Source organism: the organism of the source record quoted next, unplaced genomic scaffold, assembly GCF_019419815.1.
Source record: "Pyrus x bretschneideri cultivar Hongxiangsu unplaced genomic scaffold, Pyrus_bretschneideri_v1 Contig67, whole genome shotgun sequence".
Lineage (NCBI taxonomy): Eukaryota > Viridiplantae > Streptophyta > Magnoliopsida > Rosales > Rosaceae > Pyrus > Pyrus x bretschneideri.
In genome coordinates, this window is record NW_025999806.1 from 1529133 (window position 1) to 1673311 (window position 144179).

Below are 144179 nucleotides of genomic sequence, written 5' to 3' on the forward strand. Positions count from 1 at the left end.
TGACTCGTAGCTCTCGACCTATTATAGAGAACATCTCCGACTTTGACGGTGATTTTGAACGCACTTTGAGGAGAACGAGGAGTCAACAAGAGCCACCACAACCTCCACCACAACCTGGGCTTGAAGAGGACGAAGTAGGTGTAGAAGAAAAGCCCACTGATCAAATTTTTGAAGAAGAACAAGCCATGGCAGCAGATAATAGAACCATCAAGGAGCTTTCGGCCTCGGGTTTGGATAATGCATTGCCTCTTTGTATCCAATACCCCACGGCTGCAGAGGGGACGACTGAGGTGTTTGAACTCAAATCCAGTTTGTTACACCATATTCCGAAGTTCCATGGCTTGTCTATGGAAGACCCCAACAAACACTTGAAGGAGTTCGAGGTGGTTTGTTCGAGCATGACCCCCGTCACTGTGGATGGGAGTATATTGAAGATGAAGGCCTTTCCATTTTCACTTATGGACAAGGCCAAAGATTGGCTCTACGAACTAGCCCCAGGAACTGTGACTTCGTGGGAGAGTATGAAGCGTGCTTTCTTGGAGAAATTCTTCCCTACTTCAAGAGTGATTCTCCTACGGAAGAAAATTAGTGGTATTCTACAGAATCATGGTGAGACATTCCCGGCTTATTATGAGCGCTTCAAGGGCCTTGTAGCTTCATGTCCTCAACATCAAATGAAGGAGGAACTTCTCCTTCAATATTTCTATGAGGGCCTCCTTCCTATCGAACGTCAAATGCTTGATGCATCAGCGGGAGGAGCATTGGTGGACAAAACACCAAGGGATGCCAAGATGCTCATAGCCAACCGAGCGCTCAACGCTCAACAATATGAAGGAGTGGGCCAAAGGGAAGCCCCACGGCAACAAAGTGTAAATGAGGTGAGTGCTATTTCTGAAATTCAATCACAACTTGCTAATCTTACTTCTCTTGTTTCTCAGGTTGTGATTGGTCCAAAAGCACAAGAACACCAAGTTTGTGGCGTGTGCTCAATTCAAGGGCATCCATCCGACAAATGCCCTCAACTAATCGAGAATGGTGGGTGGGAATCTGCCAATGCAATTGGTTTCCAAGGACAAAATCACAACAACCCATACTCGAACACTTACAATGCCGGATGGAGGGACCATCCAAACTTCAAATGGAGGGAGCCACAACAAGCTGCCCAACAAGGAGGATTTAGGCCAAACCCCCCTGGTTTTTATTCCAAGCCGTATGCACCCCAACAATCCCAACAACCTTCGACATCATCTCATTCAGGTACGTCCTTGGAAAGTAATCAAGCTATGCAATTACTAACCTCTATTTCGCAGGGGTTGCAAAATCAAAACAACCGGATAGAAAATAACGAGAAGGAGATGATGGATATGAAGAAACAAATGGGGCAGATTTCTGAGTTCCTTGGACGGATTAGAGATAAAGGAAAGCTCCCTAGCTCAACCACAGTCAATCCAAAGGGAGGATTCGAATCCGCCAAGGCCATCACCCTAAGGAGTGGAAAAGAAGTTGGGACCGAGCCAAACAATTCCAAATCTGCCCAGGAAGTAGATGAAGAGACGACACAACCTAAGGAAGTGTCTAGCTCAACCACGGAAAGAGTGAAAAACCCAATGCCGCAGGCCTCCAATCACCCTAACTCGGCCAAATCAGGTAATTTAAGTTCAAATTCATGTACTTCACGTCCTAATCTGCCCAATGTACCTTTTCCTCGCAGGTTCATGCAAGAAAAAAAAGGAAGAAAGCGAGAAGGACATTCTTGAAACGTTCCGGAAGGTGCAAGTGAACATACCGCTTCTCGATGCAATCAAACAGGTTCCAAAGTATGCTAAATTCCTCAAGGACCTATGCAATACAAAGAGAAGAAGGGCAAACAAAGAGGTAGTTAAGGTAAGCGAGAATGTGTCCGCTGTTTTGCAACGTAAACTACCTACCAAGTGCAAAGACCCCGGTAGTTTCACGATTCCTTGTTTGATTGGACATAATCGTTTTGAACATGCCATGCTTGATTTAGGTGCATCCATAAATGTCATGCCTTATTCCATTTATGCATCAATGAACCTTGGCGAGTTAAAACAAGATGGCGTTATAATTCAATTGGCCGATCGTTCTAACGCTTATCCCAAGGGAGTCCTTGAGGATGTTTTAGTGCAGGTCAATCACCTTATTTTCCCCGCAGATTTCTATGTTTTAGACATGGAGGATTCAAGCCATGCTCCATCATTACCAATCTTGCTAGGCCGTCCCTTCATGAAAACAGCAAGAACAAAGATTGATGTGTATACGGGAACATTGACCATGGAGTTTGATGGGGACATTATTCATTTTAATCTTTCTGAAACCATTAAACATCCAATTGAGGACCATTCTTGTTTTGCTATTGATATTGTTGATTCTTTGGCACAGGTGCATTTGGATCAAATGAACGAAGATGCACTTGAAGTAGCCTTAACCCACGGCATGCAATCTGACCATATTGCCGTAACCCCTTGTGATGAAGTACTTGAAATGGTCGCTGCCCTCGAGTCATCGCCCTTCCACTCTGGTAAGTCTCCAATCTCACTTTTAGATTCAGTTTTGACTAACAAGTTACTTCCATCAACTGAGCAGCCACCTACACTTGAGTTAAAGCCATTACCTAGTCACTTGAAGTATGTGTTCTTAGGCCAAGATCAAACGCTACCCGTCATCATTTCAAACTTAATCACGGCTCAAGAAGAAGACAAGTTGATAAGGGTGTTAAAAGAGCACAAATCTGCCATTGGATGGACTTTGGCGGATATCAAAGGCATTAGTCCCACCACGTGCATGCATCGCATCCTTTTGGAGGAGGAAGCCAAGCCATCTCGTGAAGCTCAACGTCGCCTTAATCCACCTATGATGGAAGTAGTGAAAAAGGAGGTTATAAAATTACTTGATTGTGGTGTTATATATCCTATTTCTGATAGTCGTTGGGTGTCACCTGTGCAGGTTGTTCCAAAGAAGTCTGGCGTCACAGTGGTGAAGAATGAAGAACAAGAGCTTGTCCCCACTCGTGTTGTGACTGGTTGGCGTGTTTGCATTGATTACAGGAAGTTAAATGCCATGACAAGGAAGGATCACTTTCCATTACCATTCCTCGACCAAATGTTGGAAAGGTTAGCCGGTTATGAATTTTATTGCTTTCTTGATGGATATTCCGGATATAACCAGATTGTGATCGCTCCGGAGGACCAAGAGAAGACAACATTTACGTGCCCCTTTGGCACTTTTGCATATAGACGCATGCCATTTGGCTTGTGTAATGCTCCGGCGACGTTTCAACGATGCATGGTGAGTATATTCTCTGATTATGTGGAGAAGATTATTGAGATATTCATGGATGATTTTAGCGTGTTTGGCAATTCATTTGATCATTGCTTGAATAATCTGACTTTAATCTTGAAACGTTGTGTTGAAACGAATCTTGTACTTAATTGGGAAAAATGCCACTTCATGGTTAAGCAAGGTATTGTTCTAGGCCATATCATTTCTGAAAAAGGCATTGAAGTAGATAAATCTAAGGTAGACCTTGTTCGCCACTTACCCTCTCCAACTTCGGTTAGAGAGGTTCGTTCGTTTCTTGGCCACGCAGGTTTTTATAGGCGTTTCATTAAGGATTTCTCCAAGATTGCACAGCCACTATGCCGGTTACTTCAAAAAGAGGTGGTTTTCGAGTTTGATGAAGCATGCTCCACGGCATTCAAGCACCTGAAGGAAGCTCTCACTTCGGCTCCTATTATCACACCTCCAGATTGGAGCCTTCCATTCGAGTTAATGTGTGATGCGTCGGATTATGCCATTGGTGCTGTTTTGGGACAGCGAAAGAACAAGCAACCCCACGTTATCTATTATGCTTCTAGGACACTAAATGATGCTCAATTAAATTATTCAACCACTGAGAAAGAATTACTTGCTGTGGTTTTTGCATTAGATAAGTTCCGACCTTACTTACTAGGTACTAAAGTTGTTATTTTCACTGATCATGCAGCTCTCAAATATTTGCTCACGAAAAAGGAGGCCAAGCCTAGATTGATTCGATGGATGTTGCTTCTACAAGAGTTTGACATTGAGATTCGGGATAAGAAGGGCGTGGAGAATGTGGTGGCTGACCACCTAAGTCGAATGGTACATGAGGAAGTAGCGCCAATTTCTGAAACCTTTCCCGATGAGCAATTAATGTCTATCCAGGTAAGTGAGCCTTGGTATGCTGATTTGGTTAATTTTCTGGTGTCTAAACAAGTTCCTAACACATTAAGCAAGGCTCAACGTGATAAATTAAAAAAAGATGCACGTTTTTATGTTTGGGACGACCCTTATTTGTGGAAAATATGCCCTGATCAGATTGTGCGTCGTTGTGTTCATGAATCTGAATTTAATTCCATTTTGAGTTTTTGCCATACATATGCATGTGGTGGACACTTTGGCACACAACGCACAGCGTTTAAGGTTCTTGAGAGTGGTTTTTATTGGCCTACATTGTTTAGAGATGCTAGGTTATTTTGCTTAACATGTGATAGATGTCAAAAGACCGGAAGTATAGGCCAAAGAGACCAAATGCCGCAAACCCCAATCCTTGTTGTTGAAATCTTTGATGTTTGGGGTATTGATTTTATGGGTCCATTCCCTATGTCTTTTGGTTTTACGTACATTTTACTTGCCGTTGATTATGTGTCAAAGTGGGTGGAAGCTAAAGCCACCCGAACTAACGATTCTAGAGTTGTTGCAGACTTTGTAAAATCTAACATTTTCTCTAGATTTGGGATGCCTCGAGTGCTCATAAGCGATGGTGGGACTCATTTTTGCAACCGCACCATTATAGCATTGCTCAAGAAGTACAACGTGATGCATAAGGTTTCCACACCTTATCACCCCCAAACCAGTGGCCAAGCCGAAGTTTCAAATCGAGAAATCAAGCAAATCCTGGAAAAGACCGTTGGGCCGAATAGAAAAGATTGGAGCTTGCGCTTGGAGGATGCACTATGGGCCTATCGAACGGCGTACAAAACGCCCATTGGTATGTCCCCATTTCGGCTAGTCTATGGCAAGCCGTGCCATCTACCCGTAGAGCTTGAGCACAAGGCACATTGGGCGGTCAAGACCTTCAATATGGATGTGGACGCGGCTGGAAACCATAGGAAGCTACAATTGAGCGAGCTTGAAGAGATTAGGCATGAAGCGTATGAGAATGCCCGGATTTACAAGGAGAAGACCAAGGCCGTCCATGACAAGATGATTAGAGGCAAAACCTTCTCAATTGGGCAGAAAGTGTTGTTATTCAATTCTCGTCTTCGATTATTCCCCGGTAAGTTACGTTCAAAGTGGGTTGGCCCTTTTATTGTCACTAATGTTTTCTCTCATGGTGCAGTGCAAATCAAAAGTTCAAGGACGCAGCAAGAATTCAAAGTGAATGGGCATCGATTGAAGCCCTATTACGAGACGTTTGAGGAGCATGTCGTGGAGGAGGTACCCCTCCATGCCGTGGAACCTAGTCAAGCTTAAACGGAGGTACCGTCCGGCTGCAAGACGTAAAAGAAAGCGCTACTGGGGAGGCAACCCAATACAGTGAATAAACCTTGTTCATTGATTTCCGAGTGATTGTAATTCAAAAAAAAAAAAAAAAAAAAAAAAAAAAAAAAAAAAAAAAGAGCTTGTTCATTAATTTTTGAGAAATTACAAATGTATCTAACAAATGGAGCTTCACAAAGGTTGTTTTTGTTTTTGTTTGCGTGAAGACCCACCACGAGGCAAAACTCTAGAAGCAGAAGGCATCGAAGCAGGAGGCATCGGAGCAAGAGGCATAGGAGCAGGAGGCATCGGAGCAAGAGGCATAGAAGCGGGAGGCATAGGATATTGAGCATTCCAGGCCCCAATACTTGGCGGAACGCTGGATGACCCAGGAAAGAGGTGCCCCTGGAAGAAAGACGCAAGCCGTTGACGGTCACTTTGCATCCGACCTTGAGATTCTTGCATCTCATCAAGCTTCCTCTTCATGCCCGACGAATAGTTATTGGCAAGCACATGCAAAGTTCTATTCTCGTACTTAAGTTGTTTGATCTCTTGTTTCAGGTTCTCCACCTCCGCCATCAAAGATTCAACCTGACGGGAGCGAGCAAGGAGGCGTTGGCCCATGTTGGACACAGAGCCAGTGCACTGAACACTCAGAGCCAGGGATTCTTGAACGGCCAACTCATCGGACCGTCCTGAAAGCAGCTGACTGTCTTTGGGAGTGAGGAGGTTCCGAGCCACTATCGTAGCTGTTGTGGGATCCGTCATCACAGAGTCCTCATCTGTAAGAGGGCCATGGGAAGATAAGAAAGACGGGCACCATACCTTACCCTGATGAGACGCGACCGGATCACTGCTTAGACTCAAATCTAAGCAAAGGTTTGATGGGTTGGATGAGCTAGCCATTGTTCACGAAGCTAAAAGAGAAGAGGTGGACGGAGTAGATTTTCAAAGGGCCGGAGACGAGTTTCAAGAATGGAAAATCTTCAGAGTGTGTGAGTTGGCGGTGATCGATAGCTCTATAAAAAGCCAAGGCAACGCGTCCACAAATTCAAAAAAAGCCTCGGCTTTTCAGAAATCGCGTTCAACACGTGGAGGCCATCATCGCAACTACACGTCTTTAGCCGACAAGCGCAAAGTTCGGCGACACTTTATCTGCTTTTCAGAAAACGCGTGCAGCTTTATCGAAGAGGCGTCTTCAAAGATCGAAGAGTCGTCACTATTCCAAAAAGCCGGATTTGCGGGATTAAAATGTTTGTCGACAACGGTAAAAGCACAGTATCACCACTTGCTATTGAATTCCCTATATATGTCGACCTTCATTTTTTTTTGGCAAAGCAGAACTGAAGAAAATGCCCAACTCTTTCTCACCTCCGAGGGCGCACTCCCAGCAAAGCTTTTCAAAATACTCCATTCTTTTTTTTCTTCCCCAAAGATGATACCAGATGCCTGGAGTACAGATGACCCAGGAGGAAACAGCACCACAAATACATGTGCTGATTCATTCACCGCTTCTGCAAAAGCAAAGGTATCTCATATCATCAAGGGCAAAAGCAAAGGTATCTCATATCATGCTCTTTCCCTGTCTTTTCCTTTGTCCTTGATATTATTTGCATGGCAAAGTGAAAGAAGCAATCAGCCGGCACTTGGAGTCTATATGGACTCTATTCCCTGGTTGCTTACCTAGCTTTGCCGAGCTATCCTCTAACCCTCTTCAATACAAATTGGAGAGATTGAACAAAGAAACAGATAAGAGGAGGAAGCTCAGACCTTCGGGGGAAACCAAAGGAAGCCTGCTGCCCAGTTCAAGAGTAGCACAAAGGAAAATCAACGGTGGGAGCAGCGCAGTTCAAGAGTAAGCCTGTGGAATCACAAAGATCCAAGCCTCACTGCAATGATCAAGGAGAAGATGGAACGAACACTCCACAACCAGATTTGCATTTCTAAACTCTTCTCTTTGTTAGATACATTCTGCCATGTTTAGTATGTTTAATTGCTGTTTATATGTTTGTTTGTGTTTAGTGTGGTTTTTAACATTGAGGACAATGTTTGATTTAAGTGTGGGGGAGTTATTAAAGTGTTTTGATGCAAATTCGTAAGGGTTTTATCCACCATAAACTTCAAATGTTGTTTCTTGCTGTTTTTAAGTGTGTTTAGTGTGTTTTGACTTAAAAATTCGAAAATCACATAAAAATTTGAAAAACATGTTTTGAAAAGCCTAAAAAGAGTGTTTTGAGTCGTTTTTGTGTCGTAGGTCACCTTCCAACACAATGATAAGGATTTGGTTTCTAATTGCATGACTGTTGAAAAGAGTTATAAACATGGAGAAAAGTTTGATTTACTCTTGGTATATGCTTGGTTATGGTTATAATGTATGACTTCACATGTAATCATAAAAAAAAAAAAAAAAAAAAAAAAAAAAAAAAAAAAATTTTAGTTATGTAACATGCTTGAAGGAAGGAACTCAAACAAACGCTACAACCCTGAGAAACTTGAGCCTATAACGTTCTTTGGAGAGTATAATCTGTGATTTCTTGTTTTCCAAAGTTGTTGCATGATCTCATTATTCTTTGCTTGGTTACTACTTAGAAGGCGTTTCATCATATAGTTCCAAATGCTAGAACTCATGCCCATTTCATTCAAAGCATGTTATTGATTTACATAACATATTCAAGATGAAGTTGTGTAATTGCCACCATAGCCAAATAACCTCACTTCCCATATTTCGTATATGTTGTAACTTTTACCCCCGTTGAGCTTTGTTTAGCCTTTATTCTTTGTCAACCCACATTATCCTCACCTAGCCTAGTTTAGGACAATCCACACCCTTGTTCTTAAAAGATAGTGAGCATAACTTAAATGAATTCCTTTTGAGTTACATTATGCAAGAAAATTAGTGTGAGGGAAGGAATGCTTGTTCTTAAGTATGTTTTGAGTTTCAAACAGAAAAGAAAGAAAGAAAAAAAAAAAAAAAAAAAAAAAGAGCTTAAAAAAATGAAAGAATGAGTGATTGAAGAAAGGGCTCAAAACATCAATTCTGGCCCTAAATTGTCTCCCTTTTTGTTCCAAAGTTGAGTTTTCATTCAAAAGTGAATTCTAAGTTGATTCAATTGCCTTGCTCACTATTTCTTTAAGAACCTTTGTTTTCCATATCCCTTCTTTGTTATCCACACACCCCAAGCCCCATTACAACCCGTGACTTCAATCTTGAGTGTTATGTGTTTCAATTTGTGGAGTTTGAACTTGGTATGAGCATATGGTGTCACTGGTTCTCGCGTCTAAGTAGTAGCATTCCATTCATGAGATCATATCTAAACTTGATTATTAACTCCAGAAATTGCGTTCTTTGTGATACATATATGTGAGTGTCATTTTCATGTTTACATCAATCTTCTCACATATGACTAGATTAGGGTGTGTAGTTAGAAATTCTGAGTGAAAATCGAGTGCATATCTTGTAAGGAATTGAGCAAATTCTCTAAGGCATGTTACTACATTCAAAACATGGTTTTAAATGCTTAATTGTGAACTAGTATATGGTGACTATGATTAAGAATGTACTTAAGTGTGAAGATGACTAAAATCTGTGGGAATGATGATTTTTAACTTGTCATGTGCATTGGAAATCCCTAAGACGGTTGTTGGAAGGTTTAGGTGTGTTTTACTTGTTTTGTTTCGTTTCGTTTTGTTTTGTTTTTCTTTCTGTTTTGCTCGAGGACTAGCAAAAGATAAGTGTGGGGGAGTTTGATAGGAGCATATTCATGCGACTTAAAAGGCTTGTTCTCGTGCATTTACGTTATGTTTCTCTAGTTATTTTAGTCCTTTATGCTTCTTTTGTGTGTTTTCAGGTTCTAATGGCTTAAGGAAGAAAAAAGATGCATTTTGGAGCAAAATTGGGCTTGGAATGGATGGCATATGTTTGGAGCCAAAATGTTGGACGAATTTGAAGGCCTTGTATTCACTTTGGACATAAAACAAAGGGCCTAGCCCATTCTCTCTTAAACCAAGCCCTTTGCCATGCATTTCCTTCCAATTCCAAAGCCCACAATCAATTCAAATGCCATGCAAATCCATATTCAACACCCTAAACTACAAGCATGCATCATCTCACCAAGCAATCAAACAAGCCACATGCATGTCCCTTTAATCATTCAACCACATTCCCACTTTCCTAGCTAACCCTACATGCATTCTTTATTCACTCTTCATCATTGCACCACAAATCATTCACCCACATGCATTCATAAATCATCCACATCTTTGTGCCATGCACATTCATAGCTTTCCCAACATAATTCACATACATTCCATTCCATCTCCCACATGCACATTCACCCCTTTCTCCATACCAAAACCGTGCATACACATTTCATTCCATTCATCCATCATTCATCCATCTTCCACCCCCTTTAATCATTTAACCCACATACATTCACAACACACTTCACATGCAAAACAATAACCATTCACACACCAAAACATCCATGCCGTGCATCCCCTCCACATTTCAGCTTTCCAAATGTAATTTCATCAACACATGCATTCATTATTCATTCACCTTGCATTTCAACCCACATGCACATTTATTCATTCAACCTTGCAGCCACCTTTACACCCCATTCATCCACAAACATGCAACCAACACATTTTCACCAACAAACAAGCATCATTGCCGTGCACTTCACCTTGTGAAAATTCCAGCTTTCCACCCACTTTCCTAGTCTTTTATCACATGCATTGCAGCCATATGTTCCCTCCACTACTCCTATAAATACCTTGCATTCTCATCATTCAAGGCATTCTTCATCTCATTCACAACACAACACTCTTCAAAATCATCCATTCTTCCCCCTTTGGCCGTGAGTTTCCCTTCCATTTCTCCTCCATTTCTTCCATTTCCATAAATTCCCCAATCCATTCAACACACCAACAACATCCCTTAAACCTTGTGCTACAACAACGAGGAAGAGAAGAGTGCCTAAACGTTCATACAATTCAAGTTTTGAGTTGTTGGAATGTTTAGGTGTTTCTTTGATTTCAAAGTTTCATTTTAATTCTCTTTGTTTTGTATGTATGGAAGAGAAGAGTGCTTAAACGTTCATACAATTCAAGCTTTGAGTTGTTGGAATGTTTAGGTGTTTCTTTGATTTCAAGGTTATGAGGAACTAAACCCCCTTTAGGTAGGGGGTGATTCGAAACTATGTTTATATTTGCAATATGAATTGATTAACTTTCGTTGGAATTTCATAAGTTGTGGATTCAATTTGTTTAACCGTTTGATTGATAGCTTATTTATGAATGTTTATTAAGAATGCGCGCTTAATTTTCATGCATAAATATGACGCTAGAATATAAGTGAATTTCACCTAATCGTTATGAACTTATATTCACAAGTAGTGGAGGTTGCTTATAAACAATCGTGTTAAACATATTCTTGGCACGAGTTTCATGCTCATCATAGTAACGAATGCCTCGTCAACACTTATAGTTTTCATAATGCTTAATGATCTTTGATTGTATCTTTATTGTGCTGTTCACGTAAAGGACTTTTGGAGAATGTTGTGAATTGCGTTGCGCAAACCCATCCAATTCATTAACTTAAGGAAAACTTGACGGTTAATTTAAGCGGACCTAATTAATCCGGAGTGTTGAGTATCATGATTTATCGAAAGACCAACTGAGAATCAATCTTGTACGCAAGTATAACATGTGTGGAGAAGAACCCCTTAGCTAGCCTTCATTCCATTCATTCCATCACAATTTCATATTTACATTCCGCTTAGTTTGTTAACTTGCTTTGTTATTTCAATTTCCGTCAAATCCATATTTACAATTTGTTTTATTTTCAAGTTTCCATTTTTAGTTTAAAATCGTCCAAATCCAATCCCCCTTTACTTTATTGTTCAATTTAGTTAGAAATCAATTTAGTTCGTGTTTTTAATGCATTTTGAGTCTTTTGGTTTGTCTTAGTGTTTTAACGTTTAGTTTCACATTCTTTGAATCTAGTTTAGTGTTTTATCTTGTTTTTACATTTTTGAGTCAGTTTCCAAGGTTTTAGCAATCCCTCCTAATCCCCGGTCCAGAACGATCCCTACTTACATCCATACTACAATTGTCAAAAAGAGGGTTTAATTTGTGTGTGTATAAATCTCGCATCACCCACAAACGTCCAAATCAAGCCAAAAAGAGGACGAAAAGCTGCTGCACGAAGAGGAGGAAAAAGGCAAGGCCACGGCAAGGGTAGAACAACCCTTGCCGCAACTTTCTAGGGATTCTAAACCATCCAATTCATGTAAGTTAGCTCCAAATTTGGTTCATTCGAACCCTATTCCACCAAATGTGCCTTTCCCTCCCAGAGTTATGCAATCTAAGAAAGAAAAGAATGTCAAGGACATTCTTGAGATGTTTAGAAAGGTGCAAGTCAATATCCCGCTCCTTGATGTAATTAAGCAAGTTCTAAGTATGCCAAATTCTTGAAAGAGCTTTGCATAGCAAGGAAGAGGATTTCGAACAAGGAAGTGGTAAGGGTAAGTAAGAATGTTTCAGCGGTTCTACAAAGGAAATTGTCTCCTAAATGCAAAGATCCAGATAGTTTCACAGTCCCTTGTGTTATTGGCAATACTAAGTTTGAACATGCCATGTTAGACTTAGGTGCATCCATTAATGTCACGCCTTATTCTATTTATGCATCTATGAACTTAGGAGAGCTGAAAAATGATAGAGTTATTATTCAATTAGCCGATTGTTCTAATGCATATCTGAAAGGAGTTTTGGAAGATGTTTTGGTGCAGGTTAATCATTTAATCTCTTCGGCTGATTTCTATGTGCTTGACATGGAAGATTCGGCCCATTCTCCTCCTTTGCCAATCCTACTTGGAAGACCATTCATGAAAACAGCTCGTACCAAGATAGATGTGTTCAAGGGGACGTTAACAATCAAATTTGATGGCGAGATTATTGATTTTAACATTTCTGAAGCTATGAAATATCCTAAAGATGATCATTCTTGTTTTTCTATTGATGTATTTGATTCATTGGCGCAGGAATATCTTGACGACCTAAATGAGGATGCCCTTGAAACAACCATTACAAGAGGAATGAGACTCAAAGAACAAGGGACATCATATATGCACATTCACGGCATGCATAAGACTTCCCTTGCTGTGCCCAATTGTGAAGAAGTGGAGATGGTGGCTGCCCTTGAATCATTGCCACAACATGTTGGTGAGTCTCCAATCCCAATTCCAATTCTCGTTTCTACTAATAAGTTGTTACCTTCAGTGATTCAGGCACTTTCCTTTGAGCTTAAACCATTACCAAATCACTTGAAGTATGTTTTCTTGGGAGACCAAGAGACTTTGCCCGTCATAATCTCTTCATCACTCACGGCATTAGAGGAGGAAAAACTAATTCGAGTGTTGAAGGAGTACAAAACAACCATTGGATGGACCTTGGCTAACATTAAGGGGATAAGTCCTACAACATGCATGCATCGCATGCTTCTAGAGGAGGGGGCTAAACCAACTAAAGAGGCTCAACGTCGACTCAACCCTCCAATGATGGAAGTTGTGAAGAAGGAGATTATCAAGCTTCTTGATTGTGGAGTGATTTATCCAATTTTGCATAGTTGTTGGGTTTCACCTGTTCAAGTTGTTCCAAAGAAATTCGGAGTCACTATCGTGAAAAATGAAGAGAACGAGCTTGTGCCCATCCGTATCCAAACAGGTTGGAGAGTTTGCATCGATTATAGGAAGCTAAACGCCATCACAAGGAAAGATCACTTCCCTTTGCCATTCATTGATCAAATGCTTGAAAAGTTAGCGGGTCATTCTTTTTATTATTTTCTTGATGGTTATTCGGGATATAATCAGATTGTTATAACTCTAGATGATCAAGAAAATACCACTTTTACTTGTTCATTTGGTACTTTTGCTTATTGTCGAATGCCATTTGGTTTATGTAATGCACCAGCCATTTTTCAAAGATGCATGGTAAGTATCTTTTCAGATTTTGTTGAAAAGATTATTGAAGTCTTCATGGATGATTTTAGTGTTTTTGGTGATTCATATGACGATTGTTTAGCTAATCTTACTTTAATCTTGAAACGTTGTGATAGGAGCATATTTGGGCGACTTACTTAGCTTGTTTTCGTGCATCTATGTTGTTAATTCATAGTTGTTTTAGTAGTTTAAGCTATTTTCGTTTGTTTTTAGGTCCTCATGACAAAGGGAGCAAGAAAGTGCATTTTGAGGCTATTTGGAGCATTTTTGGGCATGGATTGGATAGCTTAATCATGGAGCAAAGAGGATGGACGAAATTGAAGCCTTGTATGCTCTTTAGGACATAAAACAAAGGGCCTAGCCCAATCAAACAATCCTTTGAGCCATGCAAAACCTCTAGCCCAATCAAACAATCCATCAAAGCCATGCAAAACCACCATTCACACCATCTTCCACACAACACATCCTGAAACAAGCTTGGCCGTGCCTTCCCTATCAATTCCAACATCTTCTCCTTCATTTCCACCACTCCCCATCCCTCCAAAACACTACACAACCATTCCCCAATCCATTCCACATACAAAACACATCCCAAACCCGTGCTTAGACCTTATGCCGCAACAAAGAGGAGGAGAAGAGGGCTTAAACGTTCATACAATTCAAGTTTGAGTTGTTGGAATTTTTAGGTGCTTCCTCCCCTTGATTTCAATGGTTAAATTTAATTCTCTTTGTCTTGTACGTATGAGGAACTAAAACCCCCTTTGGCTAGGGGGGGATTCGAAATACATGTTTATGCTTGCAATATGATTTGATTACTTCTAATTACGTTTCATAAGTTGTGAATTCAATTTACTTATCTATGTGAATTACATTGATTTGTGTGTGTTGGTTGAGAGTGCACGCTTAATTATCATGCATAAATTGGATGCTAGGATATAAGGAAATTTCACCTAATCGTTATGGAATTATATTCACAAGTAGTAAAGGTTGATGATCTCAATCGCGTTAAGTAAATTCTTGGCATAAGTTTCATGCAATCATAGTAACAAGTGCTTCGTCAATGCTTATGGTTTTCATAGAACGTAATGATTCTTGCTTGTATCTCTATTATGCAATCATGTAGGGGACTTGTGGGGAATGTTTTGGGTTGTCGTATGCAATCATCCAATTCAATAACGTTAGGAAAATCTGAGGGTTAATTAGTGCAATTCACGGTTAATCTGGGGCGTTGAGAATTCATGGTTTATTGAAAAGCAATTAGAAATCATTTTGTATGAAAGTATAACATGTGTGGAGATGAACCCCTTAGCTAGCTTCCCATCCATTCAATTCCATCAAATTCGTATTTACAATTTGTTTTCTTTACAATTTGTGCATTTTAGTCTAATTTCGTCAAAACCTCAATCCCCCCCCCATACTTTGTTTAGTCTTAGTCTTAATCTATCTTATTTTGAGTTTTGCATTCTTTGAGTCTAGTATAGTGTTTTAAACTTGTTTTTACGTTTTTGAAGTCAAATCCAAGTGATTAACAATCCCTCCTAATCCCCGGTCCAGAATGATCCCTACTTACATACTTACTACAATTGACAAAAAGAGGGTTTAATTTGTGTGTGTATAATGTTCGCATCAAATTTTGGCGCCGTTGCCGGGGATTAGCAACTTTGCTAATCTCTTGGATTGTTTTATTTTCTTTTGTTTTTATTTTATTCCAGATTCTTAATCTTGTTTTGTTTCTTGTTTTAGGTACTAGTTTATGACTCGGAGTTCTCATCCGATTCGTGAACATATCTCGGACTTTGACGCCGATTTCGAGCGAGAATTGAGACGAAAGAGAAAGAACCCAGAACCTAGCGAATCAAGTGAAAGCTCCGAGTCCGTTTCTGAATCTGAAGAAGAGAAACCCAAGACAACAGTGGGTGAAGTAGACATGGCAGCGGACAACCGAACAATCAAGGAGCTTTCCGCTTTGGGATTGGACAATGCCGCACCCCTATGTATTCAATATCCTAGGGTGGCTCTAGGCAAGACCGATGAATTCGAATTGAAGTCAAGCTTGCTGCATCATATTCCTAAGTACCATGGGCTGTCCATGGAAGATCCAAACAAGCATTTGAAGGAGTTTGAAGTTGTATGCTCAAGCATGACACCCATTAATGTTGATGGGAATATTTTGAAGATGAAAGCTTTTCCATTCTCTCTTGTGGAAAAGGCTAAGGATTGGCTTTATGAATTGGCACCCGGGACAGTGACTTCTTGGGAAAGCATGAAGAGAGCGTTCTTGGAGAAGTTTTTCCCTACTTCAAGAGTCATTCTCTTGAGGAAGAAAATTAGCGGAATCCAAGAAAGTCAAGGAGAATCTTTTTCGGCATACTATGAGCGTTTTAAAGCCCTTGTTGCATCATGTCCTCAACATCAAATGAAGGAAGAGCTTCTCCTTCAATACTTCTATGAGGGCCTTCTTCCCATTGAAAGGCAAATGCTCGATGCTTCAGCGGGAGGTGCATTGGTGGACAAAACTCCTATGGCAGCCAAGACCCTAATTGCAAATCGTGCTCTAAATGCACAACAATATGAAGGACTTGGGCAAAGGGACCCCCCACGGCAACAATTGAATGAGGTAAGTTCTCAATCCGATATTCAATCTCAATTAGCTAATCTTACTTCTATTATGTCTCAGATGGCCGAAGGAATGAAGATACAAGGACCAATTGTATGTGGTGTATGTTCTATCCAAGGCACCCTTCGGAAAGGTGCCCTCAATTGATTGAGAATGGGGGATGGGAGAGTGCAAATGCCATTGGATTTCCAAGCCACAATCAACCAAGGAATGATCCATATTCCAACACATACAATCCGGGTTGGAGAGACCATCCAAACTTCAAGTGGAGGGAGCCCCAACAACATCAACAACAAGGAGGCTTTAGACAACAACCCCCGAGGTTTTACACCAAAACCCACAGCCAAGACCAAAACCAACATCAATCCGGCCAAAACCATCAAGGTACGTCTTTAGATAATGCTACAATTCTTAAGTTACTTACTAGTTTGTCTCAGGGACAAGAAAATCAAAACAAGGCGATGCAAAACCAAGACAAAAGGGTGGACCAATTAGAGAAGCAAATAGGGCAGATTGCGGAGTTTGTGGGACAATTCCGAGACCAAGGTAAGCTTCCAAGCTCAACCATTGTCAATCCAAAGGGAGGGTTCGAATCTGCCAAAGCAATCACTTTGAGGAGTGGAAAAGAGGTTGGCACCACATCTACACCACCCACAACAAGTCTTAACGAAGAAGAAACGTTGCAACATGAAGAGGAGGCTGAAGGGAAGCCCACGGGAAGGACACAACCTCCTTTGCCGCAAGCACACAAGGACCCAAATTCATCCAATGCATCCCATTCGGCCACCAAAGGTAAGTTGGGTTCAAATTTGATTAATTCTAACCCCGTTCCACCCAATGTTCCTTTTCCTCACAGATTTTTGCAAACAAAGAAGGAGGAGCATGAGAAGGACATTCTTGAAACGTTTAGGAAAGTTCAAGTCAATATTCCGCTCCAAGATGCCATAAAGCAAGTGCCCAAATACGCTAAGTTCTTGAAGGAATTGTGTACTACGAGGAAGAGGGCGTCACACAAAGAGGTAGTAAGGGTAAGTGAGAATGTTTCCGCTGTTTTACAAAGAAAGTTACCACCAAAGTGCAAAGATCCAAGTAGCTTTACAATCCCTTGTATTATTGGTCAAACTAAGTTCAAACATGCTATGTTAGATTTAGGAGCTTCAATTAACGTCATGCCATACTCTATTTATGCTTCAATGAACCTTGGTGAATTGAAAAATGATGGTGTGATTATTCAGTTGGCCGATAGATCTAATGCCTATCCCAAGGGCGTATTGGAAGATGTCTTAGTGCAGGTGAATAATTTGATCTTCCCGGCGGATTTCTATGTCCTTGAAATGGAGGAAACCACCCATGCTCCATCCTTGCCGATTCTTCTTGGGAGGCCATTCATGAAGACGGCCCGAACGAAGATAGACGTGTTTAAAGGCACTTTAACAATGGAATTCGATGGGGAAGTGATTGATTTTAATATTTCTGAAACTATGAAATTTCCTAATGATGATCACTCATGTTTCTCTATTGATATTCTTGATTCTTTGGCGTAGGCACACCTTGATCAATTACATGGCGATGCACTTGAAACGGTCATTACAAATGGCATCGAAATGAAGGACCACATAACACCCCACGGCACACAATTGAACACCCATGCCGTGGCCTTTGATGAAGATGTGATTGAGACCGTGGCAGCCCTGGAGTCATTGCCACGGCTCCAAGGTAAGTCCCCTAGTCCAAATTCAATTCCAATTTCGACTAATAAGTTGCTTCCTTCTATAGAACAACCACCTACACTTGAGCTCAAACCATTGCCAAATCACTTGAAGTATGTGTTTTTGGGCGAGCAAGACACATTGCCCGTCATTATAGCTTCATCACTCACGGCACAAGAGGAGGAGAAATTGGTGAGGGTTCTCAAAGAGCACAAAGCAGCCATTGGGTGGACTTTGGCCGATATCAAGGGTATAAGCCCTACCACGTGCATGCATCGAATTCTCATGGAAGAAGGTGCCAAACCATCAAGGGAAGCCCAACGTTGACTCAACCCACCAATGATGGAAGTAGTGAAGAAGGAAATCATCAAGATGCTAGATTGTGGCGTCATCTATCCCATCTCGGATAGTTGTTGGGTTTCACCGGTCCAAGTGGTTCCCAAGAAGTCCGGAGTCACGGTGGTGAAGAATGAAGAAGATGAACTTGTGCCTACACGCATTCAAACCAGTTGGAGGGTGTGCATTGACTATAGGAAGCTCAATGCCACAACAAGGAAAGATCAATTCCCTTTGCCATTCATTGATCAAATGCTTGAAAGGTTAGCCGGTCATTCTTTTTATTGCTTTCTTGATGGTTATTCGGGTTATAATCAAATTGTCATAGCGCCGGATGATCAAGAAAAGACCACCTTTACTTGTCCATTTGGTACTTTTGCATATCGTCGTATGCCATTTGGTTTATGCAGTGCACCGGCCACTTTCCAACGGTGCATGGTAAGTATCTTCTCTGATTATGTTGAAAAGATAATTGAAGTATTTATGGACGATTTTAGTGTGTTTGGAGACTCATTTGATGCTTGTTTGCATAATCTCACTTTAATCTTGAAAAGATGCATGGAAACTAACCTTGTTTTGAATTGGGAAAAATGTCATTTTATGGTTAAACAAGGTATAGTTTTGGGTCATATCATCTCTGAAAAAGGGATTGAAGTTGATAAGTCTAAAATAGATCTTGTACGTCACTTACCCTCTCCTACTTCGGTTAGAGAGGTCCGTTCTTTTCTTGGCCATGCAGGATTCTATAGGCGATTTATCAAAGATTTCTCAAAAGTTGCACAACCTCTTTGCCGCCTCCTACAAAAAGACGTGGCGTTTGAATTCACTAAGGAGTGCACCGCATCATTCAACCAACTCAAGGAGTTGTTGACCACGGCACCCATTATTGTTCCCCCGGATTGGAGCCTCCCGTTCGAGCTTATGTGTGATGCGTCCGATTATGCTTTAGGGGCTGTTTTGGGACAAAGGAAGGATAAGAGGCCGCATGTCATCTACTATGCCTCACGAACGTTGAACGATGCCCAGTTGAACTACTCCACTACGGAAAAAGAACTTCTTGCCGTTGTCTTTGCTTTAGATAAATTTCGATCATATCTAATTGGTACTAAAGTAATTGTTTTCACTGATCATGCAGCTCTAAAGTACTTGCTCACCAAAAAGGAGGCCAAGCCCCGGCTAATTCGGTGGATGTTGTTACTTCAAGAGTTCGACATCGAGATTCGTGACAAGAAGGGAAGTGAAAACGTGGTGGCTGACCACCTAAGCCAAATGGTGCATAATGAGGAGTCCCTACCCATTGCAGAGACATTCCCCGATGAACAATTGCTGTCCATAAAGGTTAGTACACCTTGGTATGCCGATATAGTCAATTTTTTAGTGTCAAAATGTATTCCAAGTGAGTTCAATAGGCACCAACGTGACAAACTTAGGCATGATGCACGGTTTTATGTATGGGATGATCCGTACTTATGGAAATTTTGCCCCGATCAGATTACACGTCGTTGTGTGCACGATTCTGAATGTCATTCAATTTTGAGTTTTTGTCACACATATGCATGTGGAGGGCACTTTGGCACACAACGCACAACCCTCAAGGTGTTACAAAGTGGATTCTATTGGCCTAGTATTTTTAAAGATGCTAAAACTTTTTGCTTAACATGTGATAAATGCCAACGAATGGGTGGAATTAGTGCAAGGGACCAAATGCCGCAGGTTTCTATCCTAAATGTTGAAATTTTTGATGTTTGGGGTATTGATTTTATGGGTCCCTTCCCTTCATCGTATGGTTTCATGTATATTTTGCTTGCCGTTGATTATGTGTCAAAATGGGTGGAAGCCAAGGCCACCCGGACTAATGATTCTAAAGTGGTTACAGATTTTATTAGAACTAACATTTTTGCAAGATTTGGAATGCCACGAGTGATCATTAGTGATGGAGGGTCACACTTTTGCAATTGGACCATTGAAGCGTTATTGAGGAAATACCATGTCACCCATAAGGTTTCTACACCTTACCATCCTCAAACGAATGGCCAAGCCGAGGTTTCCAACCGAGATATCAAGCAAATACTTGACAAGACCGTTGGGCCAACAAGGAAGGATTGGAGCTTACGGTTAGATGATGCACTTTGGGCGTATCGTACGGCATACAAAACCCCCATTGGGATGTCCCCTTTTCGACTTGTCTATGGCAAGGCGTGCCATCTTCCCGTGGAGTTGGAGCATAAAGCTCTTTGGGCCGTCAAGAAGTTCAACATGCACTTAGATGAAGCGGGAAGCCATAGGAAATTCCAATTGAATGAGCTTGATGAAATACGTCACTAGGCGTACGAGAATGCAAGCATTTACAAGCAAAAAACCAAAGCTTTCCATGACAACATGATCCGTGGGAAATCCTTCTCCATTGGGCAGAAAGTGCTATTGTTCAATTCCCGTTTACGTTTGTTTCCCGGAAAGTTACGTTCCAAGTGGATTGGACCGTTTGTTGTTACTAATGTTTTTGTTCATGGTGCAGTCTAAATCCAAAGCTTGAAAACGGGACATGAATTTAAGGTGAACGGGCATCGTTTGAAGGCCTATTATGAAAACTTTGTGGAGCACACAGTGGATGACACCCCCTTGGGTGCCGTGGGCTCCAATCTGGAGTGATTGGGTTCTTCGTCCGGCTGTACGACGTTAAAGCAAGCGCTACTTGGGAGGCAACCCATGCATTCAACAAAGGAAGACCTAGAAAGCACTCCAATTCCAGATTTGCGTTCCTAAACTCTTCTCTTTGTTGCTATTTCGTTTCTGCCATGTTAGGTTGTTTAGTTGTTGTTTTGTTTGTTTGTTTGTTAATTGTGTGAGTCTATGCTTGAAAAATTGAGGACAATGTTTGATTTGAGTGTGGGGGGGGGGGGGTAACTAAAGTGTTTTGATGCAAATTCGTAGGGTTTTATCCACCATAACTTCTAATGTTGTTTCTTGCTGTTTTTAAGTGTTTTTAAACTGTTTTAGTGAAATTCGAAAATCCCATAAAAATTTGAAAAATTGTTTCAAAAAACCCAAAAAGAGTTGTTTTAAAGTTGTTTTTGTGTGTGTGTTTGTGTCTTAGGGTACCTTCCAAGACAATGATGAGGATTTGGCTTTTAATTGCATGACTATTAAAGAATGTTGTAAACATGGCTGGAAGTTGATTTGTGCTTTGGTTTATGCTTGGTTATGGTTATAGCTTATGAATTCACATGTAATCACAAAGGAAAAAAAATTCAGTTTTTGTAACATGCTTGAAGGAAGAAACTCAAACTAACGCTACAACCTTGAGAGACTTGAGCCTATAACGTTTTTTGGAGAGTATAATCCGCTACAACCTTGAGAGACTTGAGCCTATAACGTTCTTTGGAGAGTATAATCTGTGATTTCTTGTTTTCTAAAGTCGTTGCATGATCTCATCATTCTTTGCTTGGTTACTACTTGGAATGCATCTCATTATAGTTCCAAATACTAGAACTCATGTCCATTTCATTCAAAGCATGGTATTGATTGCATAACATACAATAAGATGAAGTTGTTAGTCAAGCCAGAGCCAAAAAGCCTATCCCTTTTCATATGTATTGTAGGATTAACCCTCTTGAGCCTTATCAAAGACTATTTTCTTTGTTAGCCACATTATCCTCACCTAGCCTAGATTAGGACTTTCCATACCTTTGTTCTTAAAGGATAGTGAAGCACGACCTAGAGTGAACTCCTTTGGTCAATATTTGGCAGAAAATGAGTGTGGGGAAAGATGATAGGGCACGACAAATTTAAAAAAAAAACAAAAAAAAAAAATTCGTGGAAAAATCAAAAGAAAATAGAAAAGTGTTCAAAAGAAAGAAAAGGAGTTGAAAAATAAGTGGGAATGAACTCACAAGTGTTGGTTGTTGAAGGAAGGGTCCTAAAGAGTGAATTTGACCCTAAATGTTGCATGAATCTTTCCTTGTGTGTACTAATTGATTTCGGCCATTTGAAGAGAGTTTAAGTGTCAAATTCATTACTTTGCTTACTATTGCATTAAGAACTTTTGTTTATCCTTACCTTTCTTTGTTAGCCAATACCTAAGCCTCCTTACAACCCTCAACTTCTATCTTGATGTTATGTGTTCAATATGTGGAGTTTGAAGTTGGTATGAGCATATGGAATCACTGGTTCTCGTTCTAAGTAGTAGCATTCCATTCATGAGATCATATTCATGTCATTGTCGTAAATCCAGAAAATGCTTTCTTTGATATAACATATGTGAGTGTTAGTCTTCATATTTACATCAATCTTCTCACATATACCTAGTGTAAGGTGTGAAGTTAGAAAATCTGTGTGAAAATAGAGTGCATTCTAGTGAGGAATTGAGGGAATTCTCTAAGGCATGTTACTACATTCAAAACGTTGTTTTAATTGATTAAATGTGAACTAATAAGTAGTAACTAAGATTAAGTGTTTGTGGAAGTATAAAGAAAGCTAAAAACCGTGGGAATGATGTTCTTTAATGTGTCATGTTTGTTGGAAATCCCTGAGGTACATGTTGGAAGGTCTAGAATGTGTTTTGTTTGTTTTGGTTATTTTGTTTTGCTCGAGGACTAGCAAAAGCTAAGTGTGGGGGAATTTGATAGGAGCATATTTAGGTGACTTACTTAGCTTGTTTTCGTGCATCTATGTTGTTAATTCATAGTTGTTTTAGTAGTTTAAGCTATTTTCGTTTGTTTTTAGGTCCTCATGGCAAAGGGAGCAAGAAAGTGCATTTTGAGGCTATTTGGAGCATTTTTGGGCATGGATTGGATAGCTTAATCATGGAGCAAAGAGGATGGACGAAATTGAAGCCTTGTATGCTCTTTAGGACATAAAACAAAGGGCCTAGCCCAATCAAACAATCCTTTGAGCCATGCAAAACCTCTAGCCCAATCAAACAATCCATCAAAGCCATGCAAAACCACCATTCACACCATCTTCCACACAACACATCCTGAAACAAGCTTGGCCGTGCCTTCCCTATCAATTCCAACATCTTCTCCTTCATTTCCACCACTCCCCATCCCTCCAAAACACTACACAACCATTCCCCAATCCATTCCACATACAAAACACATCCCAAACCCGTGCTTAGACCTTATGCCGCAACAAAGAGGAGGAGAAGAGGGCTTAAACGTTCATACAATTCAAGTTTGAGTTGTTGGAATTTTTAGGTGCTTCCTCCCCTTGATTTCAATGGTTAAATTTAATTCTCTTTGTCTTGTACGTATGAGGAACTAAAACCCCCTTTGGCTAGGGGGGGATTCGAAATACATGTTTATGCTTGCAATATGATTTGATTACTTCTAATTACGTTTCATAAGTTGTGAATTCAATTTACTTATCTATGTGAATTACATTGATTTGTGTGTGTTGGTTGAGAGTGCACGCTTAATTATCATGCATAAATTGGATGCTAGGATATAAGGAAATTTCACCTAATCGTTATGGAATTATATTCACAAGTAGTAAAGGTTGATGATCTCAATCGCGTTAAGTAAATTCTTGGCATAAGTTTCATGCAATCATAGTAACAAGTGCTTCGTCAATGCTTATGGTTTTCATAGAACGTAATGATTCTTGCTTGTATCTCTATTATGCAATCATGTAGGGGACTTGTGGGGAATGTTTTGGGTTGTCGTATGCAATCATCCAATTCAATAACGTTAGGAAAATCTGAGGGTTAATTAGTGCAATTCACGGTTAATCTGGGGCGTTGAGAATTCATGGTTTATTGAAAAGCAATTAGAAATCATTTTGTATGAAAGTATAACATGTGTGGAGATGAACCCCTTAGCTAGCTTCCCATCCATTCAATTCCATCAAATTCGTATTTACAATTTGTTTTCTTTACAATTTGTGCATTTTAGTCTAATTTCGTCAAAACCTCAATCCCCCCCCCATACTTTGTTTAGTCTTAGTCTTAATCTATCTTATTTTGAGTTTTGCATTCTTTGAGTCTAGTATAGTGTTTTAAACTTGTTTTTACGTTTTTGAAGTCAAATCCAAGTGATTAACAATCCCTCCTAATCCCCGGTCCAGAACGATCCCTACTTACATACTTACTACAATTGACAAAAAGAAGGTTTAATTTGTGTGCGTATAATGTTCGCATCACGTTGCATTGAAACTAACCTTGTTTTAAATTGGGAAAAATGTCACTTCATGGTAAAACAAGGCATAGTCTTGGGTCACATAATTTCAGAAAAGGGAATTGAGGTTGATAAGTCGAAAATAGATCTTGTATGCTACTTACCCTCTACCATTTCGATGAGAGAGGTTTGTTCTTTTCTTGGACATGCAGGATTCTATAGACGGTTTATCAAAGATTTCTCGAAGATCGCCACACTCCTATGCCGACTTCTCCAAAAGGATGTACCATTTGTGTTCGATGAAGCATGTGAGAAAGCCTTCAATCACCTCAAGGAGATGCTAACTTCGACCCCCATCATAGTTCCACCAGATTAGAGTCTTCCTTTTGAGCTCATGTGCGATGCCTTTGATTATGCAATGGGAGTTGTTTTAGGCCAAAGGGATGTTGGAAATGTGCCCTAAAACCAATCATATGATGATACTTTACGGACATTTCAAACTAATGTAGTTTAAATGTAAAGGGCAAAGATTATTGTTTGAGCCGTCTCATATAAATGTTATATGCTTAAACGATAAGTCCAAGGAATATGTGATTGGAAGAATGCGATCTAAAGAAGTTAGATTCATGAGACCATTCTTTCGTTGATACATCCTAAACGTTCCTGATCATAGGATTGTCAATTGGGCATTGACAGTCCGTTAAGATCAGTACGTGCTATGTCTTCTCTCAGGGAGAGTGACTAGTCTCGAGTCATTGGTGTGTGTGACATCAAGACAAGTACGTAGGTGCTCAATAGAGAATGAGTTCACTGAACACGATCAACGAAGAGTTCTCATATTCATGTCACATGAGAACTCATGGTTGGGATAATGCAAATTAGTCTTTTGACCTGAGGCATCACAGTTGTCTTGTGGTTAGGTCCTTAATCTTTGATTATGTCAAAGTCACTCCATCAGGAGGGTGTCCATGGCATCGTTGGGGTTAAGCCACTTAGCCATGGAGGCAAGTGAATGCGCAACAAGGGATCTCTAACCTTCAAACTGTTTGAGGGAGAATACTCTATGATATGATTAAGAATCTTTGGCCAAAGTATGAATGAGATTTAGGAATGTGTTCCAAATCACATTCAAGGTAATCATATAAGCACAAGACTCACATTGGATAGTAGCCATGAATAAACTATCAAACCAAACAATGTGGTCAAGAGTATTGTATTAGAGAAAGACCGTATCGCATTTGTAATCCTAAAACTGAATAGGTTCTCCACCTCTTCTGATTAGCTTGGGTAACCATGACATGCTGCTAGGCGTCAACCATGGTTTGTGGAAGCCCTAAAAGTGTATTATCACTAACGGGAGAATTGAAAGTAAGTTTCAATTCACAATCGATTTGAAAGAGTTTGAATCGCCCACTGCCTCGCTAAAAGGAACCTAATGGATCGTACACCGTGTAAGGTAGAGATTGAAGATTCAACGGAGATGAGTAAGAATAATTAAATGGTTTAATTATTTATGGCAAGGATTAATTAATATGATTATTAATCAAACGAATAAGTTCGTTAAAAGACCTCGGGATAGTTTTGGACCTTAAGGCCCAATGGCCTTCGAACGTCAAGTCCATTGACTTAAGTTGTGTGACAACTTAATGAATAATGATTCACAAAGGCCCAAATAGCCCAATGAATACCCTAAGGCCGGCCATTTAGAGAAAGAGTGGGTTTTGGACTTATTTACAAGTTTGCCACTCAAATGAATTAAGGTATAAGTGTGACTTAATAGCCAAAATTCATTAAGGGTTATTTTTGGGGGAAAGGATGAGAACACAAGCTCTCTTTTCTCTCTAAAATTTTGGCCATCCTTGAGGAAAACATCTAGCAATCTTACTTCCTCAAGGTCACTCATTTCTTCTTCAATCTTACCTTGGTGTGGACACTTAGAGGTTCTCAATTTTGGGAACTTGGAGAAACCTTTTCATCCATCCAAATCCATGGATCTAAGATGCAAGGAATGAAGGCCCTCTCTTTGGGTGATTAGCCTTTGCTTATGCAAAGAGGAATCTACAAAGGTATTGATTTCTCAACTCACTTTGTTTTGAGTTGAGTCTTGGTTCACCTATCTACTAGGCTTTGAAGTTCATGGGTTAAGTTTTGTTTTTGAGTGCATATAAACATGATTCCGCCTTTTAATTGTTAATTGCATGTTGTTGATGTTGCTCAAATGAACTTGTTTTTCACAAATCATCCTTCAAGGGAGAACAATTAGCCACATGTCATCTATTATGCATCTCGGACCTTAAATGATGCTCAATTAAACTACTCCACCACTAAAAAAGAACTCCTTGTTGTTGTGTTTGCTTTAGATAAGTTTCATTCTTATTTACTTGGCACTAAAGTTATTGTTTATTCTGACCATGTAGCGTTGAAGCACTTACTCACCAAGAAAGAGGCCAAGCCAAGGCTAATTCGCTGGATGCTTCTCCTCTAAGAGTTCGATATCAAAATTTGAGACAAGAAAGGAAGTGAAAACGTGATGGCTGACCACTTGAGTCGTTTAGTGCACAATGAGGAGTTTTTACCCATTCTAGAAGCATTCCCAAATGAGCAGCTACTATACATTGAGGTAAATGAACCTTGGTATGCCAATTTGGTGAATTATTTAGTGACTCACCCTAAATAAGCACCAACGTGATAAACTCAAAAAGGATGCACGGTTTTATGTGTGGGATGACCATACTTGTGGAAATATTGCTCTGATCAGATTCTTCGTAGATGTGTGCATGATTCTGAGTTTAATTCAAGTTTAACTTTCTGTCACACTTATGCATGTGGGGGTCATTTTGGCACACAACGCACAGCCCTTAAAGTGTTAGAATGTGGATTTTATTGGCCTACTATCTTTAAGGATGCTAGAACTTTTTGTATGACTTGTGATCGTTGTCAAAGAACGGGCAATATAGGTGCAAAAGATCAAATGGTTCAGAACCCTATCTTTTCTGTTGAGATTTTTGATGTTTAGGGCATTGATTTCATGGGTCCTTTTCCTTCCTCTCATGGTTTCAATTATATTTACTTGCAATTGATTATGTATCGAAATGGGTGGAAGCAAAAGTCACCCGTACTAGTGAGTCCAAAGTGGTTGTAGATTTTGTCAAAACTAACATATTTGCCAGATTTGGAATGCCAAGAGTTCTTATAAGTGATGGGGGGGTTCCCATTTTTGTAATCGAACCATTGAGGCGCTGCTCAAGAAGTATAATGTCACGTATTAGGTTTCAACACGTTATCATCCTCAAACAAATGGGCAAGCCGAGGTTTCTAATCGAGAAATGAAGCAGATTTTGGAGAGGACAGTTGGGCCAACTCGCAAAGAATGGAGCTTGCGTTTGGATGATGCATTGTGGGCGTATCGTACAATCTACAAAACACCAATTAGGATGTCTCCCTTTCGGCTCATCTATGGGAAACCACGCTATCTTCCTGTGGAATTGGAACACAAAGCACATTGGGCAGTCAAAACATTAAATATGGACATAGATGCGGCTGGAATTCACAGAAAGCTTCAATTGAATGAGCTTGAGGAAATTAGGAACGAGTCTTATGAGAACGCTTGTATTTACAAGGAGAAAACAAAGGCATTCCATGACAAGATGATTCGTAGCAAGACATTCTCCAAAGGGCAGAAAGTGTTACTTTTCAACTCCCGCCTTCAATTATTTCCAAGTAAGCTACGTTCTAAATGGATTGGTCCTTTTGTGGTTACTAATGTTTTTCCTTATGGTGCAGTCCAAATTCAAAGTTTAAAGACCGGACAAGAATTCAAAGTGAATGGACACCGTTTGAAGCCTTATTATGAGTATTTTGAGGAGCATGTCGTTTAAGAAATACCCCTCCATGCTGTGGGCACTAATGGAGATTAAAAGGAGGTATCGTCCAGCGGGAAGACGTTAAAGCAAGCATATCTTAGGAGGCAACCCATGCATTCAAATAAAGAAGACCTAGGAATCTCCAACAATCCACAACCAGATTTGCATTCCTTAACCCTACTCTTTATTGCTTTTACTTTGCCATACATGTCATATTTGTTAGTTGTGTTGCTTGATTGTTTTTGTGAGAGTCTATGTTTGAATCATTGAGGACAATGTTTGGTTTAAGTGTTGGGGGGGGGGTGAACAAATGTGTTTTTCATGAATTTCGTCAGATTTTATCACCTATCACTTCTAAAGTTGTTACTCACTGTTTTTATGTGTTTTTATTGTGTTTTGAAGTGTTTTAATGTGTTTCAAAAAGAAAATCTGAAAATTTGAAGAAAAAATCGAAAAAGTTTTGAAAAAACCAAAAAGAGTCGTTTTTAGAGTCGTTTTTTTATGTGTGTTTGTGTCTTAGGGTACCTTCCGACACAATGATGAGGATTTGGTTTTTAATTGCATGACTATTAAAGAAAGTTACAAACATGGATGGACATTTTGATTTGCTCTTTGGTTTATGCTTTGTAGTTGTCATTTACAAATTCACATATAATCACAAAAAGAAAAAAAATCAATTTTTGTAACATGCTTGAAGGAAGAAACTCAAACTAACGTTACAACTCTGAGAAACTTGAGCCTAAACTTTGTTTGGAGAGTTGTTAATCTATGATTTCTTGTTTTCTAAAGTCGTCGCATGATCTCATTATTTCTTTACTTGGTTGCTACTTAGAATGCGTTGTCATCATTATAGTTCCAAATACTAGAACTCATGCCCGTTTCATTCCAAGCATGTGATTGAGTGCATAACATACAATAAGATGAAGTTGTTTAGTTAAACCAGAGCCAAAAAGCCTTTACCTTTGCATATGTATTGTAGGTTTAACCCCTTTGAGCCTTATTTAGCCTATTTTCTTTGTTAGCCACATTATCCTTACCTAGCCTAAAATAGGACCATCCACACCCTTGTTCTTAAAGGATAGTGAAGCATGACTTAAAAGGAATTCCTTTTGATCAACATTATGCAGAAAAACAAGTGTGGGGGAAGGTTTTTGTTGGAAATATGAAACTTACAAAAAAAAAAAAAAAAAAAAAAAGAGAGAAAGAAAAGAGTTGAGAAATAAGTGAGAAAGAACTCACAAGTAGTGGTTGTTGAGGAAAGGGTCCAAAAGTTTGAATCTGGCCCTAAGTGTTGTGTGAATCTCCCATGGGTGTTTAAAGTTGATTTCTGCAATCAAAAGTGAATTCTAATTGTTTATTTCATTACTTTGCTTACTTTGCTTTAAGAACCTTTGTTTATCCTTACCTTTCTTTGTTAGCCAATACCTTAGCCCCGTTACAATCCTTAGACTTCTATCTTGATTGTTATGTGTTTCAATATGTGGAGTTTGAAATGGGTGTGAGCATATGGAATCCTTGGTTCTCGCTTCTAAGTAGTGGCATTCCATTCATGAGATCATATACATATTTATATTAATAATTCTAAAAGGTGCTTTCTTTGTTATGACATACATGTTTACATCAATCTTCTCGCATATACTTAGTATAGGGAGTGTAGTTAGAAATTCTATGTGAAAATAGAGAGTATATCTGGTAAGGAATTGAGGGAATTCTCTAAGGCATGTTACTACATTCGAAATGTAGTTTTTAATTGATTAAATGTGAGCTAGTGAGTGGTGACTGTGGTTGAGTGTTTACTCAAGAGTAGGGATGGCTAAAATCTATATGAGTAGTGATTTTTAACATGTGTCATGTTGCATTGAAAATCCCTAAGGCAAATGTTGGAAGGTCTAGATTGTGTTTTGTTTGTTTTGTTTTGCTCGAGGACTAGCAAAAGCTAAGTGTGGGGGAATTTGATAGGAGCATATTTATGCTACTTTGATAGCTTATTTGCTTGTATTTAGTGAGTTAGTTTCTGTTTATTATAGCGATTTAACCTATTTTCATATGTTTGTAGGTTCAATTGGCTATTTAGAGCAGTTTTGGGCTTGGAATGGTTAGCACATGCTTGGAGCAAGGTGGATGGACAAATTTGAAGTTTTACAAGGGCTAAGAATATGCTAAAGAGTTGGAAGAATTAATTCAAGAAAAAGAAGATATGAAGTTCAACAAAGAAAGAAGGAAACAAGAGCCAAACTACCTTATTTTGACTTATTCAATCCTAATCCTTCACTACTTTTGTTCCAGCTGCCACGGGGATCCCTAATTATATTGGGGAAACTTAAATATATGTTTCTAGAAGCCTTAATCTTATTCAATAAGGGACGCCGCACCTATCCTTCTAGAAATACCTTTCCTTGCCGTGCAAAGCATGCCCTTTCCCTCTAAACCTTTGCCGCAAGACCCTTTCCCTTTTTCTCTAGGATCTGCCACACCTCTCTTTCCCTTTTCCTCTTGGATTCTGACATATTTATCGTTTTTCCTTGAGGACTTGGAGAGCAAATCTTTCCCAAAATTAATTAAATAATGCCTCGCCTTTTCTCCCTTTAAATATATGTTTCTGCTGCAAAAAACCGAACCATTCATTCATCCATTTAGCCATCCCTCACACACAATTCCACACCAACCATCCATCATACACAAACACCTTATGCTGCAGCCTTGCAAGGAGAAAGGAGAGAAGACCCTTGGAGCCGTGCCTGCCATTCAAGTTTTGGATTGTTGGAACATTCTTAGGTGTATTCTATCTTTTTTTTTCAATGTTTAATTTAAGTTATCTTTGTTTGATTGCGAACATGAGGAACTAAACTCGTTTTGGCTAGAGGAGAATTCAAAGCCATGAACATATATGTGATATGAATTGATTTAATCCAATTATTGTTTCGTAAAACATGAATGCAATTTGCTTAACTGCTTGATTGATAACTTATTCTTGTATGTTGATTAAGGATGCATACTTAGTTTGCATGCATGAATTTGATGCTAAAATATAAGGGATTTTCACCTAATCGTTATGAACTTATATTTGCAAGTAGTGGAGGTCGCTAGTAACGATCGTGTTAAGTAAAATTCCTGGCAAGAGTATCATGCTTTTCATAGTTACGAATGCCTTGTCAATGCTTATGATTTCCATAGAACTTAATGATCTTTGATTTGTATCTCTATCATGTTGTTCATATTGGGAACTTGATAAGAATAATTTGATTGTGTCGCTGAGTCTAATTCAATGAAATTAGGGAAATCTGATGGTTAATTTGTGTTGTTCACGGTTAACTTGGGGCATTGTCATTCATGATTTATTGGAATAATAATTGGAAATCGATTTGTATACATGTGTGTCATGTGTGGAAAATGACCCTTTAGCTAGCTTGTCACCCATCAATTCACCCAAATTCGTGTCAATTTACTTTGTTTCTGCAATCTGTTTGCTTTTACTTTAAATTTATCAAAACCAATCCCCCCCTTTAATATTTCATGTTAGTTGGAACCTGTTTAGATTTGTTTCCTTTAGTGTTTTGGGTCAAAGTTAAGTTAGAATTTGTCCAATCAACCTTAGTTTTTATTTTGAGTCAATTTGCTTGTTTTGTGCTATTTTGAGTCATTCTAGTTTGTTTTGAGTCTTTAGAGTCTAGTTTTCTGTTTTATAGTCTAGCTTAGTGTAATTGAGTCTAATTTGAGTAGATTAGAAATCCCTCCTAATCCCCAGCCTAGAACGATCCTTACTTATCCATACTACAATTGTCTACAAGAGGGTTTAATTTGTGTGCTATTTTATATCACATCATGGTCTGTACGATAGGACTGTGCACCTAACTTGGATCTAAGGTGAGCATATGGTGCAGGAGGTGAATATCACGTGAAAGATTGTGCCCTAACCACGGATGGGAGCACCAAAACCGGGGTGCAAGTTTATAAGCTATAATACATCTCAACATAATCTTGCAACTCACATCCACAATCTATAAACTCACCTGGTACTTACCTGAGCGTCCACAGCGTCAAACATAAATATGTGCAAGTTCTAAATGCATATTCTAAGTATAAAATATTTGGCATGGCATTTCAAAACATAAGTCCATTTAAATGAGTTTCTAGGAAAAATACCAAGCATAGATATACTAAAAACCAAAAGCCCACTCACTGATATGTGGAAGGGTTGTAGCCCCCGAGTCTCGCTTGACTGCGCTCATCCTCTGCAAACGTCTCACTTGACACAGTTAGCATATTCCGTCAATTTTGATAGAATATTCTCCTCCTTCTTCCTTGGTTCACCGGAGGCCGACGCCGGCCACCGCTGCTATCACCGAATTCATTTTTAAGACCTAAAACCAAAGGAATCTTGTCGGAAAAATTCGTGAAAACCGGCTAAACCCTGAAACCTTCGCTATCACGTCAGATAAGTTTTCACCCTTCACCGGAGATCAGATAACTCGAGTTCTACAAGTCTTCACATCCAATCAAAACTATAGCTCGATTCCTGAGCTTGTAAGGAGCATGAAAAAGACTTCCACAACTTCGATCTGTGAGTGATGAAGTTGGTTGAGAGGTTGTTCGTACAATTGTATGGAAATGGAAGAAAAATCCAAGAGGGAGAGAGAGAAAAAGGGTCAATGGGTGTGTGTGTGTGTGTGTGTGTGGTCTAGGTTGGCAACCAAACAAAACAAACAAAAATCATAACTTCCAATTGGGTCCAAATATTTTGGAAGGAAAAGAATTGGTCCCAACCCTAAGCTCATTCACACAACACACTCAATGTTCAAGGGCATAAAAGTCATTTCCACACTACCGAAGACAAAATATATTATAATTCGGGACGGGTTGTCACATCCAACCCATATTCTCTCCACACATGTTATCTAATCCAAGTCTAAAACTGGTCCAAATTGCTCCATTTTGCCATTTATTGTCATCTTTACCAATTGGACCTACAATAATTCGAAAATAACATAAATTACCAAAATAAATAGAAATTAACGAAATGCAACAAAATAAGATAACAAAGTCGCATAAATATGCTGTTATCATGCTTATGTGGAATCAGGGTTATGGAAGACTTTGGCCTGCTTGGGGCTTAAGGATCAAGCCCATACCTTTTGCATTTCACGCAAGCAAGCATTGATAGAGAACTAGCCTAGTTTATCCCTTTCCCTACCCTCTTAGTTAGGACTAAACTAGATTTCAACATTAAACGCACTCTAAGCCTAGCAAGTCAGGCATTTAATGTTGACTTTCCCTTCTTAGCTTGCACAGACAACCAAAGTGCGAAAGCTATGAGGCTTGCTACCTGAAGTAGCGCCTGTAGAAGGTTGGCTAGGAAAAGCCGCCCCTCAGGAAGAAGCATAATGCAGGTTTAAATAGTGCAGCTACCTTACACCAAAAAGGAAATAGTAGAAGAGCTAGGGAGAAAGAAAGGGAAATACCAATCCACAAAATGAGATCCCTTTTAAGCCTAGCGAAGAAACCAAGCTGGAGCCTAGAAAGATCCATGCTTCTTTAAATACAACATATGTTTGTTGTAAAGGGGAGAGATAACCACGCAGGGAAGTAGAACGACAAGGCCAAGAATGCACCACGCAGAGCAAGCTTTCTCTAAGTGCAGGAAACCCTAGTTCTTTAGGAATATGAAGGAAAATTTTTGTCCTAACTAAGAACATGTGAGAATATTTGAACACATAAGCAAACTAATAACACTTTAAAGTAGGTATGTATTAAAAAATAATTCTAAAACCCATGACTTTCAAAGCCTAGTAAATGGTAAACCACAAGACTCTTTAACAACATTAAAGAGAAGGAAGACTTTTCAGATTCATTACCCTTGAAGCTCATCTTTGTTTACACAAGGGATTCACCCAAGCGGAGGACCTTTAAGTCATCTCCTATCTCCTTAGATCTTCCTTGTGATTTTCTTCCTTTTGACACTCCTTTGTGTTGGAAATGTGCCCTAAAACTAATCATATGATGATACTTTACGGACATTTCACAAGATAAACTAATCTAGTTTAATATAAAGGGCAAAGATTATTGTTTAAAATCGTCTAATATAAATATTATATGCTTAAACGATAAGTCTAATGAATATGTAATTGGGAGAATGTGATCTAAAGAAGTTAGATTCATGAGACCATTCTCTTCCGAATATATATCCTAAACATTCCTGATCATAGGATTGCCAATTGGGCATTGACAGTCCGTCAAGATCAGTACGTGCTATGTCTTGAATGTTTGATTATGTATTAGTAACTATGTTTTGCAATCATTGTAAAAAAGTGACTAATAAAGAAGTAGAAGATTGATGAGAGAAGAGAAAGTACTTCACATTTGGAATGTGGATAAAGATATAGATCTCTGCGAAAGCAGATAGCACTTACTTCCTCATATGAACTACCAAAGAAATTGGAAAACCAAAGATTGTCTTTACATTCCAATTTGAATAAAGAACTTAATTCCATCACTATAGTTTTAAGAGATGGATAAATGTTTTGTTTGACAAAACATTGTTCTTTATTAATGAATGATTGGATCATAGTAATTTGATTAATTGTCTCCATATTGTAGAGATGATGTGGTAGTATTAACTGTTTAGAATATAACAATGCTTAAAACCCAAAAGGTTACAAGGTAATGACTAACCCTACTGAGTTGTGACACCTCTAAAACACAAATTACGAGTTGGTCATAGATGGATGCTTTGGATCGTTAGATCCGTATACAATGCCTTCTTGTTAAAATTGTATAGAGGCGAAATGTTTGAATCTTTATTCTTTTGAAAAGAAGAAAGAATCACAAAGTTGTTGAGGTTAATTCACTTAGATATTAGTGGCACTTGTCCACAACATAATACTACTCATGTTGTATGACATTCACTGAAGATCGCCCTCGGTTGGACTATCGTTTATTTTGATTAAACATAAGTCTGAATACTTTGCAAAGGGTTTCAAAGAATTAAAGAATGTAAGTTGATGAGTAAGACGTCTAAAGTATTTACCTCCTTAGATTTGATCCAAAGAAAAATAACACTTTAGAAGAGTTTCCTTGAAAGATATCAAGGAAAGTAGCATCAAATATCCATATATAGGATATATACTTATAAGACAATATGATTGTCAATTAGAAGATCTTCCAAAATTTTCATGACTCCATAGGATGTGGTTGGAAAGAAAGACAAGTCTTAAGCGTGTTAAGATTTGGGGTTGTGTGGTAATAAGTGATGCGAAATATATAAGCACACAAATTAAAACCCTCTTTTGACAATTGTAGTATATGTATAAGTAGGGATCGTTCTAAGCCGGGGATTAGGAGGGATTGCTCAATCACTTGAAAACTGACTCAAAAACGTAAAACAAAGGTTAAAACACTAAACTAGACTCAAAGAATGCAAAACTAAACACTAAAACACTAAAACAAACCAAAAGACTCAGAACAGCAACAAAACACTCAAAACTGCCTTAAAAACACAATCTGGGCAGTTTTGAACACCTAACACTAATATGGACGAATTTGGGTTATAACTTGAATCAAAACACTTAGAAACACAAACTAAGACACTTTCTAACTAAATTGAAACACTAAAGTAAAGGGGGATTTAGTTTTGACGAAATTAAAACAAAGAAAACAGATTGTAAAAACAAATATGGATGGAATGCTACCTAGAAGGTTCTTCTCCACACATGTCACACTTGCATACAAGATGATTTTCAGTTGGTCTTTCGATGAATCATGAAACTCAACACCCCGGGTTAATTAGGTTCGCTTAAATTAACCTTCAAGTTCTCCTTAAGTTAATGAATTGGATGGGAAAGCGCATACAACAATTCAAAACATTCTCCAAAAGTCCTTTATGTGAAAAGCACAATAAAGCTACAATCAAAGATCATTAAGCAACATGAAAACTATAAGTGTTGACAAGGCATTCATTACTATGATGAGCATGAAACTAGTGCCAAGAATTCATTTAACGCGATCGTTTATAAGCGACCTCCACTACTTATGAATATAAGTTTGTAACTATTAGATGAAACTCCCTTATATTCTAGCATCATATTCATGCATGAAAACTAAGCGTGCACTCTCAATAAACATACACGAATAAGTTATCAATCAAGCAGTTAAACAAATTGAATCCACAACTCATGAAATTCCAACTGAAGGTAATCAATTTATATTGCAAGCATATACATGGTTTTGAATCACCCCCTAGCTAACTAGGGGTTTAGCCTCTTATGTTCACAGAAAGAGAAACAAAATTGAAATTAAACATAGAGAACAAAAGATTGATTACACCTAGAACGCCCAACGATTCCACTTTGAATTTCTGCAAGTTCAAGCTCATTTTTCTTCTTCTGCTTGCTGCGGCACAGAGATATTAGGGTGATTTTGGATGTTATTTTGGTTTAGGAAGGGATTTAGGATGGTGAAGGGTTGCGGCAGAGAGGTGGAAGGTGATGATGGCTGCGGCAATGTATATGGATGTGTAGGGAGGTGTATGGAGGTCAAGAATGGAGAGTGGAGGTTGCGGCACAAGGGTTTTCTGTATAACATAGAGGGTCTACGAATTTTTGGCTGAATTTAAGTTTATATAGTCCTAGGGTTAAGTAGATTAGGGTTAGACTTAACAGATTTAGTGGACTAGGGCCCTAGGGTTCGGCTATGGTTAATCAAATCCACCTAGGAGGAGGTTTTGGCCCACTTAGTTTCATAATAGGCTTGTGTAACCCAAATCCAAAAGGGATTAGGCCTTGGAAATCAGAATCCAAAGGGAATTGGGCCTAGGAAGGTGCGGCACATGTGAGGAAGAAGGTGGCTTGGCTTGCAAGGCAAGGCAAGGCCTTCTAGAAAGGTTTGGGGCGCCACTTTTCTAGGGTTTCTAGAAAGAATGGGTTTTGTGGCTGATTTGGGCCTTCTAGACTAGGATTCTTCTAGAAATAGGTTCTAGAATTACCTATTTAGGTCCCCTTGCAATTTTATTAAGACATGATAAGGTTTGGATAATGTTGGATAAGGTTAGATAAGGTTTTGGATAGGGTTTCCTCTTTTGCGCTCCTTCCTTATCCACTTTGTCCCTAGCTTAGTTCCTTCCTCTTCTTATCACATTTCTAGCCTCTTGAAGTCCAAATTCATCCATCCATGTTGGCCCATATTTAAGCTACTCACATAGTGTCCTCTTTTGCTCCAAAAGACTCCAATTTGCATCTTCTTGCACACTTTGGCTTTATAATCTGAAAACACACAAAAGTGACTTTAAACACTAAAATAACTAAGGAAACACAACATAAATGCATGAGAACAAGCCAATTAAGTCGCATAAATATGCTCCTATCAATAAGCAATATTTGTTTGAGAACAATCTTGTGGGATATCCTTAAATTAACCTTTGGATATCACTTCTATAAACCATCTAACAAATGTTATTTGTTGGGTAGTTCATTGTAATCCTACAATAGGATTTGCCCAAGATAGAGTAAATGAACGAGAGATAGAACTCAAAGAATGGGTTCTTTGAGAGACATGATGATAATCAACAAATATAACAACCTAGTTCCAACACCACAAGCTCCAAGGTAGTCCATCTCAGTTGAATGGTTTGAACTTTATGACTATGTCATAGAGTTACACCTCTTAATTCAAAAGAGATAAGAATGAAAATCCGTATGACTACATTGAGTGTATATACGACATATACTAAAGGAAAGGGTATAGTACCATTTCACATGAAATAATGAAACCGTCATAGCTAATTGGTAGCTTAAGGTGACTACAATCAATGAGATTGGTTGACTTGGAAGAAACCATCTTTGACATAGTCTTGGTTTCTATTAATTCGAAGATTGCTAGATACAACTAAACGGTGATTCAATGTTTGGACATAATATGGGTTTCCAAAACCATTATCAAGATAGTCTTGATAATATATGTCTAAAACTAGGAATCACAAGACATGTAAGTTGTAGAGATCCATCCATCATGAATCTTAGCAAGCTAGTGGGAACTATAAGTATCTTATGAGACAAAGATCAAAATAGTTTGATTTCTCATTAAGATGTAAACGAATCTTTTGTTTACTAGGTTTACAAAAGATTAGTGGGAGTTAATCATATTCCTAAATTTGAATATATATATATATATATATTAATTTTGGAAATGAAAGGAATTCTTCTTCGTTAAAGTTATGACTTTAAACATTCTATAACGATAAAATGTATATGGGAGACATAGTCTATACGCATTGAATGGAAATCTATAATGATAGATTTCAGGATATAATTGAATTATATATATCCCTAATGATAGACAAATGATGCTAGGAAGTGATGTGAAATATTCTAACACTCAAATTAAAACCCTATGATTGTAGTATATGAAAGTAGGGATCGTTTTAGGCTGGGAATTAGAAGGGATGCTAATCAACACAATTAAGACTCAAAAACACTAAACTAGACTCTATAGACTCTAAACTAACTTAAAACACTCAAAACAGCAACAAATACTCAAAAAGACTCAATTTTAGACCTAACAAGTGTTTTGGACGAAAATAAACCTTAACTTGACTCAAAAGACTCAAAGAAAACAGATTTTGACTCAAATAACAAGACTAAATGAAAGGGGGATTGTTTTTGACGAATTTAAAACTTAAAACAAATACTTTGTAGAAAATACTTTGGAAAAACGAATTTAAGTGAAATAAATGGGTGAAAGGCTAGTTAGAGGGTCCTTCTCCACACATGATATATGCATATGAACCAATTTCCAATTATTATTCCTTTAGACTATAAATGACAACGCCCCAAGTTAATTGCATCGCACAACAACTAACCATCAGATTTTCCTTATTTCATTGAATTAGATGGAATACGCATCTAAACCAAATTATCTTTCTCAAGTTCCCTATATGAAACACATGATAAAGATACATATCAAAAGTCATTAAGTTTTGTGAAAATCATAAGCATTGACAAGGCATTCATCACCATGAAACGCATGAGACTCATACCAAGGATTTACTTAACACGATTGTGACTAGCAACCTCCACTACTTGTGAATATAAGTGAATAACTCTTACGTGAAACCCCCTTATAGTCTAGCATCAAATTCATGCATGCAAATTAAGTGTCGACCCCTAACCCACATACATAAACAAGTTTTAATAACTTAGATAAGCAAATCACATTCATGCCTTAAGAAACAATAACTGGACGTAATCAATTCATATAAACCATATAATCATGGCTTCGAATTCACCTCTAACTAAAAAGAAGTTATTTCCACATGTTCGCAAAATAAAGATAATTAAACTTAAACATTAAAAACAAAGATAGAATACACTTAGAAACACTCCAGGTGGCTCCTCCTTCCTTCCTTGCTGCCAACAATGGGGATTTGTGTGAATTTAGGCTCTTGAGGTGTGGTGGATGGTGTGGTGTGAATTTGTGGTAGAGGGTGGTGGTTTTTTAGTGTTGTGGCATCAAGTATTTATAGGGTGAAGGGAAGGCACGAATTTGGGCTGCAAAGGAGAGGAATTAGGACTCCAAATCACCAAAAAACAAGGATACTTTCAATCAGATTCCAAAGAGGACAAGGAATGGTCTTTGTGGCAGATTATAGAACTTCTAGAAGGGTTACATGTGGCATAAACTTAATGCACGAAAATAGGGCTTCTAGAACTTGATATTTAGGTGATTTAATGTGAAAATAAGTCCTCTTTGAAGTTGGAATTAAGGTAGGAAAAGATTAGGATAGGATAAGATAAGATAAGGTTGGATAAGGTTTGGATAAGATAAGGAAATTTGGATAAGGTTCCTTATTTCTTGCTCTTTCCTTATCTGCTTTGCATTCGGACTTCTTTTTCTAGATTTTTAGCCTTTCCTAGCATCTCTTGACTTCAATTTCGTCCATCCACATTGCTCCATAGTTAAGCTATTCAATCCATGCCCAAAACTGCTTCAAATAGCCTCAAAATGCCCTTTCTTGCTCCTTTTGCCATTAGGACCTAAAAACATACGAAAATAGCTTAAAAGACTAAAATAGATAGTGATTAACTAACTAAATGCAAGGAAACAACATAACTAAATAGCATAAATATACTCCTATCAGGACGTTTCTCATATGATGATAAACTTCAATCAGAAGGACAATTCTAGTGAGACTAGGAAGTTTCTCTTCTCAAAGGGAACGTACCCTTTGACTCCCAAAGAAATAATGTGTAAATAGAATCCTTTATGCATACGCAGAAAGGTGATTTATGTATTTCATATAGTATGAAAAACATTGATATGAGTTGTACCAAGATCGGTACAAGACGACATCAATGCAAGCCCAGGATCAGAACCATGGCAACTATCAAGTGAGTCCTTAGGTATTTAAGAAATACCAAAGGATAGATTCCTCAAGAATGAGGAAGAATTAAAGTAACGTAGTGGAAGTGTAAATGTATTAGATTATGAATCTAATATTGTATCCATCATTGGATGTCTCTTTATTATGAATGAAGAGATAATTGGATATCTCTTTATTTTGACTAAAGAGATATTTGGGTGGAAACGTTAACAGTAATGACTTTAATGTGTTTCATTGTGCATGCAAAATATATTGCCATATAGAAGCTTACAACATTGTTGCTTGGATGGGAAAGTTCATTTATGAACTCTCTATTCAATTCCAACCAGAAAGTGTCTCTAGTGTGCCAACACTACGACACTAATGGGGCGATAGTTCAAGCCAGGGAATCAAGGTCTCACCAAGATTCGAACTCAAATGAGAGACTGAACCACATGATTGAGAATCATGTATAATGGTGATGTCGTTATGCTCAAGGTTGCTTTTATGGATAACATATAGATATCCATTGTATAGGCCTACTACTCAACCATTTTTTAAATGAATTCAGAAGAGGTATCATCACTGATGACCAAGTTGATTGGCTCCAGTGCAAGTGGGAGATTGTTGGAAATGTGCCCTATAATCAATCATACAATGATACTTTACGGACATTTCACATGACAAACTAATCTAGTTTAATATAAAGGGCAAAGATTATTGTTTCAAGCTGTCTCATATAAATGTTATATGCTTAAATGATAAGTCTAAGGAATATGTAATTGGGAGAATTTGATCTAAAGAAGTTAGATTCATGAGACCATTCTCTTTCAAATACATATCCTAAACGTTCCTGATCATAGGATTGCTAATTGGGCATTGACAGTCCGTCAAGATCAATACATGCTATGTCTTCTCTTCTGAAGAGTGACTGGTCTTGAGTCATTGGTGTGACTGACACCAAGACAAGCATGTAGGTGCTCAATAGAGAATGAATCCACTGAACGCGATCAACAAGGAGTTCTCATACTCATGTCACATGAGAACTCATGGTTGGGATAATGCAAAGTAGTCATTTGACCTAAGGCATCATAGTTCCTTGATCTTTGACTATGTCAAAGTCACTCCGTAAGAGGGTGTCCATGGCATAGTTAGGGTTAAGCCACTTAGTCATGGAGGCAGGTGAATGCACAACAAGGGATCTCTAACCTTCAAACCGTTGGAGGGAGAATATTCTATGATATGATTAAGAATCTCTGGCCAAAGTATGAATGAGATTTAGGAAGTCATTCCAAATCACATTCAAGGTAATCATATAAGTAAGAGAATCACATTGGATAGTAGACATGAATAAACTATCAAACCAAATAATGTGGTCAAGAGGATTGTATTAGAGAAAGATCGTATTGCATTGTAATCCTAAATTGAATAGGTTCTCTAACCTCTTCTAATTAGCTTGGATAGCCATGACATATGGGCGAGGTGTCACTCATGGTTTGTGGAAGCCCTAAAGGTGTATAATCACTAAAGGGAGAATTGAAAGGAAGTTTCAATTCACAATCGATTTGAAGAGTTCTAATCGCCCACTGCCTCATTAAAAGGAACCTAATGGATCGCACACCGTGTACGGTAATGTTTGAAGGATTTGACAAAGATGAATAAGGACAATTAAATGGTTTAATTGTTTATGGCAAGGATTAATTAATTTGTTAATTCATCAAACAAATAAGTTCGTTTTAAACCTTGAGTTAATGTTAGGCCTTCAAGCCTAATGGGCTTCGAATCGTTAAGCCCATTAGCTTAAGTTGTATGACAACTTAACAACCAAAATTCAAGAAACCCAAAACAGCCCAAAGGCTTTGGAAAACTGGCCATAGAGAGAGGAAGGGCCTTTTGGTCCAAGACGCACACAAAAGTTGAAAGCATAGAAGGGGTATCTTTGCTTCATCCTCATAAGGGTTTTCTAAGGATGAAAAGTGAGAATAAATCTCTCTCGTTTTCTCTCTAGAATAGTCGGCCACTATGGGAGAGTTTACTAGCATCTAACTCTTTTATGGCCACTCATCTTCTTCCTCAACCATTCTTGGTGTCAGAACTTAGAGGTCTCCAACTTTAGGGACTTTTGGAGAACCTGATTCTTCCATCTATATCCAAGAAGACATGGAGCCAAGAAGCCAAGTTCCTCCATCCACATCTATGGAGCCAAGGAGCAAGGTGACAAAGGAAAGAAGGCCCTCACATGGGTGATTAACCTTTGCTAAGCAAAGAGATGCTTCAAAGGTATAAAGAAATCTCAACTCTTTCTCTTAGATCTTGAGTTGAGTATTGGTTCATCATAACTACTAGGCTTTGAATTTAATGGGTCAAGTTTTGTTTTGAGTGCATACAAGCATGATTCCACCTTTAATTATTAATTGCATGTTGTAGATATTGCTCAAATGAACTTGTTCTTCACAATTTTTCCTTCACTTGAGGATGTGAAGAAAATATCTCCAAGAACACCAAAGGTTTGGTATCTCTAAGTCTCTACACTAAGGATGAGGTGTGAAGATGAAATGGATGACTTAGAGGAAGAAAGATCGCTAGCTATCCTTCCCTTAAGTGGCCGGCCTCTATAGATAAAAAGAGAGAAAAGGTTTCTCTTCTTTGCCTCAAGAAAACCCTCATGAGCGAATGGCTATAAAGTTGCATGTATATGATGCGAACTAAGTAAGCACACAAATTAAAACCCTCTTGTGACAATTGTAGTATATAAATAAGTAGGGATCGTTCTTAACCGGGGATTAGGAGGGATTGCAAAATCACTTGGAAACTGACTCAAAAACGTAAAATAAAGTTTGAAACACTAAACTAGACTCAAAGAATGCAAAACTAACAATAAAAACACTCAAATAAATCAAAAGACTCAAAGAATACAAAACACTTATAAACACAAATTAAGACACTTTCTAACTAAATTAGACACTAAGATAAAGGGGGATTGAGGTTTTGACGAAAATAAATTAAATGCACAGATTGTAAATTTAATGCAGAATGTAAATATGAATGTGATGAAAATATGGATGAATGCTAGCTAGAAGGTTCTTCTCCACACATGTCACACTTGCATACACTTTGATTTTCAGTTGGTCTTTCGATAAATTATGAAACTCAACACTCCAAATTAACCGTGAATTGCACTAATTAATCCTCAGTTTTTCCACAAGTTATTAAGTTGGATGATTGCATACGACAACCCAAAACATTCCCTACAAGTTCCCTACATGAATTGCATAATAGAGATACAAGCAAGAATCATTAAGTTTTATGAAAAACATAAGCATTGACGAAGCATTTGTTACTATGAATTGCATGAAACTTATGCTAAGAATTCATTCAACGCGATCGTTTTCAAGCGACCTTCACTACTTGTGATTATAAGATTGTAACTATTAGGTGAAACTCCCTCATAATCTAGCATCATATTCATGCAGGAAAACTAAGCGTGCACTCTCAATCAACATACACAAATAAGTTATCAATCAAATAGATGAACGAATTGAATCCACAACTTATGAAATTCCAACCAAAAGTAATCAATTCATATTGCAAGCATAAACATGGTTTCGAATCACCCCCTAGCTAACTAGGGGGATTTAGCCTCTCATGTCCACAAAAAGAGAATTACAAATGAATTTAACATAAAGCACAAAGGATTGATTACACCTAGAACGCCCAACGAATCCACGTGAATTGGTGCGCGTCGAAGCTAATCTTTCCTCTTCTCCTTGCTGCGGCAGAGATGGTGTAGGAAGGTGTGGAATGGTGGCTGCACGGTTTTGGGAGGAAAAATGGGAAGAATCTGTGATGGTGGCTGCACTGTTTTGGGGTGAAAGTGGCGGCTGTTAAGGGAAAAATAGGGTGGATGTGTGTGACGGCTTGGGGAGTGGCAGGGAGAACAAAGTGCGGCTGAGAAGGTGATGCTGGAATGGATGGTGATTGGCGGCAGAGAAGAAAAATGGGTGCAGGTGGCTGAATGTGTTAGGGTGAAAGTGTGTTAGGGTTTGTAGAATGGGAGAATTAGGGACTGCGGGTTGTAAATCAATGGGAGCACGGCTTAGAATCAATGAATATGTGTGAGAATGGCTGAATTAAAAAATATGGAATGAATGGGATATGCGGCTGGATGTTTTTTTGGGTGATCAAATGCACGGCAAAGGTGGGAATTTTTATATGGTTTATTAGGGTTTTTGATAAATGGGGGGGGCCACGGCTGAAATGGAATGGTGGGATTAATGAGAATTAGGATGCATGATTATGGAATGCACGGCTTGGGAATTATAGTCAATGAATGGGGGTCTTGCGGCTGTTTTATGGGATTTTAAGTTTATGGTGGCTGAATGTGTATGCACGGTTTTTGGGGAGTAATAGGAGAGAATGGTGGCTGATTATGGTGTATGAATGAATTAGGGTGAGAGGTGCGGCTAGGGTTATAAAATATGTAGGGTTTCAGAAAATAAAACCTAATTTATGTTGGTTAATTAAAATTAAGTTAAAAGCTTCTAGAACTAGGAAATAAAATCAGAAAATAAAAGGGATGGCTGCAAGGTAATTAGGGTGATTAGGGTTTAGGGTTTAATGCATGGATTTGGGCCTAAAATGCCCCCCCTTGCACGGCAAGGGAAAGGACTTGGGCTAAAGCCCACGGCATTGGGTGTTAAGGGCCCTAGGGCCTTCGTTTTGTGTCCTAAAGCGCCTACAAGGACATCAAAGTGGCTAGAAAATGCGAACGTTTAAGATTAGGAAAGGTTACCAAAACGGGAAACTTAGGGTCAACTTTCCTAAAATAGGAAGCCTTGTTTGAGTAGGATTCTTCGTTTTGGTAAGAATTCATCGTTGGCGTAGGAATTCGTCGTTTCTTCAAGTCTTCAACTCATTCATTCCTCTTTCGCTCCAAAAGACTCCAATTTGCATCTTCTTGCACACTTTGGCCTTATAATCTGAAAATACACAAAAGTGGCCTTAAACACTGAAATAGATAAGTAAACACAACATAAATGCACGAGAACAAGCTAATTAAGTCGCATGAATATGCTCCTATCAAATTCCCCCACACTTAACTTTTGCTAGTCCTCGAGCAAAACAAAACAACTAAAGTAAACAATACGAAACAAAACAAACAAAACATAACCTAAACCTTCCAACGTTTGCCTCAGGGATTTCCAATGAAACATGACATGCCAAAAATCATTACGCACATAACTTTTAGTCTTACTTCCCCTTAAGCACATACTTAATCATAGTCACCATTCACTAGTTCGCATTTAATCAATTAAAACATATTTGGAATGTAGTAACATGCCTTAGAGAATTCCCTCAATTCCTCATTAGTTATGCATTCAATTTTCACTCAGATTTTCTGACTACACACCCTACACTAGTTATATGTGAGCAGATTGATGTAACATGAAAGACTAGTACTCACATATGTTATAACAAAGAAAGCAATTTCTAGAGTAATTAAACGTGTTTGGATATGATCTCATGAATGGAATGCTACTACTTAGATGCGAGAACCAGTGACACCATATGCTCATACCAAATTCAAACTCCACAATTGAAATGCACAACACTCAAGATAGAAGTCAAGGGTTGTAACGGGGCTTGGGGTTTTGGCTAACAAGGGAAGGTAAGGATAAACAAACGTTCTTTAAGCAATAATAAGTAAAGTAATGAAATTAAGACAATGGTCGATTGTTACTTTCATCCTTACTCGGTGTATGATCCATTAGGTTCCAATTAGCAAGGCAATGGTCGATTGTTACTTTTAACGATTGATTGTGAATTGAAACTACATTTCAAGTCTCCCTTTGATGAAGATTTGTGTTTGCTAATCTTTCAGGCTTCCACAAACCATGAGTGACACCTAGCAGTATGTCATGGCTACGCAAGCTAAGTAGAAGTGGTTGGAGAACCTATCTAGTTACAATTACAATGCAATACGTTCCTTCTCTAATACAATACTCTTAATCACATTATTTGAGTGATAGTTTGTTTCATGTCTACTATCTAATGTGATACTTCTTTAAATGATTCAATTGAATATGATTTGGAACAAACTTCCTAAGTCATATTCATATGCTTTGGCCAAAGACTCCCGAATCATATCTCATAGTATTCTCCTTCCACCATGGAAGGTTAGAGATCCCTTGTTGTGCATTCATATGCCTACATGACTAGATAGCATAACCCCAACAATGTCGTGGAAACTCTCGATGGAATGCCTTTGACATGAAAAAAAGATCAAGGACATAACCATTAGACATTTATGATGCTTCAGGTCAAAGGACTACTTTGCATATTGCAACTTAGGAGTTCTTACATCACATGTATGTTCAAACTCTCTTTTGATTGTAGTTCAGTGTACCCGATTGCCTTTTGAGCACCTATGTGTTTGTCTCAATGTCGAACACTAAATGCTTGACACTAGTCATACTCACGTTTGAGTTAACATAACACATACTAATATTAGCGGATTGTCAATGCCCAATTGGCAATCCTATGGCTAGGAACGTTTTAGGAATGAACATAAGAGAAAGGTCTCGTTAATCTAACTTACTTAGATCAGTTATCTCTTAGATTAAATATATTCCTTGGATTCCCTTATTGCTTAAACACCTAATACAACAAATAGTGATTAATAATAAGATTTGCCCTTCATTAAACATATAATAGTTTAACACAATAAGTATTCCAAAAGCTATTACATCAAATGAGTGGCTTTCTTGGCATACTTCCAATAGGAAAAGCCTTAGTTTCATCATAAGCCTTCCAATAATCTTCCTTAACTCCTGCAAAGCCACCAAAATCATTAGAAACCCTAGATTAGCTATTTCGTTACCATACAGCCAGGATCAACCTCTTTCTGATGCCAAACTAGTGGTATTTTAGCTTCCACACCATGCATCATTCGTGCAAGTCATAATTTATTGTGATTACTTAGTCATTCTTAAGGAAACACTCGGTCAGCGCCTAAAGAAACACTTCGTAAGTGCTCAGGGAAGCACTTCGTCAGTGCCTATGGAAGCACGTTGTCAGCGCCCAGGGAAGCACTTCGTCAACACCCAAGAAAGCACTTCGTCAACGCCCAGGGAAGCATTCCATCAGCGCCTAGGGAAACACCTCATCAGTGCCTAAAGAAACACTTCATCAGCGCAGAGGGAAACACTCTATCAGTACCAAAGGAAACATCTCATGAACACTGGAAGCACTTCAACGCTGGAAACACTCAACATAATGCCAGACCAAGCATCCATGAGCTGTTGGAAGAAGAACAAAGCATTCCCTAGCACTTTATTGTCCTTTGGAATGCTTCAGGCCTTGTTCTCGATAACTTAGAAACAGGGGACATGAATGTTTTGACTTGTTACTTTACAACACAAGCTCATCAAAGCTTTTCAATACTAAACAGACCCCCCCCCCAACATAAATCGTTTACTTCATTGGGGACTAGGCCATTACTCTTGTAGTGGCTCTCTGCCTTCACAAACTTGTGATGCACAAGCTACTAAGGGAACTAGAGATAAGAAATTTCTCTTCTCAGTTTCATTTGGTTATTTCTTCATCAAAATAACAATACACAAGGATTGCTTATTATTCTTCTTTTTTGTGTCTTGTAGAAGCTCATTATCAAGCAAACAAAGTTTTACATGAGAGCCTACATGGATTTAGGAAAGACAAATATAAATTATTGTAGTAGTGGAAAGCACCTTGCCAATGACAAACTGCGAGATCCAACAACTTAGGGGCTCCATGGCTTCACAGACTTTTTATATAGAAGCTGCAAAAGAGAATTGAAAACCTTAAGCTAAATGAATTTCATGACAAATCCTTTTAGTGGCTTTAGAACTCATGGTACCTAGGTGCCAGAAAACTCTAAAGCAAGTTCCTAGATTCAGTTGCATATCTATCAACTCAGGGACTCCACGCCATAAGGAAAAACAAAAGGATTCGTCATGCTCAGTTCACTTTCCCACAACAAGATTCGAAGACACCATCATCCTCGTTTCCTCTGTCATTTTGGTTCACATGCTTCAAGTTTTCTTTCGAGACATCGACACCACCATGCCACTGCCCATGCTTGACGTTTCGCATGCCATCGCTAAAGTCAAGTCTAGCGCTGTTAGAGTCTGCCTAATACTTTCCACTATCCAAGTTAGATGAGCAAGATAAGATTTTCTCTCATCACATCTAAGATTAATTAAGACTACCTTGCCATGCTATCTTAAACTATTATGTTTATGTTTGCCTATATTTTGTTAACTTGTTATGGAACACTGCATAAGCATATTGGTTATCTTCTCGGAAAACACTAGTTACTTCAATTGACTCTACATACTACTCAATGCATATCTTAGGAAATTATCCCATTATCCTAATTCAAGAAATCAATGATAACATGCATAAACAAAATTGTACTAGGTGAAGCTAATATTTTGTTCGATATGCTCATGCGTACTCCATTAATTTGTCATATATATGCTTGCACATATTTATGTTTGACAAGGAAAGCCTAATGTGCACAGTAGCATGATTTCCTTAAACTCACAAAGTTTTATTAAAATGTGATTCTAGGTACATTACTCAGTGCCTAAAGTTTGTAATGCTCATTTTAGCATAACAACTCTTTATTAGCAAGCCCTACTAAATCGCCGAACCAAACCGAGTACGTGGATAGATGAAACATCACTGTTAGTCATTAATGCATATTTCATGCTAAAAGGAATTTTGAAACAATTAATAATTGTGGAATGCAAGGGACATAGGGGTAAAGGGGCAAATTTTTCTATGCCCTCATGTACTAGCCTACAAGAAAAATGCCATGCTCACCTACGACCGATCAATCATCAAAGCCAAGCAATTTGTTCTAATTTAGCACAACTAAGCACACAATAGTCGAAAAGAGAAGGAAGAACAACCACAATGATGGCAACCTCGAACTCAAGCCACCATGCCATTGCCAAAGTTGTCATGTAGACCGCCTCTTGTGTAACCACACCATCCATATCACTGCTACTAACTTGAGCTCCTTACAGAAGTTCTTATTAAGCTTGTGGCACCATCAATAAAACCTTGGGACTTTGATGCTTAGATTAATGATGCCAGAAATTGGATGATTACTAATTTTGCCAGCGCAAAAAACCAGATTCAAACCAGGCCATTGCCAGAAGTAAAGGAAAAATGATGTGCTGAAAGCTGCTTAGGCAAACTTTTCAATATGAAATGCCAAAGACAAGAAGAAAATGGACAAACTCATGCTTTAGGGATTAATCGAACTCATGGAAAGCAATGCAAAGAAAATGAAGATAACAACCCTAGCTAAATTCCAATAACGTAGGAACCCATCTCATAATCCTTCACTCGTCTATGATCCATCACTATGCTCTTAAGTTACACCAAGTTTGGGTGGTTTAGTGAGCTCTTTCCATGAAACACACGAAGCACAACAATGAATTCACACTCAATCAAGCAAGCATGCTACAATATAACCGCATGAAGATCTGTACCAAGTTAAAATATGCCAGCGCCAAAAAATGAGAATTTGAGAATCTATCTCTAGCTGCTGAAAAAGCTCTGGAAGCTTCCTCTAGGAACTAAAACTGCATTCGGTAGTCAGGAAGTTTCCCCAGGAAACTAAACTTCGTTCAACACTACAAGAAGCGTCCCCCTGCAAGTTAAATTTCATTCACGAATGAAAGCTTCCTTAGGTTACTTAAGCTTCATTCACTAGTGTCGGAGGCTTCCTTTAGCAACTATAAGTCTCTTCTATCAAAGCCAAATTCAATTCCATTCACATGCTTAAGAATTCAATGTTATAAAAGGCAAAGGAATTTCAAGTGAAAACATACAATAAGCAAATTGTCATGCAAAATCAAGCTTGGAAGCTAGCAATGACTTGAGCCATTCCTGATAACATGCACTTGGGGGCTGGATATCTAATGCCTTGCATCATTGCAATTTTAAAATTCACATCAATAGCCTATGACTTGTTTGAACTCGAAAGAACATTTAACACTCGAGATGTCGACAACCACCTGCAACGAAAAATCGTTAATCATGTAAATATTGAAAGAAGGTAGAGAAGAAGAAAATCACAATGGAAGACAATTACCTCTATAAGACTGCTGCTTAAATTTTCAAGGCCAACTTCCAGCATACCAAAGGAAATACTAGCACCTTTATTTCCTACTGCAACTAAGGAGTGTATAAAACTTACCAAGGAACGCAACATGCATACCCACATCATCGACAAACATGTCCTCTACATCGCCATTGTTTTTCTTACCAGCAGCCTCGAAAAAGGTCCAGATCGCCTTTTCCACCTACAATCTCAGCCCTGGAAAATGGTATGAATCACCTTTTCCAACCAGAACCCTCAACCTTGGAAATGATCTGGATTGCCTTTTCCACTAGCAACCTTAGCCTTGACAAGGATCTGGATCGCCTTTTCCACTAGAAGCCTCAACCTCAGAAATGGCCTAGATTGCCTTTTCCACTAGCAACCTTCGCCCGGGAAATGGTTTATGTCGCATTTCCCACTAGCAACCTCACCTTCGGAAAGTGCCTAGGAAATGCCATTATCCCTTGCATTATAATTAGTGCTCACATTGTTACTTTCCACAGACCACCAAGCCTACCATCCAACACTCTACTCCAGAACCATACTTACCTTATTGCTATGTAACATATCCCTGAGCCATCATGCTAACCTCTATTGCCTTGGTGATTTCATATAACACTATCTTCTAACCGAAGCTCCTCATACTTTGCCCTTCCAACCACTGCATAGTCATTCGAATTGCTTGCCATCACCATCTATCCAATTCTCATGAAGGAAATTTCATTGCACATCCTGAAGTTTCCAAGCAAAACAACTCTTTTTTCTAGCCGCCGAAATATTAGTTTCTAGCCAGTGTAAGCCCTAGTATAATTCCTTGCATGGAACTAATATTCATCAAGCATCCAAAAGAAGCCATAACCCCATGCATCAAGCTAATACAAAAATTACAACATGCCAAGCCTAACAATCCAAATTCAATGCCAAACCTAACGAAGCAAAATCGATGCCAAGCCCAGTAAGGCAAAATCAAAACAAGCAAGGAAAGCTTTTAAAACAAAATCAATGCCAAACAAGTCAAACCTTCCTAGCACACTCTGTTTCCTTAAGGAAATTGGCATAAGCATTCCCATCTTCCCCAAGGAATCTCACTGGCAGAATGCATTGTGCCAAAATCGGCCATCCTTGCTTAGGAAAACGAGCAAAGGGTCAAACTCGCATTTCAAAGCCTGAAGAGAATCAAATAGAAACATGCCTCAGCATAAAAATCCACACATGCAAAATAAATCATCGCATTATGGCCACCATCCCAGGAACACAAGCCAATTGTCCATAAGGCAATCTTGATGCGAAGTCATTCCTACTAGCCACTATCACTACTAAACCTCAACAGTGTAACCTATATCTACCCCAAAAGATAAGAAAATCTTTAAACCTTATCTTCCATTGATTTCATTTCATTACCATATGTTTACGAAGTCAATCACATGCCCTTCTGTAATGCATAAATTGCTCATTATACACATAAAGCATGCTTATAATGCAAAGTACTATCAAGTTTATATATGTCATCAATTCACATAAGTTCTAATTTGGAGTGTATTAATTTGTTTTGTCAAGAAAGTGCATAAGTCTGCATACATTTGTGTCTAAGTATCATTGAATAATTAAGACTTGCATTGTTCGCTCAATAGATGAACTCGCATGCTTTTATTTCATGGTTTCACTCAATGCTTAACATGCCCACTTGGTACTTGATGTAGCGCACTCGTATGAATCGCTCACTACTTGAGTTAACTTACAGCTAGAAGTTTCCTCATGTGACCAATATATTCGTCAATGCTTAAATGTATATTTTACATCATGTTTGGAGCTAAACCTCTCGTTAACAACTCGAGCGCTAAGCCCACGCTTTATATATATTATCCACTACAAACATACACATTTACTGCCGAAAAGAAGAAAGCAAGCAAGCTTCTCAATGCAATATGCATAGAAACTCACACTCAACAAGGCTTTATTACGGAAATTTTTTTTGCTACATGCTACCATGCAAACACATGCACCTTTCCTTAGTCATGCCGTGCCAACAAGTTGTGAATAAAGAGTAAAATTCTAACTCCGGGAAAACACGCTATCAAACATCTATAAAAAAAACAAGCTATATACAACCAAGCAATCACACCAAGCTAAACAATGCACTTAAACTAAGCCTACTTGAGAAAGCTTCAACAAGCAATCAAGCTAGGCTTCAAAACAATCGCGCGACACGCATGAAAAGCAAGAAAAAAAAATCACAAAAGGCAAGCACAAGGTTCTCAAGCCAAAAACTACCGAGGAATGCAAGTTTAGTTTCCCGAAGGAATGATCATGCCATGCAAGCATGCTGATTCAAGAATTCCTCGCACGTTAGTATTTCAAATTATCCACCAAGTCTTAAGCATTATTAGCACCATGCAATTCAAGAAATTCATGCATTGCTTAGCTTTGAGTTGGCTGGCAAACACCATGTTGATTATTTACTATAACCATCTTTTCCCTGCCTAGATTTAGTTGTTTTCCAATGCAACTGACTTCACTACATTTTACATGCTAAGTAACCTCATGCCTTCATATCCATATAAATACCCTTTCCACCAGCAAACAACTTTATGTGAATACCCTTTCCACCAACAACTTTATACGACTATCTTTTCCACTAACAACTTTATGCGAATACTCTTTCCACCAGCAATCACATTCTACATTATGCTTTCTTAAGACAGCTCAAGCAAATATTTACAATATCAATGCAAGCTTCTTTCATGAGCATGCTTCAATTGTTGTGACCCAAATTTCCTAAAGCCCAAGCTCGACATGCCAAGGATTTTACGACGACCAAGCACATAAGGAATGAAACTGTTGTAGAATGAAAATCCAACTAGCTTATGCTAGAGTGTCATGCCTACAAAAAGGATACCGAGGGAACTTCCTTGCATCCATGCACTTATTCCATGCTTATTATTCTCTTTTCCTACCATGCCATAACCACTTGAATGACCATTGAAGGAAACATGAAGCATGCCTTACAAATGCCCATGTCAAAGCAAACTAACAAGCACATGAAGAACTAATCATGCCAAGCAAACTACAATTGAGCAGCCATGCTGAGCTAGTCATTATACCTAGACAAACCTACTGTAGGAAACACAAGCCTAATTTCCCTGAGGAAATATGTGCCTATACTTTAAGCTTAAGTACTCACCTAAACTTCAAGCATCAAACCCAAAAAATCTCGGGAAGGCATGCGATCAGAGGAAAAATCAAAGAAAATTCCTTCTTCCATAAAGCACTAGGAGCAAAATTCCAAATCCTTCAGGGAAATCAACAAGGAAAGGTGGGGAATAATGAAACTTTGTGTTAGGAAAAGAAGAGCATTAAACTGCTACCATTAACCAACAGGAATACCCAAAGTTTCACTAGGAGAATAAGCTGAGCACGGGAAACTATGAAAGAGATCACCATGCTATCGTCAGTTTGCACGCAGGGAAAGAGTCCCGTCGAGCAGAGCATGCTTTTAAGTTTTAGGCCAAGATTTGATTCTTCGGCTTAATTCAATTCTTTCATAGCCCAAATAATCAAGGGGGCTAATGTTGAGGCCCAAAAATGTCACCTACAACCCAATCATGTCTCAGAGCCCAAGTTGTTGTGGAAGCATCACAAGCCAAGCTTAAACCTATGCATAAAATTCGAAATGAAGAGCATGCAAATTTACGATCATGCCATGCTAATAACACAATAGTTTATTGGATGCCAAGCTCATGCAAATCATGCATGTTTTTCATGTCAAGCCATATTATAATATTAATACATTAATATTATGATATAAGTCACATCATGCTTAAATGAGCCCAAGCCACTTAACGAGGCTTACTGAGTGGTTTGTGGTATGGATGGTTACAAAAGTTCTCTGGGCCTAAGTGGAATCAAGTTTACACAAGACTTGGGCTGCTTAGGGGCCCAAGGATCCAAGCCCATTTGCATTTCATGCAAGCAAACATTGAGAGAGAACTAGCCTAGTTTGCCTCTTTCCCTAGCAAGCCAACTCTTTAAGTTAGGACTAAACTAGATTTCAGCATTAATGCACTCTAAGGCCAATAGGTCAGGCATTTAATGCTGACTTTCCCTTCGTAGCTTGCATATACAACAAACACGCGAAAGCCATGAGACACGCTACTTGAAGTAGCGTTTGCGGAAGGTTGGCTAGGGAAAGCCGTGCCTCGGGAAAAAACAAAATGCAGGTTTCAACAGTGTATCTACCTTGCACCAAAAGGGAAATAAGTAGGCGAAGTAGGGAAAAAGGAAGGGAAATACCAAGCCACAAAAGGAGCTTTGAAGCCTAGAGAAGAAACCAAGAGATTTTCTAGCTAGAGCCTAGAAGGATCCTTACTTCTATAAATACATCATCAGTACACTGTAAGGGGAGAGAGAACCATGCGGGGGAAGTAGAACGACAAGAGCAAGATTGCACCATGTAGAGCAAGCTTTCTCTAAGTGCAAGAAACCCTAGTTCTTTAAGGATAAACCTTTCTTTCATCTAGAGCCTTCCAATAATCTTCCTTAACTCTTGCAAAACCATCAAAATCATCAGAAACCCTAGATTAGCTATTTCGATACCACACAGCCAAGAACAACCTATTTCTCATGCCAAACTAGTGGGCTTTTAGCTTCTACCCCATGCATCATTCGTGCAAGTCATGATTTATTGTGAGTACTTAGTCATTCTTTGGGAAACACTCCGTCAGTGCCTAGGGAAACACTTCGTCAACGCCCAGGGAAGCACTCTGTCAGCACCCAGGGAAACACCTCATCAGCGTCTAAGGAAACACTCCATGAACGCCCAGGGAAACACTCCGTCGACACCGAGGGAAGCATCTCATCAACGCTGGAAGCACTTCAGCGCTAGAAACATTCAACACCAAACCAAGCATCCAGGAGCTGCTGGAAGAAGAACAAAGCATTCCATAGGACTTGGTTGTCCTTCGGGATGCTTTGGGCCTAGTCCTTGCTAACTCAAAAATGGGGGACATGAAGGTTTTGACTTGTCCCTTTACAACACAAGCTCATCAAAGCCCTTCAACACGAAAACCCACCAACAGTATTCAACCTTGATTCTTCCTTCATACCTTGTGCATATATTGTCCGAACTCAGCATCTATGGAAAAAATTGCAAACAGTTTTGAAATTCCAAACTTTCCTAAAAATTTCAATAATTCGTACAATTTAAATATACCAAAATTTTATTATATTTCCAAAAAATTTCTAATACTTCACACTAACTTATAATAAATCTAAAAATTGTGATTAATATTTTCTAAAAGTTTCTAATAGTCCCTCTCATCCTCCCCCACACCCATCCATTCCCCACCCTACTCGTCGTCCCCGTACCCCTTCCCAACCGGTGCACCCTTAACCCGTCCCCCCACCATCTCAAAGCTATTTCCCTCCTCTCCCTCTCCCCCCCTACCTCACAAACTTGTTCCCCCGCCCTCCCAACCCGTCCTTCACATACCCCCAATCCGTCAACCTTTCAACTTGTCCCTTCACCTCTTAAAATTGTTCCCCCCCCACCTGACAAACCCGTTCCTCTGCCTCTTAAGCTTGTTCCCCCACCCTCCCATGCACGTCCCTGCCCAATCTCCCAAATTTTCAACCCAAATTCTCATGAAAGCTCACACGTATAAATAAAAAATTTACAATGTCAAATTCACACGTATAAATCACAAATTCAAAATAATTGGGGATAAATATCATACCTTTATGAGAGTTTGAGAATTGGAGAGAGGTCGAAAGAGATGGCAAGTGTGAAAGCCAACAGGAAGGTGAGTTTATATTGGGAGATTTTGGAGATAGAGAGAGAGATGGAGGGGGAGAGAGAAAGAGAGGGAGAGAGAGGGAAAGGGGGAGAGAGAGAGAGAGAGAGAGAGAGAGAGAGAGAGAGAGAAAGAAAGAGTGTGAGTGAGTGAGAGTTGTTGCACGGAAGAAGATGGTCTCAACCTATTTTAAACAAAAGGCCTTTGCCCAACAAACAATTTCATCAGGCAAGGGGTTGAATTTTTTACATGTGTATTAGTAAAGGTGTGGCCGATGATTTTGTCGAGCAACACCTTCATAAAAAAATCTGTCAAATGAAACTTTTGGCTAAAAATGGAGGGAAATAATTTTTGCCCCATGAAATACATAGGATTTCATTGGGAAAATTTTTAAAATGGAGAGAAATTTGAGTTTTGGGACAAAAATCCGGTAAAAAATATTTGGACGTGCCCAATGAAAATGGTACATAACCCAACGGATTGGGGTACCTTTGCCCAACGAAATGTACTATATTTGTCGACCAATCTCTAAAATTCAATTATTCCCTAATTTTTATATTTATTTTCAAACGATTAAACGATCATCGACCAATCTCGTAGCATATACCAACTATATTGATGGTTGGATTGTTCGAATTAATTTCGTCGGCCGTGAAAATCCTCGAAGAAATTGGACATGTAAAAATGTCCTAAATACTTGCCCGACGAATTTATACCCTAAACCCTAAACTCTAAGCCCTAAAACCTAAACCCTAAACAATATATTAAAAGTTTGCCCGACGAATTTCTAATACCTTTGTAGGGCAATTTTATTTAACCCGAGGAAATTGTTGAAATTCCGTCAGGCAAAATATTAATTATTTCTTTTCACAAGAAGATAAATAGGCCATTGTGAACTTAAATAAAATTAATAGAATACTTTATTTAGTACACAATAATATTATAATAGTGAACCTTCAATCAATGTCGATACACTCTTCTGCTTTCTTATCCTTTGCAATATCACTTTCCTTGCTTAAGTCATCAGTGCTATCATCAAGTAAGGAATTCCATTGAAATGGTGGTAAGGCCCAATGTCAATAGATAATGCATCTATTTCAATTTTGGGGAGAGAGCACTTGACATCTCTAATGGTTGTATGATGTGGTTGCTTCGTACTCAAGGAAGGTTGACACACCCCGACCGGAATGTCTACTAGGACTCCAAATCAAGCTATGCTGGCCGACACTTGGAAGGTGACGAAGTCATAAAGTATAGTGATGTGGAAAATGTGAATAAATTTAAACCTAAAAGTACTTAAAGACAAGAGTGCATTGTGAGTAGGGATGAACCCATTTCACACGCGACGTCAGAGCATAAGTAAAGTATAGTAGTGTGGGTAAGGATCTTACCCTCGGAGGTAGACACCTATACTAGGATTTGCCAAGAATCCTAGTCAATATGGACTTTTAGCAGCTAAAACCTTGAGGGGCGCAAAATAAGGGTGAGTGGGCCTGAAAATAAAGTTTTTAATAAAAACCTCTTGAAAACGTTATAAACCCCCACCATAAAACCTATATAATTTTCCAGAAAATAATAATACATACGTATATAGAAATTATGCTCGAGAGTAGTGAAAACCGAGTATATGCCATGTCAAGTATCTCAGCAATGAAATAAGCAAGCCAGCTGAAATAAATCAATGCAAAATGATATGCCAGCCGGAGTCATCTAACATGACTTGTACGGCTGAACCTATAGCTCGTTAACCAATTCCTGTACACGAGTCAAAACCACCTAATGTGGTCTGTATGATAGGCTGGGTGTAAATAAGTACGCTCAAGTGCTACGATTATGTGAAGGCAGTGCGAAATATCACAAGTCACCTACGAATCGGAACCACCTAATGTGGTCTATACGACAGGCTGGCACCTGCCTTGGATTAAAGGTCAGCATACAGTGCGGGAGGTGAACGATCACGTGAAGGTTGGCCCTGGCCTCAGGCAGAGCACTAACACCGAGGTGCAGGATAATGAGCACTAAATGCATTTAAACATAACCACACACTCTGCAATCACTATCATCAATATGTACTCACCTAAAGCTTACCTGGGTGTCTGCAGCATCATGCAATAATATGCATATCTATACTAATGCAGATCCTATAATGTAATGCAATTGACATGGCATTTAAAAACGTAAATCCATTTAAAACAATTTTTGGAAAAATGGAAAACATATATGTGTGTGTGTGTGTGTGTGTGTGTGTGTGTGTGTGTATATAGAAAACCAAAAGCCCACTCACCTGGAGTTTGCGCTACAACTCCCTAGCACAAACATCAAGGCATCACGAAAGATCGGGGCCTAGAACAATTATCAAATCATGTCTCAGAATTCTTATCAATAGAACTTATAACTTACATATCCTATTCGGGAAGATCCGTACGTCGGATTCCTGATCCGTAAGTTTCTAATATCCTTAAATATTACGTATTATAACGTATCAAAGTTTGTTGATGATCCAACAGTCGAATCATAGATTGCTATAATAATCAAGCCGTGGGCCTTAATGGAACTACGTTCAAATGACGGAAATTCATCAATCGGACTTCACCAATGGACTCATGGTACTCAAATTTAGCCTAGGAAAGTCAGGGGACGTCTTGGCCCATGAGCCGCCACCCCGACTAGCCGAAAAATTCAACTATTTCTAAAAATTCTCAAACTACTCAAAAATGAAGATCTCAAATAGTAGAGTAACATTCATACCTACGGCCGAGGCCAATTTGGCAAAGAAACGCCCCAATTTCACTAAAACCTGTCAAAAACCCTATAAAAGGTGATTTTTTATTCGTCCTCCTATCGACGCCGACACTCCAACCAATGATTGGGCGTTATCCCTGAGCTCAAGGGAAGGCTAATGGTGGTAGTGATCGAAGGTTTTGCCTTCAGAAAAGGTGGAATTTCGCCGATCTCCCCTATAGTCCCTACGAAATCAATACCAAAAACCATTGGATTTGGGGTTTAAATGGAAGAAGAAGGGTCGTGGAGTCGTGTGCAAGTGATATCGACTGTCAATTTACTGGAAAAACGCCTGAATTGGCGTTGAGGTATGTAAGAATTGGGTCGGGACGACGGGGAGAAATCGGGTCAAGGGTGATCCAGGTGCTCTTCCACTCTCTCCTTTCCCTTCCTTTCTTCTTTCCCCCATTGGTCACTCTCTCTTTCTCTTCTTTTTGATTGGGGGTCCCGCCCCTCCTTTCTCTCCTTTATACTTCATCTCCACTACCCATCTTTTTTGTTTTTAAATCTGGGCCACACACGTGGCTTTCCAGAATTTGCTCCAAAAATCTGGAGCTTTCTAAAAAATAACCAATTTACTAAAAAGCCCCCGACTTTAAACATTAATATCTCCTTCGTTATAACTCCAAATCACGATCCGTTTGTGCGCAAGCGTTCGTAGTGATGAGTACTACGAGGATATGCAAAGAAAATGAATTTACGTGACATGACACAACAGTAAAAAAAATTCAACAATTTTCCTCGAAGGGCATTTTTGTAAATTCACTTTTTAAAATTATAAAAATCATAATAATTGGGGACAGGTTGTTACAATCTACCCCCCTTAAAAAAAAATTCGCCCCCGAAATTTAAAATAACTTGTCATAAATAAGATACTCGAAAATAAGGAGAAACATATTTGTATAAATATAAGAAAGAAATCAAGTTAGAGTGGCTGCATAAAAGAGAATGCCATTCCGTCGCGATCAGATTGCACTTATTCCTCTTTCATGCCTCCAATCTCATACCTTCTTCCTTCCTCAATAACATAGTAGTATAATACTCGTATAACCCGTAAGGTTGAAAACACCAATTATTATAATGTAATAACATAAGGCAATACTTGTATTGAGTTTAAAACCAAGAGTGCAAATAACTCACCAAAAATTTGTAATGGCAAAAATAAAGTAATTTAAAAATATTTGCATGAAAAATCAAAACCCAAAATGAGAATGGACATAGCCAAGCATTCATCGTGTCACAAATGTCGAGGATGAGTCCGAACCATAGCTAACTAATAAGTGTTGCCATAGATGAGCTGTCTTGCCCACTTGCTTAGTGAACCCAACAATTAAGCCATCGATATTACAGTCTGTAGCTTGTAATGCTGATCACCCATTGTTGTCTTAATAAGCTAGTGAGAAGTTCTGAGGACGCCAAAATATCGTTTTGCTCCTCATGCACAAATATGCCTAGATCGTCCAATTCCTGCCTTGATCGCGATACAATACTATCCTAGAGCGCACCAAACCAGCTGCTTGAAGTGTTTCAACGTTCATATTCCCACAACAATAAGACCCTGTAGTGAAGCAGGAGAAATATACGTAGAAACAAACACATATTGCGAAAGCTTCATTCATGACTAATCACTAGAGTTGCTTTCCAAATCGAAAGGTATAAGATCTGAAAGCTTAAATTTGAGAAACCATATCTCTGACGACATTCTTTGAATGACAGTTGCAGTCTTGAGCCACTTGAAAATTAACAGCACCATCACCAAGTTCATAACCTATATTCACACCATTGCCAATATCATGCTGAATTACTACTCAATCCTCAAAGCCACTTGGAATTCTTTTTGGTAAATCTAGTAAAATCGTAAGAAGATTATACTTCAATGGTTCCTGCTAGCATCGATATGAAACTAGCGCACACATTTGCCGAGTCGACCTGTCGTGAATTCCTCATTGATTGAGTGAGAACCCATGTCAAGGAGGCTAAAAGAATACTCAAGAATTTAAGGGTCAAAACAAGTCCATGAAATCTAAAGTACAAGATATCTGGATTGAATATACAGTTTCGATGTCTCAACACGTGTAAATATTTAACTTAATCATGCGCTTGCAACGAAAGGGTTAGAAGATAACTCAACTTGAATAATAGTTTAAGGAAGGTTGACGGAAGGAAACTTAGATTTTTTCCTTTACTCAAAATTCACAATAGTTTGTTACACCAATAGCTCCAGGAATAATAAATCACTGATGGTGATGATTTGCTCGATAGAATGCTGATTGGGTGATTTAAGTGCTGATGGTCTAAACTAAAAGTTTCGACGTCTAAGTGGTCCTTCTGGACAGTCTATCAACATTAGAAATGATATGGGGAACAGATGAATGACTCAAAATCAACTAAATACCTTTAATACCAAGAGGTGAAACTAAGGGTATGAACAGAGCTGATGCGGGCTAAAATATCAAAGAGTCAGACAATTTCAAAAATGATGAATTTTACCTAAAGACTAAACAATTTTGTGGCTGTCTCAGGCCAAAAGTAGAAAGGTCGAATTTAAGAATGAGCTAACAAGGTTTCTTGATGATCGAAAAGTAACATCACAAAAGTATTAGAGCTATTAGGGACCAAAAGTGATTTTCCCAAGATGTTCTTTCGTTGAGCGCTACCACTTTAGCACCATCGTCACATGAGACATTTCTAGAGTCTTGACAAAAGTAGACTTCACAGGAATTCTAATAGATGGTATTTTAACGAATACTGCCAATAAATCAATAATCAAAACTATTTCGGATTTCCAATCTCGAAAGGTTTAATACTGATGGCTAAAGGATAAGGATAGAATTAGTTGGTAAAGTCTCCAATGATACACAATTACATTAGCCCTACTTTAGGCCATCAACTTGCCTCAAATCTACATCTTCCCTTGGCAGGGAATTTCTTCACTTTAAGTCTAAGGGCATTCGCCAAAGTGTTCTTTTAAGACGTCGACAAGTCGACAAAACTATTCAAAACTTAAGAAAAGCTAACACATTTTTCGTATTTGATGAGGTGGAAAGATCCGAACATTAGGCTAAAAAACCAAGAATGCTTTCATCACGCATGTGATGAACGCAATACTGCCCAACTTATGCTCTGATACCAATCTGACACACCCGACCCGGAATGTCCACTAGGACTCCGAATTAAGTTGTGTTGGCCGACACATGGAAGGTGACGAAGTCATAAAGTATAGTGATGTGGAAAATGTGAATAAATTTAAACCTAAAAGTACTTAAAGAAAATTGTGCGCTGTGAGCGAGGATGAACCCATTTGACATCAGAGCATAAGCAAAGTACAATAGTGTGGGTAAGGATCATACCCTTGGAGGTAGCCACCTATACTAGGATTTGCCAAGAATCCCCGTCGATACAGACTTTTAGTAGCTAAAACCTGGAGGGGCGCAAAACAAGGGTAAGTTGGCCTGAAAATAAAGTTTTTAATAAAAACCTTTTAAAAACGTTATAACCCCTCGCCGTAAAACCTGTATAATTTTCCAGAAAATAATAATACATACGTATATAGAAATCATTCTCAAGAGTGGTGAAAACCGAGTATATGCCATGTCAAGTATCTCAGTAATGAAATAAGTAAGCCAGGTGAAATAAATCAATGTAAAATGATATACTAGCCGAAGTCACCTAACATGACCTATACGGCTGAACCTATAGCTCATTAACCAATTCCTGCACACGAGTCGGAACCACTTAATATGGACTGTACAATAGGCTGGGTGTAAATAAGTACGCTCAAGTGCTACAATCATGTGAAGGCTATGCAAAATATCGCAAGTCACCTACGAGTCGGAATCACCTAATGTGGTATATACGACAGGCTGGCACTTACCTTGGATCGAAGGTGAGCGTGTGATGTGGGAGGTGAACGATCACGTGAAGGATGGCCTTGGCCTTGGGCAAAGCATTAACACTAGGTGCAGGATAATGTGCACTAAATGCATTTAAACATAACCATATACTTTGCAATCACTTTGCAATCACTATCATGAATATGTACTCACCTGAAGCTTACCTGGGCATCTACAACGTCATGCAATAATATGCATATCTATACGAATGCAGATCCTAAAATGTAATGCAATTGACATGGCATTTAAAAACATAAATCCATTTAAAACAATTTCTGGAAAAATGGAAAACATATATACGTGTGTGTGTGCGTATGTGTGTGTGTATATATATATATATTAAAGCAAAAGCCCACTCACCTGGAGTCTGCGCTACAACACCCTAGCACAAACATCAAGGCGTCACGAACGATCGGTGCCTAGAACAATTATCAAATCAAGTCTTAGAATTCTTATCAATAGAACTTATAACTTACATATCCTATTCGGGAAGATCCGTACGTCAGATTCCCAATCCGTAAGTTTCTAATATCATCAAATATTACGTATTATAACATATCAAAATTTGGTGATGATCCAACTGTTGGATCGTCGATTGCTATAATAATCAAGCAGCGGACCTTAATGGAACTACGTTCAAATGATGGAAATTCATTAATCAGACTTCACAAATGGAATTGGGCACTCAAATTTAGCCTAGGAAGGTCAGGGGACGCCTTGGCCCATGCGCCGCCAAATGCGCCTTCGTAGGTGGCGGTCGGCCGTCCGAACTCGCCGGAAAATTCAACTATTTCTAAAAATTCTCAAACTTCCCAAAAATGAAGATCTCAATGAGTAGAGTAACTTTCGTGCCTGTGGCCAAGACCAATTTGGCCGAGAAAAGCCCCAAGTTCACTAAAACCCGTCGGAAACCCTATAAAGGGTGATTTTTTATTCGTCCTCCTATCGACTCCGATGCTCCAACAAATGATTGGGCGTTATTCCTGAGCTCAAGGGAAGGCTAATGGTGGCAGTGATCGAAGGTTTTGCCTTCAGAAATGGTGGAATTCCTCTGATCTCCCCTATAGTGTCGCCGACCCTATCCCTACGAAATCAAGACCAAAAACCATCTGATTTGGGGTGGAAATAGAAGAAGAAAGGTTGTGGAGTCATGTGCAGGTGATATCGACGATCAATTTGCCGAAAAAACACTTGAATTGGCATTGGGGTGTGTAGGAATTGGGTCAGGTCAATGGGGAGAAACCAAGTCAAGGGTGATCTGATGCTCCTCCACTCTCTCATTTCCCCTCCTTTCTTCTCTCCCCCATTGGTTACTCTCTCTTTCTCTTCTTTCTAATTGGGCGTCCTGCCCCTCCTTGCTCTCCTTTATACTTCATCTCCACCGCCCATCTTTTCTATCTTTAAATCTGGGCCACACACGTGGCTTTCTAGAGTTTGCTCCAAAAATCTTGAGCTTTCTAGAAAATAACTAATTTACTAAAATGCCCCTCGACTTTAAACGTTAATATCTCCTTCGTTATAACTCTAAATCACGGTTCGTTTATGACCACATGTTCGTAGCGACGAGTACTATGAGGATACGCCAGGAAAATGAACCTTACGTGACACAACACGGTAGTCAACAAAAGTCAATAGCTGCCTCGAAGGGCATTTTCGTAAATTCATATTTTAAAATTATAAAAATCATAATAATTGGGGATGGGTTGTTACAAAGGTTTTGGGTGGTTGCGAATGAATCCTCTTGGTGAACATTTTGGTTTTGTCATTCTGCTATGGTTTTGACAAGTCCCAAATATTTTCATGTTATATGAATTCTGCTACTTTCCAACCACCCAGTGCCTTTATTGGCAAGGATGTTTGTGTTGACAGATAACAAGTACATATCTTGAGTGAGACTGCCTGCTTTGTTTGGGTTCATATCATACCAATGACACTTGGGCATCATAACTTCCTTATGGTTTATGTGTAACAATTGAACCTTACTTAAAAGTTTGGCAAAGAAAAAACTATTTTCATTTACCCCCAGGACAAAAACTCCACTGTTTTGAGTGCACAATTTATTGTCCCATTTAGTTGTCAAGAATTTAACTCCTTTCACATGACAATCAAAGTACGTTTTGGCTCGAAAGGGACCAAATGCTAGTTGGAGTAATTCTTCGTCCAACAAGGGCGATTTGCCCTCTATTAGCTGTCACATATAGTAAACTCCAAAAACCACTATATGTGTAAGTTTTTGCAATGGAGAAAATCAGTTTCATCTAAAAATAAAAACACTTACATGTTGGGGAAATCAAATGTGAAAATAATTGTCTATGCATTTCAACTCAATTTGAAGGATATGGGGCCTTTATCAATGCCTCATGATGTTTGTGGAATGCCGAGACTTCATCGCAGTTGTTTTATACAAACCAATGAGCAACCTCCAAGTTGCCTTTTTTGAACGGTTCAAACAAAGGTCTTTTGCTGAATGGGCATGTAGGTTGAGGAAAGACAAAGAGTTTTTAAACTTGCTTACCCCTATCAAATTGGAATCTAGTTATGAATCATTCTCCAATTGATAAACCAACTCCAATTAGGAAAATATTTTAAATTGGGTAAAAAAACTTCAATTGGATAAACTTCAATCGAGGAAACAACTCCAATTCAGAAAACAACTCCAATTGAGAAAACCACTCCAATTAGGAAAACAATTAAATCTTTTAAGTCTCTAATTCCTAATAGACTTAGGACAACTCATCATGGGCGGGAAAAACCTAACAATCTCCCCCTCCAGACCATGAGGAAGGTGTACCACAGTAGGATTGCTCCTCTTGATCAAACTTCCATTTATCGAACTTCTCATAATCAGGCTCCCTTTGATTGAACTACTCATGACTAGACTCCCCCTGATTGAACATCTCTTGACCATGTTCCTCTTGATCAGACTTCTCTTGACTAGACTTCTCCTGATCGAAATACCCATGACCAGACTCCCCTAATCAAACATCTCTTGACCAAGCTCATTTTGATCAGACTTCTCTTGATCAGACTCCCCTGATCATAACTGCCATTCTCATTGGCAAAGGCAATTATAGACTTATTTGCCAGAAAACATCACTCATCTTCATCTTTGTCCAATCAGCATCAGACATACTTGTTTGGGTACTCTTAACACCTTTATTAAAGCATGTATACCATTCTTGATTTCCACGTTACCCAGTTAAAACAAGTCGCATAGATATCAGACAAACTTGGCTCTGATGCCACTTGTTGTGAATATTGCATCTAAGAATGGAAAAAATGAACGAACTTGGAAATCAAAAACTGAATAACCAAGGTAAATAACACCAATAATTAACGTAGTTTAGCTATATGTGCCTACGTCCATAGGACAGCAACAACAATCTTTCACTATATCAATAATGAGTACAACCAATAATCTTGCCAAATCTCTAGAATTAAGAACTTGACTATAAACTTGAAAGAACAAGAACAAGAAATACACTCTTTATATCTTCTATTTTCACTCACACACACTTTGCCTTTATAATATTCTCTCACTCTAATCCCTTGAGTGGTATACAAAATATTGTTTTGTCCAAATTCAAAACTAGTGCATTGGCCCCATAACATAGACATAATAAGGGTCTTCTTCAATAAGGATTACTAATCCTAATTAAAATATAGTTATGAATCCTTCTCCAATTGATAAACTAACTCCAATTAGGAAAATAATTTAAATTGGGTAAGCAATTTAAATTAGGTAAACAATTTAAATTGGGTAAACAACTTCAATTGGAGAAACAACTCCAATTGGAAAACCATTCTGATTGGGAAAACCACTAAATCTTCTTAGTCCATAATTCCTAATAGACTTGGGAGGGCTGAAAAAACCCAACACATGCCTATCACAAGTTGCATCCCAGGTTTTATGGTCCCTATGAGATCACTAAAATGGTTGTCCAGTTGCATATAGGTTGAAGCTCTGAACCTACCTTTTGGTTCCAAGAAACATCTTGTGTTTCATGTCAGTTGTCTCAAGAAGCAACTTGGGAGTTAGGTTCAACCTACTACTGCATTGTCAGACGTTACTGATAATAGAAAAATGCAGGATTCTCCTTTGGCAATCCTAGCTAGGAGGATGCACAAGAAGGGTGCTGCGGCTGGAGTACAATTGTTGATCCACTGGGTAGGACAAGAACAAAGTGATGCTACATAGGAAGACTATGCAGAATTCCATTCCAGGTTACAGAATTTCCGCATTAATAACCTTGAGAGCCAGGTTGTTCTTCAAGGGGGGAACGATGAAAGGATTAGTGATTTTCTTAGTCATTAATATTAATAGTTTAAAATTCTGTTAAGTTAATTTATTCTTCTGTGAAGTTAGTTTGTTTGAGTAATGTCTAGCTGGCACCTTTGGTGGGCTGAGACATTAAATGGAGCAATAGCTCATTCCGTTTTGTAACAGTTAGGAACTTTTATCAATAAAAAAATATATCTCTGGAGCTCAGCTCCTTCTTCTTCCATATGCCATTCCCTCCATTGCTGCACTGTTAAGGTTGAAGCACTTATTGGAGGTGGTTCTTATCACATTCTGGTATCCACTTCCAGGGAAACTTGTCTAATATTACCTATAGGTGATAGAGGTCGAGCACGTGTGAGTCTTCACTTGTACAAGGGCACTCAATGACACAGTCAGCGTCTCTAATTCTTTCAAGTAGAGTTTTGTACTCTTGCCAGCCTACTGTAAATTTTGTATCACCTATTCTTCTTATCTCTAAGCTTCCCGTTTGTACAATAATTTGTCTAAGACTTGAGAGATTCTTATTTTTAATTTAATATGACCGAGTTCGAGTGTCATTTGTGCAATTACGTGTAAAGACTTTAGAGGGATTCTTGTGTTCGAATTAAATTTTATTTTTCTATCAAGGGTGATGTAATGGAGTTCAGGTTTTGTGAACCATTTCTAAACCATCTCCTTAATGGAAGTAGAGTCCACAATATAAGTATGTCCCATGTCTAATAGGGAGATGCATGGTTTAGATGTGAGTCTACAAAATGTCATCTCTCTAACATTTTTCTTTTTTAATTGTGGTTTTGTTTATCTTAAGAGTCCAAAAAAAAAAAAATATATATATATATATATGTACAAATGACACCTAATAAGTTTTGATCTTTCCAATACTCATTTTTTGGGGCCTACTAACATATTGAATGTGTTTATTTGCTTAAATTTCAAAGTGTCCAAAATGCACGCTCCTTTGACCTTATAAGTGCATAAAACAGTCTAAAAGCACTCTAAATATATTAAAAAAAAAGGGTAAATATCAATTTACTACCCTCAAATTTTGTGGTTTTCAACATTTGGTACATGAAGTTTTTTTCGTCTTAGAGTCATACCTAAAATGTTAATTTTGGGATAGTTTCATACATTCGTTAGTTTGACTGTTAAATCGGCCGTTAACTGGTGACGTGGCGCTCACGTGGATAGTGACAAAGCGCCACGTGTCATAGGGGCCACACAAATATTAAAAAAATTAAAAATAAATAAATAAATTTTATCAGCTCAACCCGGACCCCCTCCCTCCCTTTTCTCCACACACCCACCCTCAAGCCCCGATTCCCTCCCTCCCTTCTCTCCTCTGTGACAAATCACGACCCTAAAGAAATCTCTTCCCTCCTTTGTACCAAATTCAAACAATGGCGGAAGGTTGCAGATGGAATGGAAGATTTCAGATCCAGATTGTGCGATCACTAAAGGTCGTAGATGAAGAGCTACAATGGCGGACCTAGGTGGGAAACAGGTGCTACAGTGCCTCCTATGCGACCTCTATGCACCAACAACAAACCAAGGCGGGAAACAACAGCGAGAAGATCAAGAAAGGGAAGTCGGTGAACGGGTCGGCGACAAAGAGCTGGAGCCTGAGAGATCTGGAGATGCAGAGGAAGAACCCAAAATTAACACTTTAGGTATGACTCTGGGACGAAAAAAACTTCATCTACCAAATGTTGAAAACCACGAAATTTAAGGGTAGTAAACTGATATTTACCCTAAAAAAAAAGTCTACAAATGAGACCCAATAATCTTTTGATCTTTTGAACACTCTCTCATTCTTAGGGGTCTAGTAACATATTGATTGTGTTTATTTGCTTAAATTCCAGAGGAATGCTAAGGAGATTCAAAGTGGAACTCTCCATGAATTTTCTATCACCTCACACTTTAACGTCAATTCCGTGTCAATATTATAAAATATTGTGCAAAACATAAGGTGATAGAGAATCCATGGATGGTCCCACTTTTAAGAGTCTTCTTAGGCCACCTCCAACCGAAAGGGCTATGTTTAGCCCCCATCCAGATTATAGGTCTGCAAGAAATTATTTTTTTAATGAAACAATACCATGCTATATTTGTATATCATCTCCAACCGAGAAAGCTATTTTGTAGCCTTCTCAATAATTTATTATTTTTAAATTTGTTCTTTAACTTTATTGGTTAATTGAATTAAATTACCATAGTTATAAATGAGTAACTCTCCTTATTTCTTATCTTTATGTAATCTTAAAAATTTTTCAAAATGCTATGTTAATTTGGCTTAAAAAAAATAATTAATTAATTTTTCAGATAGGAGTTTAAAGAATGTGAAGAATTGAAATAAAATGATGTAAGATAATATGAAAGGGTGAAAAAGATGTAAGAATTGGTTTAGAAATGGCTTTTATATACGTTTCAAATAAATAAAATAAACTAGAGAAAGACGCGTTCTAACTTGAAATTTAACATCAGTCTTGTACATATATCATATATAGGGGTGAGAATTCAGAAACCTTACATGTATATATGTCTTTATCATTAAAAATCTGCGACTTCAGTTTGATCGAAATAGCAGCCGGAAGGGCCTCCACGGGGTAGAAGAGCCAACTTGACCAGACCGGCAGCCCCTTCTTCGACAGTCATGGTCCCTGTATGCCAATTGAGGTCTGTATTAACAAAGCCTGGATGCACACAGTTGACGCACATGTTTGGGTACTTGTTGGCAAGGATTCTAGTGTAGGCATTGAGGGTGGCTTTGGAAATGCTATATGCAGGTAACATCATTGTCCATCCATTCACTTCGAGTTCATTTCGTTTAAAATCATGCAGAAATCTTGTCAAAACTGCATCCACTTTCTCCTCTGTCAATGCTTCTACATCCCCGAGCTCATTTCGGATCTCTTCACTTGGTATTCTCTGCATGGAATTTAATAACTTTGATTAGGAAATATAAAATTTTGCTTCATCTTGTGTTGTTAGCTAGGACTTGGAAGGAGATTATATCGATTGAGGGTTATTTTCCAGCAGCAAGTTAAGGAGAGAAGAAAGACTATTTGTCGATGGATGAAATATATGATATCAAGGAAATTATCTCTTGCCAGACTCGTCTAGCTAATGAACATGAACCTTTGTTAGTTAATTTTTGCTTCATTGTGTATTTTTACCTTGAGTTCACTCCTCAGGGAGGAGACATTGACAATTCTTGCTCCTAGTGTGGAGAGTTGCAAGAGTGGGAGAAGTGCCTCGGTTAGTCTTTTAACCCCGTAGTAATTTGTATTTAAGCATTCCTCAGCCTTCTCATAAGTGTATTTAATTACACCTTGGATTTGGTTCACCGCTTTCCCTGAAAGCTGAACAAACACAACTCCTTGTTAAAAAGATGCTGTGAATCTTGGTTCTGGTGTGGCTAGGCATAATTGTAAGAAGGCCTACACCTTAAGACGTCACTGTGATATCTCAAACTAATAACAGAACTTCATGTATTTTAAGTATCCCATATGGTGTCGTGTAATTGGTTTGAGACTCCGCGTTCGCGTCCTTATTTTACGTAAGTGCTTCTCGTGAGAAAGGAGAAATCCATAACTTACCCAAGTTTTGGGGTCAATGTTTAGGGATTTTATAACTTTCTCATCCAACAGTGCTCCACTAGCTCCAGCATTATTAACCTGCAGAAATCAAGTGGTCAATTTTTCACACAACATTTTGGAGTCTAACAAATATTATCACTGTGTTTGTACATAGGAAATGTACCGATTTGCCTAATATGACCGTCGCAGTTCAATTTAACCTTTGTTTTTTCAATAATTTTCAAGGGGTAAAATGAATTTGTCATTAGATATAACAAAATCCCGAATAGGAGAGAGAAAAATTTGGCCATACCAAGATATCAAGCCTGCCAAATCTGGCGTGTATGAACTTGGCCAGGGAGTGGATGCTAACTGGATTCAAGACATCAAGTTGATGGAAGACAACATTTGACAGACCCAACTTGTGGAGCTTTAATGTTGCTTCTCCTCCCCTCTTCTCATCCCTGGCCGTCAACACCACCACCACCCCTTGAGATGCAAGCTGCCTCACCACCTCCAAGCCAATACCCTTGTTTGCACCACTAACCACTGCACACCTGCTGTAACGCAACCACCATCAAAATTTAAACACTTTTCGCTTATTTTGGGCTGTTTAATAACCATTTCGTTTTTAGGTTTTAGTTTAAGAAAATAGTTATTAAACTAGTTTTCAGTTTTCATTTTTCAATAAAAAGTGAAAACAAAGATTATAAATGTACCTCTCTGTCTCTGCTCCATCTCCTTGATTGCTTCCCATTCTTGTATAATCCTTGGATTTGCGTTGTGATCTTATTTTCTTCCTGAAACTGTGGAGCACAACAGGTTGAATGTTCTCTGCAGCTCCACTCGAATCAAGTTCTAATTCTTTCTCAGCCAAAAACCAAAATCCAAAATCCAAAAGCAATTTCCTTTTTCTTTCATATTTGTACATATAGTGGTTGAGGTTTTTTATTTTGACTAGTTCTAGCTGTTGGAGTCACATACATTGAAAGTGAGTGGTGTATACTAACAATATCACCTCATTTTATACTCCAATAGTTGATGAGTTGATTAATGTTTGATATAATATTATATTCTATAAAACCAACCCTACAGTAAGGGGAATTTTTCTATAGTGGGTAGCATTGTGGTCCGAAAAATGAATGACTGAGACTGAAATAAAAAAAACTTAATATTTGTGGAAATCAAATCTAACAACTAAACACCCGTAAAACTGAAGGCAACTGATTTCCGTAGGTTTATATTCCCGAGTGGAAAGTGGAAGAACAAAAACACTGCCAAACATGCACATCAGATAAGAACAAAGCACAGCAACCAAACACAGACATAAGAATAAAAGACTGCCAAGTTTCAACTTAATCATTGAAATGAAAGGGACCTCGCCGCTTTTACACGCTTTCTACTCTTTGGAATCGAAACAAAATAGTAAATGCAAAATTACCCACCCAATAATCTGGTTTTATTTTCACGCATATCAGAAAATATCAGCAAAAAAACTATCTGAAAGCACTCCACCAACCCTACCAACCCTTTCTCCGCCTTCCAGTGCACTCCCACCCCACCAACCATTTCTCCGCCCTCCAGTGCGCTACATCAATAACACAAATTCCTGGAACCAAGACATAAATAGACAAGATGCAAAAATATAGAGAGAGAGAGAGAGTACGTTATTGATTCGAGTTCTGGATGCGCAACGGCCAAGAGAAGTCGGCGAGGTGTGAGAGTGAGACGGCTAGTGGCAGCGACAGCGAGTTCCTCCTCGGTTAACTTTGGATCTTTCGATTCTTCGAAGAAGATAAGAGAGAGAGAGAGAGAGAGAGAGGGGGGGGAGTGGACTTGGTGAAGGAGTCAATTAATGTAAACCGCAAACCAACGTCGTTTTCCAATACTTCAATTCGATTTGGTTTCTAACCACTGAAACAGAATCCGAACCGACAAATGTCAGCTCTGTTTTGGCTTTTCAAATTCGGCTCGAATTTTTTTTTTCTTTTTTCGGGTTTAGGTTTTTTCGGTTTCGGCTCAGTTTTCGATTCTATTTTTCTGAACCCACCATTAGAATTGAACGTGAAATATCTTATTTACAAATAAAAGGAATGCTACTAAACTGTAGTACTAATTAATGGTACATTAAGACCTTCAATTGAAATTATATTTGGTGTATGTTCAAGTATTATTTATGATAAGAAGCTTTTGTCAATCTTTGTTTAACATTGTCCATGCTCACCATTTTTATCCCTAATATAAGAATAAATGAAGATGTCGTCATTTAGTACTACAATCTAGTAGTATTTCTCTTCACTTATAAGTGATATGTTTTAGGTTCGATTCTCTCTAAAGGAAAATTTGAACCACATTATTACTAGTCTATTTTGAGGCTTAGCTCACTTCCCCACCTCCTTAGACTCTCCAACCTTTAGGTTAAAACCTAAAATTTTTAACCTAAAAAAGGTTTTAACCTAGAAACAATTTTTCTCTTCCAACTCTTATGGGTTAAATTTTTAGCTGAGATTATTAAAGAATGAATTTAGGATAATTTTTTTTTCTTAAAATAACTATTTAAAAAAAAATATGTAGACTATCCTAATTTAATTTTATGAACATTTTAATCTAAAAATATTTTGACACACCCCGACTCGGAATGTCCACTAGAACTCTGAATCGAGTTGTTCTGGCCCACACCTGGAAGGTGACGAAGCCATAAAGTGTAGTGATGTGGAAAATGTGAATAAATTTAAACCTAAAAGTGCCTAAATACAAGAGTGCACTATGAGCGGGAATGAACCCGTTTCACACGTAATGTTAGAGCATAAGTAAAGTATAGTAAGATAGAATAAGGATTATACCCTCAAAGGTAGCCACCTATACTGAGATCGATAAGTACTGTGAACATATATTCGAATAATCGAGATTACAATTTAGGAAATTGTGTGCTATTTGCATTGTTGCTTGAGAGGGTAGTACGTGAGTGCGGTTAAGGCGTTAATCAGACAATGTATGTGTATTTTCCAATGGGGGGCATGATGGTAATATTGCACCCTCAGAATTAGTTGCGTACTTATCGAGAAAACAGTGAGCTGTTGATATTGTGGGCTGCAGACCGTAATATCAATAACTTATTCGTTGAGATCGTTAAGTAAGTGAACAAGTAGGTCCATTTACATTAGCATTTTTAGTTATATATCTATATATTTATTATTTGGCTTGACCCAAAGATGCTACACTTATTCTCGGAGTACATGACGCTACAAGTGCGTAGGCAAAATTTGTCTATTTGGCTTGACCCAAAGATGCTACACTTATTCTAGGAGTACATGACGCTACAAGTGCGTAGGCAAAATTTGTCTATGTTCAGCTTTAATTTCAGTACAACTATTTCTACGTTATTCCATATACGTATTTGGACATTATGCTTTTATACATCTATTTTTTACCCTATGTTTTTATAAAAGTATTATATTTTGGCATTATATTGAAGGAGAAGGAAAGTTCGAGTTTGGAGGCATGAAAGAGGAATCACTGCACTTCAATCGTGACGGAATGGCATTCTCTTTGCCCTAACTTGATATCTTCTTACATATTTATTTTCTACTGCCTTTTCACTATATTTGAATAACAAATGATGTCAAATTTTGGGGACGAATTTTTTTTTAAGGTGGGTAGATTGTGACAACCCGTCCCTAATTTTACGTTTTTATTTATTTTTAAAATATGAATTTACGAAAATGCCCTAGAGGCGAGGGTATTGACTTTCGTTGGCCAACATATAGTGAGATGTACAAAATATTCTTTTAGCGTATTCTTGAAGTACTCAACGATACGAACGCATACGCCTAAGCGGAATCAAAATCAGATCTATGGTTAAAGTTTTACAGAGCTACGAATCCGAAAGTATTTTGAAGGAATCACTATTTTAATTATATTATACTATTTTATACTACTAAATTGTTATGCCACATGTGTGTGGTGAGAGGGGAAACAAAATGAATCGGGGATGAGGAGAAATAGAGGAGAAGGGATTGGGCAGAGTTACCCAATCGGAGGAGAAAAGAGGGAGATGAGGAACAAATCAGGAGATGAAGTAGAAAAGTCTAACCAATTAGGTGAAGGGTCAGGAGGGAAAGGAGAGAGTGGGAGATGTAGCCAACCCAGATCCACCTTGAGCCATTTCCCGTGCGCGACTCGGCTGACTTCCACCATGTTTTTCGACACCCTTTTGGGCAGTTTTTCCGATGATTCGTAGCCACCCACCACCTGGAAGTCACTCAACATCAACACCTCTTCCATTTCCAACCAAAACCCAGTTCCTTTAACCCCCGATTTGAGGAGAAAGAAACCATCGAACCCGTGGGGGTTCCGAAGGATTCACGACGAGAACCACCATTTTTGAAACAGTTCCCTCCAATTACCACCACCATCAAACTTCCCTTGAGGCCTAGAACAAAGCCCAAACAACTTTAGAGGTAGCAGAGCACCGGAGAAGTTTAATCGAAAGCCACCCATTTCTAGGGTTCCGACAGGTTTGTGGCGATTTGAAGCTTTTTCTGGCCAAATTGGACTTGGCCACAAGTATAAAACTTGCTCTACTTGTTGAGATCTTCATTCCTGTAAAATTTGAAAATTTTTAGAAATAGTTGATTTTTCCAGTGAGTTGGGGTGGTCGACCGCTGTGTGCAGTGACGTGTGGGCCAAGGCACCCCCTGACCTTCCTAGGCTAAATTTGATACCCCAATTCTATATATGACGTCTGATTGATGAAATCTCATCGTTTGAACATAGTTTTGATAGTGACCGCCACTTGATACTTATATGAATTGACGATCCAACCGTTGGATCATCACCAAACTATAGTACATTATAGTACGTAATATTTGAGGATATTAGAAACTTACAGATCGGGAATTCGACATATGGATCTTTTCGAATTGGGTTTGTAAGTTCGAAAAATAAAACGTTGACTACCACTTGAATTTGCAATTAGCGAACATCCAATCGTTGGGTCATAATGAAACTTTGGTAATGATGTTTTAGAAGCATAATGTGGATCTTTGGAAGTTATAGATCGGAAATCCAAGGTGCAGATCTTTTGGATTGAGTTACATAGGGTTATGGACCCTACAACCGACCTTTAATCGACGGTTGACTTTTGGTCAATGGGTTTCAAACCATTCTAGAACGTCCTTGGGAATGTGTTTATGTAAGTTATGTGTTCTATCGATAAGAATTCTGATACTTGATTTGATAATTGTTCTAAGCGCTGATCGTTCGTGATGCCTCGATATTCGTGCTAGGAAGTTGTACCGCAGACCTCAGGTGAGTGAGTCTTTTCCTTGTTATAGTGTATATATATATGGTTGATAGTTTCCACAAATGCTTTTGAATCGATTTATGCACTTCATGCCATGATTAAATTATGTTATGAGAAACGTTGCACAGTTATGAAATACCAAGATGATTCTACAAGATGCGCAAGTAAGTTCAGGTAAGTTTATTATGTTGATTGGAGTTATTGCATCATTATGGCATTCTTATGCTCATATAGTTCGCTCATCATTGCTACACCCCGGTGTTAGTGCTCCCACCCCGGACCAGGGTTACCCATCACGTGATTGTTCACCTCTTACACCCTACGCTCGCCTTGGATCCAAGTTAGATGCTAGCCAGTCGTACAGGTCGCATTAGGCGACTTTGACTCGTAGGTGACCCTCGTATAGCGCTAGCCTTCACGTGATCGTGGTACTAGAGTGCATATTATTACACTTAGCCTATCGTACAAGTCACATTAAGTGACTCGACTCTTGCGTTAGCGTAGATTGATGAGCAATATGTGTCATCGTATATGTAACATTAGGTGACTCCAACTTGCGTGCTATTATAGATTATTGAGCACATAATTATATTCATATTGATGTTGAGATATTCTGCTGTGGCATATTTCTAGATTTATTGTTGGCGTGCATTTGATTTCATATTTATACGTAGTATGATTTTCGGGAACCTATACTTGTTTTACGGCGAGCGGTTACAATGTTTTCAGAAAGGTTTTTATAAAACTTTATTTTCAGGCCCACTCACCCTTATTTTTTGCCCCTCCAGGTTTTAGTAGCTGAGCTTTCTTATTGACAAGGATTCTTGGCAAATCTCAGTATAGCTAGCTACCTTTGAGGTTATAATCCTTATTCTATCTTACTGTACTTTACTTATGCTCTGAAATCACGTGTGAAGTGGGTTCATCCCCGCTCACGTCACACTCTTGTATTTAGGCACTTTTAAGTTTAAATTTATTCACATTTTCCACATCACTACACTTTATGGCTTCATCACCTTCCAGGTGTTGGCTAACACAACTTGATTTGAAGTCCTAGTGGACATTCCGGGTTGGGGTGGGCCATATTCAGATTTCGATAAATATTGAAAATCCACTAAATAGACACCATGAAACTTGTGGAACACTATGAAAGAATATGGAAGACATAAAAGAATTTTTTTTAATTAATTTGGTTATTGGATTTATATTTGGACCGTTAACATGACACGTAAACAACAGGAAATAACTGATTTTGGGTAAACTATAACTAATCAAGTCGTTATCAGGTCACACGATGAAAACCCATTAATGACGAGTCCGTAATCGGTTTACACGAGGTTGACACATGGGTAACTCATTTCGACACATTAAGAAAAAGTTATTTTGATTATTTTAATTTTTTAAACTACTAAAAAACTTACAATAAAACACAATAGTCATAGTGTATGTATATATTGTATATTAAATATGTATTATTGTATTATTATTCTATATAAATTTTAAAAAATTAAGTTTTATTTATTTATTTACTGTTATAGTATACTATAGGCAAGGAGTGAGGTTAAAAAATTATAAAACACATTAAAAATAAAAATATCAAGTAATTTAAAAATACCACACACATTAAATGTGTCAACCCATCCTTATTTTTCACTGTGATTTCTTTTTCGTTGGTGTGAGTTGACGATTTTACCCTTTTTGGACAAAAGTAGAATCTGATGTGGACGTGATTTTCGGTTTTCAGTTTCATTTTCTTGGTTTCGTACTAAATTAGTACTCATCGCTACGAGCGTGTGTTAGACTGGAATCAGATCTATAATGAAAAAGTTACGCTCTGTTAAAGTACGTTAATCACGGGTAATTTTGTACACACATGTACAAATTGACAATGTCAAAAAAAAAAAAAAAAAAAAAAAAAACACCATCAAAGAAGCTGATTTTGTACATTTAAAATTGTACAAAATCTAAAATTCCAAATCCATCCTATCCCTAAAAGTGGATCCGGTCCCTTCACACTCAACCAATCAAATCATTCAATTTGATTTTTCCACCAATCCCTCACCACCATTCCTTTTTCCCTACTTTTCTCCTTCACCAATCAATTGCTTTCCCTCCTTTGAAAGCAACCAATCAGATCATCACCATCAAACCCATCACCCAATTAGAGAGCATTATTTCTGTCTTTATTCTCTCTCTCCCCGAAAGTCTCTCTCTCACCTTCTCTCTGCAACTCTCTCTAATGGCGTCCAAACCCTATAAACGTGACTTGTAACCTACACCTTTGAACTCTCCTCAACCCTATGATCACAACCGTGTAACCAGATATCGATTTGGTTGAGGTTTGACTCACCAACTCGGAAGCTCCAACTCGGTAAGTTCTAGGTCATGTGATCGTAGCACTAGAGCGTATATTATTATTACACAAGCCTGTCATACAGGTCACATTATGTGACTTTGTATTGTGTGCTAGTATAGATTAATGAGCCATAGGTGGCTCCATGTTGCGTGCTAGTATATTTGTCAAGCACATGCCTATATTTCTATTGTTGTGAATTATTCCTATTGTGGCATATTTTTGATATTTATTGTTGGCATACATTAAATCTTCATACTTATACATAGTATGATTTTAAGGAAACTATACTTGTTTTACGATGAGGGGTTAGTATGTTCAAAAATAAAGGTTTTCGTACAAAACGTTGTTTTGTTGACCCACTCAACTTTTTTTTTCTCCTCTCTAGGTTTAGTAGTTGTGCTTACGTGTAAACGAGGATTCTGGTAAATCTCAGGAGATGGTTATCTTTAGTGGTATAACCCTCATCCTATTTACTATACAGTCTTATGCTGAGACATCATGTGTGAAATGGATTCAATCCCACTCACCCGCGCACTCTTTTGATTAGGCACTTTTAGGTTTAAATTTATTCACATCATTTTTCCACTACACTTCACTTTATGGCTTTGTCACCTTTCAGGTGTCGGGCAGCATAACTCGATTTCAGAGTCCAAGTGGACATCCTAGGTCGGGGTGTGTCAGTTTGGTATCAGAGCATAAGTTTAGGTAGTATTGCGTTCATCACACGCGTGATGTAAGTATTCTTGGTTCTTGAACCTAATTCTCGAAACTTTCCCTAAGTTTTGGGTACTTAAGGTGACTTATAAACATTTTAGAAAATCGTTTTGGCAATCGTCCCTAAACTTAAAACGATGAACCTCCTTACCAAGGAATTTTCGTTTTGGGAAACAAGTTGCTAGTCCCACAGCCAGGCAAATGTAGCAAGAGTTGAGTTTCACCAAGGATTTACCGATCAATCCTATTGCTTTTCTTTCACCGTTTTTACCAACCTTCGAGTTAGGAAACTAGAAACGGTTTTGTTTCTTTGGTAGCACCTATTAGTTTACCCTCTCTTAGAATCCCTACGAAGGTTACTTCATCAAGATTCTAGAAATGTCTAAAGAAACAACCTGGTGCTAAAGTGGTAGCATTTGACAGAAGATTTTTTGAAGGGCAATCACTTTTGGTCCCTTTAAATGTATTGGTGTTCATGTTGGATCTTCAGGAGCAAGATCGACTCTCGATAAAGTACTTTTCAAAGTAGATCTTTAGCAAGGTTTTTTTCAACCCTGGAACTTTCTAACCAAACGCCAATTCCCAGACTTTCCTTTTAATGTTGTACTCGTCAATTGGGTGAGTATAAGTTTGCGAGTATAAGTTGTCATATCCTGGGAGTAACAAAACTCCCAAAAGCAGTAACCAAATCCTCCTTAAATTAATGAACTACTTCACTTGACCAGTACCTTCCCAATCACCCGAAGCTTACTAAACGAACGGGCTCTAACCCATAATTAGCCTACGGTGATGCTACTAATTGACGATACTGTCCGATATCCAAAGATCGTTGACTAGCATTTGGTGGTATGATTTCTGATACCGGACATAGGTGTTAGTATCTGGGAGTGATACTTTTATGCCAGAATGCCGGTTAACAGTTTCAGGGTAACGAACAATATTAAAATATCTCAAGCGCATTAATTAGCGGTGCTACTGATGGACTGATTTACAGTGGCTACTTAAGCCAAATAAACTAGGATCGTGGAAGCTTAGGAACAAGCTTTGTATTAGGATAGTAAACTCATGGTTGTTTTTTACCTTATCACCTACCTAGGTAAACAAAACCTCTTCGACTAGCTACTTCTTGTTCACTTCCACAGGTAGATAGTAGAATCAAGGTACGAGATAATATCTCGCTATTAGTTTGAGTCGTAGAGTTGGTTAGTAGTGTAGTACATTTCAAGGACGTATACATTTGGCGTCATATTCCAAAATTTTACCTGGGATATCACCAAATTATGAAGTGAAGTACATCATCGACCCATTTCCTAGTATTACACCAATTTTCCTTGCTTCTTATTGAACGTTTCTGATGTCATTGAGAAACTCGGGTACAAAGTTTACCAATTAGGAATTTACCCAACCAAGGACTAAACACTTTATCTTGGGAAACTTGAACCTATTCGCGAAAGTGAAAAGCTGAACCTTAGAGTCGTACCTAGACTTCAACAACTCACTCGGTTGATGACTAAAACCGTTAGTCCTACTTCGAGTTGTTGTTCTCTCCGACTAACTTTCGGGAGCCGAGAGTTCTTTCATAGCCTAACAAAATTCAGAGTAGTCTTACCAACGACTCTCTCCCCAATTTTAGCATAAAAAATTGAGTGTTTGGGAACACCGACACTCAGCCTTATACCATTTCCTCGAGTAATCATTGTTAAGTTGGTACTTTTTTAGGATACGTGATCTCGGTAAACAACATTCTTTCCTTTTTCCAAAAAGGGTTTAGCGAAAGAAGGTTGAAATTCTTGCAAAGTGTTGCGAAACTGAGATATCTTTGATCTTATCGATTTATCGACAAATTGTTGGCGAACCTTTCTGCTACAGTGTTTTCCTCACAATCGAAGTGTTGTCTCACCTTATCTTTGCTTTACACATTTTGATGACCCTGATCCTTTTGAAATCCAATAGGACGTATTCTTCAGATGTTTTGGCTATGCAGAGACAGCATGACGGAGTATCATTTTTATTTTTCAATTGTCAAAACCATTTAAAGCGAACTATCTCATTCATGATCTAAAGTTAACAGTCATTATCTTTATTTCAAAAGCTAGATAACACTTCTCAGTAAAGACACGTGTTGAAAATCTTCACCAACCTCACAATTTCTCGAGTACACTTGCACTGGGAACGAGCTAAATTTCTGATAGCGATGAATGGAATAACTAAACCAACGTCTACGATTGCACTATCGTGTATTATCCCAGTTATGCAAACGTATTTACTGCTACAGCAACAAAAGAAATATCTACCCTTGAATGTCTTTAGCTTATCTCATCCTATTCTAATCAGGATTTTTGAGTATCGATTTGGCGATACTTACAAATGATCCAGAATTGTTCAAGTCGTTATAATCACTTCCTATGTCTGAATAGAGATAGGAAAATATCGCCATATGCTTCTAGTACGAGTTTCTTGTACATATGGAGATTTTGGTGATGTACGGTGATTATCGATTGACTTGACGAGTCAATTCGCGTTTCGTTGGTCCAAATGGACAACATTTTACACCTCTTGGTAAAATTGCCCATCTTAAAACCTATTGGGTCTTCTGATGTTTCGATCAATAGCTACTCTGACAATAATTCCATTTTTACCCCTCTGTACTAAAAGGCATTCCAATCAACCTTGGTTACGTGTCTACCCTACTGCACTTTGCAATACCTTGAAAATGATGCACTATCTAAGATAACTGTTGACATTGGCAGTGCAGTCGTGACCATTAATTTCTCAATCACCCAGGAAATACTCAGTTGAACGAATCTTACCATGGTGATTGAATATCTCGAAAACTACTGTTGTAGTTGATGTTATGCTTTCTAATCAAGTTCTTTCGTACTCTAGATTTGAAGGACTTGATTTGATCCTCAAATTCTCGAGTATTCTTTTAGCCTTCTCAGCGTAGTCATTTTCTCACTAAGTTTGAGAGAACTTCACTATGAATTTGCTTGCTAAGGCGTTGTGGACTACGTTAGCTTGACTACATGGCAGGTGTGCCACTATTGTATCATATTGTGATGCAAGTTTTAATACCAAGTATTAAGGAAGTCTTCTTGAAGGCTACGTGTAGTAAATTTTATCGTCGACTACATTTCTCCTGCAGACTAACGGCTAGTCTAAACGATTTACCTAGATCTTCATGGTGTGTTACATTTATCTACTCTATAGTTGTAGCATGATTGTATTAGACACTTATTTCTATTAGAACTTCTTGTAACTATGGTTACAATTTTTGGTCTTGGTGGTGGCACGTTTGAGACGTAGTTTGGAGATTATTTGCTTAGCACTTGTTTGACATAGGAGTTTTCGAACAAGTGTTCAATTGTGAGAGTTCACATTATAGAAATCTTATCTTATTGTTACTGCTGTTACCCAAAGGGGGTAGTGCATGAACACGGTAGAGGCTTGACTAGACATTGTTTGTGTATTTCCCAATGGGGGGACATGATGGTAATATTACACCTTCAGGAATTTGTTACTTGCTTGTCATGACAACAGTGAGTTGTCGATATTGCGGGCTGCAGACCGTAATATCAATAACTTATTCGTTGGATTCATTAAGCAAGTAAATAGGTAGGTATTTTTACGTTAGTACTTACTTATGTGTTTGTTGTATTTTACCTATTTATTACTTGGGCTCGTGTTGGAAGTATGCCCACAAAGCCACTCATTTGATGTAATAGCTTTTGGAATACTTATTGTATTAAACTATTATATGTTTGATGAAGGGAAAATCTTATTGTTAATCACTATTTATTGTATTATGTGTTTAAGTAATAAAGGAATCCAAATAATGTATTTAATCTAAGAGAGAAGTGATCTAAGTTAGATTAATGAGACCTTTCTCTTATGTTGATTCCTAAAACGTTCCTAGCCATAGGATTGCCAATTGGGCATTGACAATCCGCTAAGGTTAGCATGTGTTATGTTAACTGAAGCGTGAGTATGACTAGTCTCAAGTCATTAAGTGTTGGACACTGAGACAAACACATAGGTGCTCAAAAGGTAATCGAGTACACTGAACCACGATCAATGTGTTAATAGTTTCAAGTCATTTTGAATGCATGCCTACTTTAATGTGTTAATAGTTTGCCTATGTGTTCAAATGTTCTCACATGTTCTTAGCTAGGACAAAATTTTTCCTTCAAGTGGTATTAGAGCCTAGGTCTAGTGTATGGTGAATCCTTTTGGGTTTTGTGTTTTTCATGGTTTGTGATTTAAATGTTGTAAATGTTACAAGCTTTGTTCTTGCTTTTGGATTATAAATTGTACTTGAAAATTTAGCAACTCAAATGTTGTAGATGTAGTTCATTTAAGCATGAATATTGGTACCAAAATTTGGTGAATATAAATTGTACTTGAAAATTTAGCATCTCAAATGTTGTAGATGTAGTTCATTTAAGCATGAATATTGGTACCAAAATTTGGTGAATATAAATTTTACTTGAAAATTTAGCATCTCAAAGATGTAGTTCATTTAAGCATGAATATTGGAACTAAAATTTGGGGCCATGTATGTGGGGAAATTTGGCCAAATCCAACGGGTTGATTTTTGGGTTCATGTTTGTCTTGTTAAAAGTGTTTTAAAGTGACTTTTGGAACCACTAAGTACCCTAGGATATTAACTCCCTTTTAAGTAGTTAAAATTTGAGTTTTATTGAGTGAAAACATTCATGGAGCTCTTATGAGTTTTCATGGATGTTCTTCAATGTTCTTGGTTTGTTCTTGTTTTTCATACCAAGAACAAAAGGGTTTGGAGTTACGATTCAAAGTTTTTGGATGTTTACATAAAGTCTTGTTTTGTGATGATAGGTATGACTTTTTCAATCATGACTAGGTGTGAACACCCATACCTATTTTTTCAACAAAAAAACCAACCCATCACCTTTTCAACAAACTTTAGGACTTTGTTGTTTTTTCAACAAAACCAACCCATCGCTCAACTACCATGACCGGCCGCCCCATAAAGTAGGGTACTTTTGGGGATTTTATGCAATTACATAAAGTTTTGATACTTTTGTGTATTTGCACTTTGACCCAAAAGTTTACGTTTTTACGTAAAGGCCCAAAAATCACTGAAGGACAAATTGTTTTGCTCCTTTAATGCAGTTTTTGTAATTGTTGAAATTTTTGGGTTCTAGTTGTAATAACATGAAGTTGTGGACTCTTGTGTTTTAACAAAGTGACCCCAAAAGTTAATGTTTTTACATTGTGGCCTAATAGTTGTGGTCATTGCATTTTCGGCCCAAATTATGATGAGAACAAAATGGTTTTGTTTCTTTAATGAGAATTGGATTTTCATTTCATTTAGTTCCGTTTAAATCAATTCTATGAATCCGAAAACCAATTGTTTAAGTTGCTTTCTTAGTTAACGTGATTGATTAAGAAAAAGGTGATTATGAACCAAAGGCCTCGATAATTGAGCTATGTAATTGGCCGTTTTACACTATGAATGTTTGGGTTAAGTAGTTTAGATTTGAATGCAATTTGATTAGTTCAAATGTATTGTAAAAGGGCATAAGTCCATCAAATGTGTTGTAAAAGGGCATAAGCCCTTCTCTTCATTTCAAGTATTCCTCTTTGTTTAATTGTATGCAAATTGGAATAGTTGGGTCCAACGCCCAATAGGAAATAATGGTTTAATTAGATTAAACGTGTAACTAAAATCAACAACTACCTACCTTAGACCCAAGGTCCAACATAAGGCTCGTGTTGGATCAAATCAAATGGTTCATAATCATCCTAATACCTAACATGAAATTGATGTAGCCCAACACTACTTCCTCAACAAAATGAATATTAAGTTGATAAGCGAGAGATGCTTTGAACATCTCTTCGTAGGCCTTCCACCGTGGTGAGCTCCAATCGTTTGTGACTCATACACCATATTCGTCCAGTTCTAGGGTATACAAAGTATGTGCTTACATTTAGGAGAAGCCTATAAACATGTGATGAAGTGAAGGTAGGCAACGAGTATGGTCAATATGATATTCTTTTGAGGCCATTCTTGAACCCTTACTTGAACTAGCATGGTGGGAATGACTTAACTAAGTGCAATGGTGCCAATATGATATTCTTTTGAGGCATCATTCTCTAGAGGCCAAACCAGATAGGTAATTACAAAAGTTGTAAATGGCTAAAGTGTTATCCTCTCATCATTATTGTTGCTAGCCAATATGATATTCTTCTGAGGTGGGCTTGGTAATGGTGAGTCTCCCATACCCTGCTAAGAGTTTAACATAACTCTCAAATTTCATTTAGAGGGATGTGGAATTTGCCAAAAATAGTGGGTGGTATTATTTGATTTAAGACCCAATCAAGTAGTTATAAAATCAACAATCTAATATGATTTCTATTATGTTATGTAGTTAACAACATGCCTAAAATTACACCTACCATTATACTTGACAAAAGTTGCCTTAGGGGCCAACATTTCCTTGCTTGGTATCATCACATTGAGAATATCTCAAAGATGAATGACATATCGTATGTGCTCAAGGAATCCCCTCCTCATGTACCTCCTACAAAACTAGCTTCAAAGGAGGAGTGTCAAAATTATACTAGACAATTTGAGGATGACTTAAAAGCCAAATGCTTAATCCTCACTTCACTTAGTGAGGAGCTTAAGAGGCTACATGAGCACATGGACACTTCTTGTGCCATGGTTGATAGTTTGCATAAGATGCATGACATTGAGACAAGTAACTACGATTCTCAAATGTTTATAGCCTATTAAATGCCAAAATGGCAAAGGGGACATCGGTCCAAAAACATGGACAAAAGATGGAAAGGATCTTTTAAGATCTTGAGAGTTTAGGAACTTCCATCGATGGGAAAATGGCCTAAGACTTTTTCCTTGCATCTCTCTCAGATGATTTCACTAAGTTTATAGTAAACTATAAAGTGAATAGATTCGATCATACTTTTACCGAGATGATTAACATGTGCTGTGAGTTTGAACAAAGTTTCAAAATGAATAGTGGGAGTGAGAATGCAATCACAAGGAAAAGGTTGCATAAGAAGAAGGCAAGAAAATCCAAAGGACCATGCTTTCATTGTGGAAAGGATGAACATTGGAAGAAGAAATACAAGGTGTGCATTGCGAGCTTTATGAAATGAACTTTTGAAGGGACTATTTATGTCATAGAAAGTGCTTTTACAAGAAGCTCCAATTCCTAGATATTTGATTCAGGTGCTAGTCAACATATCTGCAATTCGTTGCAAGGACTAACTAGGAGCAGGACACTGCGCAATGGGGAGATGATTATGCGAGTTAGGAACGGCACTAAAATCTTTACAAAAGCAGTAGGCACCAATATGCTAAAACTGCCCTCTAGGGAAGTCTTGGAACCTAAAAATTGTTTATATTTTCCTTCGTGTATTAAGAATTTGATTTCCATCTGTATGCCTTTACAAGATGGGCACTTAGTACTGTTTGACAAAATGAGTTGCTCTTTATACTTAAACGGTCGTATTATCTCTCATGGTAATATGATCGTGGGATTTTTTCACCTAGAGACTAATAGTAGTTTACACTGTATTGACAGCGGGAATACCTCAAAACCCAAAAGGGCTAGAGAAGAAGTCAACCGAGTTAAACTTTGGCATCTTAAACTTGGACATGTAAAACAAGATAAGATTTGCAAGATGTCAAAAGACAGATATTTCAGCTCATTAGGTAATGACCAAATGGGCGCTTGTGAATCTTGTTTACTAGGAAAGATGTCTAAATCTCCCTTCACTGGGAAAGGAGAGCGAGCCAAAGAACTACTAGGGTTAATCCACACAGATGTTAAAATTCGTACCAGGTGGCATACACTACGGATAAAAAAAAAAAAAAAAAAAAAAAAAAAAAAAAAAAAAAAACCCTTAAAACCAACTGTACTTATTAGTCAACCATACTAGTTAACTAAGTATAGATTGTTAGAAGCCTACAAGCATATAACCAACCAAACTTAAAAAGTTAAAATTTAACAATGTGAACTTCAGTTAGGTTTTAGTCTTAGTACTTAAGTTAAGTTCACTTAGTTAATAAAGTGTCAATACTAGCAAACCCTACAATGTTTAACTCGAACAAAGGTCATAAATGAAGCTTTGTAAAGTATTGAACACAAGGAAGATTTTGGCTGGAAAAACCCACCTCTGGGTTAAAAAATGGGGGAATCTTCATTGAGTCCAATCCACAAGTGTAAACAAAGGTTCACAAGCTTAGTTCCTAGATCTCTATCTATGGAGTAGCTTTACCTTTGTGTAACCATGCCTTACAAGAGACAAACTCATTTGGTCTTCACGAAATTGTAGCTTTTCCTGAGCTCATCACCTTGTGGCACTAAGATCAACACGATCAATGATATGATGTTATGATATGCTTATAAGATTTAGATTCTGATGACTAGTCAGGTTCTCTAGTCAAACAGTAAAAGAAGAACCTAACGCGAATCCAAGAGATTGGTCTATGAAGGATATGAAACTTAGGTTTAGACCAAAAGCTTAATGCAAAACCATTAAAACAATGCAACCCTAATATGCAGTGATTGGGTGTTTGTGCATGAGATGGTTTTGTGGCTGGAGTTTCATTTTGGAAGCTTAAAAGGTAGCTCTAGGCTTCTTCTTGAAATGTAAATAATCTAGCCAAATAACAAATGAATCCTTGAGAACCTTTTTAATGGGAGAGATGAATGTTTTAGAAAAGGGAACAATGAGACATGTGTCACAAGCCAAAGAGACCTTTCCAAATTAAGGGTGAGAGATCCATGCTCAGGAAAAAGTCTCAGATGGCACATGTGGGCTTTCTTAATTTGCGTGCCTAGACAACTGGACAATAAAAGAAATTTCTAACCAGACAACTGCACTAAACAAAAGAAATCTAGAAAAATAAGCTTGATATGAATATGCAAATGTATGATTCAAACCTTTTGTAGGGTAGAAGGCTACAAGTTCAATCCCAGTAGAAATCCCAAATCAGCATTGTATCATAACTCTAAATTATGAGCATGTGTGGTAACATTTAGAATTTTTTGACAAGGGAAGCCAACACATTAAACCTAGTGCTTAACAATCTCCCCCTTTGGCTTTCCTTTTCAAAATAACCCCAAACCTATAACTAGATTCACACTTCACCAACACTCACGAAACCATGCAGTGACAAGAGAAGAGCAAGTAACAACTCTTGTAGCAACACACATTTCTCAGCAAGAGACAAGTGAGATTCATGATGGGTTATAAGGTTAATACAACATAGTACGCTCAAGTGATACCATCAATGCTTATTCGAAGAATTTAAATAAGAACACAACACATTGGTTTGTTAAAATTTAAAATTAAATTTTTCTCCCCTAATTTGTCATGGTAAGACAAAGGAAGAAAGTGATGAACAAGTAAGCACACAAACTGGCAAGAAATATACAATGAAGGAACAATGCAATTAGGAACACCTAAGTAACCCAACCAGGTACAATTCTCAGTACCAAATGGATCAGCCATTTAACATTTTAAGCACAGAAGTTCTAGGTAGGCAAGAAATAACAATGACAAAACAAATGTAGCAAGGTTAATTAAATCAAGAGCCCAAAAAAATAATGAAGTTTCAACTTCAACAACATTGCACAACACTTGCACATCAAAAAAATAAAATAAAAAATAAAACCCCTACAGATGCTCCCCTATAAATCTAGAACTCCTCCGATTTTGATGAGTCATCTAAGCAACATCTTTAGGGCATGGACCATGACCAAGACCTTCTGCATCTTCATCTTCATCAGAGGAATATGTGAACTTGATGTGCTTGCCCTTCGAGGTAGGAGGAAGAAAAATGCTGATGGACATTGATAGGCACTCATTTTCCTTTAGCAGCATAGATTGCAGCCATTGTTGTGTTCCTTTCAAGTGCAAATATAAGGATAGTATAATGGCACAAGTAAAGGTGTCGAACCATAGGAATTGATTACACCTTTACAAATTACTAGCTTTATGTGAACCCTAACTAAACAATGAAACTAACAAATTGAGTTTGGATTTTGATTTGAAAAGTAAACTAACTTAAAATGCAAGAGAATGTAAATATGAATAATAGAATGATTCAGAAACAATGGGAATGGAACTAGGGATACCGATTTCACCATTATAAGCCAAGTCCATGAAAATTAAGTCAAAATGCATTCAACTCTCCAATCTACAACTAGGGCTTGTTTTACTCATTTATGATCATCTATTTGATGTGTGGTTGTGATCAAGTACTCCTATTTGCAACCTAGTTGTGATGTTCAACTTAGATTACCAAATAAGAATCCATTAAGACCTAGAAAACTTTCAAGAACCAAAGAAATCACATGGCAAGATGTATGCTTAGTAGTTTCTTCATTCATTCACATGTCCACCAAGATTAAGCATGATGTGTACTATAACCATGATCAAATAATCTATAAGAAACTTTAATGGCGATCAAACATTAAGATTAACAAACAAATTAAACTATAAAATCTGTGAATGAAACAAGAACAGAGATTAGTGAATCGAATACTTTAACTTAATAACATAGAATAGTTTTGCAAAGCTACACCGAAATCTCCAAGCTATGAACTTAATTACACAACATGATTATAGAATAGATAAATATCAAGAACAACATAAGTGAAATTAAAGTTCATAGAAGAAACCTTTTTGAAGCAATTCTGATGTTGAACTTCTCCAAGAATAGCGTGGCTGTGGATGCAAATGTCTGCCTTCTTCTTCTTGGACAAAATTGCACCTACAAAACAATTAACACCTTAGGTCAAGCAAAGAGCCTCACACACCCACGATGAATAGGGGGCTTTGGCCGAATAACCTCCGATGCCAAAGTTAAAATTTAGAGAGAAAAGTGTTTGGAAAGTTTTTGGGAATTTTGCGAAAGTGTGGAACTAGCTTTTAACGAAAAATGGGGTTCAATATATAGAGCATGGCCAGTCCCCATTGGATAAAAGGTGGCCGGCCTTTTGGGGTATTTTTGGTGTGTAATGGGTGATGAATTGGTATAATGGGTGATTTAATTGGTGATTAATGGATTAATTAGGAAATAAATCCATTAATTAACCATTAACCTATTTTTTATGAAATGTTTTGAAGGTTGTGGAATGATTGCTTTGTAGAGAATATGGAATGAGAAAGAATGAAATAATTTTGAATTTGTTACCTTCTTTGGGCACTTTTGACTTGGTTGAGGGATGATTGCCCGCTTCTCGCGCGTAGGAATTCCACTATGCCTCAAGGGTATTTTTGTCCTCCATTATCCAAAAATCCATGTGTCACCTTGTGATTATTTTTGGCTCCACAAATGCCCCCACACCTGTTGGCTGCTCGCAGGAAAGAGCAACAGGTGTAGAGATCTTCTTGCTTTAGGAAACTTAAGATTGCTTCTTATTTTGATGTAGATTCCCTCTTAATAGGAAATTAGATCCTTCTAGGAAAGGTAAATAAATTTCTCTTACTATTTAAGTCCACCTTAAGTGGGTTATTAAATCAACTTTGAAGAGCAATTTATTCTACCTTACTAAAGAGAGAGCTTACAGGATATTTGTTCCCCCTCCTCTAGCAATCTTCTACATCTTGCCCATGCAAATGACTGTTTTTTGTTGCTTTCTTCGTCTTCTCCGTGCCGCACCAATGTAAGAAAAATTTAATTTTTCTTGTCTTCTTCTTGGATAGTGCTGTTGTGGGGCAGTCGTCGGGGTGGTGCGGCATATCGGCTGGCAGGGACCAAGAGTCGGCTGGGCATGGGCCAAGGAAGTGGTGTGACAGGGGCCATTGCTTGTGCTGCTCGGCTTGATTGAAGTCAAGGATTAGCTCGGCATGGGCTGAGGAGATGGTGTGGCATGGGTTACGGTTTGGGCTACTTTGCCAAAAATGAGGAAACTGCTTGAGATTGATTTCTCAGTTGCCGTAGATAGAGCAATCAAGGATAAAGCTGCCAAGATTGGAGCTGCTAAAGATGAAGTGTCGGATGAGTGAACTGTTAATTGCAAAAATGGTTGCTGCCCCCTGACCATTTGCTGCTTAGTTGATCGTCAAGCATTCGATATTTTAAATATGTGGCCTTCTCGCACTGGAGAGCTTACCTAGATGGGTGTTGGGGAATTAGTTTACCTTCTCGTACTGTAAAGTAATTAGTTTATCCTCTCGCATTGGAGAGTAGACCTATATGGGTGTTGGGGAATTGGTTTACCCTCTCGCACTGAAGAGCAATTAGTTTATCCTCTCGTACTGGAGAGCAGACCTATATGGGTGTCGGGGAATTGGTTTACCCTCTCACACTGGATAGCAATTAGTTTATCCTCTTACACTGGAGAACAGACCCTTTTGGGTATCGGGGAATTGGTTTACCCTCTCACACTGTAGAGCAATTAGTTTATCCTCTCACACTGGAAAGTATACCTCTTTGGGTGTCGGGGAATTGGTTTACCCTCTTGCACTAGAGAGCAATTAGTTTATCTTCTCACACTGGAGGGCACACCCTTTTGGGTATCGGGGAATTGGTTTACCCTCTCGCACTGGAGAGCAATTAGTTTATCTTCTCATACTGGAGAGCATACCCTTTTGGGTGTCGAGGAATTGGTTTACCATCTCGCACTTGAGAGCATGGAAATCATTGTCGTGAGTGCAGCTAAGGAAAGCTAGACTACTGGGACAACCGAAATGATCCTTAGTATGCTCTCGATTCTTGGTAGTTGGGCTTGGTGTGTCCTTTTGGTACTCGTCTGCCCCTGGCGTGCCATTAGGCTAAGCTGCTACATTTGTCGGAACAGAAGTAGTCTTTATATCCAGCAATCTATATAGGGTAGTCCCGTCTGCTTGATCTTGTCATTGAAAGATTACTCGCTCATGTTGGTTATGTCTTATCAGAGCGCCTTGTCAATAGCTTTGTTGCGCGGGAAATTGCGCAATCGCTCGATCAGGAGCCTTTCTACTTCTTCCTGAATTTGTCTTTGTTGAGAGTGGCAGAGCTGTCAGCTGCCCTAGTCTTGACGTGCTGGTCTAGGCTGATCTTCTACATGCTTGGCTTATCTATGCCGCGACAGTGGTGCATATGGTGGATTCCTAGCAGGCGAGGGATTTCGCAGGCTACTGGTTGAACTTGAGCTGGATTGAGTGACTGCTTCTCTCCGTCCATCATACTGCCTACCACGATGTGATATAGAGGATTTTCCTTGTGGGCCTAGCCGCGAATGAACACTTCACTTGGAAGGCTGCTCATGTTGATTATCGGAGTGTGGCCCCAATCGTGAGTGTATGTTTATCCGTAGGCCTAGTTGAGAGTGTACGCTCTTCCATGTGCTAAGACGGGAGTATACACTATCTCGGGGGCCCAATCGGGAGTGTACTTTGCCCAAACGCTTGGTTCGTGGCAGGTCGAGTGGTTGCTTGTTGGGACACTACAGGAGATGTTCTTCGTCTACCCTTGTCCTTCTTCGGGACGCCTCGTTTGGAACACATTGCATCTTCGTGCGTTGTAAGAGCTGGTTCACCAAGGTCGTCTGCTGTGCTAGGGCGCTCGTCAACTCTATGACTTGTCAAGACAAGTGTTGTTCACCATTTGGATTGGAAGAGCTTGGAAGGAATGTTTCTCCTTGAGTAGTGGAAGTGTGGTAGACTCCGGGAGCGAGATTTAAGCTAGGAAATGTCAAATCTGCAGAAAAATATGGTGAAAATGCTCTCGGTTTGATCATTGGTCTAGAAATTTGAAGCCGAGATGGTTGAACTAGTCTTGGACCGATTTGGGCTGTTTGGAAGGCCATGAGAGCAAACTGGGCTACGGAAGCAGGTTAGGCCACGGGAGCAAGTTGGACCACGGAAGCAGGCTGGGCGACGAGAGCAAACTTCTCAGCGGGAGCAAGCTAGGCCACGAGAGTAGGCTACTCGGTAAAAGCAGGTTGGGCCATGGGAATAGGTTGCTCGGCATGTGGCACACGTAGGTGCGAGGCTAGGGCTAGGCTTGGCAACGCGTTGGGTTCGCGGTGGGCTTGGAGTGACATGGCTTGGGTCATGGCCTTGGTGCCATGAGCCTTGGATGGCACTACTTGGGCTTGCTTTGGTGGTACGGCTTAGGCAGTGGTAGTGGTGCCATGGACCTTGTCGCAGGTGGCCACCGCGGTGGTTCCCATGGTGGAACCTTGTGGTGGTGGTGCCGCTCCCTCTAGGATCACATTTAGTCTCGTGGATCGCTGCGGTCCCATTTCTTGAATATTGGAATTTTCACTCATAAAGTTTTCTAAATTTCTAGCCATTGTATTTCTCTTTTTCGTTTTATCAAAGAATCTTTGCAAATAAAAAATTCTAATAATAAGAATGTACGAAAAATACAAGTGGACTAGAAAATAGAGAAAAAAACCTTTTTATGCGAGAGTCTTCTACGAGTGTGAATTTCAACTCTCAATAAAAGCACCAATTTGTGGATGCAAATTCTGCCTTCTTCTTCTTGGACAAAATTGCCCCTACAAAACAATTAACTCCTTAGGTCAAGGCCAAGAGCCTCACGCACCCATGATGAATGGGGGGGGCTTTGGCTGAATAACCTTCGATGCCAAAGTTAGAATTTAGAGAGAAAAGTGTTTGGAGAGTTTTTGGGAATTTTGCAAGAGTGTGGAACTAGCTTTTTAGAGAAAAATGGGGTTCAATATATAGAGCATGGCTAGTCCCCTTTGGAGAAAAGGTTGCCGGCCCTTTGGAGTATTTTTGATGTGTAATGGGTGATAATTTGTGTAATGGGTGATTAATTGGTATAATGGGTAATTAATTGGTATAATGGGTGATTTAATTGGTGATTATGGAATGATTGCTTTGTAGAGAATATGGAATGAGGAAGGATAAAATAATTTTGAATTTGTTACCTTCTTTGGGCACTTTTGACTTGGTTGAAGGATGATTGCCCACTGCTTGCGCGTAGGAATCCCAGTATGCCTCAAGGGTATTTTTGTCCTCCTATATCCAAAAATCCATGTGTCACCTTGTGATTATTTTTGGCTCCACAGCGGTTGCGTGGTTTCTTCGGTCGCAGCGGATGGTGAAGGGAAATAGGATTTTGTTTCTGCAAGAAAGGCCAAAGAAAGAGAAGAGAGAGAGCTCTGGGCGACCCTAAGGGGGGCTTGTGTCAAAATGATCTGAAACCCTAGTATTTATATGCTAAATGGGATTGTAGCTGATTGCAAGGTGATCCCAACAACTTAGCCTTGCTTTTACACGTTTTTGCCTTATTTGGCACCTCTAAATCAGGCTAGATATTCCAATTCGTTTCCCATTATGTTCCTGGTCTTCTAACAAGCCAAATTCATCTTGGATTCTTTATTTGGGCTTCAAAACAGGTCACTAAACTTCTTTCCACGTTTGAATAAGGGTCAACCCCAAAAATGGCATGTTTTCACTTCTTTTGCCTTCAAATTGATCCTAAAGTACATGCAACTGCACATTAACACAATATAAGGTAAAATGAAACTAGTTTAGCTCAAAAACATCACAAAGAGGCTAGAAATGGATGGTATAAATGCATGAAATATATGAGTTATCAAATACCCCTAAACCCAGTTTTTGCTAGTCCTCGAGCAAAACTATAACTAAAAACACACAAAAACAATAAAATCTAACTATACCACTTTCGTTGGCTAAACGATTGCATTGAGCATGTGCAACAAGCCTTTAAACCTCTAGGTGTCCTTAGTTGAAGGAGTTGTGTCTCCTAAGGGTTTACAATGTTGACGCCCATAATCATCTATAGACTCTGCAAACAAATTGGTTAAAGCATACTTGAAACAAACTAATAAGAACCAATGAAAGCTTAGTCATGCATTCAAACCAAAAGTCTTCCACTTCAAAGAATCGTATCATGTGTAAAGTGTAAAATTATTACTCTATGACTCATGACTTCAAAGACACCACACTTAAATGCTAAAGATAGAATTCGCCTCAACTTTATTCCTCACAGATATCACTCATATTTTCACTCAGATCCTAAGTTGTAGTCTCTCCTCAAACATATGTGAGTGAAATTATGTAAAAGGGATTAAAAAATTCTCACATATGAAATATGAAATAAAAGCACAATTTATGAACAGATCTCGTGAAATAAATCAAATACTAAGAATATGGATAACACACATACTTACCATCACCCATGAAAACATCCCCAAATATCAGCTAGGTCTTTCACACGGTTCTAATGTAAAGCTTAGCCTATGGGAGTATGAAAAAAAAACAGATAGGAAATACTAAAGCTTGGAACATACCAAAGTGTCTTCCTTTTGAAACCTGCGAGCTCTCCTCTTTAATTGACCTTACTTGTTTGTTCTTGGCGTCTAGCACTCATGTGTAATAGTGAAAGGATTTGGAAATTGCATTTTCTTTTATCGTGTTTTTTTTTCTTTTCTCCTTTTTTCCTTTCCATTTCTCTTTTTATTTTGGAACTTCTTTTATTTTGCAATTCTAGCACATGTTACCTCGGTACAAGCCACTTTTTTGATGTAGAGCTCAATGATTATCTTTGTCTTCATCACTTTGGTATTTCCCAAACTATAGGGTATGTCTGTAATGGGCTAAGATGGGTAAAGTTTGGTGTGGGTGATGAAAGAACTAGGCTAAAAGTGTTTGGCTACAACAAGGGTGAATGGAGCACACACAGGATGGGAATTAAGCCTTTTAGTGATTAAAACATGCATAGCCTAACATCGTCTCAATGAGTTCATTCATAGGTGATAATAAACACATGGTATCTGCAACATAGGATTATTCTTAGCATTCAATCAAAGAGAAATAATGAGATCATTCAAAGTGAAATCGAAAGAAAAAGATAGGAATAGAAACATTGTAAACCCTCTCAAAGAAGCAAATAGGCTCAAAATAACTCACTAGGGTAGTCTCCACTATTCTTCTTCCAGAATTTGCGCATGGTACTTTAACCATCATAATTCTAAGAGTAACAGCTTTGTAAAAGAAAATAAGATACGAAACTTTTTCATGACAACACAGTAGCTTTGTTTGTAAACATAGCCTTCATATACATTCACATTAGTAAGCAAAAGTAAACTTAACCAAAACTAAAAGTAAACAAAAATTTTCAATCCCACACCCCCAAACCTAAACTAAGTATTGTCCTCAATGCTTAAAAATGAATGGAATGGATGTAGTGCAAATAGGCAGAGCGTGTGGAATGAAAATAAAATAAAAATAAAAGACGCAAATGAAAGGAAAGAGCACAAACCTAGCTAGGTTGCCTCCTAGCAAGCACTCTATTTAACGTCTAGACAAGATGCAGTGGGTATGATGGATGAACGCCTAGGGTGGCAGGAAGTCAAGGTACCTCCGAACATTGGTCGGAAGAAGTGGTTTCTTTCGAGGGAATTTGAATATGATGTGTTGAATTTCTACAAGGACTTGATTGTGATGGTGTTTTCGTCTCTCCTTGCGAAGAAGTAGATCCTCAAAAATTGTTGAAGATGTGGCTGGAGCAATGATTTCAATGGATGAGTGTGTGGTTACTAAGGATGAATGAAATTCATTTAAGGCAGCAATATCATCGTCTAGCTCCGAATCTTCTTTCTATAGTGAATGGGCAGCAATGATTTGTCATCCAACTTCAATTTGTTTCCCTCTTGCTATGGTAGCAACTCATCTTCCAAAGACTCCAAATATGGCACCTGAAAAGATGTAAAACAACATGGAGAATCCGACATAGAATTTGAAAAACATTCAATTGAATTAGAAGGTTGAGGAAGAGCTTCAAACATTATGTCTGGCACAATTTCTTCAAACACATCTATGGGTGGCTCATCATGCTTTTGTTTGACAAATCTCCTTGGAAAAAGAATTGGTGGAACATATGGCTTGGGAGGAATGTAAGGTTCTTCATCTTCGTAAAGCTCAGGAACCTTACTATGAAAATATGCATAGCAAGCTTCTTTTGGCTGTTCCTCATCCTCTTCTTGATCATCACCACCGAATTGATGTTCATTTAAAGATTCGACAATCTAACTCAATTGAATTTCCAACTTAGTTAGTGCTATAGAGTGGTTCTGAATAATGATACTCGTTAATTGTTGAAATTGTAAAGTGCTTTGAGCAAGTAGCTCCAAAGTTTCCTCCAAAGTAGTGTCAAAGGATTCCTGCTGTGATGGAGGTGCAAATGCTTGATTTGGAGCTTCTATGTTGTTCTAAGAGCCATGATCAGAGTTCCTCCAAGCAGGGCTATATGTGTTTGACAATGGTTGCAGTGGCTCTTGGTTAGAGAAACACATGCAGTGTGAGTGCTCTTGAACAAATGTAGGAAACTCGTCTCTCCTTGGACAGAATTGAAGAGGATGACCAATTTTAGCACATAACGGACATTCGCCATACATCTCTCTATACCACCTGAAAGCAAACAACCTAAAATGTAAATTAAAATGTAAACTAAGAAAAGAAAAACAGATAAGGTTTATAAAGCAAGCAATTCTAGGGGACTGAAATCAGTCACCGGAAACGTCGCCAAAATTTTGTTGTGTTCCTTTCAAGTGCAAATATAAGGACAGTATAATGGCACAAGTAAGGGTGTTGAACCACAGGAACTGATTAAACCTCTACAAATTACTAGCTTTATGTGAACCCTAACTAAACAATGAAACTAACAAATTGAGTTTGGATTTTGATTTGAAAAGTAAACTAACTTAAAATGCAAGAGAATGTAAATATGAATAATAGAATGATTCAGAAACAATTGGAATGGAACTAGGGATACCGATTTCACCATTACAAGCCAATTCCATGAAAATTAAGTCAAAACGCATTCAACTCGCCAATCTATAACTAGGGTTTGTTTTACTCATTTATGATCATTTATTTGATGTGTGGTTGTGATTAAGTACTCCTAATCTACAACCTAGTTGTGATGTTCAACTTAGATTACCAAATAAGAATCCATTAAGATCTAGAAAACTTCCAAGAACCAAAGAAATCACATGGTATGATGTATGCATAGTAGTTTCTTCATTCATTCACATGTCCATCAAGATTAAGCATGATGTGTACTATAACCATGATCAAATAATCTGTAAGAAACTCTAATGGCGATCAAACATTAAGATTAACAAACAAATTAAACTATAAAATCTATGAATGAAACAAGAACACAGATTGGTGAATCGAATACTTTAACTTAATAACATAGAATAGTTTCGCAAGGCTACACCGAAATCCCCAGCTATAAACTTAATTACACAACATGATTACAGGATAGATAAATATCAAGAACAACATGAGTGAAATTAATGTTCATAGAAGAAACCCCCTTGAAGCAATTCTGATGTTGAACTTCTCTAAGAATAGCGTGGTTGCGTAGTTTCTTCGGTGGCAGCGGATTGTGAAGGGAAATAGGGTTTTGTTTCTGGAAAAAGGCCATAGAAAGAGAAGAGAGAGAGGTCTGGGTGACCCGAAGGGGGGCTTGTGTCAAAGTGATCGGAAACCCTAGTATTTATATGCTAAATGGGGCTGTAGTTGATTGAAAGGTGATCCCAACAACTTAGCCTTGATTTTACACGTTTTTGCCTTATTTGGCAATTCCAAATCAGGCTAGATATCCCAATTCATTTCCTATTATGTTCCTGATCTTCTAACAAGCTAGATTCATCTTGGATTCTTTATTTAGGCTTCAAAATAGGCCAATAAACTTCTTTCCACGTTTGAATAAAGGTCAACCCCAAAAATGGCATGTTTTCATTTGTTTTGCCTTCAAATTGATCCTAAAGTACATGTAACTCCACACTAACACAAAATAAGGTAAAATGCAACCAATTTAACTCAAAAACATCACGAAGAGGCTAGAAATGGATGGTATAAATGCATGAAATATATGAGTTATCAACCATCTTGGCAGTAAGAACACTTGAATGACCGGAGGAAGAAACTGTGTGATAATACACAGAAAGCATATCCATGGGACATTGAGGGACAAGCTTTGGAGGACATAGAGATGTCTCGGGGACAACCGATGGAGGATTTAGGGAGGTTTGACTCAGAGATGGTGTGGAGACTGAGTGACTTACAAGCGGCGAGAACGCATATTGACTAGCTAAATATTTAAAATCAACAAACTACTTTCTCAAGGAATTGATTTCAAAGTCAAGATAAGTTATTTTTCTGTCTTAGGAGGCATTTGGTGGAGGATCTAGCCTAGGATCACCAGAGATACAACACATATTGCATTATTTAGATTGATCATATTTCTATCAAGGTCTTTAGTGGTTCTAGGACACAAATCATCATAACATTTTTTAACACCACCATGCTCGCTTAACTGAGTGATCAGATAGGGATGAATGGTTAATCCCCTTTGTTGGGTTCTAGCATACTTAGACTTGGACATAATTGATTTGAAAATCAGAAAGCCAAATGACACATCACAGTGAGTTAGCATAACAAACAATACTTTGGCTAACTCAGGGGTAGGATTATCATTGTTTGATGTTCCTAGAACATTTCGACAGATAAAGTCAGACCAAATCCTATTGAAGGGTTTGAGAATAGACTTTGAGACTTGACCTTTAAAAAGTAGGATAAACGGATTAGCATAAACCTCATGATGGTAGGCACTCAGGTGATACTGACTGGTTGCGACATTATACTTTGATGACACACAAGCAGAGGACAAGTCAAGTTCAAGGATTGTACAAATGACAGATGGATCAAAGGCAACTATGACACCATGAACATAAACAAAACCACCAGGCTCAGGAAAATTTGATGGAATGTTAGAGTAAAACTCTTGAACCATAGATAAATTGAAATTGGGAGGATAAGAGTTTACCTATAAAGCCTGTACCGTTCAACGAGGTCATCATAACGGATATCATCAACCAAGGAAAGATCATCCCGGATGATTCGTCGTTCAGGCACGACCTTCCAAGTAACCACCGTAGAAAAGAAATTCTTGGCTTAGGTGGATGAAAAGGTGGGAACTTGATCATCAATTATAGCTCTAACTGAGTTCTTGGTAGTTTGCGATCGAGTAGATCGATGAAAAGGCTGAGCACAGGTAGAAGCAATGTTGCCGGCCATGGTAAGGAAAATTTTCCAATGAGATGGATTGAGAGTTTAAGTAAGGAGGGAAATGGATCTTAAAGCAAACGGCACAAAAAGAAGTAAGGTAAAAACCTAGATAGGTAAGAGAGGTTAAAATCTAGGACACTGTGAAGAAATCTAAGTCGTGCAATGAAAAACCAATGGAGGAGATGCACCAGTTAAAAACAGATAATGAAAAGACAAGCATACTCTAAATGAACCTCACCTTTCTGATTAGACCATGTGAATAGTCAGAATGTTGAAAATAATTGCAACAAAACTAGTTAAGTGCAACAAGATGTAACCAAGGGAGACTACAACACAAAAACAAGAGAAAACACACTACAGTTACAAACCTATTATCATTTAAGCTACAGTTAACAGGGAAATTCAAAGAGAAAGTCCAAGTATGAAACGTATTCAATAACCAAGCTTCCAAGACAAATTTAATTTTTATATTTGAAAGTAATTACATTTGAAAAGAAACATGCAATGCAATACTTCAAGAACAAGTCTTTTAGGGTCACACAAGTACAAGACAACATAGATTGACACTCGTTCTTACCATTATCCATTATGTGTCAAGGTATGGGAAAGGGATTGGTGATAGCCATCTTAAAATCAAAGTTTCATGTAACTAAGCAAAGAATTAATTCAATGGCTAACCAAACTTTTAATAACCCATTGAGATTAAGACAGAACCCTTGCAACATAAATTGAGCCAATATCTAAACACAAAAATACTCACAATGAAGAACCAAGCCTTTTAAGTTGCCAAATGAGATATCGCGCACATGACCATTGATAAGATTGGTGAGAATTGCATTTTGACAAACTAAGATACATTTTGAGTCTTTCGTGAGACACGGAGAGAAGAATTGAATGATCATCACATTGCATGAGATAATACTTTTGAGAATTTTAAAACTTTCTCTTCTCCTCTTTTTGAATTTTTGAGAGCTTTGCTCATGTATGAAAAGATTGAAGCTCAGATATATGATGTTACCTTTGAGAGAGTTTGAGCATAAAGAGAAACAAACTAGGTGGTGTTTTGCATTGGAAAGGACACTTAGCCTAATTTATAAAGAAGAATTGACACTACACCTCAATGAAGACCAGAGTAAGCCTAACCCTTAAATCAACAAGTGCTTTTGTCAAGTGAGACAAAGATTTTTCAAATGCTATTAGGCATAACAGGTAGAACCTTTGACATCACAGAGAAAGAATTAATCAAGATTAATTTACAAAATGCCAACATGTAAGACAATGATGAAATGCACAAAGTGACACACAGACTTAACCAAATGAGTTGATTGATAGGGCATACATAAATTAAGAAAAGAAACATGCAGAAGAATAACAAAATGGAAGCAAGGTTACTTAACCTATTCAGTCAAAGGCACAGAAGTCAATAGACCGTCGAAGATTTTGCATCTTCAATTTTTCAAAAGACTTGTGAAATACACAACTGGTTGTTCCTCACATGGCACCAAGTTTATAACAAAAACATTTCTTTCCAGAAACCTCCTAAGAGCAATATATTTGTTCCCAAGACACTTAGAGGATAAATATTTAACAACATTCATCCAAACAACCAATTCATAATCATGATCAAAAAGCACCTCAGAAACCAAATCAAGATCATCAACTTGAAGAACAAACCACACTACAAAGATGTAATCCAACAAGGCATATGAAGAATTTGCATTCATAGGTAAGAGAGAAGCATACCTTGGTGTTGTAATGCTTCCAGTAATCAATATGAGAGGCATCTTACCATAAATCAACATTAGAGATTGAATGATTTTAATTTCATTCTCTGGATAATTGGCTTTGGTAAAATCAGAAGAATTTGCTTTGTGTGAGATATAATAGGATGTCTTCCCAAGGTACAAAGTTCACACAAGTAGCATTTAGAGACGAAGACTTGTAATTGTCCACATTGGACCATTGTTGATCATGATCAGTGTTCCAACTTGAGCAATCATCACACATAGAGGCAACAACTGTATAGCAATTTTCCTTTGATCTGGGAACCACTAACATGTTCTTCTGACGTTTATCAACAATTCTATAACTCGTCTTGAAAAAACAAACTTCGTTAGCAACTGCGTCATAGAGTTGACCAATACTAAGAAGATTAGTTGACAACTCAGTCAAATAGCAAACATCTTCAAGCATATGCAGTTCTAGAATTCTCACCGCTCATTTTCCAACAACCTTAGCCTTGTCTCCTTCACCAAACTCAATCATACCATGTTTGAATGGTGGGAGAGATAGAAAAGCATCTTTGTCATCGGTCATGTGATGAGAGCAACCGCTGTCAAGGTGCCAGATGTCTGGCCTAGAGAATAATGTTGAACTTTGAGCAATCAAACACTTCCCAAATCCATGTTGAAAACCCCTTGAACTTGACTTGACATTTCTTGAGCTTGAAGAATTAACAATATTGGACATTCTGCTAACCTCTATGGTTAAATGATCCACTTGTTCCTTTTCATCATTTTTTCTTTCTAGATATAGTCTTCTACACCTAGGTCTAATATGGCCAAGAGCACCACAATGATGGCATTTGGGAACGAACCTAGTCCTTGAAGCAGAGTCAACCAAAGGAGATACAGCAGGGAGTTCCTTAGAAGCATGTAAGTTGGCACCATGGAACTTGAACTGCTTCCATCACAAGCAATAACATATATACTTTCACACTGAGTTTCAATAAAGAGTATTTTTCCTGAAGATTTAGCCCACATAGATAGATAGTTTAACTTGTACGAAGCCTTATCCAACTCAAAAGACAACTTCAAATTAGCTTCTCGATATAATTTCTTGTTTTCTTGCAGCAAATGAATTTGTTAAAGTAGACTTTCATGTGAAACCATTAAACTATGAACATGATCTTCATGAGTGATGTGGTGGAAACTAACACACAAAGTAAACCTCTTATATACGAGTAAGTAGGGATCGTTCTATTTCGGGGATTAGAAAGGATGCTAATGAACACAATTTGAACTTATAAAACCGAAAACTAAGTTAAACTAACATCAAAACAATGACTGGGGGGATTTTGGAAGAATTTAATTAAAACAAAGTAAAGGGTAGCAAGTAAATTAAGTTGTGAATGAAATATGGATGAAAGGATTGCTAAAAGATTCTTCTCCACACATGAATCATATGCATACAAATCGATTTCCAGTTATTCTTATATAAACCATGAATGACAATGCCCCAAATTAATTGTGAACAACACTAATTAACTCTCAGATTTTCATAAGTTCATTGAATTGGACTCAACGACGCAATCAAATTATTCTTCTCAAGTTCCCTAACTTTGAAAAACATGATTGATGTGGTAAAAACTAACACACAAATTAAACCCTTTTTGCATAATTGTAGTATGCGTAAGTAGGGATCGTTCCAGGTCAGGGATTAGAAGGGATGCTAATCAACACAAATTAGACTTAAAAACACAAAACTAGACTCTAATGACTCAAAACTGACCAAACTAACTCAAAACAGCGCAAAACAAACAAATTGACTCAAAACTGGAACTAAAGGGTGATTTGGATGAATTCTGGACTTAACTTAACTCAAAATACTAACGGGGATAGGTTTGAACGAATTTTAAACTAAACTAACACGACATAATGGCGGGGGGTTTGGTTTGGACGAAATTTAAAAATAAAACTATATAATTTGCAGAAAACAAACTAATTGATACTAAATTGGGGTGAATGAAGGGGTGAAAGGCTAGCTAGAGGATTCTTCTCCACTCTTGAACCATATGCAACACAAATCAATTTCCAGTTATTATTCCTATAAACCATGAATGACAATGCCCCAAGTTAACTGTGAACTGCACAAATTAACCATCAGATTTTCCTAAATTCATTGAATTGGACTTAGTGACGCAATCAAATTATTCTTATCAAGTTCCTTATATGAATTGCATGATAGAGATACATATCAAAGATCATTAAGTTCTATAAAAATCATAAGCATTGACATGGCATTCGTAACTATGAAAAGCATGATACTCCTGCCAAGAATTTACTTAACACAATCATGACTAATGATTTCCACTACTTATAAATATAAGTTCATAACTATTAGGTGAAACTCCCTTGTATTTTAGCATCAAATTCATGCATGCAAACTAAGTGGGCCCCCTTAATCAACACACAAGAATAAGTTATTAATCAAACAGTTAAGTAAATTGCATTCACGATTTATGAAACAATAACTGGATGAAATGAATTCATATAAAACATATGTCCATGGCTTCGAATTCACCTCTAGCTAAAAAGAAATTAGTTACACATGTTCATCATAACTGAAAACCAAATTAAAACAAACATTGAACTAAAACTAAGGATAAAATAAACCCAGAAACGCTCCAACACTCCAATGGCAGGCTGCAACACTCCCTTTATATTTTTTTTCTTTGAATTTCTCTCCCAAAAACTCCCTAGTTTTGTGCGGCATAATGTATGTATTTATAGGCTAGGGTTCACGGCACCAATCCTTGGAGGACAAGGATAGGGCACGGCAAATTTCTAAGGGGAAAAGGATAGAGTGGTTCGGCACAATCTTAGGGCTTCTAGAACCAAATAACAGGTGGCTTCATATGAAAGGAAGTCCCCCTTCCAGCTGGAAATAAGGTAGGATAAGATAAGATTAGTTTGGATAATGTTTGGATAGGGTTTTGGATAATGTTCCTTCCTTTTAGCTGATTCCTTATCTTCAATGTTTTGAATTAATTCTTCCACAATTGTAGCACATTTTTAGCCTCATTTGAACTTCAAAAACGTCCATCCACCTTGCTCCATACTTATGCTATCCATTCCAAGTCCAAAACTGCTCCAAAATGCTCCAAATTGCCATTTCTTGTCACCTTTGCCAATTGGACCTACAAACACATGAAAATAGTTTAAATCACTATAATAAATAGAAACAAACTCACTAAATGCAAAGAAACAAGCTAACAAAGTCGCATAAATATGCTATCACTAAACTAACACGACACAATGACGGGGGTTTGGTTTGGACGAAATTTAAAACTGAAACTAAGTAACTTGCAGAAAATAAACTGATTGATACTAAATTGGGGTGAATGAAGTGGGTGAAAGGCTATCTAGAGGGTTCTTCTCTCCTTCCAAAGCTGCAGCACACTTCTGTTTATTTCTCTATATTTTTCTCTCTAAAACTCTCCCCTGAGTTCTGCGGCAAGGGTAAGCCTTTATAGGGCAGACACAAGGCATTGTTTGTGGAGGAAAAGGTTTAGGGTACCGCACAATTGTAGGAGAAAAGGAATTAAATTGTTTGCATGATTTCAGGACTTCTAAAATCAAATATGCATTGTTAAAACATGATAAGGACTCCTAAATTCAGATGGGAAGGATTTAGAATAGGATAAGGACTCATTTTGCAATTGGAGTTGAGTTTAGAAAATGTTGGATTAAATAGGATAATGTTTGGATAATATGGGATAAGATAAGGTAAGACTGGATAAGATAGGATAAGGTTGGATAAGATGTCCTTGTTTTCAGCTGATTCCTTGTCTTTCGAGCCATAATTTAATTCTTCCAGATTTGTAGCACATTTTTAGCATCATTTGTCACCAAAAACGTACATCCATTATGCTCCATACACATGATATCCAATCCAAGTCCAAAACTACTCCAAATTGCTCCTTTTGGCCATTTATTGTCATCTTCACCAATTGAACCTACAATAATACGAAAACAAACTAAATCACTATAATAAATGGAAATTAACTAAGTAAATGCAAAGAAATAAGATAGCAAAGTCGCATAAATATGCTCCTATCAAATTCCCCCTCACTTAGCTTTTGCTAGTCCCCGAACAAAACAAAGAAAATAAAATAAAAATTAAACCTTCCAACAATTGCCTCAGGGATTTCCAATGAAACATGAGATGTTAAAAATCACTATCCACATAGATTTTAGCCATCCTTACACTTGAGTATACACTTAACCGCAGTCACCACTCACTAGCTCACATTTAATCAATTAAAACAATATTTGAAAGTAGTAACATGCCTTAGGTCCAAAAGACGAAATGCCGCAGACCCCAATCTACTCTGTCAAATTTTTTGACGTTTAGGGCATCAATTTCATAGGTCATTTTCCTTCATCTCATGGTTTCAATTATATTTTACTTGCGGTTGATTATGTATCGAAATGGGTGGAGGAACTAGCCTAGGATCACCTGAGCTACAACACATATTGCATTACTTAGATTGATCATATTTCTTTCAAGGTCCTTAGTGGTTCTAGGACACAAATCATCAAAACATTTTTTAACACCAGCATGCTCGCATAACTGAGTAATTAGACAGGGATGAATGGTTGATCCCCTCTGTTGGGTTCTAGCATGCTTAGACTTGGACATAATTGATTTGAAAATCGGAAAGCCAAATGACACATCACAGTGAGTTAGCATAGCAAACAATACTCTGGCTAACTCAAGGGTAGGATTATCATTGTTTGATGTTCCTAGAACATTTCTACAGATAAAGTCAGACCAAATCCTATTGAAGGGTTTAAGACGAGACTTTGAGACTTAACCTTTAAAAAGTTGGATAGACGGATTAGCATACGCCTCATGATGATAGGTACTCAGGTGATACTAACTAGTTGCAACATTATACTTTGATGACACACAAGCAGAGGACGGGTCAAGTTCAAGGATTGTACAAATGACAGACGGATCAAAGGCAACTATGACATCACGAACGTAAACAAAACCACCAGACTAAGGAAAATTTGATGGAATGTTAGTGTAAAACTCTTGAACCATAGATATATTGAAATTGGGAGGATGAGAGTTTACCCTATAAAGCCTGTAATGTTCAACGAGGTCATCATAACGGATATCGTTAGCCAAGGAAAGATCATCCCAGATGATTCGTAGTTCAGGCACGACTTTCCAAGTAACCACTATAGAGAAGAAATTCTTGGCTTAGGTGGATGAAAAGGTGGGAACTTGATCATTAGTTGTAGCTCCAGATGAATTCTTAGCAATTTGCGATAGAGTAGATCGATGAAAAGGCCGAGGATGTGCAGAAGCAATGTTGCCGGCCGTGGTAAGGAAAATTTTCTAATGAGATGGATTGAGAGTTTAAGAAATGAGGGAAATGGATCTTAAAGCAAACAACACAAAATGAAGTAAGGTAAAAACCTATATAGGTAAGAGAAGGTTAAAATCTAGGACATTTGACGAAATCTAAGTCGTGCGATGAAAAACCAATGGATGAGATGCACCAGTTAAAAACAGATAGTGAAAAGACAACAATACTCTAAATGAACCTCACATTTCTGATTGGACCATGTGACTAGTCAGAATGTTGAAAATAATTGCAAGAAAACTAATTAAGTGCAACGAGATGTAACCGAGGGAGACTACAACACAAAAACAAGAGAAAACACACTACAGTTACAAACCTATTATCATTTAAGCTACATTTAACTGGGAAATTCACAGAGAAAGTTCAAGTATGAAACTTATTCAATAACCAAGCTTCCAAGACAAATTTAATTTTTATATTTGAAAGTAATTACATTTGAAAAGAAACATGAAATGCAATACTTCAAGAACAAGTCTTTTAGGGTCCCACAAGTACAAGACAACATAGATTAACACTTGTTCTTACCATTATCCATAATGTGTCAAGGTATAGGAAAGGGATTGGTGATAGCCATCTTAAAATCAAAGTTTCATGTAACTAAGCAAAGAATTAACTCAATGGCTAAAAAAAAACTTTTAATAACCCATTAAGATTAAGATAGAACCCTTGCAACATAAATTGAGCCAATATCTAAATGCAAAAATACTCACAATGAAGAACCAAGCCTTTTAAGTTGGCAAATGAGATATGGAGCACATGACCATTGATAAGATTGGTGAGAATTGCACTTTGACAAACAAAGACACATTTTGAGTCTTTCTTAAGATAGGGAGAGAAGAATTGAATGATCATCACATTGCATGAGATATTACTTTTGAGAATTTTAAAACTTTCTCTTCTTCTCCTTTTGAATTTTTGAGAGCTTTGCTCATGTATGAAGAAATTGAAGCTCAGATAGATGATGTTACCTTTGAGAGAGTCTGAGCACAAAGAGAGACAAACTAGGTGGTGTTTTGCATTGGAAAGGACACTTAGCCCAATTTATAAAGAAGAATTAACACTACACCTCAATGAAGACCAAAGTAAGCCTAACCCTTAAATTAACAAGTGCTTTTGTCAAGTGAGACAAAGATTTTTCAAATGCTATTAGCCATAACAGGGAAAACCTTCGACATCATAGAGAAAGAATTAATCAAGGTTAATTTACAAAATGCCAACATGTGAGACAATGATGAAATGCACAAAGTGACACACAGACTTAACCAGATGAGTTGATTGACAAGACAGACATAAATCAAGAAAAAAAACATGCAGAAGAATAACAAAATGGAAGCAAGGTTACTCAACCTATTCAGTCAAAGGCACAGAAGTCAATCAACCATCGAAGATTTGCGTCTTCAATTTTCGAAAAGACTTGTGAAATACACAACTGGCTGTTCCTCACATGGCACCAAGTTTATAACAAAAACATTTCTTTGCAGAAACCTCCTAAAAGCAAGATAGTTATTCCCAAGACACTTAGAAGATAATATTTAACAACATTCATCCAAACAACCAGTTCATAATCATGATCAGAAAGCACATCAGAAACCAAATCAAGATCATCAACTTGAAGGACAAACCACATTAGAAAGATGTAATCCAACAAGGCATATAAAGAATTTGCACTCATAAGTAGGAGAGAAGCATACCTTGGTGTTGTAATGCTTCCAGTAATCAATATGAGAGGCATCTTACCATGATTTAATATTGGTAATTCAATGATTGAAATTTCATTATGTGGATAATAGGCTTTGGCAAAATCAGAGCAATTCATGTCGTGTGAGATGTAGTAGGATGTCTTCCAAAGATACAAGGTTCACACAAGTAGCATTCAAAGACGAAGACTTGTAATTGTCCACATTGGACCATTGTTCATAATGATCAATGTTCCAACCTGAGCAATCATCACACATAGAGGCAACAACTGTATAGCAATTCTCCTTTGATCTTAGAACCACCAATATGTTCTTTTCACATTTATCAACAATTCTATAACTCATCTTGGAAAAACAAACTTCGTTAGCAACTGCGTCACAGAGTTGACCAATACTAAGAAGATTAGTTGACAACTCAGTTAAATAGCAAACGTCTTCAAGCATAGGCAGTTCTGGAATTCTCACCACTTATTTTCCAATAACCTCAGCCTTGTCTCCTCCACCAAACTCAATCATACCACTTTTGAATGGTACGAGAGATAGAAAAACATCTTTGTCACTGATCATGTGATGAGAGCAACCACTGTCAAGGCGCCAGATGTCTGGCCAAGAGAATGATGTTGAACTTTGAGCAATCAAACACTTCCCAAATCCACGTTAAAAACCACTTGAACTTGACTTGACATTTCTTGAGCTTGAAGAATTAACAATATTGGACATTCTGCTAACCTCTATGGTTAAATGATCCACTTGTTCCTTTTGATCATTTTTACTTTCCAGATGTAGTCTTCTACACCTAGCTCTAATGTGGCCAAAATCACCACAATGATGACATTTGGGAACAAACCTAGTCCTTGAAGTAGAGTCAACCAAAGGAGATACCGCAGGGAGTTCCTTAAAAGCATGTGAGTTGGCACCCATGGAACTTGAACTGCTTCCATCACAAGCAAGCACATATATACTTTCACATTGAGTTTCAATAGAGAGTATTTTTCCTAAAGATTCAGCCCATATAGATAGACAGTATAACTTGTATGAAGCCTTATCCAACTCAAAAGACAACTTCAAATTAGCTTCTCGATATAATTTTTTGTTTTCTTGCAGCAAATGAATTTGTTAAAGTAGACTTTCATGTGAAACCATTAAACTATGAACATGATCTTCATGAGTGATGTGGTGGAAACTAACACACAAATTAAACCCTTTATATATTATGCAATCGTAGTACGAGTAAGCAAGGATCGTTCTATTTTGGGGATTAGAAAGGATGCTAATGAACACAAATTAAACTTATAAAACTGAAAACTAAGTTAAACTAACATCAAAACAATGACTGGGGGTGATTTTGGACGAATTTAATTAAAACAAAGTAAAGGTAGCAAGTAAATTAAGTTGTGAATGAAATATGGACGAAAGGATTGCTAAAGGATTCTTCTCCACACATGAATCATATGCATACAAATCGATTTCTAGTTATTCTTTATATAAACCATGAATGACAATGCCCCAAATTAATTGTGAACAACACTAATTAACTCTCAGATTTTTATAAGATCATTGAATTGGACTCAATGATGCAACCAAATTATTCTTCTCAAGTTCCCTAACTTTGAAAAGCATGATAGAGATACATCTCAAAGATTATTCAGTTCTGTGGAAATCATAAGCATTGACAAAGCATTTGTAACTATGAAAAGATGATACTCCTGCCAAGGACTTAACTCAATCATGACTAGTGACTTTTACTACATACAAATATAAGTTCATAACGATTAGGTGAAATTCCCTTATATAGGGGATTAGTTTATATCACATCAAATTTTGGCGCCGATGTAGGGGATTAGTAAAATTGCTAATCTTCCCTTTGTTTCATTTTTCTATTTTTCTTGTGTTTCTGATTTTGTTTTATTTTGTTTTCTTTGTCTTAGGTACTAGTTTAGACTTGACGTTCTCAACCTGTTCGTGCACATATATTGGAGTTTGACGACGATTTTGAACGAACTTTGAGAAGGAAGACGTAGCAAGCAGAACCTAATCCACCTAGTTCTAGCTCTAAATCCGAATTGGAGGCAGAAGAGGAAGAAGCACAAGACATGGCTGTGGACAATTGAACAATCAAGAAACTTTCAGCCTCGGGATTGGACAATGTCGTGCCTATTTGCATTCAATACCCTAGGGCGACTCAAGGCAAGACCGATGAGTTTGAATTAAAGTCCAGTTTGCTGCATCATATTCCCAAATACCATAGGTTGTCCATGGAAGATCCGAACAATCATTTGAAGGAATTCGAAGTAGTATGTTCGAGCATGACACCAATCAACGTGGATGGCAATATTCTGAAGATGAAAGCTTTTCCATTCTCTCTTTTGGAAAAGACTAAGGATTGGCTCTTTGAATTAGCACCTGGAACCGTTACTTCTGGGGAAAGTATGAAGAAAGCATTCTTAGAGAAATTCTTCCTAACTTCAAGAGTCATTCTTTTGAGGAAGAGAATTAGTGGAATTCAACAAGGCCAAGGAGAATCCTTTCCAGCGTATTATGAGCATTTCAAGACCTTAGTTGCATCTTGTCCACAACATCAAATGAAGGAAGAGCTTCTAATTCAATATTTCTACAAATAACTTCTTCCAATTGAAAGACAAATGCTAGATGCTTTGGCAGGTGGTGCTTTGGCTGACAAAACCCCAGTTGCTGCCAAGATCCTAATAGCCAATCGAGCCTTGAATGCACAACAATACGAGGGAGTTGGACAAAGGGACCTCCCATGGTAAACCCAAGTGAATGAAGTAAGTGTAATTTCCAAACTTCAATCTCAAATGGCTAATTTTTTTGTTCTTCTATCACAGGTTGTTGATGGATCCAAAGTGCAAAGAACAAGTGTTTGTGGCGTGTGCACTATGCAAGGACATTCCACTGATCAATGTCCTCAATTGATAGAGAATGGAGGATCGGAAAGTGCTAATGCCATAGGGTATCAAAGCCAAAACCAACCAAGGCATGACCCATTCTCTAACACCTACAATCTGGGTTGGAGAGATCATCCAAATATGAAATGGAAGGAACCTCAACAAACTCATCGACAAGGCGGATATAGACAGCCACCTCCGGGACTCTATCAAAGGCCATTCGCACCACCACAACTCCCACTACAATCTGCCCAACCAAATTCAGGTTCGTCATTGGATAATGATAAAATTCTTCAAGTACTAACTTCTTTGACGCAAGGCTTACAAAACCAAGCAAAAGAGATGGGCGAATTGAAGAATCAAATGGGGCAGATAGCGGAATTCATGGGACAATGTAGGGAATAAGGCAAACTATCTAGTTCAATCGTTGTAAATTTGAAGGGAGGTTTTGAAGCCGCTAAGGCTATCACATTGAGAAGTGGCAAGGAGGTTGGAACCAACCCACAAACGTCCAAATCAAGTTAAAAGGAGGACGAAAAAGTGCTGCTCGAGGAAGAGGAGGATGCCAAAGCCATGACAAGGGTACAACAACCCCTACCGCAGCTACCTAAGGACCCTAAGCCGTCCAACTCAAGTAAGGTAGTTTCAAATTCAATTCTTTCTAACCCTATTCCACCAAATGTGCCTTTTCCTAGCAGGTTCAAGCAATCTAAGAAAGAAGAGAATGAAAAAGACATTCTAGAAACCTTCAGGAAAGTACAAGTCAATATCCTACACCTTGATGCAATAAAATAAGTTCCAAAGTATGCTAAATTTTTGAAAGAGCTTTGCACAACAAGGAAAATGATTTCGAACAAGGAAGTGGTATGGGTAAGTAAGAATGTTTGAGCAGTTTTACAAAGGAAACTGCCTCCTAAATGCAAAGATCCAGGTAGTTTCACAATCCCTTGTGTTATTGGCAATACTAAGTTTGAACATGCTATGCTAGATTTAGGTGTTTCCATTAATGTCATGCCTTACTCTACCTATGCATATATGAACCTAGGAGAGCTTAAAAATGATAGTGTTATTATTCAATTAGCTGATCGTTCTAATGCATATCCGAAAGGAGTTTTGGAAGATGTTTTGGTGCAGGTTAACCACTTGATATTTCCTGCAAATTTTTATGTGCTTGACATGGAAGATTCGGCCCATTCTACACCATTGCCGATCATACTTGGGAAACCTTTCATGAAAACAGCCCGCACCAAGATAGATGTGTTCAAGGGGGCATTAACAATGGAATTTGATGGCGAGATTATTGATTTTAACATTTCTGAAGCTATAAGGTATCCTAAAGACGATCATTCTTATTTTTCTATTGATGTATTTGATTCGTTGGCATAGGAATACCTTGAAGACCTAAATGGGGATGCCCTTGAAACAACCATATGGTGGCTGCCCTTGAATCATTGCCACAGCATGTTGGTAAGCCTTCAATCCCAATTCCAATTCCCGTTACTACTAATAAGTTGTTACCGTTAGTGATTCAGGCACCCTCCCTCGAGCTTAAACCATTACCAAATCATTTGAAGTACGTTTTCTTAGGAGACTAAGACACCTTGTCGGTCATAGTCTCTTCCACACTCACGGCAGAAGAGGAGGAGAAATTGGCTAGGGTGTTAGAGCAGTACAAAATAGCCATTGGATGCACTTTGGCCGATATCAGGGGAATTAGTCCTACAACATGCATGCATCGCATACTTCTAGAGGAAGGGGCTAAACCAACTCGAGAGGCTCAACGTCGACTTAACCCTCCATTGATGGAAGTTGTGAAAAAAGAGATTATCAAGCTTCTTGATTGTGGAGTAATTTATCCAATTTCGGATAGTCGTTGGGTTTCATCGATTCAAGTTGTTCCAAAGAAATCTAGAGTCACTGTGGTGAAGAATGCAGAGAATGAACTTGTGCCCACTCGTATCCAAACAGGTTGGAGAGTTTGCATTGACTATAGGAAACTCAACGCCACCGCGAGGAAATATCACTTACCTTTGCCGTTCATTGATCAAATGCTTAAAGGTTAGCCGTTCATTCTTTTTATTGCTTTCTTGATGGTTATTCGGGATATAATCAGATTGTTATAGCTCCAGGTGATCAAGAAAAGACTACTTTTACTTGTCCGTTTGGTACTTTTGCTTATCGTTGAATACCATTTGGTTTATGTAATGCACCAGCCACCTTTCAAAGATGCATGGTAAGTATCTTTTCAGTTTTTGTTGAGAAGATTATTGAAGTTTTCATGAATGATTTAGTGTTTTTAGTGATTCGTTTGATGATTATTTAGCTAATGTTACATTAATCTTGAAACGATGCATTGGAACTAACCTTGTTTCAAATTGGGAAAAATGTCACTTCAGGGTAAAACAAGGCATAGTTTAGGTCATATAGTTTTAGAAAAGGGAATTGAAGTTGATAAATCAAAAATAGATCTTGTACGCTACTTACCCTTTCCCACTTTAGTGAGTGGGGTTCGTTCTTTCCTTGGACATGCAGGATTCTATAGACGTTTTATCAAAGATTTCTCGAAGATCTCTACACCTTTATGCCGACTCTTACAGAAGGATGTGCCATTTGTGTTTGATGAAGAATGTGAGAAGGCCTTCAATCACCTCAAGGAGATGCTCACTTCGGCACCCATCATAGTTCCACCAGATTGGTGTCTTCCTTTTAAGCTTATGTTCGATGCCTCAGATTATGCGTTAGGGGCTGTTTTGGGACAAAGGAAGGACAAGCAGCTACATGTCATTTACTACACTTCCCGGACCTTGAATGATGCTCAATTGAACTACTCCACCACTAAAAAAGAACTCATTGTTGTTGTGTTTGCTTTAGATAAGTTTCGTTCTTATTTACTTGGAACTAAAGTCATAATTTATTCTAATCATGCAGCTTTGAAATATTTACTCACAAAGAAAGAGGCCAAACCAAGGCTTATTCGCTAGATGCTTCTTCTCCAAGAGTTCGATATCGAAATCCGGGACAAGAAATGAAGTGAGAACGTGGTGGCTGACCACTTGAGCCGTTTGGTACACGATGAGGAGCCATTTCCCGTCCTAGAAGCATTCCCAGACGAGTAGCTGCTGTCTATTGAAGTAAGTGAGCCATGGTATGCTGATTTACTGAATTATTTGGTGTTTAAACAAGTTCCAAGCACCCTAAACAAGCACCAACATGATAAACTTAAAAAGGATGCACGATTATATGTGTGGGATGACCCGTACTTGTGGAAATATTACCCTGATTAGATTCTTCGTAGGTGTGTGCATGAATTTGAGTTTAATTCGATTTTAACTTTCTGTCACACTTATACATGTGGGGGTCAATTTGGCACTCAAAGAACAGCCCTTAAAGTTTTAGAAAGTGGATTTTATTGGCCTACTATATTTAAGGATGCTAGAACTTTTTGCATAATGTGTGATCGTTGTCAAAGAACAGGGAATATAGGTCCAAGAGACCAAATACCGTAGGCCCCAAATTTTTTATGTTTAGGGTATCGATTTCATGGGTCATTTTCCTTCATCTCATGGTTTCAATTATATTTTACTTGCGGTTGATTATGTATCGAAATGGGTGGAAGCAAAAGCCACTCGTACTAATCATTCCAAAGTGGTTGCAAATTTTTGTTAAAATTAACATATTTGCCAGATTTGGAATGCCAAGAGTACTTATAAGTGATGGGGGTTCCCATTTTTACAATCGAACCATCGAGGCACCGCTCAAGAAGTATAATGTCATGCATAAGGTTTCAACGCCTTATCATCCTCAAACAAGTGGGCAAGCTAAGGTTTCTAATCGAGAAATGAAGCAGATTTTAGAGAAGATAGTTGGGCCAACTCGAAAGGATTAGAGCTTGCGTTTAAATGATGCATTGTGGACGCATCATATAGCTTACAAAACACCAATTGGGATATCTTCATTTCGGCTCATCTATAGGAAACCATGCCATCTTTCGGTTGAGTTGAAGCACAGAGCGCATTGGGCGGTCAAGACGTTCAATATGTACATAGATGTGGCTGGTCTTCATATGAAACTTGAATTGATTCAGAACGAGGCTTATGAGAACGCTCATATTTACAAAGAGAAAACGAAGGCATTCCTTGACAAGATGATTCGTAATAATACGTTCTCTATAGGGCAGAAAGTGTTGCTTTTCAACTCTCGCCTTCATTTGTTTCTAGGTAAGTTGCGTTCTAAATGGGTTGGTCCTTTTGTTGTTACTAATGTCTTTCTTTATGGTGCAGTCCAAATTCAAAGTTTAAAGATAGGACATGAATTCAAAGTGAATGGACACCATTTGAAGCGTTACTATGAGTATTTTGAGAAGCATGTCGTGGAGGATGCACCCCTCCATGTCGTTGGCCCTAGTAAAGCTTAAATGGAGGTATCGTCCGGCTGGAAGACGTTAAAGCAAGCGCTTCTTGGGAGGCAGTCTATGCGTTTAAATAAAGAAGACCTAGGAATCTCCGGGTCCAAAACCAGATTTGTGTTCCTTAACCTTACTCTTTATTGCTTTTACTTTGCCATAATTGTCATGTTTCTTAGTTGCGTTGTTTGATTGTTTGTGTGTGAGTCTACTTTTGAAACATTGAGGACAATGTTTAGTTTGAGTGTGGGGGGTGGGGGGGGGTAAATAGAATGCTTTTCATGACTTATTTTCGAATTTTATCACCTATCACTTCTGAAAATTGTTACTCATTGTTTTTAAGTGTTTTTATTCTGTTTTGAATTTAATGTGTCCTATAACAGAAAATCCAAAAATTTTGAAAAAATAAAATTCGAAAAAGCTTGAGAAAATACCAAAAAACCAAAAAAAAAAAAAAAGTCGTTTTTGTTTGTTTGTTTGTGTCTTAGGGTACCTTCCAACACAATGATGAGGATTTGGTTTTTAATTGCATGACTGTTAAAGAAGGTTACAAACATGGTTGGAAGTTTGATATGCCCTTTGGTTTATGCTTAGTTGTAGTTATCATTTACGAATTCAAATGTAATCACAAAGAGAAAAAAAATCAGTTTTTGTAACATGCTTGAAGGAAGGAACTCAAACTAACGCTACAACCCTGAGAGACTTGAGCCTAAACTTTATTTGGAGTGTTATTAACCTGTGATGTCATTGCATGATCTCATTATTTGTTTGCTTGGTTGCTACTTAGAATGCGTTTCCATCATTTAATTCCAAGTACTAGAACTCATGCCCGTTTCATTCAAAGCATAAAATTGAGTGCATAACAAATAACAAGATGAAGTTTTTTAGTTAAACTAGAGCCAAAAAGCCTTACCCTTTCCATATGTATTGTAGGTTTAACCCCTTTGAGCCTTATTTAGCCTATTTTCTTTGTTAGCCACATTATCCTTACCTAGCCTAGAATAGGACTATCCATACCCTTGTTCTTAAAGGATAGTGAAGCATGACTTAGAGGGAATTCCTTTTTATCTACAATTATACAGAAAAACAAGTGTGGGGGAAGCTTTTTCGTTGAAAATCTATGAGGATGTACGTTCAGTGTGCCAAAGAAAGAGAAAGGGCAAGAAAAACAAAAAAAAAAAAAAAAAAAAAAAAAAAAAAAAAAGAAAAAGTTGAGAAAGAAAAAGAGTTGAGAAATAAGTGAGATTGAACTCACAAGTATTGGTTGTTGAAGAAAGGGTTCAAAAGTTTGAATCCGGCCCTAAGTGTTGTGTGAATCTCCCATGGGTGCTTAAAGTTGATTTCTGCAATGAAAAGTTGAATTCTAAGTGTTTATTTCATTACTTTGCTTACTATCACTTTAAGAACTTTTGTTTATCCTTACCTTTCTTTGTTAGCCAATACCTTAGCCCCGTTACAACCCTTAGACTTCTATCTTGATTGTTATGTGTTTCAATATGTGGAGTTTAAAATTGGTACGAGCATATGGTATCCCTGGTTCTCGCGTCTAAGTAATGGCATTCCGATCTCATAGTGGCATTCCATTCATGAGATCATATACATGTTGTATTAATAGTTCCAGAAAGTGCCTTCTTTGTTATAACATATGTGAGTGTTAGTCTATATGCTTACATCAATCTTCTCACATATACTTAGTATAGGGAGTGTAGTCAGAAAATCTGTGTGAAAATAAAGAGTATATCCGGTGAGGAATTGAGGGATTCTCTAAGTCATGTTACTACATTCAAAATGTTGTTTTAATTGATTAAATGCAAGCTAGTGAGTGGTGACTGTGGTTAAGTATAAGCTTGAGAGTAGGGATAGCTAAAATCTGTGGGAGTAGTGACTTTGAACATGTCATGTTCCATTGGAAATCCCTGAGGCTATTGTTGGAAGGTTTAGGTTTTGTTTTCTTTGTTTTGCTAGGGGACTAGCAAAAGCTAAGTGTGGGGGAATTTGATAAGAGCATATTTATGCGACTTTGTTAGCCTATTTCCTTGCATTTACTTAGTTAGTTTCTATTTATTAGAGTGTTTTAAGCCATTTTCGTGTGTTTGTAGGTCCAAATGGCAAAGTTGGCAAGAAAAGGCAATTTGGAGCATTTTAGAGCAGTTTTGGGCTTGGAATGGATAGCACATGCATGGAGCAAGGTGGATGGACGTTTTTGAAGATTAAAAGAGGCTAGGAATGTGCTTAACATCTGGAGAAATTAATTCAAGACTTGGAAGATAAGGAATCAGCTAAAAATAAGGAAACATTATCCAAATTACCTTATCTTATCCAAACCTTATACAACCTTACCTTATCTTATCCTATCCTAATCTTTTCCTACCTTAATTCCAACTGCAAAGGGGAATCAATTTCATATTAAATCACCTAAATATCTGGTTCTAGAAGCCCTATCCTCTGCCCTAGATTTCTGTCACCTATCTTATCCCATTTCCTTCTAGAAACTTGTCACAATACCCCTTTTCTAGAAGCCCTAAGTTTATGCCGAACTGCCCTAGTCCTTTTCCTTCTGGACTTGTGCCGTGCCCTATCCTTGTCCTCCAAGGATTGGTGCCGTGAACCCTAGCCTATATATACATATTTTATGTCACACAAAAAGGGGAGAACCTTAGAGAGAAAATCAGAAAAATACACTTTGTGCTGCAGCTTTGCAAGGAAGGAAGGAGAAGAAGAGCTTGTGCCATGACCTACCATCGAAGGCCATTGGGGTGCTGGAGCATTTCTGGGTTCTTTCTATCCTTAGTTTTAGTTCAATGTTTAAATTAGATTGGTTTTGTTTAATTGCAAACATGTGGAACTAATTTCGTTTTAGTTAGAGGTGAATTCAAAGCCATGAACATATATTTGATATGAATTGATTTCCTCCAGTTATTGTTTCGTAAAACATGAATACGATTTACTTATCTGTTTGATTGATGACTTATTCTTGTGTGTTGAATAAGGGTGCACACTTAGTTTGCATGCATGAATCTGATGCTAAAATATAAGGGAATTTCACCTAATAGTTATGAACTTATATTTATAAGTAGTGGAAATCACTAGTCATGATTGTGTTAAGTGAATCCATGGCAGGAGTATCATGCAGTTCATAGACGAATGCCTTGTCAATGCTTATGATTTTCATAGAACTTAATGATCTTTGATATGTATCTCTATTATGTAGTTCATATAGGGAACTTGATAAGAATAATTTGATTGTGTCACTGAGTCCAATTCAATGAAATTAGGAAAATCTGAGAGTTAATTAATGTTGTTCATAATTAATTTGGGGCATTGTCATTCATGGTTTATAGGAATAATAACTGGAAATCGATTTGTATGCATATGTGTCATGTGTGGGGAAGGACCTTCTAGCTAGCCTTTCACCCTTTAATTCGCCCAATTTCGTGCAACGTTTAGTTTGTTTCTGCAACTACTTAGTCTTAGTTAAAATTCGTCAAAACAACCCCCATTCAGTATTCTGAGTCTTTTTAGTTTAATTTTCGTCCAAACTTCTCTCTAGTTCCTGTTTTGAATCAATTTAACTTAATTTTGTGTTATTTGAGTCAATTTAGCTTGTTTTGAGTTGTTTAAGTCTAGTTTTCTGTTTTTTAGTTAAATAAATGTAGATTAGCATCCCTTCTAATCCCCCTTCTAATCCCCGGCCTAGAAAGATCCCTACTTTCACATACTACAACTATCAAAAAGAGGGTTTTAATTTGTGTGTTAGTTTATATCACATCACTAACTCGCATTTAATCAATTAAAACAACATTTGAAAGTAGTAACATGCCTTAGGGAATTCACTCAATTCCTCAATGGATGTACTCTCTATTTTCACACAGATTTTCTGACTACACTTCTTATACTAAGTATATGTGAGAGGATCGATGTAAACATGTAGACTATCACTCACGTATGTTATAACAAAGAAGGCACTTTCTGGGATTATTAATACAAACATGTATATAATCTCATGAACGGAATGCAACTACTTAGAAGCGAGAACCAGGGATTCCATATGCTTGTACCAATTTCAAACTCCACATATCAAATCATAGAACAATCAAGATAAAAGTCCAAGGGTTGTAATGGGGCTACGGTATTGGCTAACAAAGAAAGGTTAAGGATAAACAAAGGTTCTTAAAGTGATAGCAAGCAAAGTAAGGAAATCAACACTTAGAATTCAACTTTTGCTTGCAGCACCCAACTATAAACACAAAGGGGAGATTTGTACAACTTTAGTGTTAGATTCATATTTTTGGACCCTTCCTCAACAACCAACACTTATGAACTCATTCTCACTTCTTTTCAACTTTTTTTTTTCTTCTTTTTCAACACTTTTTTTTCTTCCTTTTCTTTTCTGTTTTCTTTTTTTTTCAATTTTTTTTCTTCTTCTTTCTTCAAAACATAAAATATAAACACTACTTCATCGGATTCAAAAGAACAAATCCTTCCCCCACACTCGTTTTTCTGCAAACCGTAGATCAAAAGGAATTCCCAATAAGTCATGCTTCACTATTCTTTAAGAACAAGGATATGGATGTTCCTATACTAGCTAGTTAGGGATAATGCAAGCTAACAAGGAAAATAGGTTAAAAAAGGCTAAAAAAGGGGTTAAACCTACAATACATGTGAAAGGGATAAGGCTTTTTGGCTCTGGTGGTAACTAAACACCTTCATCTTGTTATTTGTTATGCAATCAATTTTATGCTTTGAACGAAACAAGCATGAGTTCTAGTATTTGGAACTAAAATGATGAAAAAAACACTCTAAGAAGCAACCAAGCAAAGAAATAATGAGATCATGCAACGACTTTAGAAAACAAGAATATCACAGATTAATAACGCTCTAAACAAAGAATAAGCTCAAGTCTCATAGGGTTGTAGCGTTAGTATGAGTTTCTTCCTTCAAGTATGTTACAAAAACTGATTTTTTTTCTTTGTGATTACATGTGAATTCGTAAATGACAACTACAACAAAGTATTAACCAAAGAGCATATGAAACTTCCACCATATTTGTAACTTTCTTTAACAGTCATGCAATTAAAAACCAAATCCTCATCATTGTGTTGGAAGGTACCCTAAGACACAAACAAACAACAAAAACTATTCTTTTTGGTTTTTTCCTCAAACTTTTTCAATTTTTCTAAAATTTTTTATATGACACACAATAAAACACTTTAAAATAGTGAATAACAACATTAGTAGTGATAGGTGGTGAATTCGAAGAGAAATCATGAAAAGCAATCTGTTTACACCCCACACTTAAATCAAACATTGTCCTCAATGTTTCAAAAATAAACTTAAACAAGAACGCAATAAAAGATAACTAGTAAACAAGACAATCATGGCAAAGTAAAAACAATAAAGAGAATGGTAAAAAAGAGCAAATCTGGTTGTAGGAGCCGGGAATTCCATTGTCACTTTATTTGAACACATGGGTTACCTCCCAAGAAGCGCTTGCTTTAACGTCTTCCAGCTGGACAACACCTCCATTTAATCCTCACTAGGACCAGGGGCATGGAGTTGATCTTTCAATGGAATGTGATACTTGAAATAATCCCGTAATGGTTTAAATTGTAAAGTGGGTGCCTAAATCATTAAAATCAACGACATGTTATTAGAAAACGAAATTGAAATTTGAGGAGGTGGCTTACCCGTGTGCTACAACAAGAACTCAAGGACAAACACTACTTCAAAAGTTTCAGGAATGTTGCTCTTGGCTAGATTTGGTGTGAGGGCAGTAACTTGCCTTGTGTTATAAATCCCACTTCTTTAGGGATGGTTGTCTCAAGTACATCCTCTTTGATGAATACTAGATATTCCCTAGCCACTTCTTCCTCTTGAATCCTTTTTCTTGTCGTACAAAGCTCTTTAAAAAATTTAGCATATTCTGGAACCTGCTTTATTGTACCAAGAATAGGGATATTAGCTTGCAACTTTCGGAAGGCTTCCAAGATGTCTTTTTCACTCTCTTCTTTCTTGGATTGCATAAACATGCGAGCACACGGTACATTTGGTGGAATAAAGTTAGAAAGAATTGAATTTAGAATAACCTTACTAGAATTGGATGGTGGTTAAGCTAGGGTAGTTACGGCAATAGGATTAGAGATGATTTGGTGCTGCGGCAAGGCTTCTTCTAAGCTTGCCGTGGCTGAGTCTTCCTCCTCCCCTTCAGACAATAGCTCTTTGTCCACTTCTAAGCTATGTTTGGAAATCTTTGCTTAGTTCCAAATTCCATACCACTTTCGAAAGTGATAACTTCAGCGATTCATGGACATACTTGAATTTGGTTGGAATTGTTGTGGGGGAGATTGTGGTGGCTAGATAGGTCTTGAATAAAACTCTTGATGTTGCCCCCAATATCCTTCTTGTTGTACTTGTTGAGGTTCCCTCCACATAAAATTTGAATGATCTATCTTCCACCTAGATTGTAAGTGTTGGAAAACAAGTCGTTCCTTGATTGATCATGGACTTGATAACCCCCAAGCATTGACACTATCACAGCCTCCATTCTTAATTAAATGAGGATGTTGATTAGTTTGATATTCTTGCCCACAGGACACACCAAATGTAGCCACACTTTGCATTGTGGACCTTTCAAAATACTACGACATAAGAAAAGTAAGATTCGCCATTTGAGCTTGAAGATTAGCAATTGCCATGTCTTGCTTCTCTAGTATCTGAAATCAAAGAAATAAAACTAAATCAAATATCAAAAGAAAAATGAACAAAAAACAAAGTGATTAGCAATTTTACTAATCCCCTGCAACACTGCCAAAATTTGATGTGGTAGAAACTAACACACAAATTAAACCCTATATATATTATGCAATCGTAGTACGAGTAAGTAGGGATCATTCTATTCCAAGGATTAGAAGGGATGCTAATCAACACATATTAAACTTATAAAACAGGAAACTAAGTTAAACTAACATCAAAACAATGACTGGGGAATTTTGGACGAATTTAATTAAAACAAAAGTAAAGGGCAGCAAGTAAATTAAGTTGTGAATGAAATATGGATGAAATGATAGCTAAAGGATTCTTCTCCACACATAAATCATATGCATACAAATCGATTTCCAGTTATTCTTTCTATAAACCATGAATGACAATGGCCCAAACTAACTATGAACAACACTAATTAACTCTCAGATTTCCTAAGTTCATTGAATTGGACTCAGCTACACAACCAAATTATTCTTCTCTAGTTTCCTAACAATGAAAAGTATGATAAAGATACATCTAAAAGATCATTAAGTTCTATGAAAGTCATAAGCATTGACAAAGCACTCATAACTATGAAAAACATGATACTCTTGCTAAGGATTTACTTAACTCAATCATGACTAGTGACTTTTACTACTTACAAATATAAGTTCATAACGATTAGATGAAATTCCCTTATATTCTAGCATCAAATCCCTGTATGCAAACTAAGTGTGCACCCTTAATAAACATACAAGAATAAGTTCTCTATAAAGCAGATAAGTAAATCGCATTCATGTTTTATGAAACAATAACTGGATGTAATCAATTTATATAAAACATATGATCATGGCTTCGAATTCACCTCTAGCTAAAAAGAAACTTAGTTACACATGTTCATCATAACTGAAAAGTAATCTAAAATAAACATTGAAACTTAAAACAAGAGAGAAAGAACTCTGAAAATTCCAACAACTTCAATGGATGAATGGTAGGCGCAGCACCCCCTAAATCGTTGCAAGACACTTCATAAAAATAGGCACGACTGAATCCAAGGAGGAAAGGGATTAGGGGTTTTGAATTATTTTAGGACTCTAAGAAACAGGTAGAGAGTGTTAGAATGTGATTAGGATTCCTCCTTGCAGCTGGAGATAAGATAAGATAAGACAGGATAAGATAATGTTTCTCTCCAAATAGGATTCCTCTTTCTTGTGTAATTCCTTGTCTTCTAAGCCTCAACTTTAATTTCTCCAGATTTTAGCACATGTCTAACACCATTTAAACACCAAAAATGTTCAACCCATATGCTATCCACGCATGATATCCAATCCAAGTCCAAAATTGCTCCAAATTGCTCCATTTGACTATTTATTGTCATCTTTACCAACTGGACCTACAATAATACGAAAATAGTTTAAACTACTACAATAAATGAAAATTAACTAAGTAAATGCAAAGAAATAAGATAATAAAGTCGCATAAATATGGTTCTATAAAAAAGAGGCAATTAAGTCATCCATTTCATAATCATCATCACAAAATGAGCCTATTTCATTCAGCATGTGAAGTTCAGCTTCTAACCGTATGATTTTGTTACTCAATTTTGTTCTGACTAGTCAGAATGACTCAACCTTTTCTTGTAACACAACCACCTATTTGGTCAGCTCAACATTGTCCAATACTACAACACACATCTCATCAAACAAAGATTCATACATGCTTGACAACTCCTGAGATGATGACACATTAGCATTCTTAAATCTTCAAACTTTGAGAGGGTCATTTGAAGCTTCAAATCTCTCACTTATTTGTCACCTTTATGAAACATTCAGAGTTTATTCGAATCTTACTTGGCAATTATGCAGTAACGGATATAAGCAAACTAGTTTGGTAATATGGCAGATACAATCATATTTCTTGCCTTCCTGTTTTCCATGGTAGATGTCACTTTACCAGTAGTCCATTCACATTTAGGTTTGATCACAAACTCCCCATTAACAGCTCTAAAGGGAGTCATCCACTCAAGAGTAAGGTGATCAATTGCAAGAAAGTCATGTGCCTCAAGAAATATTTGAAATTTCTCACTCCACACCGCATAATTCACGCCATCAAAGAACGGGGGAGAGTTAGACGATCCTGCAACATGATAATGATCATGATCCATGATATGAGTCCACCCAATACTAGTAAAATCCCAGAGATTACTTTATGTATGTCTAGAGCAAGGCTCTGATACCAATTAAAATTTGTTCCAGGTGGAATACCCTACAAAAAAAAGTTAAAAATAAAAAACTTATAACCAACTATACTGACTAGTCAACCGTACTAGTCGACTAAGTACAGATTGTTAGAAGCCCACAAGCATATAAACCAGCCTAACTTAAAAGGTTAAAACTTAAAAATGTGAACTTCAATTAAGTTTTAGGTCTTAGTACTTGAGTTAAGTTCACTTGGTTAATAAAGTTTCAATACTAGCAAACCTACAATGTTTAACTCCAACAAAGGTTATAAATGAAGCTTTGTAAAGTATTGAACACAAGGAAGTTGTTGGCCGAAAAACCCACATTTGGGTTAAAAAACGAAGATTTTCCACTAAGTCCAATCCACTAGTGTAAACAAAGGTTCATACAAAGACCACACAAGCTTAATTCCTAGATCCCTATTTATTGAGTAGCTTTACCTTTGTGCAACCTTGCCTTACATGGGACAGACTGCTTTGGTCTTCACGAAGTGGCAACTCTTCCTGAACTCATCACCTTGTAGCACTGAGATCAACATGATCAATGATATGATGTTATGATATGCTTATAAGATCTGGATTCAGATGACTAGTCAGGTTCTCTAGTCAAACAGTTGAAGAATAACCCAATATGAATTCGAGAGATTGTTTTATGAAGGATATGAAACTTAGTTTAGACCAAAAGTTTAATGCAAAACCATTAAAACACTGCAAACCTAATATGCAGTGATTAGGTGTTTATGCATGAGATAGTTTTGTGGCTAAGGTTTCGGTTTGGAAGCTTAAGAGGTAGCTCTAGGCTAAATGCACTCTTCTTCTTGAAATGTGAATAACCTAGCCAAAGAACAAATGAATCCTTAAGAACCCTTTTAATGGGAGAGATAAATGTTTCAAACAGGGGAACAAGGAGACATGTGTCACAAGCCAAATAAACCTTTCTAGATCAAGGGTGAGAGATCCACGCACAAGAAAAGGTGTCAGATGGCCCATATGGGCTTTCTTAATTTGAGTGTCTTGATAGTTGGACAATAGACGAAATTTTTTACTAGACAACTGCACTAAACAAAAGGAATCTGGAAAAGTAAGCTTGATATGCAAATACAGATGTCTGATTCAAACCTTTTGTAGTGTAGAAGGTTGGTGCTTTGACAAGTTCAATCCTAGTAGAAATCCCAGATCAGCATTGTATCCTAACTCTAAATTATAAGCATGTGTGGTAAATTTTACAATTTTTTGGCAAGGGAAGCCAAACATTACACCTAGTACTTAACAAATGTTTTTTTTTTTTAATGTTTTGAAATAATATTTATGTGACAATGTGGTATGCCTATACTAATTTAGCATTATGTTTTGCAATTTTTTTTTTTGGTCAAATATGTTTTTCATTTTCATTATTTATTGATTTAAAATATTTTCTTTAAAAAGTAATGGGTCGGATCATATTATGAATCATATACTTACATCAGTTATATGTAGAATTCAACTTACCAAGAAATTAATGAGATGTTGGTGATTCGATACAGCTAGAAACCTCACACGAATTCAAGAACATAAACTTGAACAACAATAAATTACAAGAAGTTGGTTGGTAAGTCTTGTTTTTGTAGTTGAGATGAAGAAGCAAATGTACATGCAAGGGTTTATATGTTAGTATCCCAGTAATCTGGGTTTGATCTTGACCTGTGTTAAGGGAAGAATGGTGAGTATAAAGAGATGAGGAAGAAGGCTAATAAAAAGGTAATTCTTTTGATTTCAGATATGATCATTGCCACCACAAACATGGAGAATTTAACAACTTTTGATAGCTCACCAAGTGTGTGAGCTCTAACTCAACACTAAATGACAAAACCTATTTAAATGACCCCCTTATACTTACCACTATTATATTAAAACCCCAGAAATCCCTTAAAAATAACCCTTCCATTACAATTTCATCATATTCCCTGTGATCAAAGTAATCACCATTATAAGGATCATAACAATACTTCCCCCTTTAAGAACCTTGTCCACAAGGCTTACAGAGAAAAATCTAGGACTTGGCTTAAAAGTCATCAAAATCTTCCCAAGTGGCATTGGTTGCTTTTTGATCAACCCACTAGACCAACAGTTGAACTCCTACTAAATTGCCCTTTTTATAAACCCTTTGAGCCAAAATCTTTTGTGGAAAAGTTTAGGACAATACATCCTCCAGAACATGTAGGAGTGTGGAGTGCAGAACATTGTTGGATCCCAACTGCCTCTTGAGATTGCTCACATGGAACACTGGGTGGATTATACTTTCCACATGGAGCTTCAACTTGTATGCAATTGCACCAATTTTCTCAATCACCTCATAATGACCATTATACCTCGGCTGCAACTTGTGATAACTATGTGGTGCCAATGATGACAGTTGATATGGTATTAGTTTCAAGTACACTGAGTCACCAACTGCAAAATGTCTCTCACTCCTCTTTTTGTCTACATGCACTTACATTCTATTTTGAGCCCTCACTAAGTTAGAATTGAGTGCATATAACACTACCAACACCATTTCTAGCATTTTCCAACACTTCCCTTGTTTTCTGCAAGATCCATTCATCACTTTCATTAAACCTTCTCAATTCATCCAACCAACCACTACAAGGATAAGAAATGTAAGCACATCCAAAAGACTCAATGGAACTAGGCTCCTAGAGTGAGGAAGCTCCTTGTAGTCATGACAATGCATCTACAACCACATTATCTTGACCTTCTTTGTAATGAATTTCATAATAAAAGCCTTAGAGCTTGGATACCCATTTCTGCTAGAAAGGTGTATTAGCCCCTCTAATTCATAAAGTACTTTAAGCTATTATGGTCTGTTTTGATAATGAAGTGCCTCCGTTGAAGGTAATTTTGCCATTTCCTTACTGTATACACTATGGCAATGAGTTCCCTTTCATAGGTAAACAGAGATTGATTCCTTGGCCCGAGTGATTGACTAGCAAATGCAATTGGTCTCCAACCTTCTTGTAATACTGCACCAATTCCTAACCCAGAAGCATCACACTCTGCCTCAAAGGGCTTAGAAAAATCAAGGAGGGCAAAGACCTGTAGGGAAACCATCACTTCTTTCAACCTATCAAATGCAATTGCAACAGCACTAAACCATTGGAAAACATCCTTTTTGGTTAAATTGTACAAGGGTTGACAAATGCCCCCATAACCAGGAAAGAACTTCCTATAATAACCTGTTAACCCAAGGAATCTCCTCAATTGCTTGACATTTGTTGAGACAGGCTAATCTTTAATGGCCTGCAATTTGGTTAGGTCAGCTTCAACACCATCCTTGGACACAATGTGCCCCAAGTATTCCACCCTATTCTTGCCTAGGGAACATTTAGACATTTTAAGATATAACTAGTGCTATTACAATACCTCAAAAACAGTCTTTAAGTGTGCCTAGTGATCAGACCAAGTTTTGTTATAAATCAAGAGGTCATTAAAGAAAACCAACACAAACTTTCTGAGATAGGGTTTGAACAGGTCATTCATTAAGCTTTGGAAGGTGGCAGAAGCATTAATAAGCACAAATGGCATAACTAAGAACTCATAATGACCTTCATGAGTTTTAAAAGCAGTCTTCTCAATATCTCCAGGCTGCATTAAGATCTAAAAATATCCAGATCGTAGGTTAAATTTAGAAAAGTAGACAACACCAAAAGTTCATCCAACAAGTCATCTACTAAAGGAATAAAGAAATAATCCCAAACTGGAGTTATGAAGTTCCTTCTCCAAATGCTGAAGAGATACATCTTGAATTAATGGAGCAGTGGGAGGCTTATGAAATAGTTTATACTTGTGATTGTTTCGAGTGAATTCCATGGTGAGAAGTTGGAAATCCCATAAAACGGGACAGACTGTAGACAGCCAATAGACCCCTAAGACCATATCACATCCTCCAAGTATGAGGGAATACAAATCTACCATGCAGTTATAACCCCCTAGTGGTATAGCAAAAGCTTTGCAGCAACCTGAGCTTTTGACCTTGCCTCCATCAACAATCATGCCTTCAAGGAACTCAATAGATTGCACTTGATAACCCCCAATGTTTAAGCAATTTGGAGTCAATAAAATTATGGGTGCTCCTAGAGTCCAACAAGATTTTGACAGTGTGACCATTAAGGGTTCCTTCTACCTTCATAGTCCAAAGAGTTTGCCTATCATTAGTGCCATAAAAAGCGCACTCACTCAGCTCCATATTAAGCAATTTAGGAGTGGTGTTCTCAGCAATCTCCTCAATAAGGTCTACCTCTCCCATATCTAGCACGAGCAATTGGTTAAGCCCACACTTGTGTCATCAAACCCACTTATCATTGCAAAACTAACACCCACCTTTATCTCATTTCTATTGAATTTCAGTTGGGGTCAGTTTCTTAACGGGCAAGTTACCAGGGCGAGCTACAGTTTGTTAACTAGGTGTTGTAGTAACAGGTTTAACAGCATTAGGGGCTCTAGGAAAGGTAGATTTTAACTCAGCAAGTTTAGTATCTAATTGAACAGCAATGATGATAGCCTCATGAACATTTGCAGGTTTGTGGAGCTTCATATCAAACTTCAATTCACGTTTGAGACCCCCCAAGAAGCAACTCTTGAGTAAGATAAAACCTAAATCAGAGGTTCGATAGGCCAATCATTGGAATTTAGATATATATTCACGAAGTGTACCTGTTTGGCGAAGTTTGAACAAGGATTCGGCACTATCATCAAACTCTGATGGCCCAAACTCCTTACAAAAAGCTCTAGTAAAATCCTCCTAGCGTGGTATGAAGCGAATGCAATCCATCCACTTAAACCACTACAAAGTTCACCGTCAAGGTGGAAGGAAGCTATGAGTATCTTATGAGCATCAGGAGTGTTATAGAATGCAAAAAACTAATCAGCCTTATATATCCAAGCCAATAGGTCGTCACCCTCAGTGAAGTGAGGGAAATCAACACGAAGAGTCCATGGTGGTCGATGTGGTTGGCCACCACCACCCTTATTTGGGCTACGAGGGAGCTAGATTTGGTCCAAATCACGGGGAGGTGGAAATTGGTGAAACCTGAAGCAGATGAGCTCTCACCTCCACCACGAGCAGCAACTTCACAGCGAAATTGCTCAAAATACATCGGAATGTGATGTTTGAGAGCCAACGAAAGTTGAGTGGTGAAAGCATTAGAGATAACGGAGTAAACAGAATAGTTCACCTCCTCTGCAAGCATGGTAGGAGGGTTAGCAATGGTGATCTCCAAAGCAAAAACACGAGCATCCATGGTATTGGCGCGAGTAGCAACGGTGTGACGGGGCATACACGAAGGAAGGGAGCCAGGATTAGTAGGTGATACCAATGTTAATATCCTAGTAATCTGGGTTCGACCTTGACCTGTGTTAATGGAGGAATGACGAGTATAGAGAGAGGGGGAATAAGACTAATAAAAAAAGTAATTTTTTGATTTCAGATATGACCGTTGCCACCACAAACTTGGGGAATTTAACAACTTTTGCTAGCTCACGGAGTGTGTGAGCTCCAACTCAGCATTAAATGACAAAACCTATTTAAATGACTCCCTTATTGAAGGGAAAATTTGAGATTTATGTGGGATTTCTATTGACTAGCATGCATATACAATTCAAGATTTATATACGAAAACAACGGAAGCATGTCATCAATTAATATCAAAGCTCTAGTCATGAAAATCCCCTTCAAGATTCATAGGTTTATTTATGATGCATCAAAAACAATTTATTGAAGAACAAAGTTTAGGAGTAGTTTTATACCTCTTGATCTAGATCTTAGACCAAGGATGGACCACCTCCAAGCTCTTTGCTCCTTGAACTCCTTGAGCCTAGCCTCCCTCCTTGCCTCCTCCACTTTGTTGAGAATGAGTGCTCCTAGGTCCTCTTCAAGTTTCCAAAATTGAAAACCTCTAAAGATCCTCACCCACTAGTGTAGTGAGAAGGATGAAGGAATGACCAAAGGGGTGATAAAATGATTAGCTAAAATCCCCTTATGGTGGCCGGCCCTTTGAGTGTTAGAGAGAGTTTTTTTTTTTTTTTTTTTCTTTTGTTGTTTTTTTGAACACCAAGAAAAAAAACCCCCATGTTAAACTTTCATTATAAAGTTCCTTTTATAACATAAAGAAACAAGTCAACAATTGACCTTCTCTCTCCCTCTCTTTGGCCGGCCTTCTTAGTGTTGTTTGGGCCTTGGGCTTTTATTATTTCAAGTCATCCAATGCTTGAATAAAAGCCCAATGGGTTTAGGCCCAATGGGCCCAATTAAACCCGAACATTTCTTTAAGCCCAAAACGATCTTTTATCGCTTTTATGATTTCTTTAGACTTTCTAAATTAATCACAACACTTAATTAATCCAATTAATTATTTCCATCATCCATTAGTTACTCACTACAAGAGTGTATTGGTGAACAATCTTTTAGGTTCTAATTAGCAAGGCAGTGAGGTGATTGGCACCAATCCAATTGATTATATTTTAATCCATCCACTTAGTGAATTAAAACTTACTTTTAATTCACCTTCTTCTTTGATGACTACATTTAATCATCTAGAAGAACTCACAAGCCATGAGTGACATCTAAACATATATCATGGCTACCCAAGCTAATGTAGAAGTTTATTCGGAGAACCTATTCAGTTGGAATTACAATGTAATTCGATCCTTCTCTAAAACAATACTCTCAATCACATCACTAGGGTATGGATATACTATGTCAAACCCCTAATGTGATTATGCTTTCTTATATGATTCAATTGAGTCGCATAGGAACGTTTTCCTTTATTACGCTCGAGACTTCGGCCGAAGATTCCCGAATCATATCTCAGAGTATTCTTCCTCTCATAACGAGGATCAGAGATTCCTTGTTGATCATTCACATGCCTACATGTTTAGATACCTTAACCCCAACAATGTCGTGGACTCTCCAATGGAATGTCGTTTGACATGATCAAAGATCAAGGACCTAACCATTAGACATCTATGATGTCTCAGGTCAAAGGACTACTTACATTATTCCAACCTTCAGAGTTACTTGCTTGACATGTGAGTAGACCTCCATGCAAGTACTCTCGTTCGATTGTGTTCAGTGAACTCATTCCCTTAATGAGCACCTACATACTTGTCTTAGTGTCACTACACGAATGAGATGAGACTTTCCATCCTTCCATTTGAAGCAGACATAGTATGTACCGGTCTATGCATTGTCAGTATCCCTCCGACAATCCTATGACCAGGAACCTTTTTGGACATAATGGTTATGAGAAGAAGGTCTCTGTAGTCTAATCATCATTAGATTACTTCTTCCATCAATCCATCGTCCATGGATTCATCATTTAGGACATATTTCGTTCATTGAGATAGTCCTAATTAGTATCTTTGCCTTCCGATGTATAAGAGTCATATACATCATTACATTGTCCTGAAAGGTTTCTTCCAAAGATTGACTTTCAGGGCATATTTCCAACAATCTCCCACTTGCACTAAAGTCAATCACTAGTGTAACTTATACATGCTAGTTGAGTGAGCTTATGCTCGTAGGTTAACTTGGTTATGTATTTAATCACCTTTTAATTTAAAAGGGATTTACTTATCAAATGTTTCTAAAACATTTTGATGATGTCTCTTTCTTGTGTTCGAATACTTTGATGAGACCTTGATTCCATGGCTTGAGCTATCGCCCCATTACGTCGTAGTATCCTACTAACGACCTTATGGTTTGGATTCAATCATTGGTTCTAAAAGAACCCCTTCCATTCAAAACACATTTTGAAGCAGTTTCTAAAACAATATATCGACATATATTTCGTTTGTATACTTTATACAAACTTTGCTCCAATCCTTGAGACCATTGTAGTACAATACTATCAATATATTCATACGATTAGTACTTCATTCATTATGAAGTTCCATTTGTTTAAAATGGATTATTTTCACTTTGGTTCATAACCTAAGTGAATGCACGCTTCTAGAGTCCCACTCTGATGTTCCTTTCTTAAAGGCAATAATACTCTTTCAGTTGCTATGGTTCTGATCCTGGGATATAGTAATATTTTAAAGTGACAACCCATGTGGTTTTTCACCTTTTGATATTTACTCACAAGTCCATACATGTGTCCCTTTTGTGATTTTATGACACATTTATTATAAGGGTTATGAAAGTGATTTTCTATCATATAGTTAAATGCTTCCTTAAATCTTCAACATTTGAGATTTAATTTCCCCTTATAACTTCCTTGAGATAGCCTTTGTTATATCAATAAGTCCAATTTCAAGTCTATACTTAAAATTAACCGTGTCATGTCTTGTCATTTTTCGAGTAACATCTAGGTTTGATCAAGTCTATCAAATAGACTTTATTCATATCTTGTTGCTCAAATTATGACATCACTCCCATTGGGTTTGTTGTAACTTAGCATTCATTCAAAAACTTAACATTTAAATTTTCTTGATTTGAATGCATATTGCTCCCACTAACTTGTTTTGGATCTATTGACAATCATTGAGATCCATTAGCTTATTAATGATGTCTCAACAATTTTGAGACTATCAACAACGCTAGCTAACACAAGTTATTTAAATGAATCATTTAAATGGTGTCATACACCATTCTTCAAGTTTTAGTCATACTAAGACTTTAATGTAGTCATATAAGAATTATCCAAGTCTTTAGTGAAAGCAAGGCTTCTACTAAGGATATAGAAACTCAACCATTCCTTCTAGGTGGTTGATATAATTCTTTATCAAAAAACTACATAGAGCGTTATAGTTACATAAGGTGACGAATTCGGATTGTCTTGTTGTTAAACTATATGTTGTGACTCATTTTGAAACTATTCCCTTTTGTTTCATCAACTTGTCCATATGCTTTGTTATTTAGCTTGTTCTCATAAAAGAGAATGATGGACAACTCCCAACATATAACCATTTTATGCTAGGTTGACGAAACCTACATTCAAAGACTATTCTTTAGAATGTTACACAACATAGAATATTGATGTTTTGTAGAGCTTGAGTCTTTTAACAATTAAAATTATAAACTCTCAATAATAGTCAAGTACTATTATTATTTAGACAATTATAAACCAATCATATTCAAGTTTATATCCAATTTCTCACCTCCCACTATTTCTCATGACTTTAATGAGAAATCATTTCATACATTCAAAAAAAAAAAATGTATAAACGTGGAGTATACGGGTTGAGGACATTGTGTAGTAGCTTTAAAACCTTTCAAGCTCATTTGTTTCACTCTTCACTAAGTTGATGTCTTGTTATTAAGTGACTAAAATCTTTAAACATTTTATTGATTTAGACACTTAAATTTTTGGTTTAATCACTAACACACTTGACATTTTAAAACAATTTTAAGAATGTCCAATTAATTGTTCAAAACTACTAATTGAATCAAGAGTGATCTTGATTATTGTGGTTTAAGTGATAACCATATAAGAAACGTTTTTCTTATTTCTAATATCATTATAATCATGTATCTCATCTAGGATACAACAAGACAATATTCAATTCATAACATTACTTTAAGGAAATATTTTATTTATTAGAAGGCATTCATCACATTACATTAATATGATAACACAAACATTCACAATGTTTAACTTAAAAAAGGAATTAGCTCTAAACATTTAGAGACTTATTTAAGTACCTTCAAACATTTAGGCATTAATAGTGGTCTTCCATCATATGAAGCCACATAATAAGTTCTTAACACAATAAGAAAGTTTAAAGACAATCTTTAAATGCCTAAACAAACTTCCCAAGTAGTAAGCAAAAACATGGTGACCGAACCCTTCTCCACTCTTTTCTTTGCTTGTTCCTCTTCTACTTAGCTCCTCTACCTATATACAATTATACAAGTGATTAGCACTTTATATCAAATATAAATATTTAGAAGATCTAACAATTAGAATTGAAGATAAGAACATAAACCATACCTTGTGGCTTGTCCTTAAGAGTTGCACGGTATAACCTGCAATTCCTCTTCCAATGCCCCTCCTTTCCACAGTGGTGGCAAGCCCTCTTGGGCTCCATTGCCTTCTTTTTCTTCACTCCTCTTTTCGGCTTAAGAGTGGGTGACTTCTTCTCCTTCCCTTTGCCTTTGCCTTGCGGCTTAGACTTGGAAGAGGATGGCTTGTTGTAGGCTACTGCAGAAGTCCCTACAACGTTCTCTTTCATCATAGTTTTCTCAGCAGTTACTAACATGTTTAGTAACTCAGAGAGAGTACTATCCATTTTATTCATATTGTAGTTCATTACGAACTGTGAGAATGAATCAGAAAGAGAAGCCAATATAAAGTCCTGGGCCAATTCCCCGTCAAGTGGAGTACCTAGGTTCTCCAGTTGTTCAATGAATCCTATCATCTTCAGTGCATGTAGATGCACTGGAGCCCCCTTGACCATCTTGGTCTTCACAAGTTCACAGACAGTGCTAAAGCGACGGTTGCGCGTCCCTTCACCATATAACTCCGTAAGATGGAGTATTATGGAAAATGCACTGTCCATGCCCTCGTGCTGTCTCTGTAGCTCCTCATTCATGGAAGCCAACAGATAGCACTTGGCTTGTGTGTCATCCTCAATGTGCTTGTCAAACTTAGCACGTTCATCCTCAGTGGCCGAAGGGTCAAGAGGTATGTGAGGTGGAGCTTTGTCTACTACGTAAACAATCTTCTCCAATGTTAGGAGAATCTTGACATTACGATACCATGATGGGAAATTGTGCCCCTCTAGGCAATGTTTGTCGAGTATTTTCGCGAGTGTGCTTCCAACCATATCTAAATACATAAACAATAAAATAAATTAGTTTGATTGTTGATTAAGTCACACGATTCGGGTCTTTGAACCGAATGACACCACCCACCATTTTTGGCAAATTCTATATCCCTCAAGATGGAATCCGGGAGATTTCAAAGAAAGCTCCTAGCAGGTTATAGGAGGCTCACTATTACCAAGCCCACCTCACGATGATACGATGTCGGCTAGCAAAAATAATAATGAGAGGGAACACTTACCCATTCACAACAACCTCTTGTGATTACCTATCTTATTGGCCTCTAGAGAATAATGCCTCACGATGATACGATGTTGGCACCATTTCTTCTTAGTTAAGTTCTTACCCACCATGACGGTTTAGATAGGGGTCCAAGTATAACCTCACGATGATATGATGTTGGTTACACTCGTTGCCTATTTTCACCACATCAAATGTCTTTAAATAGATTCCTCCTGAGTATAAGCATGCACTTTGCACTCCCCCATGATAGGGTGAAGGCGGTGTACAAGTCATAAACGATTGGAGCCTACCATGGTGGAAGGCCACGAAAAAAAATGTTCAAAGCACTCTTACGCTTTCAACTTAATATTGTATTTGATTGAGGGATTTTAAGGTCTCATCAATTTTATTTATTTAAACACATTCAAATAAATTGTGTCCTATTATAACTACTAGTCCAAAGTTTAATGAAATTAGTAGCATACAATATCCCCACTATTCGTTTTCATAAAACAAATCAATATCAAAATATTTTTCAAAATATTGGAGATACATATAACTACTGATTGTATTCATTATAGTTTAGTAGCGTATGATACTCCCACTATTTGTTTTGAGAAAAAAACAAATCAATATCAAAAACGAATTTTTTTTTTTTTAAATATTGGAAGTAACTACTACTACTACAGTTTTTGCATTCCCTTGAAATTGGACTTTATAGTCATCTTAGGCTCTTGGATGACCATGGACTTATTGGTTAATTCAACAACGAGCCAACATTGTTGAATAAGATCTCGGGGAGGTTGTGTCAATTTAATTACGTGCTTTCAATTCAATTAAAACATTTTTGATTGAGCCATTAGAAATGAAAGACAATGATTCATTGCTAATTAGGGCGTTGGACCCATTTAATCTTTTTATCTCATGTCAAAACCCTCTTTTAAATATGTCTCCTTACCAATAGTTAAAGAAACTCTAGTCTAGTACTAGATGGAATCAACTAACTAAAAGAGATTAAGAAGTAATAAGAATTACAAACCGATTTGTACAAATTCCTACAAATTACACATACTAAGAGGGAGAGATAGATTAATGTCAAACATGATAAGGTCCAATTGAAATAGAAATTAAAACACATTCCCAAGGTTCAAACAATTTGAGTTTAGCGCCTTATTCTCGTAGCTCAATTATCGTTTAAGGCATAAGTCCATAGTCACCCATTTTCTAATTACTTAATCACATTAAATGATTAAATGGAATGCAACATAATCAATTAGATTTAGTGCATATGGGCATAATTAAATGATGAGTTTAAACATTAAACAAAATTAAAATCAAACATTTCAATTTTTAAATAGTAGGGGTGTAAATGCAAATATGAAAAAGTTAGGGGTCAAACCATAAATACTAAAAGTAAAACCAAACTTTTCATGATTACAAAAGGACCCTCAAGTGGGAAATCCATTGAGTTTGGCCGGCCAAATGAAGGGGGAGGTGGGTAGGTCTCACCCACCTTGCATTATTTCAACATAAAGAAGAAAAAGAATTCAAATTATGCTTGCACTTGATTTTGCTTTAAGGAAATTAGGGAAAAAGTTTTAAAATATCCTAAAGTAGTCTAGGATTGAAAAAACCTTTTGTAATAAATATTGATGATAAGAATATCATCCAAATCCATAAAACAATTTATGAACTTAAATAAAACTCTTTTAAAAAAAAAAACAAAACCATGAACACCAAGAACATAACCAAGAACTTCAAGAACACATTTTTCTAGCTTCAAAGTGTGTGTGTGAGGTTCAAAACAAAACACAAACACATAGCCAAAAAAAATCCCCTTTTGCCGTGCCCTCCCTATGATTCAAAACCCCAAAATTTGTTCTAAACTCACTCTTCATTCATGCATCCAAAACACCTTTTGCATACATATCTTTTTCAACTATTGATTCACAATTTTTCATCATTTGAAAAACAAAAGATAAACATACTTTGAATGAAGAACTAATATGTCTAACATAAAATTAATACCCATATGCATAAAATCCAAAAGGACACATCAAATATAAACCTTTGGCTCTGATACCACTTGAAGGGAAAATTTGAGATTTATGTGGGATTTCTATTGACTAGCATGCATATACAATTCAAGATTTATATACGAAAACAACGGAAGCATGTCATCAATTAATATCAAAGCTCTAGTCATGAAAATCCCCTTCAAGATTCATAGGTTTATTTATGATGCATCAAAAACAATTTATTGAAGAACAAAGTTTAGGAGTAGTTTTATACCTCTTGATCTAGATCTTAGACCAAGGATGGACCACCTCCAAGCTCTTTGCTCCTTGAACTCCTTGAGCCTAGCCTCCCTCCTTGCCTCCTCCACTTTGTTGAGAATGAGTGCTCCTAGGTCCTCTTCAAGTTTCCAAAATTGAAAACCTCTAAAGATCCTCACCCACTAGTGTAGTGAGAAGGATGAAGGAATGACCAAAGGGGTGATAAAATGATTAGCTAAAATCCCCTTATGGTGGCCGGCCCTTTGAGTGTTAGAGAGAGTTTTTTTTTTTTTTTTTTTTCTTTTGTTGTTTTTTTGAACACCAAGAAAAAAAACCCCCATGTTAAACTTTCATTATAAAGTTCATTTTATAACATAAAGAAACAAGTCAACAATTGACCTTCTCTCTCCCTCTCTTTGGCCGGCCTTCTTAGTGTTGTTTGGGCCTTGGGCTTTTATTATTTCAAGTCATCCAATGCTTGAATAAAAGCCCAATGGGTTTAGGCCCAATGGGCCCAATTAAACCCGAACATTTCTTTAAGCCCAAAACGATCTTTTATCGCTTTTATGATTTCTTTAGACTTTCTAAATTAATCACAACACTTAATTAATCCAATTAATTATTTCCATCATCCATTAGTTACTCACTACAAGAGTGTATTGGTGAACAATCTTTTAGGTTCTAATTAGCAAGGCAGTGAGGTGATTGGCACCAATCCAATTGATTATATTTTAATCCATCCACTTAGTGAATTAAAACTTACTTTTAATTCACCTTCTTCTTTGATGACTACATTTAATCATCTAGAAGAACTCACAAGCCATGAGTGACATCTAAACATATATCATGGCTACCCAAGCTAATGTAGAAGTTTATTCGGAGAACCTATTCAGTTGGAATTACAATGTAATTCGATCCTTCTCTAAAACAATACTCTCAATCACATCACTAGGGTATGGATATACTATGTCAAACCCCTAATGTGATTATGCTTTCTTATATGATTCAATTGAGTCGCATAGGAACGTTTTCCTTTATTACGCTCGAGACTTCGGCCGAAGATTCCCGAATCATATCTCAGAGTATTCTTCCTCTCATAACGAGGATCAGAGATTCCTTGTTGATCATTCACATGCCTACATGTTTAGATACCTTAACCCCAACAATGTCGTGGACACTCCAATTGAATGTCGTTTGACATGATCAAAGATCAAGGACCTAACCATTAGACATCTATGATGTCTCAGGTCAAAGGATTACTTACATTATTCCAACCTTCAGAGTTACTTGCTTGACATGTGAGTAGACCTCCATGCAAGTACTCTCGTTCGATTGTGTTCAGTGAACTCATTCCCTTAATGAGCACCTACATACTTGTCTTAGTGTCACTACACGAATGGGATGAGACTTTCCATCCTTCCATTTGAAGCAGACATAGTATGTACCGGTCTATGCATTGTCAGTATCCCTCCGACAATCCTATGACCAGGAACCTTTTTGGACATAATGGTTATGAGAAGAAGGTCTCTGTAGTCTAATCATCATTAGATTACTTCTTCCATCAATCCATTGTCCATGGATTCATCATTTAGGACATATTTCGTTCATTGAGATAGTCCTAATTAGTATCTTTGCCTTCCGATGTATAAGAGTCATATATACATCATTACATTGTCCTGAAAGGTTTCTTCCAAAGATTGACTTTCAGGGCATATTTCCAACACTTATACTGATCACTATTATAATAAAACTCCAAATGGTAAAGTTGCACGGTTGGCGTAGTTCTTTGTTGAGCAGCGCGGGTAAAGAGATTTTGATTAAAGCGGCTGCTCAAGCAGTGCCATTGTATACGATGAAGACATTCTTGCTACCTAAGTCTTTTTGTGGTGGCATACTGTTGGCGTAGTGTGGCGGTATCTAGGCATATTATTTGTCGTGGTGCATGATGAAGAGTGGGGGATGGTTTATGAATCCATATTTAGGGGGATAGCTAGCTGCCACAAGAACACTTCTTCAAAGTTCTTAGCTCCAGACCAGTGGGGGTACACCTAGAGCTCAAGGTGAGATCATTAATGGTGGAGGATGATGGGGCTCGGTGGAATTCAACTTTAGTTCATAGTTGGTTCTTGGAGGAGGAAGCAGATTTGATTTTGAGTATACCCTTGAGTTTATTCTATCGTGCGGATTCGTTGATTTGGATAAAGGAACCTAAGGGCTCGTTCACTACTAAGAGTGCATACTTTATGGCTCGACCGGGTCCAGGGACGAGTGGTGATGAACCTATGGGATCGGTGATTAATGGTGTACAAGATTCCTTGGAAAGCTTTATGGTGAGCTAAGGTCCCGGGGAAAGTGAAAATTTGTGTATGGCATAGGTATATGAATGCTTTGCCTTCCAAAGTAACAGACGGGCAATTATGGACGATATTTATGGTTTTTATGATAAAGAGGCAGAGACTGTTGAACATGCTCTTCTAATGTGTCCTTGAGCGGCATCAATGTGGTATGGAAGCCCATTGGGCATCCGTTATTTTCATCTAATTAAGGAAGGCATTGGTCGTTGGTTGGAGTATATGGTGCAAAATGTGGCCAAGGAAAGCTTTGACTTGCTTCTTGTTCTTGTTTGGAATATTTAGGAGGTTTGTAATGAGTTTATTTGAAATGGTGTTGAGAATTCTCCTTTGGATACCCAAATCAAGGCACAGACATGGTCGGCTAAGTTTAAAAAATGGAATGAGGGGGCACCGTATAACTCTTCGGCAAGAACAACTAAATGGCAACCGTCGGCCTATGGTTGGATAAAATGTAATTTTGATGCATCATGGGATGAGCAGGGGTCAATTGGAAGTTGTGGGTTGTGATAGGAGCATATTTATGCACCTTAGTTTAGCTTGTCTTGTGCATTTAAAGTGTTTTTCCTTAGTAAAGTAGTCTTTTAAGCTAGTTTTGTGTATTTTCAAGATTTAAGGGCAAAGTATGCAAAATGATGCATTTTGGAGCATTTTGGAGCAAAATTGGGCTTGGAATGGATAGCATATGCTTGGAGCAAAAGGAATGGACGAAATTGAAGACCTAAAGGAAGATTTGGAGTTACATCCTTTCCTAAACTAAGTAATAAAGCCTTAGGATATTTTCTGCCCAATATTTCCCACCATAACAGCACCCTACATGCATTCACTCTTCATAATTCACTCACATGCTCTCCCATCATCATTCCACACCTCCATTGCAGCCACCAACCAACCTAGCTGTCATCCACATGCTCTCCCATCATCATTCCCTCTTTAACCCATTCAGCCACATCCATGCACTCTTCATGATGGCAGCCACCAACCAACCTAGCTGTCATATTCCCTCTTTAATCATTCATCCACCTATAAATAAACATCCATTGCAGCCACAAAACAACCATTCATTCATACACACTTCACACAATCTGCCCAAAAGCCGTGCATTCCCCTTACCATCTCCCAATCTGCCCAAAAGCCGTGCACTTCCTCCTTCCATTCCCAACACTCCCCATCCCTCTAAAACACTACCCTATCATCACACATCCATTCCAGCCATCAAACCCGTGCATTCATACATATTCCAGACATCAAACCCGTGCTTAGACCTTGTACCGCAACGAAGAGGAGGAGAAGAGTGCTTAAACGTTCATACAATTCAAGTTTGAGTTGTTGGAATTTTTAGGTGCGTTCCTCTCCTTGATTTCAATGGCTAAAATTACTTATCTTTGTCTTGTACGTATGAGGAACTAAACCCCCCTTGGCTAGGGGGGGATTCGAAATACATGTTTATGTTTGCAATATGATTTGATTACTTCCAATTGCGTTTCATAAGTTGTGAATTCAATTTACTTATCTATGTGAGTTACACTGATTTGTGCGTGTTGGTTGAGAGTGCACGCTTAATTATCATGCATAAATTGGATGCTAGGATATAAGGAAATTTCACCTAATCGTTATGGAATTATATTCACAAGTAGTAAAGGTTGATGATCTCAATCGCGTTAAGTAAATTCTTGGCATAAGTTTCATGCAATCATAGTAACAAGTGCTTCGTCAATGCTTATGGTTTTCATAGAACTTAATGATTCTTGCTTGTATCTCTATGATGCAATCATGTAGGGGACTTGTGGGGAATGTTTTGGGTTGTCGTATGCAATCATCCAATTCAATAACGTTAGGAAAATCTGAGGGTTAATTAGTGCAATTCACAGTTAATCTGGGGCGTTGAGAATTCATGGTTTATTGAAAAGCAATTAGAAATCGTTTTGTGTGCAAGTGTGACATGTGTGAAGAAGAACCCTCTAGCTAGCATTTCATCCATATTTTCATCAAATTCATCTTTACAATCTGTTTGAATTACATTCTGTGCATTTTATTTAATTTCGTCAAAACCTCAATCCCCCTTCACTTTAGTGTCCAATTTAGTTAGAAAGTGTCTTAGTTTGTGTTTCTAAGTGTTTTGATTCAATTTATTACCCAAATTCGTCCAAAGTAGTCAAAGTGCTCAAAACTGCCCAGATTGTGTTTTTAAGGCAGTTTTGAGTGTTTTGGTGCTGTTTTGAGTCTTTTGATTTGTTTTAGTGTTTTAAGTGTTTAGTTTTGCATTCTTTGAGTCTAGTTTAGTGTTTTAACCTTTGTTTTACGTTTTTGAGTCAGTTTCCAAGTGATTTAGCAATCCCTCCTAATCCCCGGTTAAGAACGATCCCTACTTACATTCTTCACTACAATTGATAAAAAGAGGGTTTAATTTGTGTGCGTATAATTCTCACATCAAATTTTGGCGCCGTTGCCGGGGATTAGCAACTTTGCTAATCCCTTGGATTATTACTTCCTGTTTAGTTTTATTTTGTTTCTGTGTATATATTTTAGTTTTGTTTTGTTGATTTTAGGTACTAGAGAAGCAAGACATGGCACTTGATAATGCTTCTCTTTTGTCACAGCTCATGGAAAGGTCCCAAATGCAAAGAGTTGGTACATTTGATCATAATCAATCAAGGAATGACGTGTTTTCCAATACTTACAATTCAGATTGGAGTGATCATTCAAACTCTATGTGGTGGGAACCTCAACATATTCAACAAGAAGGATATTGGCAGCCATATGAGGAGTTCTATTCAACGTCTATGCGTCCACCACAACCTCATATACAATATGCCCAACCAAACTCAGGTTTGTCAATAGATTATAATCAAGTTCTTAATGAATTAATTTCTTTGGTGCAAGGCTCGCAAAACCAAGTCAAGGAGGCTCAACAAGGAGAATATTGGCAACCATATGAGGAGT

General features: G+C 37.7%; 2 protein-coding genes and 1 pseudogene across 8 annotated transcripts; 1 reads left to right on the forward strand and 2 right to left on the reverse strand.

The window, feature by feature from the left end:
• The first annotated feature begins 4035 nt into the window (after positions 1-4035).
• LOC125472206 lies at positions 4036-116090 on the forward strand (annotated as a pseudogene).
• LOC125472212 ((+)-neomenthol dehydrogenase-like) lies at positions 68757-72869 on the reverse strand. 7 transcript variants are annotated; one of them, XM_048573401.1, is made up of 7 exons: positions 72653-72869; positions 71706-71792; positions 71300-71546; positions 71008-71085; positions 70585-70770; positions 69939-70336; positions 68757-69039 (listed from the first exon to the last, which is right to left on the reverse strand). In XM_048573401.1, exons 2-6 carry the CDS (start codon positions 71741-71743, stop codon positions 69959-69961), a joined length of 927 nt encoding a protein of 308 aa, XP_048429358.1. In that variant the 5' UTR covers positions 71744-71792; positions 72653-72869; the 3' UTR covers positions 68757-69039; positions 69939-69958. The 7 variants fall into 7 exon arrangements, with proteins under 7 accessions (XP_048429358.1, XP_048429360.1, XP_048429363.1 ...); XM_048573403.1 differs by lacking the exon at positions 68757-69039 and adding an exon at positions 72432-72574 and having other exon boundaries at positions 69855-70336; XM_048573406.1 differs by lacking the exon at positions 68757-69039 and adding an exon at positions 72432-72574 and having other exon boundaries at positions 69855-70336; positions 71300-71543; positions 72653-72868.
• A 19426-nt stretch (positions 116091-135516) lies between the features above and the next one.
• LOC125472207 lies at positions 135517-135852 on the reverse strand. The gene has a single exon (XM_048573383.1). It carries the CDS (start codon positions 135850-135852, stop codon positions 135517-135519), a length of 336 nt encoding a protein of 111 aa, XP_048429340.1.
• Positions 135853-144179: the final 8327 nt, after the last annotated feature.

Bases quoted from the DNA above. Each gene is read 5' to 3' on its own strand.
- LOC125472212 (XM_048573401.1), bottom strand. From the start codon at position 71,743: ATGGGAAGCAATCAAGGAGATGGAGCAGAGACAGAGAG. The intron at 71,086-71,299 runs GTATGGCCAAAT...TGATTTCTGCAG, and splicing joins TTGGCAGGCTTGATATCTTG to GTTAATAATGCTGGAGCTAG. The intron at 70,337-70,584 runs GTAAAAATACAC...AATTCCATGCAG, and splicing joins CCCTGAGGAGTGAACTCAAG to AGAATACCAAGTGAAGAGAT.
- LOC125472207 (XM_048573383.1), bottom strand. From the start codon at position 135,852: ATGGATAGTACTCTCTCTGAGTTACTAAACATGTTAGTAACTGCTGAG.